The sequence below is a fragment of the Erythranthe guttata genome, chromosome 7 (genome assembly GCF_056151865.1).
Source record: "Erythranthe guttata isolate IM_541 chromosome 7, IM_541, whole genome shotgun sequence".
NCBI classification, from domain to species: Eukaryota; Viridiplantae; Streptophyta; class Magnoliopsida; order Lamiales; family Phrymaceae; genus Erythranthe; species Erythranthe guttata.
The window spans coordinates 9,009,209-9,153,387 of NC_142539.1; the positions used below are offsets into that span (position 1 = coordinate 9,009,209).

At 35.1% G+C, this 144,179-nt stretch overlaps 10 protein-coding genes, 1 long non-coding RNA gene and 3 pseudogenes across 20 annotated transcripts in view; 5 read left to right on the top strand and 9 right to left on the bottom strand.

Annotated features, from left to right (window-relative positions):
• Window positions 1-21,002: 21,002 nt before the first annotated feature.
• Window positions 21,003-24,294, top strand: LOC105950343 (uncharacterized). 2 transcript variants are annotated; one of them, XM_088820893.1, is made up of 3 exons: window positions 21,003-23,758; window positions 23,840-23,953; window positions 24,051-24,247. In XM_088820893.1, the coding sequence occupies exons 1-3, from the start codon at window positions 21,103-21,105 to the stop codon at window positions 24,080-24,082; spliced, it is 2,802 nt and encodes a 933-aa protein (XP_088677019.1). In that variant the 5' UTR covers window positions 21,003-21,102; the 3' UTR covers window positions 24,083-24,247. The 2 variants fall into 2 exon arrangements, with proteins under 2 accessions (XP_088677019.1, XP_012829150.2); XM_012973696.2 differs by having other exon boundaries at window positions 23,840-24,294.
• Window positions 24,295-26,429: 2,135 nt separating this feature from the next.
• LOC105950342 (putative LRR receptor-like serine/threonine-protein kinase At3g47570) lies at window positions 26,430-28,692 on the bottom strand (the record flags this gene model as incomplete). The annotated part of the gene is given in 5 exon segments (XM_088820270.1): window positions 26,430-26,815; window positions 27,280-27,816; window positions 27,819-28,109; window positions 28,112-28,493; window positions 28,495-28,692. Coding segments are annotated over 5 exon segments (1,749 nt in total), but the record flags the coding sequence as incomplete, so codon positions are not given.
• Window positions 28,685-30,115, bottom strand: LOC148769161 (uncharacterized). The gene is made up of 2 exons (XM_088820271.1): window positions 30,096-30,115; window positions 28,685-29,762 (listed from the first exon to the last, which is right to left on the bottom strand). Exons 1-2 carry the CDS (start codon window positions 30,113-30,115, stop codon window positions 28,721-28,723), a joined length of 1,062 nt encoding a protein of 353 aa, XP_088676397.1. The 3' UTR covers window positions 28,685-28,720.
• Window positions 30,116-46,974: 16,859 nt separating this feature from the next.
• Window positions 46,975-50,220, top strand: LOC105950341 (uncharacterized). Its single transcript, XM_088820894.1, is given in 4 exon segments — window positions 46,975-49,411; window positions 49,413-49,687; window positions 49,769-49,870; window positions 49,873-50,220. Coding segments are annotated over 4 exon segments (2,994 nt in total). The 5' UTR covers window positions 46,975-47,033; the 3' UTR covers window positions 50,112-50,220.
• A 2,716-nt stretch (window positions 50,221-52,936) lies between these two features.
• LOC148769162 (allene oxide synthase 1, chloroplastic pseudogene) lies at window positions 52,937-53,433 on the top strand (annotated as a pseudogene).
• Window positions 53,434-53,884: 451 nt separating this feature from the next.
• Window positions 53,885-55,390, bottom strand: LOC105950340 (putative LRR receptor-like serine/threonine-protein kinase At3g47570 pseudogene; annotated as a pseudogene). Its single transcript, XR_016031976.1, has 2 exons — window positions 54,576-55,390; window positions 53,885-54,135 (listed from the first exon to the last, which is right to left on the bottom strand). The product of XR_016031976.1 is annotated as a putative LRR receptor-like serine/threonine-protein kinase At3g47570 pseudogene (transcript).
• A 1,944-nt stretch (window positions 55,391-57,334) lies between these two features.
• LOC148769163 (uncharacterized) lies at window positions 57,335-61,753 on the bottom strand (annotated as a pseudogene).
• A 1,005-nt stretch (window positions 61,754-62,758) lies between these two features.
• On the bottom strand, window positions 62,759-63,690 carry LOC105950365 (uncharacterized). Its single transcript, XR_001172183.2, has 3 exons — window positions 63,521-63,690; window positions 63,160-63,225; window positions 62,759-63,046 (listed from the first exon to the last, which is right to left on the bottom strand). It is a non-coding gene; the product is annotated as an uncharacterized LOC105950365 (long non-coding RNA).
• Window positions 63,691-63,922: 232 nt separating this feature from the next.
• Window positions 63,923-66,570, top strand: LOC105950339 (uncharacterized). Its single transcript, XM_012973692.1, has 8 exons — window positions 63,923-63,929; window positions 65,122-65,206; window positions 65,290-65,422; window positions 65,515-65,633; window positions 65,871-65,994; window positions 66,075-66,257; window positions 66,342-66,410; window positions 66,505-66,570. The coding sequence occupies exons 1-8, from the start codon at window positions 63,923-63,925 to the stop codon at window positions 66,568-66,570; spliced, it is 786 nt and encodes a 261-aa protein (XP_012829146.1).
• A 10,546-nt stretch (window positions 66,571-77,116) lies between these two features.
• Window positions 77,117-80,813, bottom strand: LOC105950338 (uncharacterized). Its single transcript, XM_012973691.2, has 2 exons — window positions 78,001-80,813; window positions 77,117-77,585 (listed from the first exon to the last, which is right to left on the bottom strand). The coding sequence occupies exons 1-2, from the start codon at window positions 80,669-80,671 to the stop codon at window positions 77,245-77,247; spliced, it is 3,012 nt and encodes a 1,003-aa protein (XP_012829145.2). The 5' UTR covers window positions 80,672-80,813; the 3' UTR covers window positions 77,117-77,244.
• Window positions 80,814-85,438: 4,625 nt separating this feature from the next.
• Window positions 85,439-88,757, bottom strand: LOC105950337 (uncharacterized). The gene is made up of 2 exons (XM_088820896.1): window positions 86,041-88,757; window positions 85,439-85,960 (listed from the first exon to the last, which is right to left on the bottom strand). The coding sequence occupies exons 1-2, from the start codon at window positions 88,700-88,702 to the stop codon at window positions 85,623-85,625; spliced, it is 3,000 nt and encodes a 999-aa protein (XP_088677022.1). The 5' UTR covers window positions 88,703-88,757; the 3' UTR covers window positions 85,439-85,622.
• Window positions 88,758-112,188: 23,431 nt separating this feature from the next.
• On the bottom strand, window positions 112,189-114,897 carry LOC105950368 (uncharacterized). The gene has a single exon (XM_012973715.2). The coding sequence runs from the start codon at window positions 114,895-114,897 to the stop codon at window positions 112,189-112,191; it is 2,709 nt and encodes a 902-aa protein (XP_012829169.2).
• Window positions 114,898-115,879: 982 nt separating this feature from the next.
• On the bottom strand, window positions 115,880-119,859 carry LOC105950367 (uncharacterized). 4 transcript variants are annotated; one of them, XM_088820899.1, is made up of 12 exons: window positions 119,509-119,801; window positions 119,136-119,249; window positions 118,947-119,003; window positions 118,793-118,855; window positions 118,642-118,710; window positions 118,435-118,527; window positions 118,059-118,163; window positions 117,903-117,980; window positions 117,549-117,677; window positions 117,288-117,393; window positions 116,909-117,095; window positions 115,880-115,978 (listed from the first exon to the last, which is right to left on the bottom strand). In XM_088820899.1, coding segments are annotated over exons 2-12 (999 nt in total). In that variant the 5' UTR covers window positions 119,247-119,249; window positions 119,509-119,801; the 3' UTR covers window positions 115,880-115,977. The 4 variants fall into 4 exon arrangements, with proteins under 4 accessions (XP_088677025.1, XP_088677024.1, XP_088677026.1 ...); XM_088820898.1 differs by lacking the exon at window positions 115,880-115,978 and adding an exon at window positions 116,631-116,652; XM_088820900.1 differs by lacking the exon at window positions 115,880-115,978 and having other exon boundaries at window positions 116,750-117,095; window positions 118,793-118,859; window positions 119,509-119,859.
• Window positions 119,860-137,197: 17,338 nt separating this feature from the next.
• The window catches only part of LOC105950335 (disease resistance protein At4g27190), a 22,910-nt gene continuing 15,928 nt past the window's right edge, over window positions 137,198-144,179 (top strand). For 4 of the 5 annotated variants that reach the window (XR_016032213.1, XR_016032216.1, XM_012973687.2 and 1 more), the window contains exon 1: window positions 137,214-137,357. The gene's annotated coding sequence lies outside the window, so the exon portion shown is untranslated. Of the gene's footprint in view, window positions 137,358-144,179 lie in introns of all 5 variants that reach the window. The other variant, XR_016032215.1, reaches the window with a different exon arrangement.

The following is a 144,179-nucleotide window of genomic DNA, read 5'->3' on the forward strand; positions in this document are numbered from 1 at the left end:
ATACCGTGCGATGGCAAACACGACAGCTGAACTTACGTGGCTAACCTTCATTCTCAAAGACCTACATGTCCCACTGGTCTCTACCCCAACTCTCTATTGTGACAATATGAGTGCTCTCCATATGACAATCAACCCTGTCTTTCATGCTCGAAGTAAACATATCGAATTGGATTACCATTTTGTGCGCGAACGAGTTGCTCTAGGACTTTTGATCACTAAACACATCTCTACAACAAATCAAGTTGCAGACCTCTTCACTAAGACAATGTCAAAGGCTGCTCTTAATCATTTTCGAACCAAACTCTGCCTTCTAGCTCGGCATAGTTTGCGGGAGGGTATTGGCAGAACCCCAACTGTGGCAACAACTGTGCCAACAGTTCGTGATTTGGAGGACTCTTGGATTGATAAGGTGTCTCACAATATCAGGAGAGATAAGGATGAAGAGTCCTACAAATCATGTAAATCTTGACCGAGAAATCCCAAGTGATTTGGAGTCCTGTAGCAACGAGTTCAACCCCAACATGGTAGTTCAATAAGATAGAGTTTATCTAGGATTTGGAGTAATCTTATGTAATTTACGATACAAACTCTTCTCCTTTAAATAGAGATGTATCGTCTCATTCTCAATAATACAAAAAAGAAACACAATCTTGTGCTCACGTTTAATTCAATAAAATAGTTTCTCTCCTCTTTTTTATCTCGAAATTCAAAACGAAACCATGTTTTCTCATACTATGAGTAATAAGCAACTGCCGCAACTTTGCATCCTTTTAACTATCTTTCTCCAAGCAACGGCATCGGAGAAACGTAACTGTGTCTTTTCGTCAGAAATCACGGTTCACGTCGTCAGTAACCTACCGCAAAATACCCCACAAGTATTTTTACGTTGTCAATCGCACGACGACGATCTAGGAAACCACACACTCGCACCAAATCAGGATTTTCATTGGGACTTTTGCTCTAATATCAACACTTTACTCTTCTGCCATCTCGTGTGGAACGGGAAAAGTGCATCGTTCGATGTTTTTAATTATAATTGGCCCGACTCGCGGTGTCCTTACGGGACATGCAATTGGGCCGCGTTGCCCGATGGTATTTACCAAGGATTTCAATGTCCTCCAACTCCGAGTACATTGATTAAACAATATAGCTGGTAATATATATGGCAAGTACTTGATGTAATGGCCTATATATATATATAGGAGTTCATGTGATTTTCTCAATAAGATGGTGGAAATAAGGACCATTATACTTTCTGAGATTGTAATTTTGAAATTCAATAAATATAAATTAAGGTCTTTCATATATATATTTTTTTAATTTCTTTTTCCTTTTTGTTGTGGTTCCATGTATTTGTTTGTTTCTTCTGTTTGTAGCTCGTTTAAATGGGAACACACATATTTTTGCATGTATAGTTTTTTTTGAACCTTCTATGTTTAAATGTTGAATATACATATAGTTCTTTTGCAGGGAAAAATACAGTTTTCGTCCCTCAAGTTTGCACTGATTTCAAATTTGGTCCTCATGTTCACAAAAAACACACTTGGTCCCTTATTTTCCAAAAATTCAACACTTAGTCATTTCTGTCAATTTTCCGTTAAAACTAACGGAATCAAGCGTGTTCCCAAAAGTGTTAAGTATTGGAACATGAGGGACCAAATGTGTTTTTTGTGAACATGAGGGACCAAATGTGAAACCGATGTAAACTTGAGGGGTGATCTGTAATTTACCCTTTTTGCATGTAATGTTTAACAAAAATAGAAAAAAATTTACTTTATTTTTAAAACTATATTTAAGTGAGAATTAAACTTGGAAGGGTCACATAGCATTTTTCATAAAAAATTCCAACTCTTTTAAAATGAAAAATTTATTCCACATGTTTTAAGAAATTTCATTTAAAATTTGGACTCAAACTTTTATAATTTTTGATTATGATCAAACCTTAATTTATACTTTTTCTTTCTTATTAATTTTTTTTTAAAGAGATTTAAATTTTACTTTAACAAAATTGATTTTGTTTTCAGACAATACTAATTTTAATTGACCCCTCTAATTTTCACACCTAGCCAAGAAAAACAAAATTTTCTTTTATTGTTAGCATAAAGAGCAAATATATATTTTCACGAACAAAAAGAAAAGGTAATGGAAAAACTCTATGGAGGGGTAGGCTTGTCAATATATTATAGTTTAGACCAAAATTTTACACACATGGTTTCGTTGCCAAAAGTCATAGTTCAGGTCCTTCGAGAGGTGGGCTTACAATTAAAAATAAGGTTTGTACAGTTTGCATAACTATGACCACCGTTACATTTAGCCCTAAATTATGAAATGCGATAAAATGGCCCCTGTTATTAGCATTTGTTAGTTTTTCCGTCTAACATGGATTATGTGGCACTTTGAACAAATTTTTTGACATTTTTGTGACAATTTTACCCTTCCATTAGAATATAAGAAAAAAACCAAGTAAATGAAATAAGTTCCGTTATTTCATAAAAATAGCAAAATAATTAAAAAAATAGAAGTACCTTATTAGAAATTTCAATAAAATATAAAATACATAAAAAAATGATTTTTTGTTTAATTCTTGATCTGGAAATTTAAGATCATTTATTACATCGTCATAATATATTTCTTTCCTTTTCCCCAAAACTAATATTTTTCAATAATGCAAAAAATCCATAATATATTATTTTATCTTTAAACTTTCTTGAAAATAAGAAGAAGAAAGGAAAAATGGGATATAATTTCTCACTAATGTTTTGAAATAATGGCCGGAAAATGTCTTTTTCTATATTATAAAGCAAGGGTAAAAAGGTAATTCTTCTGCACAAACTAACGGTGTCAAAATTATGATCGTCGACCTGTATGAGGGGCCATTTTATCGCGTTTCTTAGTTCTGGGGGTAAATGTGACAGTGGTCATAGTATTGAAGTGCAAACTGTATTTAACCCTACAAATAATAACGGTTTTTTTTAAATATATTATGTTTTACCTCCTAAGTAATTAGAATGATCACAATTACCCATTAAGGGCAAAAAGAACGTTTTGAGAGGAATATTCCATAGAATCAAAAACATTCCGTCAACAGTAACACCGTGGAGAGATTGTGTGAGACGGCAACATACCTCAGGGGGATTTTCGTCATTACACAAGCGTGAGGGGGATTTTTGTAATTAGACCTTACCTCAAGGAGTTTTTCGTAATTTGCCGTTTAAACTATATCTTCATAATATAATTATTAAAAGTAGTATATATATATATATATATATATATATATATATATATATATATATATATATATATATATATATATATATATATATATTATAAAAATCAACTTATAGCTAACAAATACATATCAAAATACACAATTATATGCAATATGTTACGACATGTTACGTACTATATGTTACTAGTCATGTATAGTGTTTGATGTAGTAATGTATATAGTCCGTAGTCGACTATAACCAATAAATACAGATCGGAAAACACAAATGCGCGCGCATATGTTACTACGTGTTACTATACAATTTTTTGGCTACTTTAAGGAGAAGATCAATAGCTTTCATTCAGCTGCAATTGCAAAATCAAAATAAAATAAAAATTATCTAGTCATGTTATTTGAGGAAAAAATACTAGCTAGTAACATTAAATGCAATGTTGTGTTATTCCTGTTAAATTTTAGTGTAAATTCAGAAAAAAATGACAAAACATAAACAGTAAAAAATCAACAAAAACTAAGATAGAGATAGAGAGAAAGGCTTGCTGCGAATACTTCGAATTTTAGACAAAACCGTAATCACCCCAAGGTTCCGCGCACGCAAATAAAAAATCACATAAATATATCTAATGAAAAGAAAAATGGAACAAGTTACCATCAACAGATAGATCTCGGTGAGAGGAATCCAACGGTGGGTAGCCCGTTAAGTTCTGATTTACGAAAAACAAATTACACTTCCGGAAAGACCTGTTGACGTCGTTGAATTACGCACGCACTGTAAAACAACTGCAAAAACAGATCCAGAGATTCAAACCACATGAAATCACCACCAAAATAAAGAGCTCGACGAGAGGAATCTAACGGTAGTTGAACCATCAAATTCCAAACCACCAGAGAGAACATTATGACTCCGGAAAGCACCATCGTCAGTTGGAGATCTATGGGTCGGACATTTGGATTTGAGAGTGGAAGAGAAAGGGATAGACAAATGTGAGTTTGCTAGGGTTTAAAACTGATTTTATATGGACAGTTTAGGTACTTCAAGTAGCTCAGAGGGTATGTCAAATTTCGAAAAAAAGTGAGGGGGTATGCACAATTTTGTAATCTCCATGGTATTTAGTTCAAAATAAATCTCATTTGAGGGGGTCCATCAAATAATCTCTAAATATAAATACATCAAAGAAAAGGCAAAAGAAAAAAAAAGTTACAACCCAATGCGATCTGAGAAGTCATCCCTTTTACTTCTTTTTTAATATTAGTGTAATTGTCAATACATTATTTTATTTGTCAAAAGTAATACCATAGGAGCCTGTGTAAGATGGCAACATATGTACCTCGGGTGGGTTTTCGTAATTAGGAAAATATGAAGGGGATTTGCGTAGTTAAACCTTACCTGAGGGGATCTCTCTATTTCAATACGATCATTGTTTATGAAAATTGTAATCTAGTTTTTTACACTTTAGGATTGTGTATGAAAAATAAGGTTACAACACTTATTCTGGTTGGAATTATTTGATCGATTTAAAAGAGTGAATGATTTTTTTACCTCCATTTACTCTATTAGATTTCCATGATTGTTGGAATTTTTTGTATAGTTCAGTGACTGGAAGTTCAGTTTAAACTTTGAACAATGAGGTGAAAAGCTCAAATGCGGAAGAAGGTGGCTTTTTGTTCGGTGGAAGCAGGGGATAGTATGAGGAGAAAGAAAGTGCGGTGATTTAACAATTTTTCCCTTGTAACACTTTTGCCAAAAATGGCCAATTTTGTGATCGGTGGTCCAAATAATAGAGCTTGGGGGGCACCGTGCAACTTCTTTTAGTCTAGCAGGTAATGTGAAAAACAGGTAATTGTTGGAATTTTTTGTATAGTTCGGTGACTGGAAGGTCAGTTTAAACTTTGTACAATGAGATGAAAAGCTCAAATGCGGAAGAATGTAGCTTTTTGTTCGGTGGAAGCAGGGGATAGTGTGAGGAGAAAGAAAGTGCGGTGATTTAACAATTTTGCCCTTGTAACACTTTTGCCAAAAATGGCCAATTTTGTGATCGGTGGTCCAAATAATAGAGCTTGGGGGGCACCGTGCAACTTCTTTTAGTCTAGCAGGTAATGTGAAAAACAGGTAATTGTTGGAATTTTTTGTATAGTTCGGTGACTGGAAGGTCAGTTTAAACTTTGTACAATGAGGTGAAAAGCTCAAATGCGGAAGAATGTAGCTTTTTGTTCGGTGGAAGCAGGGGATAGTGTGAGGAGAAAGAAAGTGCGGTGATTTAACAATTTTGCCCTTGTAACACTTTTGCCAAAAATGGCCAATTTTGTGATCGGTGGTCCAAATAATAGAGTTTGGGGGGCACCGTGCAACTTCTTTTAGTCTAGCAGGTAATGTGAAAAATAGGTCAAAGTTCGGAGGGCAAAAAGCCATTAACCCTTTTCATAATTAGGCTTTACCTCATGAAGTTTTTCATAAATTGCCAAATAAAAATAGTGGACCAAAAATTTACAATTTACAAATTTTAGGTGAATTCGTTGAAATATTTAAAGGAAGAAAAGGTGAAAAATGTTAGGATTTGAAAAAGAAATCAGTTATTTAGAAAGTCGGTTTCAAACCAGGGACCTATAAACTAATGAGGCATATATTTACTACCTCAACTAGTAGCCTTTTGTGTCAACTTGTGTATAACAGTACATTTTGTATACTGAAATGCTAATTGTAGCGGGACTTTTACTGAAATTGGCTTATTTGCAGCGGTACTTTTCATTTCAACTTTTTCCAACTTTCTAACAATTGTGTTGCTATTTGCAGCTGGACTTTTATTGAAATTGGCTTATTTGCAGCGGAACCTTTTTCATTTTTTTTTTCAATTTATCTCTCCTATTCCCAAACTCTCTCTAGAAATTTGAATTTCGTAAATTTTTTCGACTTTGAAACCGTAGCAAGCGAGGCTCGATTCCGGTAAATTTTCAATATCCTACTACTTTTAATTAGTTGTATTTCCAATTTTGGTAAAAACACATGTTAAGGATTAGATCTAGCAAAATTTCGAAAAAAAATAAAAATTTGAAGCTCCCGTTTTCTGGAGCACGAAAACTCGAAGAAAATTCAAGTTTCCGTGCTACGGAGGATTCAAGCCATTTGAATCTCCCGTTATGCAGAGCACGAAAACTTGAATTTTCTTCGAGTTTCAGTGCTCTAGAAAACGGGGGTTTCAAATTTCCGTGCTCCATAAAACGGGATCTTCAAACAGTTTTTTGAATTTTTATTTTCGGAAAAAAAAAAAAGAAAAAAAAATAGATATGAATTCCCCGTCCCGTAGAACACGGGAACTTAAAGATTATTCAAGTTCCCGTGTTCTGCAGAACGGAAGATTCAAAATTATTGAAGCTCCCGTTCAGAACACGTGAACTTGAGACAATTCACCCGGACCTACTAGAGGTAAGTAGGTCGTACTTCCGCCAACGAATTGTGAGCACTTTCCACTATATTAATAGCCATTAAAATAACAACTAATAATTATTAGTTTTTATTTTAATGGCTATTAACAGGGTGGAAAGTGCTCAAAATTCGTCGAAGGGTTGGAAAGTGCTGTGGTCTTATACGCCGTTGGCGGAAGTACGACCTATTAACCTCTAGTAGGTCCGGGTGAATTGTCTCAAGTTCCTGTGTTCAGCAGAACAGGAGCTTCAATAACTTGAGTTTTCTTCGAGTTTCCGTGCTTTCAAAACGGGGGCTTCAAATTTATATTTGTTTTTCAAAATTTTGCTAGATCTAATCCTAAACATGTGTTTTTTTTTACCTAAATTGGAAATCAAACTAATTAAAAGTAGTAGGATATTGAAAATTTACTGGAATCGAGCCTTGTTTGCTACGGTTTCAAATTCGAAAAAATTTACGAAATTCAAATTTCTAGAGAGAGTTTGGGAATAAGGGAGAGAAATTGAAAAAAAAAATTAAATGAAAAAGGTTCCGCTGCAAATAAGCCAATTTCAGTAAAAAGTCCCGCTGCAAATAGCAACACAAAAGAAAGAAAAAAAGAAAATTGGAATTTCTTCCTCCGTCAAACTCACGCCAACCCCAAATTCATATTCTTCACCCATCTTGTTTTCCGACATTGCCATCTTCTACTCCGAGGTTGCCCAGTGACTGCCGCCGCCGCCGTCGCGAGTTCAGATCTTCTCCAAAGTCGCCGCCAATTCAAGGTCCCGCGAGCTCCCCTTCTTCTCCGACGAATAGCAAAGCCCGCCGCAAAATCCTCTCAAAATCGTTCTGCAGCCGCCGCTGAGTGAGAGTTGAGTGGGTGAGGCGTGTCTATGTGAGCTGTGAGCTGGGAAATTAAAATTGAAGCGTGTGTTGCTGTATTTTTTTTCAATTGGAGAAGGGGCTAAATTGAAAGTCTTAGGGACTGAATTGAAAATTTTATTTAAGTCATAAAATTCTAGTGGTTGGACATATTTATCTGGAGGGTATTTTTGTCTTTTCGCGAGTGGTCAACGGACGAAAATAAAAAAGGGTCGAGTGTGCTTGATTGAACACTTGTTAGGGGGGTTTTGATGATTTATTTTTTCCCAGAGGGTTTTTTGGCCTTTAGGAATTACACATGGGGGTTTTGCATTTAACTCTAAAATCAAGGGTGTGCAACTGCACACCCTAGAACATAGCCAGATCCGCCGCTATATATGTTTCATAGACGTATCAGTCCCTAAAGCAAAGTTTCACATGCAGTTCAGTCCCTAGAGGTAGGTGAAAATTCTAAAATAACCTTTACTTTAATCTGAAATTACATATTTTTTTATTTTCTCTCTTCCTTTTCTCTTTCTTCTCTCTTTTCTCTTTCCTCTTTTTCTATGTCTCTTCTCTCTCATTTTCTTGCCCGTTCCAATTCAATGTATGTTATTTTTCTTCAAACAACAAACGAAAATGAACACGAAAAGGCGCAAGAAAACAAACTCCTAAATCAATACAAATGAAGCAACAAGAACAAATAAAACGAAGAACCAAAGTACTAGAAGAAGAAAAAACAAAAAGAAAAGAGGAAAGAGACCCATTTTCAAAGAATGGTGAAGGGGAAGTGATAAGATTTGATTTGTTTCCCATAATCCTTCAATCGGTTCCAATATCTGTTATTTTGTGGTTCGAGTTTGCAAAGATAATTTATTTATTGTCGATTTTGAACACTTCCTCCCCTGGATATTATTCTTCAGCGACATTAGCATGTTACCCAAGCATTTTTAGTTCTAGCAAGGATTTGATGTATGATGTTTGATGACTTTGATAGGAAATGGGAAAAAAGTTTATTGTATTATTCTTGGTGATGTTGTAGTATATGCCATATGCAATAATTAGGCTGGGACTGGGTTGGATCGGTCGATTACCAGCCTAAAAACCGACCCATCTTATTTCATGTAATAAGTCATAAAATGAAGGAATGCCTCATAAAATGAGTTTATATTGTTGCGTTAGTCCCAAAATAATATCTATAAAGCAAGCGTACCATATAAACGGAGAACATCTACTTTTTCATTGAAGAAGCGTTCTCTATGAATGGACAACACGTGCATTACCGATGAAATACATTCATTTTTATGTAGAATAAATTGTACCATAATTATAATGAATTGAATTGTACCAATTTCATAATAAATTTAGTGATTAAATTTAGTGATTAGTGAGTGTGGGATGGACATATATAAAATATTTTTTAAATGACTATTTTAAGATTGATGAACAATGGTGTTGCGTTTAGAGTTCAAAATGCCACAAAATGCCGACATGATACTCACTTAGACAACACATACTTCACCATTGAACCAAATATACTTGATTCTAGACGTAAACGTACTATGTGAACGCATTTATTGTATAATATGACTAGCAATACTAGTACTTTGCATCTCTTATTTCAACACTATCCAACCACACTAGCAATACTATTGTTTAATACGACATATACTACTGCAGTCACATAAAACACAAATTTTTTCAAAAAAATAATACGAGAAGTGTCTTTCTCAGATCATATATCAAACCATCAAACATCTTCAAAAAAAGAGGCTAGAAAAAAAAATCAAATTTTGTTTCTTCCCCTTCACAATTGTTCGAAAATGGGTCTCTTTCCTCTTTTCATTTTGTTTTGTTCACGAGTTTTTTTCTTGCGCCTTTTCGTTTGTTGTATGAAGAAAAATAACTGAAAAGTGAGTTTTGAATAGGAACGAGCAAGAAAAGAAAAGAGAAAAGAGAAAAGAGAAAAAAGAAAGGAGGAAAGAGGAGAAAATAAAGATTAAAGAAAGAGAGAAAAAAATTAAATGAAGAAAGAGACAGAGAAAAAAAAATATAAAAATGCAAACATAGGGACTGAACTGCATGTGAATTCTGCAGTATGGACTGATCCGCTCTTTAAGTTTATATATATATATATATATATATATATATATATATGGACGTGGGTGTGCCGTGTGCGTTAAGGTAAGTCCACCAAGTCTACTCATGGACATTAAGCATTTTTGGAATTTTAGTAATTTCCCAAAATGCCAAAATTGAAAAGTCGGACCATCCTCTGGGTAGAAAACAAAACACCAAGTCTACTCATGGACATTAAGCATTTTTCTTTGTTTTCTTTTTTGTTTTTCATTTTAATTTTTACTAGTACGGGGTGTTCATCGTAAAAATAAATAGTTGATTTTAAAAAAAAAGTCATTGAAATAGTAAGATCAATGATATGCAATACAAAGTAATAGAAAAGTAAAAGAAAATAAAAAAATATATTTTGTACGGTGTAAGTAATGAATAACAGTAGCGATACCAATATCAATATAAATATAAATACAATTACCGTTACCATTACCATTACCATTACCAACAAATACCAATACAATTATCATTAACATTACCATTACCATTACCAATTAGGGTTGTTCATGGGTCGGTTTTACCCGACAATCGACCCATTATCTGCCCGACTATTCTGGCCGATAATTGCCCACCAACCGACCCGTTTTGGTCGGGCCGATAATTTTAACCGACCCATGCATGGTTGGGTCGGGTATAGTTTCTAATTTGTTGAAAAGTCGGTTGGCCGATATTACCCGACCAACCGACTTTTTTTTTTTTTTTTTCTTTTTTAATTTTCTCTTTATGTTTTTACCGACTATTAGTTTCAATATTTAATTTTTGACCTTTCGGTGAAATGAATAAAAATACACAACTAAAAAAACTATACTCTTCATTTTCTCAAATTAAAATTAAAAGTTTCAGAATTTTGTGTTGTGAAAGTGTGAATGGCTAAAGTGATTCGTTTTAGTTTTTATATTGTTTTTGAAAATTTAATTTGTAACATGTGATATCGTTGAAATTGATTTTGGGCATGAAATATTGGAATGTTTGTTGCTGAATTTTGATAGAGGAATAGCATAATTTTTTTTCATTTTTTATTTTTTATTTTAATTAATGTGGCCGATATTGGCCGATAATTTCAACCGACCCGTTTTGGCAACCGACAAAGTCGGTTGCCAACCATTACCCGACTCACAATAGTCGGGCCGATAATGGTTTTACATATTTGTAAGAGTCGGTTGGTCGGGTCGGGCCGATAATCGGCCGATAATCAACCGACCCGACCCATGAACAACCCTATTACCAATACAATTTGCATTACCATAACCTTGACCATTACCATTACAGTTACCGTCACCAATACCAATACTATTACCATTGACATTATCATTATCAATACCAATACCAATACTAATACCAATGATTATCAATACTATTACTATTAGTGTTAGTAATCCTAATGTTATTGCTAATCCTAATCCTGGTATTAACTCTAATCTTAATTCTAATACTAATATCAATCATAGTTCTAATCCAAATTGTAATCATAATGATAATGTTAGTCTTAATCTTAATACTAATTCTAATCATAATCTTAATCCTAATAATAATACGAATCATAATTGTAATCCTTATAAAAATGCAAATATGCTAATTCTAACAGTAATCTTAATACCAATCGTTATATGTTAATGCTAATGGTAATGCAAATCCTAATTCTAAATATAATTTTAATCATAATGTTGATCTTAATACTAATTCTAACCATAATGTTAATCCTAATATTAATATTCATACTAATATCAATTCTAATATGCTAATGCTAATACTAATGCTAATCCTAATATACTAATGCTATTATTAATACTATTACTAATATTAATTAGCTAATGCTAATATTAATATACAAATACTAATGCTAATACTAATACCAATACTAATATTAATACTAATACTAATACTAATATACTAATATTAATACTAATATACTAATTAATACTAATATACTAATACTAATACTAATATTAATATACTAATACAAATGCATACCAATATCAATATCAATACCAATACCAATACCAATATCAATACAATTACCAACTCCAATACTATTACCAATACCAATACCAATATCAGTACAAATACTATATCAATACCAATACATATACTAATATCAATATCATTATCAATACCATTACCATTACCATTACCATTGCCATTACCATGACCATAACCATTACCATGACAATTATCTTTATCATTACCATTACCATCACCAATACCAATATCATTAGCATTACCATTACCATTACCAATACTAACATCAATACCAATACCAATACCAATATTGATACCAATATCAACCATTACCATTACCATTACTAATAGTAATATACTAATATGAAGACTAATCTGATAATAATACTATAACTATTAGTAATTCTAATGACAATCCTAATCATAGTACTAACACTAATTCCAATCCTAACACTAATGCTAATGCTAACCCTAACCCTAATTGTAATCCTAATACTAATTTCAATCATAATTATAATCCTTATCCTAATCCTAATGGTAATGCTAATCTGAATTCTAATATTAATTCTACTTATGATCATAATTCTAATAATAACACGAATCATAATTCTAATCAGTATAGAAATGCAAATATGCTAATGCTAACACTAATTTTAATAATATTCCTAATATGCTAATGCTAATGTTAATGCTATGTTAATGCTAATTTTCAATAATAATTCTAATCATGATGTTAATACTAATATGCATCATAATCATAATGCTAATATTCATACTAATATGCATACTAATATTAATTCTAATATGCTAACGGTAATGCTAATGCTAATTCTAATCTTAATCCTAATGCTAATACAAATACTAATATTAATAATAATACTTAGCTAATATTTACATGCTAATGTCAATGCCAATGCCAATGTTAATGCTAATGCTAATTCTAATCTTAATCCTAATGCTAATACAAATACTAATATTAATAATAATACTTAGCTAATATTTACATGCTAATGTCAATGCCAATGTTAATGCTAATCCTAATATACTAATGCGAATGTTAATCATAATATACTAATCGTAATCCTAATTCTACTGCTACTACTAATGGTAATGCTACTACTGATACTGATGCAACTCAAAATTGCTAATACTAATTTTAATGTTGATATTTATGGAAATGGTAATGTGATAATGTTAATGTTATTCCTAATACTAATTCTAGCCCCAATTGTTATGTTAATTCTAATCCTAAGTATAATTATAATGTTAACATCAAATCTTAATCCTAATGCTAATGCTAATGTTAATTCTAATAGTAATTCTAATGTTAATCCTAATTCTAATTTTAATACTAATCATAATCATAATCTAATTCCCAGTATAAATAATCTTAATACTGATAATAATACAAATACAAATATTAACACTAATATTTTACTTTAAAAAATATTGATATTAATATTAATACTATACCGATACTGATGTTGATGTTGATATTGATGTTGATGCTAATACTGATACTGATACTGATACTATAATCATTACTATTACTATTAATAATCCGATTATAACAATAGTACTCTTACTGATACTATGCTACTGTTAATCCTAATATGCTAATGCAGTTTTATTGTTACTGCTAATCCTAATCATAATACTAATATTAATCCTAATCTTATTGTTAATGCTAATACAAATCATAATCTTAATCGTAATGTCAATGTTAAACTAATCTTAATCCTAAAACTAATCGTAATCCTAATTATAATCCTAATACTTACCATAATCATTATCATAATCATAATCCTAATACTAATTCTAAAATGCTAATGCTAATGCTAATACTAACGTTAATGTTGATGCTAAGGCTAACTAATGTTAATACTAATGCTAATGATAATGCTAATTTTAATACTAATGTGAATGTTAATACCAATATTAATACTAATCATAATATTAATACTAATATGTCAATGCTAATGATATTTATAATATGCTAATGCTAATGCTAATACGAATGCTAATACTAATATTAATAATCTTAATATGGTAATGCTAATGATAATCCTAATCTTAATGGTAATGTCAATTTACTAATACCAATGCCAATCTGAATACTATCTCAATGCTAATGCTAATGCTAACTATATATAATCCTAATCACAATATTAATCACAATGTTAATCCTAATTCTAATCCTAATACTAAATATAATCGCAATCCGTATCTTAATCATTATCCATATTTTAATACTAATAATACTCATAATCCTATTAATTCTTAATTTTAACACTAATATATGTTAATGGCAATACTAATATGTTAGTGACAATGCTAATACTAATCATAATATGCTAAAGATAATATGCTAATGCTAGTGCTAATCCTAAAATATATGCTAATTATAATCATAATCCTAATATAAATCATATTCATAATCTTATTCCTATTCATAATCCTAATCTTAATCATGATCATGATCTTGATCATAATCCTAATGTTGATCCTATTTTTAATCCTAATTTTGGTCATAATCATAATCCTAATATTAATCATAATCTCAATGTTAATCCTAATCATAATCCTAATATAACCGTAACCCTAGTACTAATACCAACTATAATCCTAATACTAATTCAGACATTAATCTTGATCATAATCATCATCCAAATATTATTCATAATACTAATCTTAATCGTAATCCTAATCCTAATACTAATATCTTGATGGTAGTTTAATATTCATCCTTATATGCCGATGTTAATTCTAACTATAATATACTAATGCTAATACTAATATATCCTAATGCCAATGTTAATACAAATCCTAATATGATAATGCTAATACTAATATGCTAATGCTAATAGTAATATGATATTTCTAATACTAATGTTAATCATAAAAGGCTAATGCCAATGCTAATCATGATTATCATCCTAATCTGAATTTTAATCATAATCATAATCCTAACAATGATCATGATCATGATCATAATCATAATCATGATCTTAATCCTAAACATCATCTCGAAATTAATCTTGATCGTAATCTTAATGTTTATCCTAATATTAATACGAATACTAATATTAATATTAATACTAAAATGCTAATGGTAATTTAATGTTAATTCTAATATACTAATGTTAATTCTAATACTAATGTGGTAATCGTAATAATAATATGCTAATGCCATGCTTATACTAATCTTAATATGCTAATGCAAATACTAAGACTACTACTAATAAACTAATGTTAATACTAATGTATATAAAAATATTATTAAAAATACTAAAACTCGATATTTATTAGAAAATATTATACACTCTATAAGTAACATATTTAATTACATATTGGGTAAATATTATAAATTATTTACATTTTTAAGAAACAAATATATACAAATCGAAATTCATTCCATTCAAATATGGCAAGAGTTAGCAAATAAGAACATAATATTTGATTCAAATCGAAATTGATCTACATATAATATAAAATGATGATTGCATGCATGAATGAATGACATTTGTCATACACATTGCTTATGTGTATCTTCAGATTCATTAGGTTGAGTTCAATTGCTTAGGTGTCATCTCCAATTAATTAGGTGTATTAGTCGGATTGCTTAGTTGTTTTCTATATTAAGTATTTGCTTTAAGTGTATTCCCTTTTTAGATTTTCAGCATCAAACACATATAGTATTCTTATTACAATAATTTATACTGTGAGTTATAACTTGGAAAAACTAATGTATATATTACAGTTGAAATGAAATTTCTCAAATCTGAGTGATTATATAGCATATGAAACTATATCCTAGTAGTTGTTAGGATGTTTAGATACCATGAGAGATAGACGCTAATATTTTAGAATTCACAATGTACATGCATGCTTATGTAACTATTTAGGCAAATATTTTATATAAATTATTTTTGTTTTATGTTTTAGAAAACAAAAAAAAACTATACTTTTGATTTACATATAGACACAAATACAATTTAAAGAAGTTCGGTATTCATGTCACCTTATATACACCATCGCTAATGTCATGGTAGTAAACACAACTAAAGTAAGTTTAGAGCAATAGGTTTTGTCCGTCTATAGAAGATGAGGCCATTTTGTAAATATAAAGCAAAAGTACACAAATTGCTTGTCTTTATTATTTAAAAAAAAAAACATTCAAAAGATGATACATGTCAATTGTGGTGAAATTTGTACATACAACAAACAATATTGTTCAATCCTCATTTCCAACCAAAATTGTGGTGAAACTTGTAAATACAATACATGATTCAGTGTCAATTTCTCTCATTTTGTTTGACATAACAATAATCAATTTTTGGATAATGATAAATATATAAGTCAATTAAATTAAAAACTAAATACAAACTTTTACATAAAAAAATATTCATGAGAAAGTTTATTAAATAAAAAATAAATAAATGAAATTACGAAAATTATATGCAAACGGTAACAATGTAGAACATGGGACATAACTTGGATTCGTAAACAACATCTGCAAAAAATACATAAAGAAAAAATATTAGCATAGTTCTTTAGTTAAATAAAAATATTAAACGGATTAAAACCATCTAAATTAAATTATAATACGATAAGTGCATGAACAATTGAAAAAAAATTACAAAAAAAAAAACAAAAAAAAAAAAACGAAAACAAAAACAACTCGAATGAAATGAGTGAAGAAGAATAGTGTAGTGTGAAATAAATAGATGAGAGTTTATATAGTTTTGATAAGTATATATAGTAATTAGGAAACTTTTAGAATTCACATTTCAAATGACATGATTATAGGTAGAAAAAGAAAAATAAAAAGGAAGAAATCAAATCAATTAAATTCGGCTGATTTGATTTCAAAATATTAAACAATACTTATGGTTATTGAATATTTTTCTTAAACTAACAATATCAATTAAATCTAATCATCTTAAATAGGTAAGGAATCAAATTACATATCATAAAACGCATATCCTAATTTTAGAAATTTTTAAAATACATAAAACATAAACACGATTTTTCGGTTTTTTGTCTTTTTTTTTGTATTTTAATAATAAAATTATAAATTTCATAATATATTATTAATATGTTTATTTGAAATCAAACTTTAATGCATTAATAAAATACATTAATGTAAAATTATAAAATTATATTAATGAAATTTAAATGATTAATTAATGGAATAGTACACAATCGGATGATATCATTCGTAAAGAGTATTAATTCTGCATTAATTTAAAGGGGCATGCTAAATCCCACACTAAAATTTACTAAATCTCACACATAAATTAAAAAAGAAAAGAAAATCTCTCTCTACTTATATTCTCTCTAACTTTTTTCTATGATGATTTTTTCCAAGTCACTCAAAATTCGTTAATCTTTCACGTGAATAATCATAAATAATGAGTTTAGATTTATTTAGTATTTTTCAATGCCTTTAATTATTTAAACTCATATCAATTAAAAAAAAATTCTCAAATTCCAACTTTATTTTAGTTTGAACACATGAAGATGTTTCTCAAATTCGAACTTGGAATGATATGGATGTTTTTAGTGTTGTGATTTTGTGAAAAAATTAGGGAAAAATAAGAAGGGTGGGGAAGGAGAAAATAAGATTTTGGAGAGATAATTTTTTTCAATTGTGTGTATGTTTGGTAAAATTGGTGTGGGATTTAGCATATGAGTAATTTAAATTGATATAATTTTTGAATTTATCTATATTAATTTAAATATAAAAATATGGAAAAATTATTAATACTACATTTACCTATCTATGTTTTTTTCTAAAAATTATTGGTTTTCTATAATATTAATTTATTCCCTATCTACGCTTTCTTTTTTTTTTTTTTTAACTTGGATTGTGTATCTTAGTTTCATATATAATATATATATATAATAGCAAAAATTCAAATTATTATAAATAAAAAACAGAAAAATGGCAATATGGCATCGAACAATATAATATTGATCTACCGGAAAAGAATTGGTATGTATTGATTTTAAATGAATATCGTTCCTATGAATGTTGACTAATATATTTTATAAATTTTTATATTCAAATTTTTGGCCATAAATATTTATAAAGTTTTCATTTTAATTTATTGTGTGTGTGTATATATCATAAATAAATCCCCAAAAAATGGTATGTGTTGATTTTAAACGAATCTCATTTTACATGAATAAATATTTCCTAAATGCTTGTAGCAAAATTTCAAGTAATAAATATGATTTTTTTTTTAATTTATTAAATATATCTAAATTAAGATTTGGCAAAATTTTGTAATGTAGAAATATACTACTATATTTTAATGTATGCATAAGTATACTATTATATTTTAATATCATATTCGAGTACATATATATATTTGGGCGCGACATAAATCACTAACCAATATACACAAATTATCAATTTTATTATAATTACCAAGCAAGACTAAAACAGAAAATAAATTAAAATGTCTCAACACTGTTAAGCTCCCAACATTTAAAAAATGAAAAAAATAAAATAAAAAAATTCAATCAAACAAAAAAAACCTATTTAGGGATTAAATCTTCTTCTGGACTTGCACCATACACTTCTGTGACGTTTTTATTGGGATAAACAAAAATTGATTAGTTTTCTTTACAAAATGGTTTCCAACACTTTTTGTTTTCCATCATTGTACTTTTGTGATTCTTCCTCGAATAAATCCCAAAGAAACTTTTATCTTTTTGGCCAATGTATCAAACAACATCTGCAAATTGCTTGGATATATGGTACACGAAAATTGATCAATGAACAATATATAATCACATATTTGTTATAGAAAATATAATAGAATAAAAATATGAATATAAATAACCTCTGATTTCTGAAATTTCAAGATGTAGTCACATTTTCTACAAATTCATAGACCTTTTCCGTATCCGATATTAGTTGCTTATAATACATGACTTAGCAGCGTCCATAACTATAAATTATTGACAAACAAAAAACAATAGTTAGAGATATCATGTATACATATGTAAAAGACAGAACAAAAAAAAATTTAATATAAAATTAATTATGATGAAGTAACTATCATGTGCATAGAAACAAATGAATCATAATCATTTATTTTGTCGGAAAAAAAAAATTCGGAAAAAAGTGTACAACAATATGAATTTCAATATAATTATCAGGAAAAAAAAAAGTGAAAAACTAAAAAAAAGAAACATAGAAAAAGAAACACGGAAATAATTAATTAACATTAAAACAAAGATTTTGAAGATTGGCATTTTGAATTCGAATTTTAAAATAAATTAAATACATATTTAAATAAGGAAAACCCAAAACCAATATAATTAATAGTATGCGTCAATCTTGCTATTTTATAATCATATATATATATATTAATATCTACATGTAATTTACCCTATAAGTTTTTTTACATAGGACTTATATATCTAATTCATATATTCAAAATTCATAGGAATATATGTAATATCCTTCATTGAAGTACAATTTTCAAAATTTTCACAAAATCTATAATAGTTGTTACAATTTGTCTATTACAGTTTGGTTACATTGACGCATATTACACATCTTATGTATATCCTGAAAAACAACAGAAATAGAAAAAAAAATAACAACCATTAACAAAAACGATATAAACATCAAGAATACATCAAAAAAGAACATAACAACAAAATAAAATTTAAATGAAACATATAGAATGAATAAGAATTAAAAAAAATAGCGAATTACAACTAAATAATAATAACGAAATAAAATCAGAATGTTTACATACCACAATATATTACTTAAGAGAAATAATAAGACATAATACAATGAATAATCAAAAAGCAGAAAAGGAAGAGGAAATGGAAAAAAATTAATAATATGAAAAAGTAATATCAAGAAAACTAACCAATTAACAATTGTACCAAGAGCAAATACACATTCAAATGAAAAATGAATATGATCCGTCAATGTGAAAATGAGTGAAAACTATTGAGTATTTATAGGGTTTAGAATGTGGTTTAAGAAGATTTTTTAGACATTAATGAATTAGGAAAGTATATATTATTTTGATATTAATATAAATTTGTAATCATTGTGCAAGAAATCCGGATTGATTTAGTACAAATAAATCAATTTGTTTCAAAGATTTCCATGATTTGTTATAATTAATCATTTATTGAGATAATTAATAAAAGTGCCGATTTTTTATTTTTTTTGAAATAAAAGCGCCGATTATTTATAAGCTAAATTAAATGTTGAAATGAACTACACTAAATCCACCAGCCGGATTTGGTGGGGATTTGGTGGAAATGAATACTTATAATTTTAAAATCCGGATTAATTATATGAAAAATGCTTGAATATTGTATATATGGTATAAATAGTAAAATAAGTTATATTAGGATATAAGATATTTAATAATTCATTGAATTGAATTGAATTTAAATCGACACATGTGCAATGAGTAGGATGTCTACGTGGATGCCTACATGGATGCCAAATGTCGTAATTCTAGGACATGAGGGTTTCAATTTATATATTATATAGATTATTCTAAAGAATTTGGTATTTTACCGAAAAATGGTGCTTAAAATGAATTACAAAATAAATCAACATAATTCATCTTCAAAAATTACGAAAATACTATCTCACATAGTTAGACGTGCATGCTGCCACCCATGATTAAAAAAATTTGGCAGTCAACGTCGGTCTCCAGGCACCGTTGACTTTTTTTTCCTTAAAAGAAAAACTATGATGAACATTTTCATGCCCTGTAAAAATTGTAATATTACTGCGGTTGACATGTAATATTACTGTGGTTGACAGTATTATTAATGATATTACTATCTAGCACAGTAATACACAACAAAATCACCATTGTACATAATAAATAGGGTTAATAGCATTTTACCACCTGTTTTTGCCTATTTTTGCGCTTTGCCCCAGTAACTAAATAAAGTTGCACGGGCAGACCCAAACCCGTTTTTTTGACGCACATAACGCACTCAAACTCGATATCACATCGTACAACTAATGTCAAGTACACATTTTGGGCATTATCTGAAGAAAGGTATCTGTCATGAAAAGAACATTTTTGGCAATTTCTAGGACCACCAGTAAGATAGATCAATTTGTTTATTCGTGGAACACTTGGTGACGAGCTACCTTAAATTCATTAATACTTATTATATGTTGTAAGTATTATTTAAATAAAATAACACAAAAAACGAGGCAAAAATAATAAAAAGAAAATTACTTTGAAAAGTTAACCGCACACGTGCATCGCACGTACACCTTTCTAGTAATATGAAAAGTGAGAAAGAAACTTTACTCTCTAAGTCAAGGTCTTCCTTGATTTAGATTTGTTCGACGATGAATCGAGCATTGAATTTTTTTTGGCAAACTTCCAAAACAGTAATATTAATGCGTAGACTTGGAATAATCATATACATTGTGCATACGATACTTTGAGCATTTATACACATAAGCAAAATCAAGAAACAACAAGCATTCACCATTCAAGAAACAATGGCAAAATCCATCATTATCTTTTCTTTCTTTATCTTCTATTCTCTTGCCTTATACAGTCCAGTAACATGCTTTATAAGTAACAAAACAGATTTATTTTCATTGCTGGCTTTGAAGGAAGCCATAAATGTCGATCCAAACGGAGCTTTAATCTCATGGAATCGAAATACAAACTTTTGCACGTGGAACGGAGTCACATGCGGTCGAAGGCACCCAAATAGAGTTATCGCCATAAAGCTGGATTCTCAAGGCTTGATTGGATCACTCTCACCTCACATAGGTAATCTCTCATTCCTTAGAGAAATCAATCTCCAAAACAATAGTTTCAACGGCCGAATTCCGCAGGAAATCGGCCTTTTAAGACGACTTAAGTTTATAGAATTTAGCAACAATTCTTTCACGGGAAGAATAATGCCCGAAAATATTACCCAATGGAGAAATCTGGTTTATCTTAACTTGATCGACAACAATCTCTCCGGGGCCATACCTTCGGAGCTCCATTTTTTGGAGAAACTAGAAGCTCTAGGCTTGGGTAAGAACAAAATTTCAGGAGATATCCCTCAATATATAGGAAACCTAACATCTATGATACAACTTTCTCTAAGGTCTTGCGACTTGAATGGAGAAATTCCCGAATCCTTGGCCCAACTTCAGAAACTAAGACGTCTTAATTTGGGTGAAAACAATCTCACAGGCGCCATTCCTCCAAGTGTCTTCAATATATCTACTATTAGGAGTTTTACAGTTGATTTTAATCTTCTTTATGGAATAATACCCTCTACTATAGGCCTCACTCTCCCTAACCTGAGGTTTCTGAGTTTGGGAAAAAATAAATTTAGTGGCAGTGTTCCGATTTCAATATCAAATGCTTCTTCACTTGAAACGATTGTGTTATCACTAAACGATTTTAGTGGGCCAATGCCAATGCTTGGAGGTCTTTCGCAACTTAAATCCTTATATGCCGCAAATATATTAATTGAAGATGATATTAGTTTCATTTCATCACTCACTAACTGCACTCAACTACGAGTTCTTGATCTATCCAGCCCATTTATTAGTGGTACAATTCCACAAAGAATCGCAAACTTCTCTGTTCACATTACTACTATAGGGATTTTTGGTACTCAAGTATGCGGAAAAATTCCATCAGGTATCGAAAACCTTGTCGGCCTCACTTTCTTGGGTCTTGCAAGAAATTCTCTCGAGGGTTCGATTCCTTCGGGCATTGGGAAACTTATTAATCTTAATATTCTCAGCTTGGAAGAAAATAGATTTACGGGGGAAATACCATCTATATTTGGAAACTTGAGCTTGTTGACTAATTTGTACATGCAAGGAAACAACTTTTCGGGGCCTATACCTCAGAGTATCGGTAACTGCTCTAAGTTGCTAGGATTATATTTTTCGCGTAATAGTCTTAGTGGCTTCATACCTCAAGAGCTTATGAATCTTTCCTCGATTTCTATTTCCTTGGACCTATCTTACAATGCATTAACGGGTTCGATTCTGGTTGAAGTTGGATCGTTGAGAAACCTAGCAAGCTTAGATTTCTCCAACAATAGATTGTCCGGACTTATTCCCAACTCAATAGGAAAGTGCGTTAGCTTGGAACAACTTCAGCTCGAGGGAAATTTATTGGAAGGACAAATACCTCGAGGACTAATTTCTTCAATGGGCTTAACAAATTTGGATCTTTCACGAAATAATTTATCCGGGACAATCCCAAGTTTTCTTGGCTTGCTACGACTCAAGCAATTGAATCTATCGTTCAATATGTTGCAAGGACGAGTGCCAACAACTGGAGTATTTGAAAATGAGACTGCAATTTCCTTACAAGGAAACAAACAACTATGTGGAGGAATTCTTCAGTTGGACCTTCCTCCTTGCACTTCATCGAAGAAGAAAAACTTGTCAACTCCACTCAAAATCACGATCCCATTAATAGCGGGAGTTGCGGCAATTCTATGCCTCGTCATTTTTCTTTACAAGAGGAGAACACCAAATAGAAATCCATCTTCTCAATCTCAACCATCATTCAATGGAATATCTTTCTTGAGGCTTTCATATTCCGATCTACTTAAAGCAACGGGTGGATTCGCTGAAACTAGCCTAGTAGGCATCGGAAGTTTTGGATCTGTTTACAAAGGTATTCTTGATGACGGGCTCACATTTTTAGCTGTGAAAGTGCTTAATCTTGTTGTGAAAGGAGCCTCTAAGAGCTTCATCGCGGAATGCAATGCACTTAGAGAGATAAGACAAAGAAATCTCGTGAAAATATGGAGTGTTTGTGAAAGCATAGACTTCCATGGAAACGAATTCAAAGCGATTGTCTACGAGTTCAAGGCTAACGGGAGTTTAGATAAATGGTTGTACTACAATTGCGAACAAGAACAAGAATCAAATCCACAACTTAGATATCTCGATTTGATTGAGAGGTTCAATATTGCCGTTGATATTGCTCAGGCACTCGAGTATCTCCATTGTGGTACCGATTTGGTAATTGTTCATGGGGATTTGAAGCCGAGTAACATTCTCTTGGAACAAGATATGACGGCTTGTGTCGGTGATTTCGGTCTATCGAAAATTATTTCAAGCCCACCGCACGAAAGCAGCAACACACTCGGGATCAAGGGTAGTTTCGGATACGTTCCACCAGGTACGACTTCATTAATTATCTTGGTTCTTCAATAAACTCTATTTTTACTCTTATCATTAAATAGCTCAAACCTACGTGTAGAATATGGCATGAGCAACTTGGTCTCGACCAAAGGGGATGTGTATAGCTACGGTATTCTTGTCTTGGAGATGTTCACGAATAAAAGACCAACTGATGATTCGTTTCAGGAACATGGTAATCTTCACAATTTCGTTAGCGCTGCTTTGCCTAATCGTGTAATGGAAATTGTGGATCCTCTCATTCTTATGGGCCCTCACATGATCGATAACAGTAAGCTCGATGATTGCGTGTCTTCTATTATGAGAATTGGAGTGACATGTTCGAAGGAATTGCCGAGAGAAAGGATGTTGATGTCTGATGTTGTTAGGGAATTGCATAAGATTCAAAAGGAATTGTCTAGCTGAAAACAAAGTTAGGAACTCTGTTTTTCTTGTGTTCGTTGTTAAATTTAAAGTTCAAATTGTACACAATTCAACCTTATTATGTTTGAAGTTCATAATTGTCTCGTTTCTGTACAGCAATATATGATTTTTTTTTTTAAGTAAATTCTAGTCCATTACACGAGGAAGTAGGAGAAGGGGGACTCAAACCCTAGACCTTTTACCCTACTGGTAAGGCTAGGTACCAACTCTCTTAATGAGGGTTGTGAAAATGCTTGATCACGATACTTAATAAATGTATTTATTAAATGAAATAAAAAAATAAAAATAATTAAATAAATAAATTACAATTATAACTATCAAATGAGCGGAAAACATTTCTTAGGTTTTTCTAGGAACAACCTTACTTTTATTAATAAGATTGGTCGAAATATCTCTAGTGTTGTAGGATTCCCATTATTAGCCTTAGATTCATAAATAATAATTTTACGAACCAAATCAATTTGCTGCAATTTACCACATTTGTTAGAATTTGACCAAAAAGTAAATTGATTTTAGTCCCTACATTATTTTTGTCACGGTTTTAGTCCTCATATAAGCCAATTTTTTTTTATAATTTTGGTCCCCGTTCGATACTGGTGTTAATGGTCTATGAGATGCTACACCTGGTGTAAAACACCAGGCAATTTTGAAACGTAGATCTATATAAATAACTACCCAATAAGCACACATACACATGAGTGTGTGTTGTTATTATTTATTGATCAATGGCTCAAGATGTATTTCACCAAGTACAGCATCTACAAAACCTGGTGTTAACTATGATGGAAAAAGGCACTCGTGGAGCATGCTGAAATAACCTCTTTAATCCCCATTTTACCTCTATTTTTTTTAAGCCACAATTTTAATTTGGGAAAAATACAGTTTTCATTCCTCAAGTTTGCTCCAATTTCACATTTGGTTCCCATGTTCACAAAAAGCACATTTGGTCCCTCATGTTTAAAAAATTCAACACTTTTTAGTCATTTCTGTCAATTTTCCGTTAAAAGTAACGGAATTGAACGTGTTCCTATCACTACCGTAACTGATGGATTAACAGCAAATTGATGAGAATGACCAAAAATGTCAAATTATTGAAGCATGAGGGACCAAATGTGTTTTTTGTGAACATGGGGACCAAATGTGAAATTGGAGCAAACTTGAGGGATGGAAACAGTAAATTTCCCATTTTAATATATTCCTACAATTTCATCCAAAACAGAACCCAATAAAATGAATATTTCTTTGAAGGTCCGGGCTTCTCCATGAGAATTTGGACTCGGGGCCAATTTGCAAATAAAAAAGGCTTGTTTGAGGACTAAAATCGTGGCAAAAATAATATAGTGGACTAAAATGAATTTCGATTCATAGTGTGAGGAACAAAATGTAATTATCCCTGATTGATCAAATGACTGGGGCAAATTGGGGCGTCAAGAACAAAAGTTGAAGAGTGTACATATCCGACCCGTCAAACTGGAAACCCGCTAATAATTTTCACAATAAATTACAAGAAACTAGTCGAAGAAACGATGATTTATGTTTTTCTATATATGAACGATAGCATGCTTACTTGAGCTTGAAAAGGAGCCCTGAAATTTCGATGGCCGGAGTCGAGATTTAAAGTTGAAGTAAATTTTTGATTGAGTTTAAATAAATAAAATAGAATTTTCTTTTTTTTCTTTTTTGATTTATTTTATATACATATATGTCATTTTGTTTGTTAAAATTCAAATATTATCCAAAAGGTATTTGTATTTTTTTTTCTTTGAGAGGAATGTATTTGTATTTAATATATTTCTTTTTGCATTTCATTTGTGAAAATTAAATGTTATTCGTTTTCTTTTTATTATATTAAATATAATTAATACTTTAAATTTTTTAATTGTTTTCCAACCCAAAACAATTTTAAATTTGAATGTTGGTCCCAAAATTGTGTTTTCCGGTTACTAGCACCAGGTTTGTGAACTTCTCGGGTTAACAATTGTGTAAAATGTTTTTCGCCCTTGTTTGCTCTTAGCGAAATAACCCCAGCCAACAGTTTCTAGTTCACGCTCGTCCCACATGGTGTGATTTAAGACTCTCGTGTAGTTTGCAAACTATTAAAACTTTCTTACTCCCTTTGATTTTCTCCTTTTTGTGAGGATCACACACGTAAAGATACTAAACATTTTATTTAGACAAGCTAACTCTTGCATGTTTTTAAACAAAAAATTACATGATATAGCAAAAAGAAAGAGAAGGGAACACAAGATCAATCAACAAATTTTGTTCTTCAACTAGCTTGATAATTCTTTTTGAATCTTACGCAATTCACTAACGACATCCGACATAGTAATCCTGTCTCTCGGCATTTCCTTTGAACACCATACTCCAATGTTGAGAATACAAGCCATGCAATCCTCAAACTTATTGTTATTCTGGCGAGGGCCTATTCGAACTAGGGGGTCCAATATTTCCATCACATGATCCGGCAACGCAGCATCAACAAAATTGTGAAGATTGACCTGATCCATGAACGAATCGTCTGTTGGTCTTTTATTTGTGAACATCTCCAATACGAGGATGCCGTAGCTATACACATCCCCCTCTGTTGAGATCGCGTTACTCGTCCCATACTCTGCACATACGTTTCGAGATATTAACGGCAAACGACACATAATTTGGTTAATATAAAAGGGCAAATTGCACATCACCTCTTGTAAATTTCTAATTTTCGGACTTTACCCCCTCAAAAATTTTAAACGTGAATGTCCCCCTTCAAAATGTTATTCTTGTTGCACATTGCCCTAATAGCAAAACTCCGATGGACTATTCATCGGAATTGAGTATTTTTGTTGCACGTTGCCTCTTTAAATGTTATTTTTGCTACACATTGCCCCTTTAAAATGTTATTTTTGTTGCACAATGCCCTACAAAATTGGCTTATAGGCAAAGTGCAACCAAAATAATATTTCGAGTCGGGAATATCCCCTTTTTGAATTTTTTAGGGGGGAAGTGCGAAAATCGAAAAGTTATAGGGGGTGAAGTGCATTTTGTCCTGATATAAAACTATGAAGATGAGATGATTAAAATCAAATATACCTGGAGGGACATAGCCGATTGTACCCTTGATCCCAGTTGTGCTGCTATTTTCACGCGGTGGAAGTACACTCGAAATAATCTTGGACAATCCGAAATCACCAACACAAGCATTCATATCTTCGTCTAAAATAATATTACTCGGCTTCAAATCTCCGTGAACAATTACCGAACCGATACCTGAATGGAGATACTCCAGTGCATGAGCAACATCGATGGTGATATCGAGCCTCTCGATCAAATCGAGATTTCTAAGTTGTGCATCGGATCCCTCTTCTTGTTCACTGTTGTAGTACAACCATTTATCCAAACTCCTGTTTGCCTTAAATTCATACACCAATGCTTTGAAATTGTTTCCTTGGAAGTCTATTCTCTCACACACACTCAATATTTTCACGAGATTCCTGTGTCGTATGCCTCTTAGAGAATTGCATTCCGCCAAGAAGCTCTTAGAGGCCCCTTTCACAACAAGATTAAGCACTTTCAGAGCTATAACCGTCACCCCATCGCCAAATACACCTTTGTAAACATATCCAAACTTCCAACACCTACTAGGCTAGTCTCGGCAAATCCGCCCGTCGCTTTAAGTAGATCGGAATAGGAAAGCCTCAAGAATTGCGTACCCATAAATGATGGTAGAGAAGACAAAACTTTTTCGTGTGTTCCTCTTTTGTATAGAAAAATGATGATGCATAACAATGCTGCAACTTCGACTATTGGGATCGCGATTTTGAGTCGGGTTGATAAGTTTTTCTTTGAGGAAGATGTAGTGCAAGGAGGAAGATCTAACTCGAGAATTCCTCCACATAATTCTTCGTTACCTTGTAGGGAAGTATGGTATTATTTCGTAACACTTCGGTTGTTGGCACTTGTCCTTGCAACATATTCAACGATAGATTCAATTGCTCGAGTCGTAGCAAGCCGATAAAACTTGGGATTGTGCCGGATAAATTATTTCGTGAAAGATCCAAATATCTTAAGCCCACGAGAGGACTTAGACCCTGCGGTATTTATCCTTCGAATAAATTACTCTCCAGGTAAAGTCGTTCCAAGCTAATGCACGTTCCTAAAGAGTTCGGAATAAGTCCAGACAATCTATTGTTGGAGAAATCTAACATAACTAGGCTCGACAAAGATCCGACTTGAGATGGAATCGAACCGGTCAATACATTGTGAGATAGATCCAATGAAATAGAAATGGTAGAAATAAGAATCTCTTTGAGGTATGGGGCCATTTAAATTGGTTCTCAAAAGATTTAACTCTAGCATGTTTGTGCATTTACCAAGGCTCTTAGGAATAGCTCCGGAAAAATTGTTTTCATACAAGTTTAATTTAATAATCGAACTCAAGTTTCCGAATAAAAACGGTATGTCACCTGTAAACCAATTTTGTGTCAAGTTGAGAATATTCACATTAAAAAGTTTATCTCAACATACAAGTAAGTTAGACCAACGAGGTTTCGATACCAGATGGAATTTTCCTTCGTAGTTGGGTATCACTAATCCTTATAGCGGCAAGGTTAACGGAAAGATTTCCGATGCTTTCTGGGATTTGACCACTAATGAATGGGCTGGAAAGATCAAAAGCACGTAGGTTTGTGCAATTCGTGAGGGATGAAACGAAACTAAAATCGTCTTGAACTAAGGTTTTTTCGGCGTATAAGGAACTAAACAGCAAAAGTCCTCCAAACATTAGCATTGGCCCAGTAAAATCGTTGAATGATAACACCAACGACTCAAGTGAAGAAGCGTTCGATATTGAAATCAGAACCCTTCCACTAAATCGATTCCTCCCCAAACTAAGAAAACTTAAATTAGGGAGAGTGAGGCCTATAGTAGAGGGTATCGGTCCATGAAGACCATTAAAATCAACTACGAATTGCTCAATAGTAGATATATTGAACAAACCTGAAGGAATGGAGCATGTGAGATTGTTGTCACCCAAATTAAGATTACTTAGCCTCGTAAGTTGGGAAATGGACTCCGGAATTTCTCCTTCCAAACCGCAAGACCTTAAATAAAGGGTTCTTAAAGATGTTACGTTTCCAATAAATCGAGGGATTACTCCTGAAATTTTGTTCTTAGCCAAGCCTAGATCTCTTAGTTTCTCCAAATACCGAATCTCCGAAGGTATGGGTCCGGAGAGGTTGTAGTCTATCAAAAATTCTATATACTCAAGTCTTCTTAAAAGGCCGATTTCTTGAGGAATTGGGCCACTGAAGCTATTGATTTGGAGATTGATTTCTCTAAGGAATGAAAGATTACATATATGAGGTGAGAGTGATCCCATCAAGCCTTGAGAGTCCGAGTTTATGCCAACAACTCTATTCGGTTGCCTGCGACCACATGTGACTATGTTCCACGTGCAAAAGTTTGTCGTTCGATTCCATGAATTAAGAGCTCCGTTTGGATCGACATCAACGGCTTCTTTCAAAGCCAACAATGAAAGTAAATGTGTTCGGTTACTTTTGAAACATGCTGCTGGACTGTATAGGGCAAGATAAAAGATGATCGAGAAGGAAAAAATATTGATGGATTTTGCAATTGTTCTTGGAATAATGATGCTTTTTCACTTAGTTTTTGTCATATATATATATATATATATATATATATATATATATATATATATATATATATATATATATATATATATATATATATATATATATTAATTGCAGGGAAAGATATAGTTTTTATCCCTCAAGTTTGCATCGATTTCACATTTGGTCCCTCATGTTCACACAAAACACATTCTGTCCCTCATGTTTCAAAAATGCAACGTTTTTAGTCATTTTCGTCAATTTTCCGTTAAAAGTAACATATTCAAACGTGTGCCCATCGTTGCCTTAACTGACGGACTAGCAGTAAATTGATAGAGAGGACCAAAACTGTTAGATTATTGAAACATTAGGGATCAAATGTGTTTTTTGTGAACATGGGGACCAAATATGAAATCACTGCAAACATGAGGGGTGAAAACTATAATTTTCCCATTAATTGCATAGTATGATAGTAGTGAATGGCATGCACAGTGTATATGAATTTCCATGTCAACGCATTAATAAGTGTTTTGATATTTCTCCCAAGTTTTCCAAGTCAGACGACACATCTTCAGGCCCGGTTCTGAGGGAAGACCAGAAAGGCGGTCGCCTCGGGCCCCCGATTTTTTATGAATTTTAGGGGCCCCCGATTTTAGAAAAATAGTCCTTATACATTAGTATTTATTGATATTATATATATATATATATATATATATATATATATATATATATATATATATATATATATAAAAGAGAAATAAAAGAAGAACTATAATGAAGGTTCGTCAAGTGTTTGTCTTCGATTCTCCGTTATCTCGTTCTTTCTTGTTCTGAGATGGCGTCTAGATTTTCGTAATTGAGGTTATCTTATATAGGTGTAATTAATAATTGGTTATATAGGAGCTTCCTTGTGCAATTAAAATTCCTATAATGCACAGTCGAAGAACTTCGGACAGTCGTTCGAAATTTAGTTCATTTTCTCAGACAGCCGTATCAACCTTCTATTAGATTTTTTTTCCTTTCGGGACGGCCGTCGGAGAATCAGCCGAAATCTCCAGATGACCGTCTCAGTTCTATTTTGGTATGTGGTTGGTTGTCGTCCCTTCTCGCCTGTTCTCTATCGTTCCATCATCTAGACTCTCAATTCTTCAATTTGTACCTAAAATACAATAACCAAGTCATTAAGCATTATTCAATCAATAAAATTCCATAAAAATCCTCATAAGAAAATATAAATTTAGTGTAAAACTTACATTCAACACCTCTAAAAAAAACGGCGATGCCCCCGTACCCCCAAAATTTTTAACCTAGTATGTTATATTACTTCGAGAAAAAAAAAAAAAGACAATGTTACCCTTGCTAGGGGGCCCCCGTTTCCAAGATCTACATAGCTCGCCTTGGGCCCTCGAATTCCTAGGAACGGGCCTGCACATCTTAATCAAGAAATTGGACCTTCGCATAAATTATTAGAGAGCTAAAAAATAATTCATCAATAATAAGCAAAGAAAGTGGAATCAATAATTTAACAATTAAAAAAAAAACATAAAACTACAAATATTATTTTTAAACAAAATAAACTATGTATATCTCACGGCAAAACGCACTCTATACCTCTCTCTTGTGATATTTTAACAAAAGGGTCAATATATCGCGATATTTTATCATTTAAAAATATTCTTTCTTGGTTATGTTTTTTTACTTTATATTTTTAAATTATCATTTCATTATATCACTTGGTTTTTCGTGTCAAAATCGAATTGATATATGAAATTAATATTTTTTTTAGGGGCTTCAAGATATAGGTCCCTGTTGAGAAAATATATTAGAACTAAATGACAAGTCTAACTAAACATTAGCTTCACATCCTTCATAAATTTTATTCCAATAATGCCCCCACATACCAAAAATGAAATATGCACCAAGTAATATTTAAACTGTATTTATCATTTTTTTCATTATGCATTTAACATTTTTATTTTCGCATCTAACATTTTTTTTTATTATTTTTTTTCTCGAAGAATTTTTTTTTTTTTTGCATTTTCGTATTTTTTCCTTTTTTTCTACATAATATTGAAAATTATGATTTTTTAATTTTTTTGGTCATAGTCTTCTATAGAAACCCGTAGGAAACCGTAGTAGTCTGTAGTCATGTATAGACACTCGTAGGAAACTGTAGTAATCTGTAGTGACATATTCTTAAAACCCTAATTCCTCTTTGAACCCTAGCCGCCAGATACCATAGACACCCATAGATACTCATAGAAATCTATGTTGTTCCCGATACATAAAACGGGTAGTGAATTTAGTAAATTGGTTGAACAAATTAATTAGTGAAAATACAAAAAGATTATCTGCAATGAACGTAAATTTGCCGAGGCGAGTTGACTCTGTCCTTAAGACGAAATTTCCCCGCAACGGTGCTAACGGATTAAATGGAAATCGTCTCCCAAGATACAACGGCAAGGCTTGGAATAGGAGCACTCCAAATCCCAAGTACGACGAACTGTACTTTGTGTAGAAATTTTCGAGAGAATCTGTGAAGGGTAGGCTTAATATGCAGTAGGCTTATTTTTTGGATTGAAGTGAGGAATTGTGGGAAAGTTAGGGTCTATTTATAAGGTTCGAAAAGTAGTGTCCTTTGGAGCAAAAAGGTACATTTGTTTGAATGGTTGCACCATTTCAAAGGTACCCTTTGTTTGAATGGTTGCACCATTTCAAGTTGAGCCAATTGGGAGTGGTTGCACCATTTCGAGTTGAGCCGAATGGTTTGCATTGGTTCGGCCGCACCAATTCAGACCAGTCAGATCAATCGAGATGGGCTTCGAGTAATAAGGTCCCAATGGGTTAAAAGCCCATGACCTAATGTTTTTGATGTTGGGGATCGTGCATGTATACGCAGCGGAATTTAAAAATTTTATATCGAACTAGTTTCGATTACATGCATAAACTAATCACATAGTCAACGTACCTTAACGCTTCCGCCATACATATGGTAATTATCGATTTAATTGAAAAATACATAAAACCGAAAATCACGAAACATGCTTATACTTCATTTCACAAAATCGAAACATGTAATCACGTATTACTCATGCTCGCAAATTAATAATCATACAAACATGTTTGAATTAATTTACGAAAGTTTCGATTCATTTACCTCTTGTAGCGTGCGATTTCGACGAATCGAAATCCTAGAACGAGTCACGTACAAGCTGCTATATACCACTCCTAGGGGCTGCAGGAACACCACCAAACGGCAGCTGGACCGAAGGTGTGGCGACGGCGGCGCGTGCGTGACGACGGCGGCGGCGCGTGGGCGATGCAGCGGCGCGTGCGGCGGTGCAGCGGCGGTGCGGCGATTCCGTCGGGGCAGCAGCTCCTCTCCAATTAGGTTTCACCTCGAATAAATGGATCTCCCCCTACTGTAGCACTAGATACAAAGGGGTTAGATAACAAAGGGAATACGATATAGAGAAAGGAGAGGAAAAACCGGCGGATTCCGGCGGTGGCGCGGCGGAGATGCAGCGGCCGAGAGGGGGGGGGGGCTGAGCGGCTAGGGTTTTGGTGCTGAAAAATCTCATCTCAAAACTCCTTTTGAGGTCTATTTATACTTAGGGTTTTAAACCCTAGTGGGCTTAAGTCATTGGGCTTGACCCACTGATGCATTAAGCCTATTCCCTCGTCGGCCTCGTTTCTAATAAACGATCGTCCACAAAATTATAACAAAATTATATTTGTGACGAGCTCAAAGTCCTCGTCGATACGAGTGCCTCTTCGAAATTTCCAATTTCCAAAATTGGAAACTTCCACTTCAGTGGACCTGCTAAATTGGGAAACTTCTCAATTTAGAAAGTTCACTAATTTCCGCATGTCTCTCTTTCTCTACGTTTATTCCGATTCGCAATCCACAATTACGAATCTTGGATTCAATCATATTGAGATCCAATCGTTCAATGATTAACACATTAATCTATGCTTGTTGTTATCAAGGATCTATATTACACGAGAAGTGTGACCCTCAATGGTTCAGGTGTATGCTAGCCGTGGGCTCACAACTCTTTGTGATTCGAACAACACATTGTTCTTATACGAACTCCTCCCAAGAGTCCCGATTAGAGTAAAACTCATTTTACCTAATCCCCGATCAAATCGGTGCCCAACGAATCAAGATTGGCGTCTAGCAACTACGCATCATGATTCCCTAGATACAAATGAAGTGCCTGCAAGAACCTTATGATATAGTTAGCGTACAGTACGATCCTTTCGTAGCACATGTCCCGATTGAACTAGAGGCATTGGTTCACCGAGACCTCTTATAAAGTTCAATAACCGTGCGAACGTTCTAGGTATTATAAATCCGTTCGTGTGCGACTTAGGGAAACACATTTCCCTAATCACCCCACTATCAACACTGGCCAGAGATTCCATGGATTATAAACCGTCAGAACACACAGGACATCCATGACTACTCAAGCGCTCGAATCCCCTACTACAATGCACAGACTTCACACTAGATTTCGGATTGCACGAACGTTGGCCCTTGGAGCGGTCCGCGGTGGGACTCAGGGACAGGTCACGATACAATCGGTCCTCTAGTGAAGTCACGGTGATGTCTGGGTCTTAAGGACTAATGGTGTACAACTATATCTTAGAAACCTATTACTCGATGAATGAGAACCACTTATAGATTTCTAGGGCGAGGGAGTTCAGTGAACTCATCCAGTATGAGCACCCACTCAAGTATGCCGATGTCACAACACCGAGGACTGATGAGACGCAGTACACATACACTAAGTGCTAGTCTCAAAAGGGAAAGGCCGGTATCCTCATTATTGGCGTAACCCATCGACTAGGAACAAGGTTTAACAGTTACATTACATTGCTGAGTTATCTCACGATTCTACTAGATCAACTCACAGTAATAGAGTAACTCGTTAGGACTATATCTATGCTGCTTGCATGGGATAACAGATATAGAATGCCAAATAAGATATTTTATTATTACGAACGAAAAACGATTGTTTTATTACAAAGAAAAGAGAAAAACCACAGCCACAAGTTGGCTTGCCGGTCACCTACTCTAACAATCTCCCACTTGACCTAAAGCCAACTACTCATAAATCTAAGTCCCATCGACTCTCGATGTTTCTCGTGGACTGATCCTGACAATGGCTTGGTGAAGGGATCTGCAATATTGTCTTCCGAGGTGACTCTGTCTAGCTTGACTTCACCTCTCTCTATGATCTCTCGGATCACATGGTATTTTCTCAACACGTGCTTCGACTTCTGATGAGCTCTTGGTTCCTTAGCTTGCGCTACGGCTCCGTTGTTATCGCAGTACAGCCGTACTGGATCGCTAGCGTTCGGAAATACACCCAACTCTTGGATGAATTTCCTAATCCATGACCCTTCCTTTGAAGCATCTGATGCTGCAATATATTCAGCCTCGGTGGTGGAATCAGCCGTCGTGCCTTGTTTGGAACTCTTCCAACACACGGCACCTCCGTTGACTTTGAATATATACCCCGAGTTTGACTTTGAGTCATCCACGTCCGATTGAAAACTAGAATCCGTGAAGCCTTCTAATTTCAACTCGGTGTCCCCATAGACCAAAAACAAATCTCGAGTTCTTCGCAAGTACTTGAGAAAGTCCTTCACAGCCTTCCAATGGGCTGGGCCGGGGTCGGACTGATATCTGCTTGTGACGCTCACAGCATACGCAATATCAGGTCGTGTACATAGCATGCCATACATTATGCTTCCTATAGCGGATGCATAAGGTGTCCTTTTCATCTCCTCGATTTCCATTTGCGTTTGAGGACGCATGGATTTCGAGAGACGAACCCCATGGGACATTGGCAAGAATCCCTTCTTGGATTCTTCCATGCTAAACCGTTTGAGAACGGTGTCTATGTACATGGATTGGGACAAGCCAAGCAATCTCCTCGATCTATCTCTATAGATCCGTATTCCCAATACGTAGGATGCTTCTCCCAAATCCTTCATCGAGAAACGTGTGGATAACCATACTTTAGTTGACTGCAACATCCCTTCATCATTCCCAATGAGTAGTATGTCATCAACATAAAGTACAAGGAAAGTCACTGCACTCCCACTAACCTTCTTGTAGACACAAGGTTCCTCCGGGTTCTTCACAAATTCAAACTCTTTGATAGTTGTGTCGAACCTTTTGTTCCAACTACGGGATGCTTGTTTCAATCCATAAATGGATCGCTGGAGTTTGCAAACCTTTTGCTCATCTCCAGAAGATATGAAGCCTTCCGGCTGCGCCATGTAAATTTCTTCCTCAATGTCCCCATTAAGGAAAGCGGTCTTCACATCCATTTGCCATATCTCGTAGTCATACCACGCAGAGATGGCCAGCAAAATCCTAATGGACTTAAGCATAGCAACTGGAGAGAAGGTTTCCTCATAGTCAACTCCTTGCTTTTGAGTATAACCCTTCGCTACCAATCTAGCCTTGTAGGTCGATACCTTTCCATCTACTCCAATTTTCTTCTTATAGATCCACTTGCAGCCTATGGGAACAATTCCCTCGGGTGGATCTACCAAGGTCCATACCTTGTTGGAGTACATAGAGTCCATTTCGGATTTCATGGCATTAAGCCAATGTCCCTTGTCTGTATCCGATACAGCTTCGTTGAAAGTTCTAGGATCACATCCTTGGTCAACTTCATCAACGAGGAATAACCTATCGGGCGCTCTCCGAACTCTTTCGGATCTACGCAGCGACGGTTCAGGAGGTATATTAGTGGTTTGTTGAATTGGTTCATTATCTGATTGTTGTGCTTGAACTTCAGATTGTGGTTCTCGAACTTCTTCGAGATCAACTACACTGCCCTTTCTATCCGATAGAAATTCCTTCTCAAGGAACACGGCATTTCTCGAGACGAACACCTTAGCCTCGGAAACATAGTAGAATTCGTATCCCATGGAATCCTCGGGATACCCCACAAAATAGCATAGGTCGGATTTCCATCCAACTTATCTCCCACTAGCCGCTTCACGTAAGCGGGACAACCCCATATCCTAATATGTTTAAACGTGGGTTTCTTGGAGTGCCAAAGTTCATAAGGTGTGGAGTTAACTGCTTTGGTATTAACCCTATTCAGCAAATACACGGCAGTTAGGAGTGCATGACCCCACAGGTATGCCGGTAGCGCGGTGAACCCCATCATAGATCGAACCATGTCTAACAGTGTTCGATTCCGACGTTCGGAAACTCCATTAAGTTGAGGAGTTCCAGGAGGAGTCCATTGAGACAGAATCCCATTCTCTTTAAGATAGTCTATAAACTCAGTACTTAAGTATTCGCCACCACGATCGGATCGTAGTTTCTTAATACGTCTACCGAGTTGGTTTTCTACTTGGTGTCTAAAATCTTTGAACCTTTCAAAAGTTTCAGACTTATACTTCATTAAGTACACGAAACCATACCTAGAATAATCATCGGTAAAAGTAACGAAGTAGTTAAAACCACCCCTAGCACTAACGCTTAGTGGACCACACACGTCTGAATGGATCAAATCCAAAAGACCCTCGGCCCGTTCCATCTTCCCTTTGAAGGGAGTCTTGGTCATTTTTCCTTTAAGGCAGGATACACAAGTTTGAAGTGATTTAACGTCCTCCAAGGAGAACATTCCTTCACTAACAAACTTGTTCATCCTTCTCAAGGAAATGTGACCCAGTCGAGCGTGCCAAAGTTGTGTGGGGTTAAGACTCATATCTTTTCGTTTTGCTGATATAACGTTAATAGGTATTTCACTTGGATTCAGTTCATACAAGTTGTTTATAAGTTGTCCCTTACAAATCATATTTTGTTCCTTTTGTATAATGCAAATCGAATTTCCAAAAACAAAAGTAAAACCTTCATTATCCAAAACAGGAATAGAAATAAGGTTTCGAATAAGTGACGGAACAAATAAACAATTGTTCAAAACAATGGAAAAACTAGAATCCAAAACAGAAAGATAAATTGTCCCAATGGCTTCAGCAGCAACCCTTGCTCCGTTGCCCATTCTTAGGTAGGTCTCACCCACATTAAGCTTCCTACTTCTTGTCATGAGCTGCAAATCATTACAAAGATGTGAGCCACAACCAGTATCCAATACCCAAGCAGAAGATTTAACGGACAAGTTAACTTCAACTAAATACGTACCCTTTTCAGAACGTTTCTGATCGAGGTAAGCCTTGCAGTTGCGTCTCCTCTACTAGGAGCACAAGTTTCAGAATGCGAAACCAATCCAAATAGTTTGGACCGGTGAGTTTGTTTTGGTCGAGGATTGAGGAAAAGGGGATGTTTGGACATTGTTGCTGAGAAAATTTTAAGAAGACAATAATTAGAGTTTAGTTCGTAATAATTGTTACAATTAAAATTTTGGACTTTTATGTTTTAATTGTTCTCCCACTAATTTTATCGAATTCCACCACCCTCTAGCAGACAATCGAGAAAACTTATTTTTCTTTAATGGGCTTTAGGTCCAATAGCGCTAATGTAACCCGTAGTTAATCTATCCCGATTACATAAGCCTAAAGGTAGAGTACTATCAATCACATCACTATGTGACCCTAAAGATTGATTTACCTCACACTTGATAATGACCTAAGTTAATCTAGCGAATATCAAAATCTTCGTGTGTCAAGTCTAGCCTACCAATATGAGATGTCATAGAGCCAACTATATCAAACTAATGCAATCCCTAGTTAATCTAGCCGACCACATTAATCCAACATAATTTTATCTATGACCGTATCTCCATCTAATGTCAATTAAATTACAGCTTATCCCACAATAGCACTCCCCGCTAACACGGCTTACTGCACTACTATGAGAGGCTACACATAATTTAATTGTTGGTAGAAGGAAAGAAAAATTCAACAATTTGGTTTTTCTTTATAGCTTGATAATTATTCTTGATTAAGAATGAGGGATTTTATTTATTAAATCTTATTAGCTCATCGGAAGTTTTAGGTTATGATCGTTTGTGATTCCTACAACTATGTTCTCTAGGTATGTGGAAACGCATATTGATCCTAAGAGAGACATACGATCATCATCGTACTTAATCACAATTATTCATCTCATGAATTAATTAATTAATACGATTAATTGCAAATATAATTAACGGACCTCCTTCATTCATAAATCATTCAAATAAGAATGAAGCCCATTAATTATTTGCCATCTAATTTGTGTTCCATTAATTAAACAAATTTAACGATTAAATTAAATAATTAATCCAACACCATTCTTTGAATTCAAATTAAATTAATGGATCAATTATCTAATTTGGGTTTAATTGATAAATAATTTCAAAAATTAAAAATCAATTAACTTTTAATACTAATTTCAGAAAATCAAATAATTTTTTTTTTTTTTTTTTTTTTTTTTTTGTGCTGACCGGACTGGTTCGGTCAGCTGAAAAACAGCAGCAAAAACGAATTTTTTCAAAATTAAAATTTTTAATATTTTCTGAAATATTCAAAATATTTAATTAATATTAAAACACCCAATTAGATAACACCAATAATTCAACAATTCAACAAATCGAAGCATGCTTTCGAAAACGATAAACACGTTGACAAATAAACGATTAACCTGTGGCTTTGATACCACTGTTGGGGATCGTGCATGTATACGCAGCGGAATTTAAAAATTTTATATCGAACTAGTTTCGATTACATGCATAAACTAATCACATAGTCAACGTACCTTAACGCTTCCGCCATACATATGGTAATTATCGATTTAATTGAAAAATACATAAAACCGAAAATCACGAAACATGCTTATACTTCATTTCACAAAATCGAAACATGTAATCACGTATTACTCATGCTCGCAAATTAATAATCATACAAATATGTTTGAATTAATTTACGAAAGTTTCGATTCATTTACCTCTTGTAGCGTGCGATTTCGACGAATCGAAATCCTAGAACGAGTCACGTACAAGCTGCTATATACCACTCCTAGGGGCTGCAGGAACACCACCAAACGGCAGCTGGACCGAAGGTGTGGCGACGGCGGCGCGTGCGTGACGACGGCGGCGGCGCGTGGGCGATGCAGCGGCGCGTGCGGCGGTGCGGCGATTCCGTCGGGGCAGCAGCTCCTCTCCAATTAGGTTTCACCTCGAATAAATGGATCTCCCCCTACTGGAGCACTAGATACAAAGGGGTTAGATAACAAAGGGAATACGATATAGAGAAAGGAGAGGAAAAACCGGCGGATTCCGGCGGTGATCGGCGGTGGCGCGGCGGAGATGCAGCGGCCGAGAGGGGGGGGGGCTGAGCGGCTAGGGTTTTGGTGCTGAAAAATCTCATCTCAAAACTCCTTTTGAGGTCTATTTATACTTAGGGTTTTAAACCCTAGTGGGCTTAAGTCATTGGGCTTGACCCACTGATGCATTAAGCCTATTCCCTCGTCGGCCTCGTTTCTAATAAACGATCGTCCACAAAATTATAACAAAATTATATTTGTGACGAGCTCAAAGTCCTCGTCGATACGAGTGCCTCTTCGAAATTTCCAATTTCCAAAATTGGAAACTTCCACTTCAGTGGACCTGCTAAATTGGGAAACTTCTCAATTTAGAAAGTTCACTAATTTCCGCATGTCTCTCTTTCTCTACGTTTATTCCGATTCGCAATCCACAATTACGAATCTTGGATTCAATCATATTGACATCCAATCGTTCAATGATTAACACATTAATCTATGCTTGTTGTTATCAAGGATCTATATTACACGAGAAGTGTGACCCTCAATGGTTCAGGTGTATGCTAGCCGTGGGCTCACAACTCTTTGTGATTCGAACAACACATTGTTCTTATACGAACTCCTCCCAAGAGTCCCGATTAGAGTAAAACTCATTTTACCTAATCCCCGATCAAATCGGTGCCCAACGAATCAAGATTGGCGTCTAGCAACTACGCATCATGATTCCCTAGATACAAATGAAGTGCCTGCAAGAACCTTATGATATAGTTAGCGTACAGTACGATCCTTTCGTAGCACATGTCCCGATTGAACTAGAGGCATTGGTTCACCGAGACCTCTTATAAAGTTCAATAACCGTGCGAACGTTCTAGGTATTATAAATCCGTTCGTGTGCGACTTAGGGAAACACATTTCCCTAATCACCCCACTATCAACACTGGCCAGAGATTCCATGGATTATAAACCGTCAGAACACACAGGACATCCATGACTACTCAAGCGCTCGAATCCCCTACTACAATGCACAGACTTCACACTAGATTTCGGATTGCACGAACGTTGGCCCTTGGAGCGGTCCGCGGTGGGACTCAGGGACAGGTCACGATACAATCGGTCCTCTAGTGAAGTCACGGTGATGTCTGGGTCTTAAGGACTAATGGTGTACAACTATATCTTAGAAACCTATTACTCGATGAATGAGAACCACTTATAGATTTCTAGGGCGAGGGAGTTCAGTGAACTCATCCAGTATGAGCACCCACTCAAGTATGCCGATGTCACAACACCGAGGACTGATGAGACGCAGTACACATACACTAAGTGCTAGTCTCAAAAGGGAAAGGCCGGTATCCTCATTATTGGCGTAACCCATCGACTAGGAACAAGGTTTAACAGTTACATTACATTGCTGAGTTATCTCACGATTCTACTAGATCAACTCACAGTAATAGAGTAACTCGTTAGGACTATATCTATGCTGCTTGCATGGGATAACAGATATAGAATGCCAAATAAGATATTTTATTATTACGAACGAAAAACGATTGTTTTATTACAAAGAAAAGAGAAAAACCACAGCCACAAGTTGGCTTGCCGGTCACCTACTCTAACATTTGATATATATACAGCTCAGTACTTCTCTACTTTTCCAATGTGGGATAACTCAAAATCCCACTTTCCTTATATTTGGACTAGTAATTTTTCATTCACCACAAAATTGGTTCTAATCCAAAATTCATTTATATACTTAATTAGACCGTACAATAACATTGATAAAAAATTGTTCATGACTCATCAATTTTTAACCAATTTTCCCAACAATCCCCCACATGAATGAAAACGAGGGCGTCGATTCTCTCTAGAGTTCCCACGAATAGTATTGCATCGGGATAGGTAGCATATAGCTTTGAACCTTCCGTAGTGGAGTTACATCGGATTTACTAGGCTGAGTAGTGAACGCGATGTCTTGAACTGTCATCCGTTCGTGTAAACCAAGACAATGCAACCCACACAATACTATTCTCACATTTCCTTAGTTCTCATGATTGTGTCCGTTTTGGCCATGGACACACATCTTGGATTCATAAGTGTTTGTCAATTCTTTTGAAGCGGCCCTCACTTCATACACTTACATAGGTGATCTCCTATTAAAGGTATCCTGCCAATACCTCACCTTTTGTTACAAGGTTTTGGAATCATTAAAAGCTTTCGCTTATCCTTTACCCTCTCTGCAGGTAGCACTATTATCTTTCGCGGGAATGAGTTAGGAATGAGTTCCTTAGTGCTCAACTGAACTTTCTTAGCTTAGTTGTCCCTTTTGAACCAGTTCTTGGGATCTCCAGTCAGCATGGTTGGGTTACCACCAAGATTGTCCTTAATTTATGGGTTTAATCCCATTCCCCTAGATAGGCAATATGTTTGATCTCTTTAGTTGACTTTTAGTCGCGGATCCGCTATTAACCATATAATCAATATTATTTCTTTTGAGATCAATTGCCTAATGGTCTTATGTGTACGAGTGTATCGATACTTGCCATTATACATGTCGTTTGTGCCCTTAACGTAACCGATTGGTTATCACAATTTATTCATAATTGTAGACACCGACTAAGTCCAACACGGAACATCCTCCAATAATTTTATGAAATTTATTCAACTTCTTTTCTAACCTTATCTCAAGTTATACATTCGAATTCGTCCATGAATCGAGCTATTCAATTTTGTTTGAGGATTTCCAAGATACATAATCTTAGTGGACTCAAATATCCAATGTACTTTCCTAATACAATAAGATATTTTCTTTAATGTAATCCATTTAAAGGCGATACTTAGATTACCTAAGAACCCTTATAATATCATTGAATGATTATTTATTTTGGAATTACATATTTACTAGTTTGCAATTCATTATGCTGCCAAGCTGTCCAAAAATATTTGTAATTGAACCATTGTTCATCATTATTTTTGGCAAGGTAAACACTTGGTTTTTTAGACAACTAGATCAATATTCTAGTAGTGTCTCAACATGAGACTTTCAATAAGACTATCTTTGTTTTAGTGACTTTAATCTATAAGATTACATCGTCTAAACCCTCGTCTTTTGACATCATACATAATTTTATTTTTATTTTCAATATTTTCTCAACGTTCAAAATAATATCATGATCATTATCTCATGATTATAATGTCGTCTATGGACATACACTTCCATGTGCTTTTAATATAAACACACTGGTCACATATGTTATTACGAGAACTATTTGATAACACAATTTTATCAAATATTACTTTAGAATCACTTAACGAGTTTCAATATCTTGTTATAAATAATCAAGATTTTCCATAGCTATTTAATTTAGCTTAATTGGACCACCATTTTAATTCTTCTTTTGAATAGTCCATCTAAACCTTAATGGTTTACTACTTGAAAGAAGACAATTGTCCATCGTTCATTTTATAACTCATAAGTTAATAAAATCAAATCAAAATCAAACGTATTGATTTTCTTTGCCATCTTGTTGTATCTTGATTGTTCATCACTTTGATGATTTACCACTCACACATATATTAACTTGGTTGTTCATCACTTTGATGATTTACCACTCACACATATGTTAACTTGGTTGTTCATCACTTTGATGATTTACCACTTACACATTTATAAGTTCTTTTATTACGAACTTATTTATTTTCTTATTTTACAAGAAAACACAATATAATCAATTTGCATCAAGAGTGACTATCTTGTGCACAATCATTATTTATCCACTTAATTATACTAGGCCTTACACCCCCACATTTCTAAATATTAATGTGATTACTGGTTAGGGCCTAAAGACCCCCACATTTTTTAAATATTAATGTGGTTAGCTCGGGGTATGTAATTTATGTGTTTAGGGTCTAAAGACCCCCACATTTCTAATTTTTCCCACAAATTCTAGAGTATGTATTCTAGAATTTATCATTATGATATCCATAAATTTTTCAAGAGTTTCAATACTCATTTTTTAATTCATTTGTCAAAGTTGCATTTTCCAACTTTCATTCAGATAGCATTTAAATGCTTTGAAATCCTTATTTTTATTTATCAATAAGGATACACAATGTAACAAAATACATTTCTTCTTTAGTTAGAGAAATATATTGGATCACCAATATGATTTAATTACAAAAGAAATTGTATTTCAAGAAATCACAAAAAGAGAAATCTTCTCAAGATACTTAAATTTTGTCAACAAATGAGATAGTAAGATTTCTTCCTTTTCCTCAAAAGAGAAAATTCGTCAAGATACTTAAATCTTGTCAATAAACAAGAGAATATTAATCTCTTCAAATGGTGGTTGATCTCCACTATTCAACATTAAAGTTAGAATATATAAATTCTAATCTTAATCATTCATAATTTAGGATTGCATGTCCTAAACATGCTGTTCAAAATTCAGTCAAATCCAATGATTTAATTCTACAAAACGAGCTCTTAATTAAACTGCTCGAATTTTATTTCAACAAAACATCCATTGTTGTTAACAACTATTTCGGATCTTTGAACAATCAAAATCCGATCTCATCCATTCAGATTGTAGATCATTATTTTGCAAAAAATCAAATCGAACCCAACGACTCGATCTTCTTTTATGTTCTTGAGACAAGAACTACTCATGTGCTCTCATGAATTGAGCTTCTCTTTCTTTCTATTTTATTTCAAATCATGCTGTTAATTAAATCGTAGTATGATTCATATATATATAAAACATATGTACATCAATATTATAATAAACATAATATGTGAGCACGACGTTCATACTAGTTGATTATAGAAAGAAACAATAGATCAAGCATACTTTATCAACATATACATAGTATACACATGAATACATAATAACATCAAGTTTATATTCCATAGCATAAATTAATTCATGTCCAACATAATAAATTGATATAAATTCTATCGCACGTAATCAATGCATGTCCATGCAATAGCACAATTCTAAGGAATTAGTATGGCTTACACAAATAATAATATGTATAGAAATATTCCTCTTTACTAAGTAACTTATACTTAATATACGAGACAAGTCTAATCGTTCATAGACAATCACAAGATCACGTACTCACAAATTTCATATAACATATTCGAAAATTAATCAATTGGACGGTTCCACATCAAATGAAAATTGGGAGAAAGTTAATCCCGTATCTAAACTATATGCAATTTATGAAAATAAATATTGCATTTTCATGAGAAACGTTATGCGGTTTATGATAAACTTATTCAAATAATTAACACATACCATATCACTTTATTGCATTTAGGATAAAAATATTTCTATCATTAATGTAGATACACAAACATAATGAATATTCATTAAGCAAATATATTGTATATAGTTTATTGTATATAGTTTACCATTCTTCCACATATTAAAATTAAACTATCATGCAATAATACACCATTATATCATATAGCATTATCAATTTATTGCACAAATAGATATCTTAAAAAACGTACCCGATAAATTATATGTTCGTCAATTCAAACTTTGTGGGTAGCACCAAATCGTGTCAATATTATGGCAGTGCTGAATGATTTAATCATATCTCTTCCGTTTGAAGTCCGATTTTGTTGATTCAATATGATCCGAATAGCCAACAAAATTTTCTACAACTTTTATCTTTTATGTTTTCTGAGATTCGGACTGGATCATGATCAAAATAAGCCTCGAAGTCGGAATAGGTGTGCTGTAAATTTGCACCTACAATGGAACCAGAAAAAAATATTAAATAATATTCATGAATCGAAAATAATATAAAACCAGATCATTATTCTTCGACTCAGTCTTCTTTCAAAAAAAATTTCGTGCATTGGACATTTGTGAGGCATTTAATATGCGACAAGTCGCATTGGTCACGAACGGTTGTATATGAAAAGGTGCATCGGCAGTTCTGCCACCCTTTCGTATTTTCGTCATAACTTCTTCGTACGAGCTCCGATTGTGATGATTTAACATGTTCTGGAAAGCTAACTTGATTATCTACAACTTTTGTGAAATGTTTATTTGCCATATTCGGACTTTAACACCTTCGAAATGGGGAAGGAATGTGGACTTCATGTTCTGTCCGAAAATGAACTTTCTCCAATTGTATTTTGTAACTTCTTGATTTTTGACAGACTATCTTCTTCTCCATCCCGTTTACCAACGTGTGCAGAAAACACAATTTAATAAATAACAAAATTTCGTCTTAAGATTGTTGTTCCCGATAATTACCGTGGTTGACAGTACTATTAATGATATTACTATCTACCACAGTAATACACAACAAAATCACCATTGTACATAATAAATAGGGTTAATAGCATTTTACCACCTGTTTTTGCCTATTTTTGCGCTTTGCCCCAGTAACTAAATAAAGTTGCACGGGCAGACCCAAACCCGTTTTTTTGACGCACATAACGCACTCAAACTCGATATCACATCGTACAACTAATGTCAAGTACACATTTTGGGCATTATCTGAAGAAAGGTATCTGTCATGAAAAGAACATTTTTGGCAATTTCTAGGACCACCAGTAAGATAGATCAATTTGTTTATTCGTGGAACACTTGGTGACGAGCTACCTTAAATTCATTAATACTTATTATATGTTGTAAGTATTATTTAAATAAAATAACACAAAAAACGAGGCAAAAATAATAAAAAGAAAATTACTTTGAAAAGTTAACCGCACACGTGCATCGCACGTACACCTTCCTAGTAATATGAAAAGTGAGAAAGAAACTTTACTCTCTAAGTCAAGGTCTTCCTTGATTTAGATTTGTTCGACGATGAATCGAGAATTGAATTTTTTTTGGCAAACTTCCAAAACAGTAATATTAATGCGTAGACTTGGAATAATCATATACATTGTGCATACGATACTTTGAGCATTTATACACATAAGCAAAATCAAGAAACAACAAGCATTCACCATTCAAGAAACAATGGCAAAATCCATCATTATCTTTTCTTTCTTTATCTTCTATTCTCTTGCCTTATACAGTCCAGTAACATGCTTTATAAGTAACAAAACAGATTTATTTTCATTGCTGGCTTTGAAGGAAGCCATAAATGTCGATCCAAACGGAGCTTTAATCTCATGGAATCGAAATACAAACTTTTGCACGTGGAACGGAGTCACATGCGGTCGAAGGCACCCAAATAGAGTTATCGCCATAAAGCTGGATTCTCAAGGCTTGATTGGATCACTCTCACCTCACATAGGTAATCTCTCATTCCTTAGAGAAATCAATCTCCAAAACAATAGTTTCAACGGCCGAATTCCGCAGGAAATCGGCCTTTTAAGACGACTTAAGTTTATAGAATTTAGCAACAATTCTTTCACGGGAAGAATAATGCCCGAAAATATTACCCAATGGAGAAATCTGGTTTATCTTAACTTGATCGACAACAATCTCTCCGGGGCCATACCTTCGGAGCTCCATTTTTTGGAGAAACTAGAAGCTCTAGGCTTGGGTAAGAACAAAATTTTAGGAGATATCCCTCAATATATAGGAAACCTAACATCTATGATACAACTTTCTCTAAGGTCTTGCGACTTGAATGGAGAAATTCCCGAATCCTTGGCCCAACTTCAGAAACTAAGACGTCTTAATTTGGGTGAAAACAATCTCACAGGCACCATTCCTCCGAGTGTCTTCAATATATCTACTATTAGGAGTTTTACAGTTGATTTTAATCTTCTTTATGGAATAATACCCTCTACTATAGGCCTCACTCTCCCTAACCTGAGGTTTCTGAGTTTGGGAAAAAATAAATTTAGTGGCAGTGTTCCGATTTCAATATCAAATGCTTCTTCACTTGAAACGATTGTGTTAACACTAAACGATTTTAGTGGGCCAATGCCAATGCTTGGAGGTCTTTCACAACTTAAATCCTTATATGCCGCAAATATATTAATTGAAGATGATATTAGTTTCATTTCATCACTCACTAACTGCACTCAACTACGAGTTCTTGATCTATCCAGCCCATTTATTAGTGGTACAATTCCACAAAGAATCGCAAACTTCTCTGTTCACATTACTACTATAGGGATTTTTGGTACTCAAGTACGCGGAAAAATTCCATCAGGTATCGAAAACCTTGTTGGCCTCACTTTCTTGGGTCTTGCAAGAAATTCTCTCGAGGGTTCGATTCCTTCGGGCATTGGGAAACTTATTAATCTTAATATTCTCAGCTTGGAAGAAAATAGATTTACGGGGGAAATACCATCTATATTCGGAAACTTGAGCTTGTTGACTAATTTGTACATGCAAGGAAACAACTTTTCGGGGCCTATACCTCAGAGTATCGGTAACTGCTCTAAGTTGCTAGGATTATATCTTTCGCGTAATAGTCTTAGTGGCTTCATACCTCAAGAGCTTATGAATCTTTCCTCGATTTCTATTTCCTTGGACCTATCTTACAATGCATTAACGGGTTCGATTCCGGTTGAAGTTGGATCGTTGAGAAACCTAGCAAGCTTAGATTTCTCCAACAATAGATTGTCCGGACTTATTCCCAACTCAATAGGAAAGTGCGTTAGCTTGGAACAACTTCATCTCGAGGGAAATTTATTTGAAGGACAAATACCTCGAGGACTAAGTTCTTCAATGGGCTTAACAAATTTGGATCTTTCACGAAATAATTTATCTGGGACAATCCCAAGTTTTCTTGGCTTGCTACGACTCGAGCAATTGAATCTATCGTTCAATATGTTGCAAGGACGAGTGCCAACAACTGGAGTATTTGAAAATGAGACTGCAATTTCCTTACAAGGAAACAAACAACTATGTGGAGTAATTCTTCAGTTGGACCTTCCTCCTTGCACTTCATCGAAGAAGAAAAACTTGTCAACTACACTCAAAATCACGATCCCATTAATAGCGGGAGTTGCGGCAATTCTATGCCTCGTCATTTTTCTTTACAAGAGGAGAACACCAAATAGAAATACATCTTCTCAATCTCAACCATCATTCAATGGAATATCTTTCTCGAGGCTTTCATATTCCGATCTACTTAAAGCAACGGGCGGATTCGTTGAAACTAGCCTAGTAGGCGTCGGAAGTTTTGGATCTGTTTACAAAGGTATTCTTGATGACGGGCTCACAGTTTTAGCTGTGAAAGTGCTTAATCGTGTTATGAAAGGAGCCTCTAAGAGCTTCATCGCGGAATGCAATGCACTTAGAGAGATAAGACACAGAAATCTCGTGAAAATATGGAGTGTTTGTGAAAGCATAGACTTCCATGGAAACGAATTCAAAGCGATTGTCTACGAGTTCAAGGCTAACAGGTGTTTATATAAATGGTTGTACTACAATTGCGAACAAGAACGAATCAAATCCACAACTTAGATATCTCGATTTGATTGAGAGGTTCAATATTGCCGTTGATATTGCTCAGGCACTCGAGTATCTCCATTGTGGTACCGATTCGGTAATTGTTCATGGGGATTTGAAGCCGAGTAACATTCTCTTGGATCAAGATATGACGGCTTGTGTCGGTGATTTCGGTCTATCAAAAATTATTTCAAGCCCACCGCACGAAAGCAACAACACACTCGTGATCAAGGGTAGTTTCGGATACATTCCACCTGGTACGACTTCATTAATTATCTTGGTTCTTCAATAAACTCTATTTTTACTCTTATCATTAAATAGCTCAAACCTACGTGTAGAATATGGCATGAGCAACTTGGTCTCGACCAAAGGGGATGTGTATAGCTACGGTATTCTTGTCTTGGAGATGTTCACGAATAAAAGACCAACTGATGATTCGTTAAGGAACATGGTAATCTTCACAATTTCGTTAGCGCTGCTTTGCCTAATCGTGTAATGGAAATTGTGGATCCTCTCATTCTTATGGGCCCTCACATGATCGATAACAGTAAGCTCGATGATTGCGTGTCTTCTATTATGAGAATTGGACTGACATGTTCGAAGGAATTGCCGAGAGAAAGGATGTTGATGTCTGATGTTGTTAGGGAATTGTATAAGATTCAAAAGGAATTGTCTAGCTGAAAACAAAGTTAGGAACTCTGTTTTTCTTGTTGTTAAGTGTATATTTTACACTCAATGTATACTTTCTTACAAGGATTTTTGTATACTTTTATTGATTTAATGATGCTCAATGAGTGGTTTATTGTATTTTAGGTACAAATTGAAGAATTGGAAAAGTATGGGGTCAAAACTGCAATTTTGGAGAAAATATGGGCCAAAAGTGAAATAATCAAAAATATGCTGAAAATTGGCTGAAAACAGGCCCGCGCGGCCGTGCCAATTGCAGAAGCTGGGCAGAAGGTTTCGGCGATTCTCGTGCGGCCGTGTGAGATTTTGACTGATTTTCGCGCGGCCGCGCCAACACACGCCGGAGACAATTTTGGACTTTTAATCACACAAGGAAACCTAAAATCATCTACCTAGTTGGGGCATCTATTTAAGAGCAAACCAAGCACGAATCAAAATACTTTGGAACACAATCTTGGATGAAGAGGAGCGCGAAGAACGAAGATCGACGATGACTCAAGCATAGTTTTTCTTATTTATTTATTTATTCTATTTTTTTATCATAAGAATTACGAGTAGCTAAGTTTTTAATCTAAGATTTTGTTGGAACCCTATGTGGGGATGGTGAACCCGTTTTCTTGAGATTATGCAATTATGATTTTATGATTATTTCTTCTACTTGTTATGATTGTTAGTGCATGAAACTGATCAATTTATGTGCTTTATCTGTGATTATTGGGATTGACTCGACAGAGCTATTTTGATAATTAGACGGTAAGTAGTAGAACCTTCGAGTAATTTTCACCGGATGAGTGTGTCAATTGCATGTGGTGTTGTAGACATACAGATATCACCTTAGGTAGCCAATTACGAGACTTGTTAGTTAATGCTTTATTCATAATTTGTTTGCATAGACATATAGTGAACCGTTTATGAATAATAGACTCATAATACACGCGACAGCGGGTTATGAGTAAATTTGTGTCTCGGGTTAATAATCATGAATCATATATTTCATAATTGTTTGGGTGAGCAATTCTTGCATAGGGGGAAGATAAAATCCTATGTCCGTTTTATTGATATTTTCTCGTGTTTATTTTCTTTCATAATTAGTTAAATTGTTTAATTGTTTAATTGATTTAATTTGACAAACTTGTGTAGGCTGGATAAAAATCATAGTTGTTAGAATTTGGTACTTAGGATTAGATAATTTGAGTATTCCCTGTGGGATCGACATCCGACTCTCACGAGTCCACTTTTACTACTTGTATGCGATACGTGCACTTGCGTGTTAGGTATTCAGCCCCAACATTTATGTTTCTTGTTGTTGACTTTAAAGTTCAAATTGTACACAATTCTACCTTATTATGTTTGAAGTTCATAATTGTCTCGTTTCTGTACAGCAATATATGACTTTTTTTTAAGTAAATTCAAGTTCATTACACGAGGAAGTAGGCGAAGGGGGACTCGAACCTTAGACCTTTTACCCTGCTGGTAAGGCTAGGTACCAATTCTCTTAATGAGGGTTGTGAAAATGCTTGATCACGATACTTAATAAATGTATTTATTAAATGAAATAAAAAAATAAAAATAATTAAATAAATAAATTACAATTATAACTATCAAATGAGCGGAAAACATTTCCTAGGTTTTTCCAGGAACAACCTTACTTTTATTAATAAGATTGGTCGAAATATCTCTAGTGTTGTAGGATTCCCATTATTAGCCTTAGATTCATAAATAATAATTTTACGAACCAAATCAATTTGCTAAATCGGTAGCCATTCCATTGAATTAATTATCGGTTCTCGGAACAATGTTAATTATTGGTTCTCAGAATTATATATGCATTGGATACCTGCAGACACCTAACGGGTCTGATTTTTTGTGTATAATTCTATCATGAGAATTGAAATAAAACAATACATCAAGAAAGATTGAATATCTATCACTCCTTATAGAAAATCTCCCACAAATGTGTTATTTGCTGCAATTTACCACATTTGTTAGAATTTGACCAAAAAGTAAATTGATTTTAGTCCCTACATTATTTTTGTCACGGTTTTAGTCCTCATATAAGCCAATTTTTTTTTATAATTTTGGTCCCCGTTCGATACTGGTGTTAATGGTCTATGAGATGCTACACCTGGTGTAAAACACCAGGCAATTTTGAAACGTAGATCTATATAAATAACTACCCAATAAGGACACATACACATGGGTGTGTGTTGTTATTATATATTGATCAATGGCTCAAGACCAGCTGATGTATTTCACCAAGTATAGCATCTACAGCATCTACAAAACCTGGTGTTAACTATGATGGAAAAAGGCACTCGTGGAGCATGCTGAAATAACCTCTTTAATCCCCATTTTACCTCTATTTTTTTTAAGCCACAATTTTAATTTGGGAAAAATACAGTTTTCATTCCTCAAGTTTGCTCCAATTTCATATTTGGTTCCCATGTTCACAAAAAACACATTTGGTCCCTCATGTTTCAAAAATTCAACATTTTTTAGTCATTTTTGTCAATTTTCCGTTAAAAGTAACGGAATTGAACGTGTTCCTATCACTACCGTAACTGATGGATTAACAGCAAATTGATGAGAATGACCAAAAATGTCAAATTATTGAAGCATGAGGGACCAAATGTGTTTTTTGTGAACATAGGGACCAAATGTGAAATTGGAGCAAACTTGAGGGATGGAAACAGTAAATTTCCCATTTTAATATATTCCTACAATTTCATCCAAACAGAACCCAATAAAATGAATATTTCTTTGAACCCAATAATGTGAAATTGGAGCACGACGGCGCGTTTCAGATCAAGGAAGGGGATATGCTGTACGGGTATCAGCCGTTTGCCACGAAAGATTCCAGAATATTCGACCGGGCCGATGAGTTTGTTCTGGACCGGTTCGTCGGGGAAGAAGGGGAGGAGATGCTGAAGCACGTGCTCTGGTCGAACGGGCCGGAGAGTGGGGCCCCCTCCGTGAACAACAAACAGTGCGCCGGGAAGGATATCGTTGTGCTGGCTTTGAGGCTGCTGCTGGTGGAGCTGTTCCGACGGTACTACTCGTTCGATATTGAGGTTTTGGCGTCGCCGCTCGGCGCCGCCGTTACCGTGACGTCGCTGAAACAGGCCGGTTTCTAGACCGGGCGGCCGAGCTAGGTTAATTAACTCGGTTTGTTTATTTAGTGGTAATTTAGTTATTTTATTCGGCAGGAGTGAAGAAGTGTCAGAGATTGACACGTGGAAACTGGTGGGAACTGTTTTTTGTGGGGAAGTCAACCATCAATTTTGACGTAAGGGGCGGTGTGCTTCGTAAAACATAACATAGGGGGGTCCTTGCTAATATTTTTAACACGAGGACTTTTTCGGCAATTCGAAATTACACAGGGGGTTATGTGCAATTAGCTCGTTTTCCCATAGATGTGAACCCGTAACATTGTTCTAGTACGAGGTTTGTGAACTTCTCGGATTAACAATTGTGTAAAATGTTTTTCGCCCTTGTTTGCTCTTAGCGAAATAACCCCAGCCAACAGTTTCTAGTTCACGCTCGTCCCACATGGCGCCAGGTGTGATTTAAGACTCTCGTGTAGTTTGCAAACTATTAAAACTTTCTTACTTCCTTTGATTTTCTCCTTTTTGTGAGGATCATACACGTAAAGATACTAAACACTTTATTTAGATAAGCTAACTCTTACATTTTTTTAAACAAAAAATTACATGACATAGCAAAAAGAAAGAGAAGGGAACACAAGATCAATCAGCAAATTTTGTTCTTCAACTAATATTGAGAATACAAGACATGCAATCCTCGAACATATTGTTATTTTGGCGAGGGCCTATTCGAACGAGGGGGTCCAATATTTCCATCACATGATCCGGCAACGCAGCATCAACAAAATTGTGAAGATTGACCTGATCCATGAACGAATCGTCTGTTGGCCTTTTTTTTGTGAACATCTCCAATACGAGGATGCCATAGCTATACACATCCCCCTCTGCCGAGATCGCGTTACTCATCCCATACTCTGCACATACGTTTCAAGATATTAACGGCAAACGACATATAATTTGGCTAATATAAAGGGCAAATTGCACATTGCCCCCCTGTAAATTTCTAATTTTCGCACTTTACCCCCTAATTTTTTTTTTTAAAGTGAATGTTCCCCCTTCAAAATATTATTTCCACAATGCCCCAATAGCAAAACTCCGATGGACTATTCATCAGAATTGAGTATTTCCGTTGCACGTTCCCCCTTATAAATCACTATTTTTTTGCACGTTGCCCCTTTAAAATGTTGGCTTATGGGCAAAGTGCAACCGAAATAATATTTCAAACGGGGAATATCCACTTTTTTGATTTTTTTTTGGGGGGGGGGGAGTGAGAAAATCGGAAAGTTATAGGGGGTGAAGTGCATTTTTTCCAGATATAAAACTATGAAGATGAGAAGATTAAAATCAAATATACCTGGAGGGACATAGCCGATTGTACCCTTGATCCCAATTGTGCTGCTATTTTCACGCGGCGGAAGTACACTCGAAACAATCTTGGACAATCCGAAATCACCAACACAAGCAGTCTTTTCTTCATCTAAAAGAATATTACTCGGATTCAAATTGCCATGAACAATTACCGAACCAATACCTGAATGGAGATACTCGAGTGCATGAGCAACATCGATGGCGATATCAAGCCTCTCGATCAAATCTAGATTTCTAAGTTGTGCATCGGATCCCTCTTCTTGTTCACCGTTGTAGTACAACCATTTATCCAAACTCCCGTTTGCCTTAAATTCATACACCAACGCTTTGAAATCGTTTCCTTGGAAGTCTATTCTCTCACACACACTCAATATTTTCACGAGATTCTTGTGTCGTATGCCTCTTAGAGAATTGCATTCCGCCAAGAAGCTCTTAGAGGCCCCTTTCACAACAAGATTAAGCACTTTCACAGCTATAACCGTCACCCCATCGTCAAGTACACCTTTGTAAACATATCCAAAACTTCCGACACCTACTAGGCTAGTCTCGGCAAATCCGCCCGTCGCTTTAAGTAGATCGGAATAGGAAAGCCTCAAGAATTGCGTACCCATAAATGATGGTAGAGAAGGCAAAACTTTTTTTGTGTGTTCCTCTTTTGTATAGAAAAATTATGATGCATAGCAATGCTGCAACTCCGACTACTTGGGATCGCGATTTTGAGTCGGGTTGATAAGTTTTTCTTTGAGGAAGATGTAGTGCAAGGAGGAAGGTCGAACTCAAGAATTCCTCTGCATAATTCTTTGTTACCTTGTAGGGAAGTTATGGTCTTATTTTTTAACACTCCGGTTGTTGGCACTTGTTCTTGCAACATATTGATCGATAGATTCAATTGCTCGAGTCGTAGCAAACCGAGAAAACTTGGGATTGTCCCGGATAAATTATTTCGTGAAAGATCCAAATATCTTAAGCCCACGAGAGGACTTAGACCCTGCGGTATTTGTCCTTCGAATAAATTACCCTCTAGGTAAAGTCGTTCCAAGCTAATGCACGTTCCTAAAGAGTTCGGAATAAGTCCAGACAATCTATTGTTGGAGAAATCTAACATAACTAGGCTCGAAAAAAGATCCGACTTGAGATGGAATCGAACCGGTCAATGCATTGTGAGATAGATCCAATGAAATAGAAATGGTGGAAATATTTGAGGTATGGGGCCATTTAAATTGGTTCTTGTTGGGGCTAAATACCTAACACGCAAGTGCACGTATCGCAAACAAGTAGTAAAAGTGGACTCGTGAGAGTCGGATGTCGATCCCACATGGAATACTCAAATTATATAATCCTAAGTACCAAATTCTAGCAAATATGATTTTTATCCAGCCTACGCAAAGTTGTCAAATTTAATCAACTAAATAATTAACTAATTATGAAAGCAATTAAACACGAGAAAATATCAATAAAAACGGACCTAGGATTTTATCTTCCCCCTATGCAAGAATTGCTCACCCAAAACCCCTCAATTATGAAATATATAATTCATGATTATTAACCCGAGACACTAATTTACTCATAACCCGCTCTCGCGTGTATTATGAGTCTATTATTCATAAACGATTCACTATATGTCTATGCAAACCAATTATAAATAAAGCATTAACTAACAAGTCTCGTAAATGGCTACCTAAGGTGATATATGTATGTCTACGACACTACATGCAATTGACACACTCATCCGGTGAAAACTACTCGAAGGCTCTTCTACTTACCGTCTAATTATCAAAATAGCTCTGTCGAGTCAATTCCAATAATCACAGATAAAGCACATAAATTGATCTGCACTAACAATCATAACTAGTAGAAGAAATAATCATAAAATCATAATTGCATGATCTCAAGAAAACGGGTTCACCATCCCCACATAGGGTTCCAACAAAATCCTAGATTAAAAACTTAGCTACTCATGTTCTCTACGAAAAACATAATAAAAATATAAAAAGACATAGATTAAGAAAAGATAGATGAAGAAGAATTGTGATGAAGATTTGTCAATTCTCCGTCTTCTTCGTTCTCTCGCTCCTCTTCCTCTAAGGTTGTGTCCAAAGTCCTTTAATTCGTGCTTGGTTTGCCCTTAAATAGATGTCCCAACATGGTAGATGATTTTAGGTTTCCTTGTGTGATTAAAAGTCCAAAATTGTCTCCAACGTGTGTTGGCGCGGCCGCGCGAAAATCAGTGTAATTCCCACACGGCCGCACGAGAATCACCGAAACCTTCTGCCCAACTTCTGCAATTGGCGCGGCCGCTCCAAAAATAGGCTAAATTTGGCACGGCCGCGCGGACCACTTTTCAGCCAATTTTCAGCATATTTTGTTTTCTTCCGTTTTTGCCCGTTTTTGACCTTTTTTGGCTCGTTTCGTCCTTGGAACTTCCAAATCGTCAAGTTGTACCTAAAATACAATAAACCGCTTATTAAGCATCATTAAATCAATAAAAGTATACAAAAATCCTCGTAAGAAAGTATACATTGAGTGTAAAATACACACTCAACAGTTCTCAAAAGATTTAACTCTAGCATGTTTGTGCATTTACCAAGGCTCTTAGGAATAGCTCCGGAAAAATTGTTTTCGTACAAGTTTAATTTAGTAATCGAACTCAAGTTTCCGAATAAAGACGGTATGTCACCTGTAAACCAATTTTGTGTCAAGTTGAGAATATTCACATTAAAAAGTTTATCTCAAGACACAAGTAAGTTAGACCAACGAGGTTTCGATACCGGATGGAATTTTCCTTCGTAGTTGGGTATCACTAATCCTTATAGCGGCAAGGTTAACGGAAAGATTTCTGATGCATTCTGGGATTTGACGACTAATGAATAGGCTGGAAAGATCAAAAGCACGTAGGTTTGTGCAATTCGTGAGCGATGAAACGAAACTAAAATCGTCTTGAACTAAGGTTTTTTCGGCGTATAAGGAACTAAACAGCAAAATTCCTCCAAACATTAGCATTGGCCCGGTAAAATCGTTGAATGATAACACCAACGACTCAAGTGAAGAAGCGTTCGATATTGAAATCAAAACCCTTCCACTAAATCGATTCCTCCCCAAACTAAGAAAACTTAAATTAGGGAGAGTGAGGCCTATAGTAGAGGGTATCGATCCATGAAGACCATTAAAATCAACTACGAATTGCTCAATAGTAGATATATTGAACAAACCTGAAGGAATGGAGCATGTGAGATTGTTGTCACCCAAATTAAGATTACTTGGCCTCTTAAGTTGGGAAATGGACTCCGGAATTTCTCCTTCCAAACCGCAAGACCTTAAATAAAGGGTTCTTAGAGATGTTACGTTTCCAATAAATCGAGGGATTTCTCCTGAAATTTTGTTCTTAGCCAAGCCTAGATCTCTTAGTTTCTCCAAATACCGAATCTCCGAAGGTATGGGTCCAGAGAGGTTGTAGTCTAAACTAGATTCTTCCATTGGGTAATATTTCCGGGCATTATTGTTCCCATGAATGAATTGTTGCTAAATTCTATATACTCAAGTCTTCTTAAAAGGCCGATTTCTTGAGGAAATGGGCCACTGAAGCTAATATTGATTTGGAGATTGATTTCTCTAAGGAATGAAAGATTACATATATGAGGTGAGAGTGATCCCATCAAGCCTTGAGAGTCCAACTTTATGCCAACAACTCTATTCGGTTGCCTGCGACCACATGTGACTATGTTCCACGTGCAAAAGTTTGTCGTTCGATTCCATGAGTTAAGAGCTCCGTTTGGATCGACATCAACGGCTTCTTTCAAAGCCAACAATGAAAGTAAATGTGTTTGGTTACTTTTGAAACATGCTGCTGGACTGTATAGGGCAAGATAAAAGATGATCGAGAAAGAAAAAATATTGATGGATTTTGCCATTGTTTTTGGAATAATGATACTTTTTTACTTGGTGATACGATCTCTCGAGTATCATAAGATTTCTTTACTAATCGTAAGAAAACTCTTCTTTATTATTTCTCTTCATTTTCAAAACCCTAGCACAAAACGACTATTTAAAGAGAATAAAACCCTAGAATCCTAATCTAACTAGGAAAGATAATTACCTAAACTAATTAAATACCTAATAATCTCCTAACCACTACTAACTCACGGCCATCTATAACCCTAAACAACTATTCTAGTTAATTAATAATTAAATAATGACTAACTAATAATTAACGATATATTAAATAATAATATATCGTATCAAACCACCCCTCTTGAAATGAACCTTGTCCTCAAGGTTCCAATAATTGCAGCTCTCTCTTTTGCGCTTCCACCTGTGTTTGACTACATCGAATTGCGTCCCGAGTGAATCCGAAAAACATGACGAACGATCAAGATTTTTACCACATTGTTTAGGTTGATCGAACGAACTCCTCAAGGCTTTTGGAAAAATTCTCAATATTTTTCCCGATAAAAAAGCCTCTTCAATTACCTTTTCAGATTCCGGTTCATTCACAATCACCAATTCTTGTTCGTCTTTTTTCCTTTCAACAACATGGAAATCTCCCAATATCCATTGTAGTTCTTCATTCTCATCTGTGGTTAATTCCTCATCTTCGTCCCAAATTATCTCCGTTAACTCCGATTCTTCTTCTTTCGGCTCTTCGTCCCACTTTATATCACTTAAATCCGATTCTTCTTCTTTCGGCGAACTCACAAACAATTGGGGTTCTTCGAAAAATTCATCGTCGTCCTCTTCCTCTTCCTCCGGCGATAGGCTCGGCAGCGGCGGTGGTGATGGTAGCGGTGGCGTTGGCGGTGATGCGCGGCGGTCCCTTCGGCTTTTATGATGGCTTTGACGTCGTCCTTGACTTTGTTCAAGCAATTTCTGAAAATTAATCCGTAATTTCTCTATGGATTTTTCCAATCGCTCCAACCGTCTTGTTTCTGACATCATGATTTCACAAAGTTTTGATGTGATCTCAACTTTGCTCCAGCGTAGCTTTGATATAATCGCTGCCTTGCTAACGAAGCGTTGGTGTTAATCGCAACTTCGCTCTGATACCAATTGATACGATCTCTCGAGTATCATAAGATTTCTTTACTAATCGTAAGAAAACTCTTCTTTATTATTTCTCTTCATTTTCAAAACCCTAGCACAAAACGACTATTTAAAGAGAATAAAACCCTAGAATCCTAATCTAACTAGGAAAGATAATTACCTAAACTAATTAAATACCTAATAATCTCCTAACCACTACTAACTCACGGCCATCTATAACCCTAAACAACTATTCTAGTTAATTAATAATTAAATAATGACTAACTAATAATTAACGATATATTAAATAATAATATATCGTATCACTTGGTTTTTGTCATATATATATATATATATATATATATATATATATATATATATATATATATATATATATATATATATATATATATATATATATAGATATATTGGAAGGAAAGATATAGTTTTTATCCCTCAAGTTTGCATCGATTTCACATTTGGTCCCTCATGTTCACAAAAAACACATTCAGTCCCTCATGTTTCAAAACTGCTAAATTATTGAAACATTAGGGATCAAACGTGTTTTTTGTGACCATGGGGACCAAATATGAAATCACTGCAAACATGAGGGGTGAAAACTATAATTTTCCCATTAATTGCATAGTATGATAGTAGTGAATGGCATGCACAGTGTATATGAATTTCCATGTCAACGCATTAATAACTGTTTTGATATTTCTCCCAAGTTTTCCAAGTCAGACGACACATCTTAATCAAGAAATTGGACCTTCGCATAAATTATTATAGAGCTAAAAATTAATTCATCAATAATAAGCAAAGAAAGTGGAATCAATAATTTAACAATTAAAACAAAAACATAAAACTACAAATATTATTTTTAAACAAAATAAACTATGTATATTTCACGGCAAAACGCACTCTATACCTCTCTCTTGTGATATTTTAACAAAAGGGTCAATATATCGCGATATTTTATCATTTAAAAATATTCTTTCTTGGTTATGTTTTTTTACTTTATATTTATAAATTATCATTTCATTATATCACTTAGTTTTTCGTGTCAAAATCGAATTGATATATGAAATTAATATTTTTTTTAGGGGCTTCAAGATATAGGTCCCTGTTGAGAAAATATATTAGAACTAAATGGCAAGTCTAACTAAACATTAGCTTCACATCCTTCATAAATTTTATTCCAATAATGCCCCCACATACCAAAAATGAAATATGCACCAAGTAATATTTAAACTGTATTTATCATTTTTTTCATTATGCATTTAACATTTTTATTTTCGCATCTAGCATTTTTTTTATTATTTTTTTTCTCGAAGAATTTTTTTTTTTTTTTTGCATTTTCGTATTTTTTTCCTTTTTTCTACATAATATTAAAAATTATGATTTTTTAATTTTTTTGGTCATAGTCTTCTATAGAAACCCGTAGGAAACCGTAGTAGTCTGTAGTCATGTATAGACACTCGTAGGAAACTGTAGTAATCTGTAGTGACATATTCTTAGAACCCTAATTCCTCCTTTGAACCCTAGCCGCCAGATACCATAGACACCCATAGATACTCCTAGAAATCTATACACATGAAATCGAAAAATCTTAGATCCGCCCCACCAAACCGTAAATCTCCTCCACCAAACCCTAGATATGCGACACCAACATCACCACGCCGCTACACTAGGGATGGCCATGGGGCGGGTACAGGGCGGGTATTGCAATCCCCGCACCCACCCCGTTTAGAAAATCAAGCAACCCGCACCCGCCCCATTTTCCGTTACGGGTTGGAATTGTAGAACCCATCCCCGCCCCATTTTGCACCCGCGGGTACCCGCCTCGTTTGACGACCCGTTTTTTCTTTTCTCTTCCATTTCAACTTTACCCGTCTAAAACGGGGGAAGGGGGGGGGGGGGGGGGGGGGGGGGGTGGGTCGGGTAATATTGCCATCCCTACGCTACACCCACGCTGCCATAACCCCCCCAACGACGAGCACCACTGACACCATCCCCTCAGCCCTGAACACCGCCGCCCAACGAGCCCCATCCTCATGACCGGTGCCGCTCACCACCAACGCCTTCCCCAGGGCCGCCGCCATCACCATCCCTCCCCACCGCCTCGAGCAACGCCATAGTCGATTCCATGGTTATAGCCACCACTTCCTCTCAAATCATGGGATGGAGTTGTGGCGAGAGATATAGCTTGAGATCGAGAAAAATAAATCGAGAGAGCGAGACAGAGAGAGCCAGAGAGAGAGAGCGAGACAGAGAGAACCCGAGAGAGAATAAGAATAAAGGGGAAAAATAGATTTGAGAAGAAACGTGAATACGTGAGCTATAAGATTTAGAGTATAAGGGCAAGATAGGAATTAAAAAAAATTAAGGATGTGGGTCATATATTATTTCAATTTAAGGATTTAATTAAAAAAATGAATTTAGACTTGTCATTTAGTTCAAATTAGATTTCGGTGAGGGGCTCATAGCATATTACCCCTTTTTTTTTATACAATGCTATTTTAAACAAAAAAAAATCAAAAGGTTGCAATTATATGCTCCAAAGAACATGTACATTATTAACATTAGTATCAATTTTACAAACATGACGTGATTTTTTTTTTTTTTTTTTTTTTATACCTTAATGTATCATCTAGTTACATTCTAAACTCACATTTTATGATATTTTAATATTGTTTGTACAAATAAGCTCTTGTATGTACTAAATTAAAGTGACTTAACCTTTTTTTCTTAAACACTGAGCATTTTAATTGTAAATGTTAAAGTATCATGATATATTCATCTTCTCGTTAAATAATCACGACAAACAGTTGTAGGGTGCATTTTGCCATAACATATGCAATTTGAGGGTGCATTTTGTCAATTTCAAAAGTTAAGGGAGCATTTTGTCAATTTCAAAAGTTAAGGGTGCAAAACGCCAATCCATGCAATTTATGGGGGGTGAAAAAAAATTCACCCAATTTTAAGACCCCTAAAAATTATCAAATTTTTAGTGCCTCGTGCCTTAGACAGGCCATGTTGACAAGGAAGGTCAAAGGAGTTGCGTTGTGTGTATATAATATACTAGGGGATGAGCACCGCGCAAGGCGCGGCTCTGTTGCCCAACCTTTATTTTGTTGTAAATGAGCGAAACCAAAAGGCGGAAAAAAGTGACAAAACATTCCAATTAGAAACATCAGAAGCAAAACGTCACCATTCTGGCATGAAATATGCGAAAAATAAACGAATAATCATTGTTGCAAAACATGTACAAGGAAAACAAACAAATACTAAAAAAAATACATCGTAGACCACCATAACTGTTGCAATTGCCCCTGCTATAGAGGCTAATGTAATGCTCAAAGCTCCCTATAGCTCGTTCCTAAAAATCGAACAGAAAACATATTACTCATATAATAATCTTACGTTGACCTGGCACACATCCTGCAGTGAACCATGAAAAGTATGAGTGCAAATGCAGGCCTCCACAATCAAACAAGAAACCGCACATCAAATGATCTAAATAAGAAGAAATTGATAGCAGAATATGGTGTTACCGAGTTGAGACGACAGACAGAGCCTGAGGGGTGGCGGATCTGGAAGAGCGATCAGCAGAGCCTTTGCTGCAGATAAAAAAGTGTAACTGGAATGAGTTGGAATTCATCATAATGGCTATACGACAAATTCTAACTCATTCCATTAAATCCACAATACATAATTAAAAATTTAAAAATAAAATAGAATAAAAACACAAATCACGATCACTCGTTATAAAGAAATTATATAAATAAAATCAATAAATGGAAACTCGTTGATTCTACAGAATAACAAAGCAACATCAGAAAGTCCAAAAATATTGTAGAAACATAGACATTATGATTGTTTCATCTCATCCTCGTACTACATAATGAATCTAACCAATCGATAGTTCGTGATATTCGAAATTGAGTTTGTGATCGAGAGCCCGCCGAATGGCCACCAACTCGACCGGCTCCGCCCAGTTGTGGCCGCGTGGCGGTGGTGCAGGAGCTTTTGAGAGAGAGGCGGCGGATTCGTCCAAGAAAGAGAGGTGAGAGAAGAGAAGCACAAGGGAAAGGACAAGAACAGGAGAAAAATAAATAAAGGAACGGCCCACACAGTTACACTGCTGCCGTGAAAAATAATAAAAAAATCAGATGGACCCACCAAATTGAACGATTGCAATCGTGCAGGCTGAAATTAAATGGAAAAGAAATTAATACATCAACTTGATTGGTGGGATTTAATAGAACGACGCCGTTTCACATGGAAAGTGGCAGAAAAAAAAAGGAAAAAGCGAAAATGGAGAGTAAATTCGGAGAGTACCACGCTTATATAGTATTAATCTATATATAATATAAAAAGAGGATTTATGCCCTCAATGATTGACATGTGGCAAATGATGATGTCATTTGTCAAAATTTCTTAGTTGGAGTTCAATTGATTAGGTGGATTCTGCAATTGATTATGTGGCATTTTTAATTATGGATGTTTTTAAGTTTTTTCTATTTTACATTTACACAATCATTTAATAATTACCACATGTATATATATTATTTCCAAAGTTAATATTTTATAAATTCGAAATAAAAAAATCTTATTTATATTTTAAGTATTTCAAAATATATTTATTCAAATAAATTCATGAAACTCAATTGTTTTACGAATATTCAAATAATTTTCATAAAAAAAATATTTTTTTAAATACTAAAATATTAAAATAAAGGAATATGTTGTTGTTTTTTTTTTTTTTTTTTAATTTTCAATATTTTAGAATATTCGAATATCCATTCCATTAAAAATAATAATAAAAAAATGTTTTAGTTTTTAATTGAAGTATTTAATAAATATACACTATTTTTTTATATAATTTTTATTATACCATATTTCAAATTAAAAATAATTATATTATTTAATAAATATGCAATGCACGGTGGATTAATTCTAAATGCAGTAGTTGGTTGTATATTTGGAAAACGCTATTTAATATATAATATGGTCGGAACTATAAAACGGATTATGCATTATATTTATTAATTATTATTTCAAATAAAATCTCAAATCACCAATATAAAGGAATATTTAATATTCCAAGATTCCATCATATCATCTTTGATTGATTTAATTTATACTTTAATTCAAAATTGAATGGTAAAAAATAAAAATCGTATCTTCATATTTAATGTTTTTATATTGCAAGATTTTTTTCCACAAGTTATTTTTTTTTTTTTGGGTTGTTTCATTTATTTGTTTGATTTGATTTCATTTACTAATATATAAATCTTTTGAATTTTTAAATTTTCCGTAGAATTAAGTTCATTTTCAATACTATATAAACCCCTCAATGTTCATTTCATTTTTTTCTACCACCATTCGATTACAAAGTGCACAATGTTCGTATTATACAGTTTCGTATTGAATTCTTCATATTTTTACTTGCTTTAAACATTGTATTGAATACATTTGTACTATACGTTAGGATTTAATTTATCATTTTTCAGGTGACATTGAGGTCTCCAATACATTGCATTCTTCCTGGTTTATGATAAATGCAGACATTGACGAAATCAATGACTACAAATCAAGGTTTGTTTAAACATAAATCTCTGTGTATATTTTTTATTTTATATAAATCCACCTTATTAATCCAACCTTGAGTGTTTTTACAGACTCACTCAAAGCGAGCCAGATAGTTGTCGAGTCGTAAGTCAAATGTCATCAAATTCTTCGTACTCATATGAGGACGACTTTGTTCATAAGTCTATTAGAAAAACTTTGGATGACTTAAATGAATCGCCTGAGGTATTCCTAATGTGTTTCATAATTTTCTATGCACATATATAATTTTCAAACTTGAACTATATATTTTAATGTATTATCGTATTAAATTCTAGATTGGCACATGCATTGTATTGGCAACGATCACAAATTTGGTGAAAAAATCAAAGTGGTGGTTTTATAGCTGCCCGAATACGAAGTGTAAGAAATCCGTTGAGAAGGATTTGAAGATGTGGTATTGTGTTCATTGTGATAAGAAATATCATTCGGGTAACCCCATGTACGTACTATTTATTTTTATTTATTTTATAATTAAAATCAATTTCTGTTTGTTAATTACTACTGACATTTAAATATATTAAATTAAAAATTTATGTATTACAGGGATTTTAAAAATAGCTAACATTACAACTATTCCAAAATTGTTATAGATTACTATAATCGTGTTAATATATTGTACTATTGCTTATAGGTACAAAGTTGAGTTCATTGTCATAGACGACACAAATACCGCAACATTGACAGTATTTGGAAAAGATGTAGAAATGATGTTGGATCTTTCTGTCGATGCATTAATTCAGAGTATACACGATAGGGTAAAAGTCAATAAGCGTTCGTGATTTTTTTTAATGTTCGTAGGTACATTTATTTAAACTTATTTTCCGTTACTAATTAGGGAGAAGATGATTTCGAATATCCAAAGGAACTTGATGCTCTGGTTGATAGAATGATGTTGTTCAAACTTAACGTTGTGGAAAAGAATGTACACGATCCAGCAAATTCAACATACCGTATTAAAAAAGTTTGTTTTGATGACTCTGTCATTACTGCGTTTACGGAACATTATAAATTGAATGAGGTATGTACATTTGATTAATTTGCATTATTACTTATTGTTTTTTTAATCACTATTTAATATAATTTTTTTCTTTTATTTACGTAGAATCATTACAACGGTGGACATTCCCCAAGTGTAAATGATTATAATGGTGGTCCTATTATATCGTCAAAGGTAGATTAAACATGTTCTCATTCCATATTCAAAAGGGTCTAGAAAATCGATACGTAGTCAATATGTTTATTAAAAACATTGTCTTTTATGCTAGGATTCCTCTTCATTGTCGGAGAATAATGATTGTGAAGTACTTTATGTTACTCCATCGTCAAAGTGACCGGGCGATAGTGTTCTCGAAAAGGTAGACGACGATCCAACACTGCAGCACTCAACCAACAAATTGATAAAAAAAATTAAGCTAGAGAAAATGGAGTAGTTTCATTAGTCATACTTAATTTTTCTTTTTTTAGTTTTCATGTTTGATTTGTTATTTTAGTTTGAACAATATGTTTTTTTTTCATTTCGTGCCATTTAAATTTGTTATTTTAGTTTGAACAATATATTTTTTTTCCATTCCGGATATTGGAACGTTCTAAGTTTTAATGTTTTGCAAGTTGTGTTTTCATATATTGGATCATTTAGATTATACTATTTTTTTATATATTTTACTTTCTCATTATAATGCATATAATTGCTATTGTCACATGTTTTTATACGTAACATTTTTTAGTTTTTTGTTCAATTTGTTATGTACATAATAATGGTCTTTTTAAAAAAAAGATATGTTTTAGTTTTCTTTTCTTTTAATGTTCATAACTCATTTTACTTTTTAATTAGTATAAGTTAAATTTAATAATGTGTACCATATAGTACTTAATTATATTACCCCCTATTAAATATAGTAATTAAATAAAATACTAAATATATTAAAAAAAAATTCCAAAATTACGTCACCCATAAGTTACTGCCAAAGTTATTCCAAAATTCAACATTATTCCAAAAATTATGAAATAATGTTGGAATTATGAATAAGTTTTTATGAATATCGTGTATATGTATATACACACAGATTGAACTTATATAATCTAAAACTTTAGGATTATATATATATATACATATATATATCACCCAATTCAATACCAAGGCAATATTTAATACATATGGAAATATAATCTATAATACATGGTCCATAATATATCACAATATATCATATAACATGAGTAATCTATATATAATATAAAAAGAGGATCTATGCCCTTAATGATTGACATGTGGCAAATGATGATGTCATTTATCAAAATTGCTTAGTTGGAGTTCAATTGATGAGGTGGATTCTTCAATTGGTGAGTTGTCAATTTTATTTTGGTATGTATTTAAGTTATTTCCTATTTAACATTTATACACTCATTTAAACAATTACCACATGTATATATATTATTTCCAAAGTTAATATTTTATAAATTCGAAATAAAAAGAAATCTTATTTATATTTTCAGTATTTCAAAATACATTTATTGAAAAAAATCATGACACTCAATTTTTTTACGAATATCAAATAATTTTCATAAAAAAATATTTTTTTTAATATTAAAATATTAAAATAAAGGAGTACAATTGTTTTTTTTTTTTGAATTTTCAATATTTTGGAATATCTGAACATCCATTCAATACAAAAAAAATTGGGATATCTGTATAAAATGAATATATTAATAAATTAATATATATTTCATTATTTTTTCATTTGATTATATAAATTCAATATATATAAAAACTAATATATATATATATATATATATATATATATATATATATATATATTTTTTTCCAATTTTCATTAATATATTAATTAATAATTCAAATTAATATATTAATAAATTAATTTATCAATATACATGGAAATAATTATATATATCCCATATCATTGATTGATATAGATTATATCAATCATATTAATTTGGATTTATATTATTTCCTTTTGCAAATATAGTATATTTATGGACTTGGATGGTTGAAATTTTAAATTTAATGAATTTGTTGTTTAATATATTATGAAATGTATATTTTTATTACTATAATACGGAAAAAGAAAAAAGATAAGAAAATAGTGTGTATATTTCATATATTTTGATTTTTATTAAAATTCGGATATGCATTTATTATTTAAATCATTTATATATGGCGGCCGTTATATGCAAGCCCATTTTTTTATTAGTTCAAACCCACATAAAAAGATTTATTAGTTCGAACGCCTAAACTAATTTATTTTTATTACATCAAGACCAAAGAGGACGAATATACCCTTATCCACAAATAATACATAAATACAAATAAACCCTATTTTTTATTTGTACAAGACCAAAAAATAAAAAAAACTCAAAAGAAATAAAAAAAGGAATACGGAAAAAGAATACGACAGCCGCACGACCACCGCAGAAGACCGCCGCACGACCACCGCACAAGACTGCCGCACGACCACCACTAGACCGCCGGCGACGATTAGCAAGCCACCACCACCGCACCACCACCACCAAACCATCTCCACCGCACCATCACCATCACCCCGCCACCTACAACAAGTCATTTTTACTAAACTTTTGTTTGTCAATTCAAAAATATTAATCGAGCATCGATTCTTGATAAATATGCGTGGATGAACATTAATCTATGCTTACTTCTTGTTGGGTTGCAATGCGTTAGCCGATTTTGGAAAAAAAATTGAGATTGAAATTGATTTTTTTGTGTGTTTTCGTTGTTTTCCCAAATCGGTTTATCCAGACCGATTTTGTACACGAAAATCGGCGTCACAATACCGATTTTTGTTAACAAAATCGGTGACACAACGCCGACTTCACAAGTCAAAATCGGCGTTGTAACGCCGATTTTTTTTTTTTTTTATGATTTTTGTTTTTTATTTGGTTTTGAATTTCATTAAGGATAAATTAGTATTTTTATGTTGGAGGTCTTGAACTAATAAAAAAATGGGCTTGCATATATCCGCCGCCTTTATATATACATATCGATATACATATATATCATCAATATCATATCTATTATATATATAGAATTTACAAAATCGATTAAATTTAAATTTCATGATTTCATTTTTAATTAATGTTGATTTGTTTGACTTTATTAGTGATTTTAGGATTAAGTAATCGGCCCATGATTTTAGGAGTAAATAACATCAATACCTTAATCCATGATTTGGTTTAGCTCATTAATACACAAAATATATGTTTTCCTTAAAAAAAAATTATTTACTTATTTAGGATGTAAAAGTTGAGTATAAATACATTCAACCCCAACTCATTCATCTCATTCTTCTTCCACAAATTTTGTTATAATCACACAAAATCACGGTTCTCACCCTAATATTTTGTTTTTTTGTCTTTATGTTTTGTAATTGTATATTTTTTTTCTAAGCATGTTATTTGTTGTCTATTGTTTATTATTACTTATATAAGAATCTAACTTATATTTTTTGTTTTTGTTTTTTAGATTCATGAATAACATCGTTTATGTCATATGCGGCGACATCCGCAGGTGAAAAGTCATGCGACATTGTGTAGCATGCACGATATGATCCAAAATTATTGTATGGATTGATTTTCACAAATTTTTACTTCTGCTATTCCATATTTTGATTATACTTGATATGATTGTAATCTTGGTTTCAATGAAGAAGAGGTTGAGGTTAATGAAATTGGATATGCAATAGAAACAAAATAATTTGTACATTTCTTGATTTGTAATATAGATTTATATATGTTTCATTGCATATATTTGAATAAATTTTATTTTATATTTATAGTTTTTTGTAGCGATATTAATTTGTTAGTCCATTAATATTGTTTTTCTTGCAATTAATCATTTGAATAAAATGAATTAGTATCATGTAGAACATGCAACATGTTCATCCTTCTCCATTTGCAATTATTATTATTATTATTATAGTAGCAGCAGCATCACACCACCACCATCATCATCATCATCATCATCACCATCATCATCATCATCATCATCATCATCATCATCATCATCATCATCATCATCATCATCATCATCATCATCATTATTATTATTATTATTATTATTATTATTATTATTATTATTATTATTATTATTCATTTTTACCTTTTGTTCTTTTTACTAAGCTATAATATATTATTGAACTTCAACATTATTTTGGTATATATGCACCGACTTTTTCTTAACCATATAAACATATAAAATACTGAATAATATCTGTAATATTTTAATAAGAGATCACCATTATCATTCCGTAAGGTTTTGAACAAATAAGTAGATTTTAGGAAAAAATATCATTCTCTTTCTATTTCTATGTTATATAATTCATATGAGTTCTAATAGAGTTTAGAACAAATAAAAATATTGTTGGTTACTTTAATTCCTTATAGTTTTTTAACAATATTACGGTAATATTCATAACTTTATTGATAAAAAAAAATATTATTGTTCTATATTTATAGCTTTTTTTAATCCATGTTTTTAATCACAACCAAAACATTAATTTTATTGTTATTATTTATTTAGGAAAATGAATTATCTAAGAAATGTATATTGATGTTATATCAAAATTTTGTAGATTCATTCTATTTGCTTAGTGTAATTCGATATTAACAATAATACTAAATATTCACTTTGAATACTAAATAATATTGTTTTGTGAATTATTTACATTCTTTTTTATCTTAAATTTTAATCACTGGAATATGATGGATTATTTACATTTTTTTTTAATTATCGGTATCGGTATTCGTATCGGCATCGGTATCGGTATTGGTATCGGTATCGGTTTAATATCGGTAACAGTAACAATATCATTATCAGTATCAATATCAGTATCAGTATCAGTATCAGTATCAGTATCAGTGTCAGTATTTGTATTAACCATTACTATTATTGTTAGTATTAATATTAGTATTAGTATTAGTATTAGTATTAGTATTAGTATTAGTATTAGTATTAGTATTAGTATTAGTATTAGTATCAGCATCAGTATCAGTATCAGTATCAGTATCAATATCAGTATCAGTATCAGTATCAGTATCAGTATCAATATCATTATCACTATGAGAATGCGTATTAGTATTAATCAAGGTTCTAAATATCGGTTATCGGGTCCGAGGCGGTTAGGGACCGCCACACGATAAATCGGTGCGGCGGTGATTAATCGGAGATATATCGGAAATAAATCGGTTTTTAGATTTAGTGTAATATATTTTTAAATATTATTTGTTAATACTTGAAACGTATAAAAAAATTAAACTTGATTATCTCCTCATCGTTTATATAATCTAATCACATATTAAAAGTTTAACATTTAGAACTTGATTCTCTCCTCATCGTTCTAAATGTTTTTTTTATTTTTAGGCCAGGTTCTTCTTACGGAGTCGGTGAGTTCGGGTTTGATTGAAAGAGATAATGAGTTGGAATTGAAAAAAAAAAATTAAAGATAACGCCCTATTTTTTTTTGTAATAAAAAATAAATAAATAAAAATAAAAAATAAATATTTTTCCGATATATCGCTCGAAGTTTGACCCGATATATCGGTTTGACCCGCCACGGACCGCCACAAACCGCCTCGGACCGCCTCACCGTCAAAAAACCGATTTTCGAAACCGCCACACAAATATCGTAAAGGTTTATGCCCGCCACCGATATGGCGGCCAATATATCGGCCGCCACAACCGATATTTAGAACACTGGTATTAATCTTAGGATTAATATTAATATTAATATTAGTATTAGTATTAGTATTAGTATCAGTATCAATAATAATATCAGTATCAGTTTAGTATTAACCATGCATTACTATTACTGTTAGTATTAGTATTAGTATTAGTATAACTATGAGTATTAGTATTTTAGTATTAGTAGTTGTAGTAGTATAAGTATCAATTAGTATTATTATTATTATTCGTAGTAGTATTATTAGTATTACGATTAATATTAGTATCATTATTAGTATTAGTATTAGTATTAGTATTAGTATATTATTAATATTAGTATTAGTATTAATATGAATACCAATATCGGTATCAGTATCAAAGTCGGTATCGGTATCGGTTTCAATATCAATATTAGTATTGGTATCGGTAGCGGTATGAGTAGGAGTATTCGTTTGGTATCGATATTTGTATCGGTATCGGTATCGATATCAGTATATGTATCGGTATCGGTAACGATATCAAGATCACTATCGGTATTGGTATCGGTTTCGGTATCAGTATCAGTTTAGTATCAATATTAGTATCATTATCACTATCAATATCATCATCAACGTCAGTATCAATATCAGTATCAGTATCAGTATCAGTATCAATATCAATATCAATATCAGTATCCGTATTATTATCAGTATCAATATCAGTATCAATATTAGTATTAGTATTCGTATTTGTATTAACCATTTATATTAATGTTAGTATTATTATTATTATTATTAGTATTAGTGTTAGTATTAGTGTTACTATTAGTCTTAGTGTTAGTATTAGTATTAGTATTAGTATTAATATTAATATTAATATTAGTATTAGTATTAGTATCATTATCAGTATTCGTATTCGTATTCGTATTCGTATTACTATTCGTATCGGTATCAATATCAATATTAATAGTATCAGTATCAGTATTAGTATTGGTATTGGTATTGGTATTGGTATTGGTATTGGTATCGGTATGAGTATCAATATCAGTATGAGTATCAGTATCAATAGCGGTATCGGTATCGGTATTGGTATCAATATCAGTATGAGTATCAGTATCAATATCGGTATCGGTACCGATACCGTAGCGGTATCGGTATCGACATCGGTATCGATATGAGTATGAGTATTACCATTGCTATCGGTATCGGTATCAGTTTATTTTCAGTATCAATATCATTATTAGTATATGTATCATTATCAGTATTAGTATGAGTATCAGTGTCAGTGTCAATATCAGTATCAGTATCAGTATCAATATATGTATTAGTATTAGTAGTTGTATTAACCATTATTAGTACTGTTAGTATTAGTATTAGTATTAGTATTAGTATTTGTATTAACCGTTATTAGTACTGTTAGTATTAGTATTAGTATTAGTATTTGTATTAACCATTACTATTAATGTTAGTATTAGTATTAATATTAGTATTTATATTAACCATTAGTATTATTGTTAGTATTATTATTAGTATTAGTATTAGTATTAGTATTAGTATTAGTATTATTATTAGTATTAGTATTTGTATTAGTATTAGTATTTGTATTAGATTTAGTATTAGTATCAGTATTAAATTAATATTAGTATTGTACGTAACATTGTCTAGAGTTAAGAGTATGTTTTAAATAATGATTTTCATCAATTAAGAATCCGGTGAATTGTCCTATGTTATTTGCAATATCGTGTACGAGTATTTCAAGAGTTGTATTTCAGGGAATATGAAGATACACTTTAACAAACATCATTTATATATTATATGCATGCGCATGTTTTTCGTTGACTCATACATGTACATTTAGTGTGCGTTCAGATTTATTTTTAGTGAATAGTGCTTTTCCATGGGATATTCGATTATTCCCTTTTAGGACAAGGTAATTCTATGCACACATTCTTCATTTGCTATATATATATATATATATATATATTTGTTTTCTTCAGATAACGCGTTGAACTTATATATTCACACTAATAAATAACTACATCTTATTCATCCGAAAATGGTTGATTTGGCAGTAGTTTCATATGTTACTGTATCAAGATTCACATTAATGCGTAAGAGTGGTGTTCTGAATCAATCTCCACTCATGGAGTTGCTTGTGGCATTTAATTTGACCGTTCCAACGTTGTGAGTTTGTATTTATGTGGATTTTTTGTGATAAAATGAAATGCAATTGTTTTATTTATTGTTAGATCATTTTAAATTTAAATCTTCGATATTTTTTAATTCTTTGATTTTTTAAATTAATACAATTATTTGATCTTCGAATTAATCCCTGTTTGCAGTCATGGTCAATTGTACGTAGCGTTGTCTCGAGTGAAGAGTATATTTATCTATGTAATGCCTTTGATTTATATATTGACAATGATGAAAAATAACAGGTTATTCGTCCTCTGGTCGTAGATCTGATTGTAGTTCCGTGGTCTTATTTAACAACATTCAGATTAATGTGCAAGACTGGTGCATTACTTTGATTTCAGTCTCGCAGTTACTTGCTCATTTCAATGTGGATGGTGCTTAAAACATTGTCCGCTTATTTTTTATGGAGACTTTTGATTGATAAATTAAGATACGAATTTGTTATTTATTTTTCAATTGTATTCTTTACATTCTCGACATATTTTTTATTCGTTGGTTTTCTACATTAACTCATTCTAAGTTTTTGAATGAATCCTCCGTGCATCGCACGGGTGAGTTACTAGTTAATATATATTTCTGGGAAATTAGATGTCACATCTGGTTATTACACTGCATATTTGAACTGTAAATCTACACATAAATGCATACACTTCATGTAGTGTTGTAAATTGAAGGCATATGAGAGGCATATGCCATTTTCCATCCAACTTAACTGCAAAAATTAACAGCGGACCAATTCTGTCAAAAAATTGCATGATTAAAGACTACTATTGTAACTCCAAAATGTTTAGGGACAATTTTGAAAAAGTGGGTAAAGTATGACGACGAAAAATGTAATTTTCCCGAAATATATAATTGAGTTGTAATGAATAATATGCACCTTAAATTAATTTTAGGGTAAATTTCATTTTTCCCCTTTGTACTTTCGCTCGGTATCACTTTACCCCATTCTACTCTTGATTGCATCGATTTGCCCCCCTGCACTTGAAAAATTGTCTCAATGTGGCCCTCGATGTTAGTTGTCAGACATTTGACCTTAACACCGTTTGATCTATATTCTGAAATTACGAAAACGCCACATCTCCCAGTCTTAACAATTATTCAAAACAAAAAAAAACAAAAAAAAAAATAATAAAAAAATTCAAGACAACGAGAAAACATAGTCTATGATGCCATCCAAAATTTATTTTTAATTTTTTTAATACTTATTTAAACTAGGAAGGGTGGTTTTTTTGTAATTTTCAAGCTTAGATCAAACGGTGTTAAGGTCAAAGGTCTGAAAAACTAACGGCAAAGGACATATTGAGACAATTTTTCAAGTAAATAGAGAAAATCAATGCAATCGAGCGTAAAAGGGGATAAAGTGATATCGAGCCAAAGTACAATACGAAAAGTGAAATTTACCCTTAATTTTATATCAATTGATCCTATTACCACCCACTAAAGAGAATGAACATATTATAATGAGAACGAATTGTACTCCACCCATCATATGTATTATACTATGTAGTATAGATTTTGTATGAACTATATTGCAGCTTCTTTATGTTTATATATGCTTCTTTATGTTTATATATAGCAATACTCCGAAAATATCAAATTGGTGAATTATACAACTGCCACTTAAAGAGAAGGATTTAAAGTTCACTGGAATCCCTTTTTTGAAGCTTTGGTACGCAGATTTCCTGAGAGCAACAACAGAAGGATTTTTGGAGACAAATCGTATATTCAGTTTGGTAAATGGTATGAAATGTTGGCTTACCAAAATTTTGGTTCGATTTTACCGATTTAACATCACTAAATTTACCACTCAAGAGTTTTTTTTTTAAGATAATACATAGTTGAGGGGTGACTGTAATTACCCAAACAGGAGGGGGATTTCGTAATTTGACCATAACTTAGGGGGTGGCCGTAATTTTCCCTTTTAGGGGCAAATTTTATTTTTAGAAATTGCAAAATGGCCATAAAGTGTCCGGCAGGTGTCTTTGATTTTCCGACACGAAACGTTTCCGAAAAACAAAAAAGTTAAGGCTCTGATTGGTTCATGGATTTCAAAATAAATAAAATGAAAATGTAAACGAAAAGGAAATCAAGGACTTTTGAAATCCCAGTAGTGTTTGGTTCCTAAGTAAAATGGTGATGAAAATAGCTTTGTCGAAAATTATTTTCCTTACTTTTGTTTGGTTTCTAGGAAATAAAGGTGAAAATAATAATGAAGTATTAAATGGAGTAATTTTATTTTCTGTTAAAGACGTAAAAATTATAAAAAAACAGAAAAAAAGAAAAAGAAAAACTGTTATGCTAGAAAAAAAAAAAGAAAAAAAATTTGTTATGTTAAAAAAAGAAAAAAAAACTATGAAAATGAATTCAATTTAATAATTTATTGTTATGACGTGTGTGAGAGAAGAGGAAGAGGAGAGAGGAGAGAAAATAGGGAGAGAAGAGGAAGAGGAGAGAGGAGAGAAAAGAGGGGGAGAGAGGAGAGAGAAGAGATAGAGAGGAGAGAGAGGACTTAGGGAGAGAGGAGAGAGAGGAGAGAGAAGGCAGGCGCTTCCAGAGAGATGAGAGAAAAGAAGAAACAAGGGAGAGATAGAGGAGAATTAAATGATATTTTCCTCACATTTTTTGAGGAAAAAACATTTTTCTAGTTTTAGTGTAATTGTTTTTCTACTTTTTCCTCTTAATTACATTACCTAGCACTTTACCTTGCAACCAAACACGAAAATCAATTTACCTAATAATTTCACTTTTTTACTCATTATTTTCCTTCAACCAATCAGAGCCTAATAAGTTGAAGTTTTCGTGCAGCATAGGCAGACGGTCTCCATATGTTTTGGGTTCTCTTCTCCCCTCCATTTCCTCTTCTATCCTCTTCCCTTGCTCTTCCGTGACCCTCCTCTCCTCACTTTCTATTCCCGCTTTGACAATTGAACACAAATACTTCAAATTTTATCACTAACCCATATTTTCGCTCTGTTTTCTAATTTTAAATTTCAAAAAAATAAGTCAAACAAATTTTTCCACTAACTCTGCTCCATAGATGAACGAAACATAACAAAAACAACAAATCAGAAATATTTTTTATTGAAACAACACAAAAAAAAAAAAAATTCAACAAAAGAGACTTCGAACTCTGTTCTTAGCTAGCCACATAATTCTTTTTGAATGTTATGCAATTCATTAACAACATCCGTCATGGGCTTCCGCTCCCTTGGCATTTCCTTCGAACACGACAACCCAATGCTCATAATAGAACACATGCAATCCTCAAACTTACTGTTATTCTGGTGAGGGCCTATTCGAATGAGAGGATCCATAATTTCCATCACGCGATCCGGCAATGCAGCTTCAACAAAATTGTGAAGATTGACGCGATCCATAAATGAATCATCTGTTGGTCTTTTATTCGTAAACATCTCCATGACAAGGATTCCATAACTATAAACATCGCCTTTTTCTGACACTGTGTTATTCGTGCCATACTCTGCAAATACGTACAAGATATTAATTAACTATAGATATAATATGGTGGTTTTATAAACTATAAATCTATAACGCAAGGAAAATGGGAAATTTATAGTTTTCATCCCTCAAGTTTGTAACGATTTCACATTTGGTTCCCCATGTTCACAAAAAAACACATTTGGTCCCTCGTGTTTCAATAATTTGACACTTTTGGTCATTTCCGTCAATTTGCCGTTAGTCCATCATTTACATTAGTGATGGGCACCCGTTTTATTCCATTAGTTTTGATGGAAAATTGACGGAAAGGACTAAAAGTGTTTAATTTTTTAAACCTGAGGGACCAAATGTGTTTTTTATGAACATGGGGGACCAAATGTGAAACCAGTGCAAACTTGAGGGATGAAAAGTGTATGTTTCCCCAACGAAAATTATACCTGGAGGAACATAGCCAATGGTACCCTTTATTCCAATTGTGCTGCTACTTTCGTGTGGTGGACGTACGCTTGAAATAATCTTCGATAGTCCGAAATCACCAACACAAGCCGTCATATCTTCATCCAAAAGAATGTTACTTGGCTTCAAATCACCGTGAACGATCGTTGATTCCGTACCACAATGGAGATACTCGAGTGCCTTAGCAATATCAGTGGCAATATTAAGCCTCTCAATCAAATCGAGATTTCTAAGTTGTGGATCGGATTCTGGTTCTCGTTCCCCATTGTAGTACAACCATTTATCTAAACTTCCGTTAGCCTTAAACTCGTATAGAATCGCTTTGAATTCATTTCCTTGGAAGTCTATACTCTCACAAACACTCAATATTTTTACGAGATTTCTGTGCCTTATGCCTCTCAATGCATTGCATTCTGCAATAAAAGTCTTAGAGGCTCCTTTCACGACAAGATTAAGCACTTTCACAGCTAAGTCTAAAACCGCTTGCCCATCATTATGAATGCCTTTATAAACCGATCCGAATCTTCCAAAACCTATTAAATTAGTCTCGGCGAATCCATTTGTTGCTTTGAGGAGATCCGCATACGAAAGCCTTAGAAAAGGGATTCCATTGAATGATGGCACAAAGGAAAGATTTTTGTTTGAGGCTCTTCTCTTGTAAAGAAAAATAACAATGCATAGAACCACGACAACTCCTGCTATCGGGATCACGATTTTTAGCGCAGTTGTTACGTTTTTCTTCTTTGAGGAAACTGATAACGATGAAGTGCAAGGGGGAAGGTTTAACTCAATAATTCCTCCACACAATTCTTTGTTCCCTTCCATTGAAATTGCTGTCCTATTTTCGAACACTCCAATTTTCGGCACTTCTCCTTGCAACATATTGAAAGACAGGTTCAATTTTTGGAGATGTAACTCACCCAAGAAACTTGGAATTGTCCCGGATAAATTATTCCTTGAAAGATCCAAATCGACTAATCCCATCAAAGAACTTAGTCCCTGAGGTATTTGTCCGTCGAATAAATTACCTTGCAAGTAAAGTTCTTCCAAGCTAATGCACGTTCCGAAAGAGTTCGGAATAAGTCCAGACAATCTATTGTAGGAGAAATCTAGGTTTGCTAGGCTTCTCAAAGATCCAACTTCTACAGGAATCGAACCCGTGAGTGCATTGTACGATAAATCCAAGGAAATAGAAATCGAGGAAAGATTCATAAGCTCTTGAGGTATGGAGCCGCTTATATTATTACGAAAAAGAAAGAACTCTAGCAAGTTGGAGCAGTTACCAATACTCTTAGGGATACCCCCCGAAAAGTTGTTCCGTTGTAAGCGCAATTTTGTCAATAAACTCAAGTTTCCGAATGAAGATGGTAAGTCACCGGTAAATTTGTTTCTTCCCAAGTCGAGCATACGCAAATTGGAAAGCTTTCCGATTTCGAGAGGTAAAGAGCCCTCAAAACGACTATTAAAAAGATCCAAGTAAGTGAGACCAACAAGGTTTCCGATACTTGCCGGAATCTTTCCACTTATTTGTGTATGACCTAGGCTTAGCTCCGATAGTTTGACGGAAAGATTGCCTATACTCTCCGGTATTGAACTGGTGAACGGGTTTATACCTAGATCAAGACTTTGTAGGTTCGTGCAATTTGTCAACGAAGAAATGATCGGGCTAATATCATCTTCAAAAGCGTTATTGGCAGCGTACAAGACTTGAAGTCTCGAAAGACGTTCGAAACTCGGCATAGGACCACTAATAAAACTGTTGGCTGTAAGTACCAGCTCTTCGAGCGAAGAAGCATTTGATATGGACAATGGGAAAGGACCACTAAGACGATTCGAGCCTATATAAAAAAGCCTCAACTTTGGGAGAGTGAGGCCTATAGTAGAAGGTATGGATCCTCGAAGATCATTCAAACCAACTCCAAATACGTCAATAGTGGATATATTGAATAGCCCTTGAGGAATCGTACCGTTTAAGTCGTTGCCACCTAGCTGAAGAAAGCTTAGCCTTTGAAGGCGAACGAGCGATTCGGGTATTTCACCACTCAAGCCGCAGGACCTTAAAGAAAGCCTTCTTAGAGATGTTAGGTTTCCGATGGATTGAGGAATAGGGCCGGAAAGTTTGTTCCCCGATAAGTTTAGAAGTTCGAGTTCGTACAAAAACCCGAGCTCCGGTGGTATGCTACCGGAGAGATTGTTGTCTATCAAGTCAAGATAAACTAAACTCTTGCATCGGGAAAGATTCTTCGGGATAAGGCTCGCGAAAGAATTATTGTTCAAATCTATAAACTCGAGCCTTCTTAAAAAACCGATTTCTTGGGGAATTCGGCTATGGAAGATATTATTTCGGAGATTTATAGTTTTGAGAAAGGAGAGATTACCTATATGAGGTGAGAGTGATCCCATTAAGCCTTGAGAGTTCAAGTTTATCGCAACAACTCGATTTGAGTGCCTTCGGCTGCATGTGATTCCGTTCCACGTGCAAAAATTTGTAGTTCGATTCCACGAGTTTAGTGCTCCGTTTGGATCGACATCAATGGATTCTTTAAAGGCCAATAATGAAAGTAAATCTGTTTGGTTACTGCTGGAGCATGTTGTTGGAGTATATAAGGCAAAAGAAGAGAAGATCAAGAAAAATGTGATTGAATTTGCCATAGATTTTATATATGTGATTAGTCTAATAAGATCTATTAGGACTTTGTCCAACTTATGTTCATATATATAGATAGGGAACTTTGAATTTTCTTTCTTTCTTTTTATTTTTTTTTATGTACTTAATTATTGGTATGTTGATTCCAAGAAATAGGCTAACAGTTGTGAAATTGAAAAGGACATATACTTACTTAATAAAATAGTACTTAGTTTTTGTTTGGGATAATTACAGTTTTGGTCCCCCAAGTTTGCACGTTTTTCACTTTTGGTCCCCCATTTACCGCCGTCAACAAAATACACACTAATGTTGTCACATTTTAACACATTTGGTCCCTCCGTCTGTTTGACCGTCAAGAAGTAACGGTCAACTGTTGAATTAGGGCTGAATTTGAGATTTTTCATAGATAAAAATTGCACTCAGACCCCTGCATTCTTTTAAAATATTCTAAAAACCCCTAAAATTTTATTCAACCATAATTTAACCTCAATTTCATCATTTATTCAATTTTGACAAACGACCCCGATTTTTACCAGAATTTCCGCTGACGGTTGACCGACGTTGTTGTTTTTTTTTTTTTTTTTACTTTTTTTTTCGGCAGCGACTTTTTTATTTAGTATAATTTTGACGCCGTTCACCGACATTATATTCTAGGTTAACAATGTTGACTTTTTTTAGTTTTCTTGATTTTTTATGAACTTTTTCTTGCGACATTTTTTTTTTCCTAATCAACACAATTACCGTAGAACACAATAATAATACTATATTAATATCTAGTATTATAATATTAAAATTACAAACTTCAAATAAAGTTTTTATCTAAAATTCTAGGGCCTAACTACGATTTAAAAATTTTCTAAAATCCATAATTTGCTCCCCTCAATTTATTCTTCGTGGAACCGCCAGTGCATCCCAAATTTCTTCCCAAAAAAATATGAAGAAGATGAATTAGGCATGTGCGGAGTAATTTGGAATGAGATAACCACTCTAGTAAACGATTTTTGGGGCTAACACCGGCCGTTAATTTTTATCTTTTTTTTTTGTCTTAAAATTTTTCCGTTATTGAGATGCGTTGACTTTTTCCTTTTTTCTTTATTTTGACTTTTTTTTATGATATTTTTTTTTTGCCGATTATCAACTTTGAATTTTTTTTTAAAATTATATTTTTCCATTACACAATAATTTAAATAAAAATAATATAAAAATCAAAAGAAAAATATCAACGATGTTAACCCGACATTCAACATCGGTCAACAGCGGCAAAAAAAATCAATCGAAAAAAGAGTCAACCGAGTTATAAAGAAAGTCAAGGTCGGATTACCCAATTTTGAAAAATCGGGGTCATTGGTTAAAATTGGTTAATTGATGAAATTGGGGTTAAATTATGGTTGGATAAAAGTTTAGAGATTTTTAGAATATTTTGAAAGAATACAGGGGTCTTATTGCAATTTTCTGAAAGAAAAATCACAAATTCAGTCGTTGACCGTTACTACTTAACGGTCAAATAGACGGAGGGACTAAATGTGTTAAAATGTGACAATATTAATGTGTATTTTGTTGACGACGGTAAATGGGGGACCAAAAATGAAAAACGTGCAAACTTGGGGGACCAAAACTGTAATTATCCCTTTTTGTTTTCTTTGAGTTTTTTATCTATATCAAGTGTAGGTCCAGACATTGACATCAATATGATTAAATTGACAGAAGAATTAATTATGAAATAGGATGTTCACACTCAAATCGGGAAATCGATTACTTGACCATTTGTAATAACAATAATTTTTTTTCTTTTTTTATTATTATAAGGGTGGCGTAGTTTTGTGAGGGGTTTTTTTAATAACTACCCCTGTGTAATCTCTAATTTTTGAAAAACACCCCATGTTAAAACAAATTAGCAAGGACCCCTCTATAAAAGTTAGTCAAAGCCAATAAGTTCCCTAATGGCTTATCTTGCTCTGCACGTGCGAATTGTGCAGTTGTGGTGCATGTTTTGACGTGAAAAGACCTAAATACCCTTAAAATAAATAAAAAATAAAAAATTGCACATTAGCCCCATATTTTAATACAATGTTAGAAGAACCGGACCGGACCGGCCGGTCGGACCGGTCCGACCGCGACCCGCCACGAAAGCGGTCCGGTCTGACGCCGAAAACCGGGATATTCAAGAACCCGGGTGAAATGTGAAAAACCCGGTTCGACCGGCAAAACCCGGCGAACCCGGAAACCGGTCAGTGACCCGGGTTCTTATCTAAAACACTTCGCCGGCGATTGTTAGTGGCCGGATCTGCATGAAATTCGCCGGAGGTGGCCGGATCTAGGTGGAGTAGGCCGTGGGTGGCTGGAAATTTGGCGGTGGGTGGCGGAATTCGACGAGTTTGGGTCGTGGGTGGAATAGATTGTGTTGTTGGATATGGAGTGATAAGAGTGATAAAAGAGAAGAAGAAAATGGAAAAAAAAAAAAAGAAAAAAAAACTGGAAAAAAATGGGGAGAGAGATGGGAGAGAGGTAGGTGATAAGAGGAGAGAAGATGGAGAGAGGAAAGATAGAAAAGTAAAAAAATATATAATAAAAAATTGGGTGTGAGAAATAATAAAGGGAATAGTTTATATATTTAAAAATTAATAATAAATAGAAGAGAATGTGTAAAATAAAAAAATATATATAGAAAATATATATTTAAAATATTAAAATTGATAAAATAATTAAAAAATAAAAAACCCGGGTCGAACCCGGTTGAACCGGTCCAACCGTGACCCGAATGCTATCCGGTTTTGTGGCCGGTCCGGTTCTGATAACATTGTTTTAATAACGCTTGAATGAAACTTTCAGAATTTTCAATTCAGTCCTTGCCAATTTCAAAAACGCCCTCTCTCCAAATAATCTCATCTAGGGATGGCAATTTAACCGCCCCGACCCTCCCCGAAATTTTCGGGTATTAGTTGCCCCGAGAAAAAAGGGACGGGTATGGGGGTTGAACTTTTTTTTTTACCGGGTACGGGTACGGGGACAGGTTTGCCTATACCCGCCCCGTACCCACCACACATTGTTTATATATATATATAATATATATTTGTTAATTATTATATTAAATATAAATAATTAAATAGTAGTAATATATTAAAATTACCTGCAAATGGGGATTTTTAGGTATATGTTATATAATTAAATATTAGTAATATAATCAAATATTGGTTTGTTTGTTGAAAGAAGCCTTTAAATTGTAAATGGATTGCATATTTATTTACTAAAAAAGAAAGAAAAAAAATAGATGGGGATTTTCACCCGTCCCGGTACCCGTGGGGATTTTATGGGGCGGGTATGAGGATTATTTTTATAAAGTTCGGCTACTCTGACGGGATGGGGATGGGAATTACAAAACCCGCCCCATTGCCATCCCTAATATTATCCCCGATGAAACTCTCTAACATTTTCACGCACATTACACACAAATGCTTCCCGACGGACGGCACCCCTTTTTCGGACATAGACTAGCATATATTTTTCTTCCAGCCACTTTTTCGACATTATTTTTTTTTTCGGGCGGAAATTTTCAACGGACCACTCCCTTCATGTTTCTCCAGCGAAAAACCGAAAAAATTATAAACCAACTAACACTCTGAGCTTCAGGCTCTTTCCTGTATCAAACCAAAACAAAAAGGATATTTTGCAAGATTTGAGATTTAAGTTTTTTCTTCGAACCCTGGAAAACCCAAAAATTCCAGAAAAATGCTCAGAGTATACACTATAATTTCAAAAAACTTCTTCGCTACAAAAGAAAACCCCGAAGGTCCATTCCTTTCCTTTCTTCTCGTGATATTCTGCTCCAAATTGGCTGACCTCGGTGAAGATGGTGGCGCACATAAGATGATTGATAGGGAAGAGAAGGTCGGGGTAGGGTACGCTACTGAAAGGGGAAGATCTCGAATGGTACCGATGGAATTTGATTGCTCCTACAAGGGCACTGTTTTGTTTTCCGGCGATTGAGTCGGCATTCTACTGATCAAGAAACTGCGGGATACATTTGGGGGCAGTGGAAAAGATGCATTGGAGAAGGAAGGTAAGTTTGGGTGTATTTTTTTTATGTATTATGGTAGTATAGTCATTTTGGCTAAGTCAACCGCCAAATGGTGAATACGAGGTGGTGTGCTATATAAAACGCAATATAAGGGGGTCATTGCTAATTTTTATAACACCGGGGGACTTTCGCCAATTAAGAATAACATAGGGGGGTTTGTCTATTAGCTCGTTTTTTGAGCATGAGAGGATTGAGTATGCGATGTCAAATAACCCGAGTTTGAATATTTTTGTTAACAATTTACAGGTCTAGTTCGTCATGCAATAACTAATCCATAATGGGTTTACAAATATACATCTTTTGTATGGTATGTCAGTTATTGCACGAAAGTGGAGATTTTTCCAGATCAGTGCACCTGTAAAATTGACGGATCTGTAGGACCTCAAGCGCTGTCAGTTGTCCTAAAACCATTTGGTGTCAGGAAAAAGGCGCAAACCCTAGTCTTATAGTGCATTGAACACACACAAGCGTCCACGACATTCGATTGTGAGCCGCTCATACCCGGGCCTCCCCACGTGGACAATTGTTGCTAAACTCGGACTAACAATCTCCACTTCAGCAATTGCTAATTCAACCCCTCTTAAAAGTTTTTGGTCAAGTCTCCTTATTGACTCATCATGTAATATATTCTCGAAGAGCAACCATAAATATATTGAATTGGTGCGTGAACTACAATATGCATGTGGGGCATGAATTGTTGAAAGTAAATAAAAGATTAATTTGACTTTTGATTTATTGAAAAAAAAAATTGTTGTTGTCCATCTCATCTTAATCCATGCATATATGAGAAAATCTAATCAGCAATATCTGAAATCAATGATTAAAATCTATACACAACAACATGAAACACAAGAAAACAAAGACTGTTTCTTCAGCTAAGATTATAACAATCTTCTAATCTTGCCCAATTCATTAACAACATCTGTCATCACCATCCTATCTCTCGGCGTTTCCTTTGAACACGACACTCCAATACTAAGAACCGAAGCCAAAAACTGCTCGATCTTACTATTATCCATGTCGTCCGAGCCAATTCGAATGAGAGGAGCCACAATTTCCATTACACGATCCGGCAATGCAGCACTAACGAAATTATGAAGATTGACATGCTCATTAAACGAGTCATCCGTCGGTCTTCTATTTGTAAAAATCTCCAAGACAAGTATACCGTAGCTATATATATCCCCTTTCGTCGAGACCAAGTTACTCATCCCATATTCTGCACATAAATTCGAAATAATTCATATTACGAATAACAAAGTTTTAATGAATAATAATGATAACTAATTGAATTCGTACCTGGTGGAACATATCCGAAAGTACCCTTTATCCCGATTGTGTTGCTACTCTCGTGCGTTGGAATTATGCTTGAAATAATCTTGGACAATCCAAAGTCACCGACAAAAGCCGTCATATCTTGATCCAAGAGAATGTTACTCGGCTTCAAATCGCCATGAACAATTACCGAATCAGTACCACAATGGAGATACTCGAGTGCTTGAGCAACATCAATCGCAATATCGAGCCTCTGAATAAAACAAAGGTTTCTATCTCTTGCATCGGATTCTTGTTCTTGTTCGTCATTGTAGTACAACCACTTATCTAAACTTCCGTTAGCCTTAAACTCATAGACAATCGCTTTGAAGTCGTTTCCTTGGAAGTCTATGCTTTCACAAACACTCAATATTTTCACGAGATTTCTGTGTCTTATCTCTCTAAGCGCATTGCATTCCGCCATGAAGCTCTTCGAAGCCCCTTTCACCATAAGATTTAGCACTTTCACAGCGATCGTTTTCAGCCCGTCGTCAAGAATGCCTTTGTAAACAGACCCAAAACTTCCGACACCTACTAGGCTAGTCTCGGCAAATCCGCCCGTTGCTTTAAGTAGATCGGAATATGAAAGCCTCAAGAAAGGGATGCCGGGCAATAATTCTGGAGAAGGCGGACTTTTGTTGGATGCTCTTCTTCGATGAAGAAAAACGACGACGAGGCACATAATTGCTGCAACTCCTACTATTAATGGGATCGCGATTTTGAGTGGAGTAGATAAGTTTTTCTTCTTCGAGGAAACCGATGAAGAAGTGCAAAGAGAAAGTTCCAACTCAGGAACTCCTCCACACAAGTCTTTGTTTCCTTGTATAGAAATTGCAGTCTTATTTTTAAACACTCCAGTCGTCGGCACTTGTCCTTGCAACATATTGAAAGAGAGATTCAATTGTTGGAGACGTAGAGTACCGAAGAAAAGTGGGATTGTCCCGGATAAATTATTCCGTGAAAGATCCAAATCGAGTAAGCCCGTTAAAGAACTTAGTCCCTGAGGTATTTGTCCTTCGAATAAATTACCCTGCAAGTAAAGTCGTTCCAAGCTAATGCACGTTCTTAAAGAGTTTGGAATAAGTCCGGACAATCTATTGTTGGAAAAATCTAAGCTTGCTAGGTTTCTCAGAGATCCAACTTCAACCGGAATCGAACCCGTAAACTCATTGTAAGACAGATCTAAGGAAATAGAAATCGAGGAAAGATTCATAAGCTCTTGGGGTATGAGGCCACTAAGATTATTACGTGAAAGATATAATCCTAGCAACTTAGAGCAGTTACCGATACTCTTAGGTATAGCCCCAGAAAAGTTGTTTCCTTGCATGTACAAATTAGTCAACAAGCTCAAGTTTCCGAATATGGATGGTATTTCGCCCGCGAATCTATTTTCTCCCAAGTAGAGAATACCCAAATTAGAAAGTTTCCCGATACTCAAAGGTAGAGGACCTTCAAGATTGTTGTTTTTAAGATACAAGTAAGTGAGACCAACAAGATTTCCTACACCATACGGGATTTTTCCATGTATTAATGTATGAGCAAGCCCTATATGATCAAGGTGGATCGAGAGATTGCCTACGGTTTCTGGTATTGAACCACTCAACGGATTTTGACTAAGATCAAGACCTTGTAAGTTTGTGCAATTTGTCAACGACGAAACAATCAAGCTAATATCATCTTCAATGTTGTTTTTCGCAGCGTACAAGAATTGTAATTGTGAAAGCCCTTCGAAACTTGGCAAGGGACCACTAAAGTGATTGAAAGGAAAATCTAACAATTGAAGAGAGGAAGCATTTGAGATTGAAACCGGAAAACGCCCGGTGAGTTGATTCCAAGCCATATAAAGGAGTAGTAAATTAGGGAGAGTGTGGCCTATAGTAGAGGGTATGGATCCATGAAGACCATTATTATTAATTGCAATACTCCTAATAGTAGATATATTGAAGAAACTTGGAGGAATGGTGCCTGTGAGATTGTTGTCACCCAAATTAAGAAGTCTTAGTTTCTGAAGTTGGCCCAAGGATTCGGGAATTTCTCCGTTCAAGTCGCAAGACCTTAAAGAAAGTTGTCTCAGAGATGTTAGGTTTCCGACATATTGAGGGATAGCTCCTGAAATTTTGTTGTCACCCAAGCCTAGAGCTTCTAGTTTCTCCAAAAAACGGATCCCCGGAGGTATGGGCCCGGTGAGGTTGTTGTCGATCAAGTTAAGATAAACTAGATTTTTCCATTGGGAAATATTTTCAGGCAATATTCTTCCCATGAAAGAATTGTTGCTAAATTCTATATACTCGAGTCGTCTTAAAAGGCCGATTTCTTGAGGAATTCGGCCATTGAAGCTATTGTTTTGGAGATTGATTTCTCTAAGGAATGAGAGATTACCTATATGAGGAGATAGTGATCCAGTCAAGCCTTGAGAATCCAACTTTATGCCAACAACTCTATCGGTGTGCTTACGACCGCATGTGATTCCGTCCCACGTGCAAAAGTTTGTAGTTCGATTCCATGAGTTTAGAGCTCCGTTTGGATCGACGTCTATAGCTTCTTTGAAAGCTAGCAATGAAAGTAAATCTGCTTGGTTACTTGGAGTTATAAGTAAGGCTGAAGAAGAAAAGATGAATAGAAAAAGAATGATGATGGAATTTGTCATAGTCTTTAGGAGAGATGATATTTTTCGGTCTCTAGACCTTATGTTTATTTTTCTAACTTATATATATATATATATATATATATATATATATATATATATATGTTTTATTGGTTTTACCAGAAATTGCCTAAGCATTTTGTGACTTATTCAAACTCAGAGCCGACATTGTTTATGTTAATTACAACATTCAACCCATGCTTTTTCCTAGTCAGAATACAAGTTGGTTTCCGTTTACCAAGTCTATATATAATTTGTTAGTTTAATAATTGTTTTACCAAGTCCTTGCCAAGTCAGTTATATCGAGGTAAATGGCAAAAAATATCCATGTGTAATTGCTAAATAGCAAAAAAAACCCTATGATAAATAAACTAGCAAAAATTCCCCTGTGAAATTCAGTCAAAGGAAAAAAAAATCCCTGCTGGTTGACTTTCGTGTGGCTCATTCCCTGATTTTTGGACGTGAAATGACGAAATTGTCCTTCAAACTGTATTTATACGTATGTATATATTTTATTTATAATTTGATTATTTAGAAATTAAAATATTATTAAAAAATTAGTAAACAATTAAATGGAAAAATTATAAAAAATTTGGTGTTCAAATTAAGGATATGTTTTATTAAATATAAAATAAACAAATACATAATAATGGAATTTAAGTTTTGTTTTGATGTATGGATAATTTAAAATATATACATATATTATTTGATAATAAAATAAAAATAAAACACCCCATTATATTTTTCAAATTAAGATATAACAAAAATAATTAATTAAAATATCTAAAAATATAGGAATTTACTAATTGCAAAACCCCTGGGGTATTTGTGTCTATTTAGATCAAGTCAACACTCAAATGAATAATGGGCCCAGTGTGTTATATAAATAATTTCATAGGGAGGGTTTTTGCTAGTTTATTTATCATGGAGAATTTTTTGTTATTTGAAGATTACACAGAGGTACTTTTTGCAGTTTACTCCAATTATATCTCCTAATTTCTAGAGATTAGTTTGTTACTGGAATCCTATGTTTGTATGCATGCCTATATATAAGACAACATATCAACACATAATAATATAGGGTTAATAATGGACAAGATGCCAATGACAAGGGCACTTAATTAAAAAAAAGGATATTCAATTTTTTTGTCTTTCAAATAATTCCAGCTCATTCAAACTTATTTACAAATAAGGAAAACAATTTTATATATACCAAAATCAGCCTGAATTCCTTGAAACTCAATTTAACTTCAATTTCATAATTTACACCCCAATTTAGCCCAATTTCACCAATTAACCAATTTTAATCTGCCACCGTCGGAGACCGCCGGTCTCCGGCATTGACTTTTTTTTCTGATTTTCTTTTCCAGCTGGTCAACCGCCGTTGACCACCGGTCTCCGGCGTTGAATTTTTTTTTTCTTTTCTTAAAAAAAATTATTTTGATTAATATTACTGTCTTGCCTGCTAAATTACTGTCTCCAATAGTAATTTAACCGTTAATTGACTGTTTTTTGTGAAACTTTGTTTTTTTAAAATAAATTATTATAATTAATTTTAATGTCTTGGTTGCTAAATTACTGTCTCCAACAGTAATTTAACTGTTAATTGACTTTTTTTTGATTATTTTATTTATTTAAAAAAAATTTAATTAATATTACTTTCTTGGCTGCTAAATTACAGTATCCAACAGTATTTTAACTGTCTGAGACAGTTATATTATTGTATTAATTAATTTTATCGTCTTGGCCTGCAATTTTTCAGTCTTCGACCGTAGTATTACTGTCTTCGACCGTAATATTATTGTCTCATGTAATAATATTATTGTTCGGGACATTAATATTATTAATATTACTGTTTTGGTATTCTATAGTATTGTCTTAGACAGTTAAATTACTGTTGGATAGTAATTTACCAGCCAAAACATTAATATTAATTAAAATAATTTTTTTAAGAAAAAAAATTTCCAAACAAAAAATAAATTTCACAAAAAAATAAGTCAACGCCGATGGTTGACAGCTGGAAAAATATTTCAGGAAAAAAAAAAGTCAACGCCGGAGAATCACCCGGTTAACGCAGGAATCTGGCCGGAAAAAAAAAAACTAGAAAAAAAATTATTTTCAAAAAATTATTAAATTGGGGGTTGATGTGATATATTTGTTTAAATCCGAAGTCAGTATGTAATATTGAGAAAATTAGAGTATAATGAAGGAAATTGATTATAATTATATTATGGAGAGTATTTTAGACAAAAAAACTTGAAAATGAGTTTATTTAAAACACTATTTTTTGTCTGGAACAATGTGCATTTAACTTGTTTATTTTGTCCATCTTTGTCATTTGTCGAATAATATATTCAATCAATTCGTAGCCAATTTCCTTTATTCTCTTTATTATATATTTTGCACCTTCTTGCCAAGTTATTGTTGACAGATGATGAAGTATTGGTCTTTCTTATGCCTTTTTTTCTATTCGCGAAGTCTCCATGGTGGAAATATAGACACCCTTAATTAAATATTAATATGTTGAAGAAATCGGGTGTAGCTTTTGATAACTGTTGACTTGGCCAGCAATATTTCAATTAGGGCAATGATAAAGATATTTTGTTGTTGACTTTCTTAGCTTACTGCATTTCTGACCCTCTACTATATTAAATTGTCAAAAAAATTCCTCTAAAATATTAATTAGCAAATACGTCCACATGCATATGACTAAAACACAAAGAAACAGAGTTTGTAAGAAGAAAAAAAGTTAAATAACATTTGATCCCCGGTGGTTACAAGCTTTTGTAGATGGTTGATTTGTGCTTGTAATATCAGCAAATAACCCCCTTATGATTGATAAGGATAGCTTGCGTTATTTTTTTCGTCAAAATTAACTATGCGTGTCAAACGTCAAAATACTATATTTTGCAGATGTGGTTGACACTTGGCAGTAATATTATTGTGTTTCTAGTAATTTTAAAATCAACCACGGCGGTAATATACAATAGTGGAAAAAATACATTTTATGTCCCTAAACTATACCACTAAAATGATTTTTGTCCTCAAACTTTTGCATCCACGAAATATATCCTCAAACATGCCACTTTTTAACAATTTGTGCTCGACCGTTAACTTTGCCAGTCAAGTTAAACGGAATGTCACATGTGGGCACACATGATATCGACCTGGTTGTTAAGATTCATCTGGCTTACACCCTATGTCGATTTCGCCGATTGAATATGACGTGGAGTGACACGTCATTCGCTCCCCCTATTTCAATTATGAAATCCTTGATTTCTCATTACCCCAATTTACCCTGAACCTGATCAGATAAACACTACCCTCGAATTCCCCGTAGAAATGCTCAAATTGAGGTGAAATTCGGCATCAATAAGATTGCCTAATCCTAATTTCGCAAATAATTGAACATTTGTGGAATTGAAGCATCACAAATCGACCAACAATCTCCAATTTTAGTAAGTTTTTTCAAATTAAGTTATTATCTTTGAACTTCGGTTTTGGGAATTTAGGATTTAATTTGTTATGGGTTTATGACTTTGAACTCCGTATGATTTCGAACAACAATGAAGACCTGATTGCAAATTTGGGAGTGTGTTTACGGGATTGAATTTTTTTTTCAGATTTGATGGCTAGGGTTTCGAGTGTGAAGAGTGAAGTGAAAATAGGGGATCTCGGAAATTTTGGAATTGGGTTTAGATCGATAGATTTGTGTGCGAGCTCAACATTTGACGGCCACGTCGGCATCACGTGCGCCCCACGTGACAATTTGACTGACAAAGTCAACGGCGGAACACAAATTGTTAAAAAGTGGCAAGTTTGAGGACATATTTCGTGAATGCAAAAGTTTGGGGACAAAATTTATTTTAGTTGTAATGTTTAGGGACATAAAATGTAATTTTCCCTACAATAGTAGATAGTAATATTATTAACAAAATAAAAGAAAAACAAAAAAATAATATTAATATGGTTGACAGTAAGTCAGTAATATTATTGTGTTTACAATAATATTATTGTCACCGGTTAATGGTGGGCTGAAGGAAAGAAAAAAAAAGTCAATGCCGGAAACCGGTGACATAAAAATAAAAATTCTGAGAAAAAAAATTTTAAAAAGAAAAGGCCAAAATTGGATTTTTTTAATCAAAATTGATGAAATTGAAGTTAAATTAGACTTACAATTAAAAATTAAATTTAAAGCATCGAGGGTAATTTTATCATTACATTAATTTTGTCTTTATTTACTACTACACATATTAAGGGATGAACTTATTTCCATAAAAAGTATACCACCTAAATCTAGAATAATAAATATAGTTGGCCAACGACCTCCTCACAAAAACCCATAAAACTTTATATTGTTTTTTTTTTTCCAAATTGAAAAGAATATAAATATAATTTACCCTATAAAATATTATTATATAGGTTTCACTAATTCTTTCAATTCCCATAATCCTGATAACTGACTATCAAAATTCACAAGAAGAACAAATCTTACTACTTACTCCCTCCTTCTCTCAATAGTAATGATTTTTGTTAGTTGCAACATATTAACACTAGTAGATAATTTGCTTATTACTACAAATTTTTTTCCTACAGTAAGAAACCGTAATAAAAGGTACTTTTTACTACGGAAGAATTTTTAAGTCGTAGTAAATACTAGAATTTACCGTAGCAAAAAAGTATTTGGTACGGCCATGTACCGTAACAAAGCTTTTGTCACGCCCGTATATGCTACGGGGCAAATTCGTAATAAATGCGTAGCAAGTACGTATTTGATACATTTTGCTACGGTTAATGATCGTAGTAGAAAGTTTTTTTTCTACTAGTGTAAGAAACTCAATAAATATGTATAGATAGTAACAAAAAGTATAGCAAATCAGTAAAATGCCCATGTCGTTAATTGATTTTAACTAATTATATTTCAATTAATTATGAGTGAGAAATGGCAAATTGAAAAAAATGCAATTAATGATTCATTGGTATAGTAAAATGACAAATAATTTGAAATATAAAAAAAAATTGGCAAAAGTGACAACTATTAACGAAAGGAGGGAGTAATTTCAAAAACCGTGACCTTCACAGTAACACTAAATTAATCAGAGACATTTACAATATATACTATACACAACAAAATGAAACACAAGAAACAAAAACAAAGACTCTGTTTCTTCACCTAAGATTATAACAATCTTCGAATCTTGCCCAATTCATTAACAAGATCTGTCATAACCATCCTATCTCTCGGCGTTTCCTTCGAACACGACACTCCAATACTAAGAACCGAAGCCAAAAAGTGCTCAATCTTACTATTATCCATGTTGTCCAAGCCTATTCGAACGAGACGATCCACAACTTCCATTACACGATCTGACAATATTGTGTGTTTTGTAAAATATAGTTGAGTTTGCATTTTTGTAGTTGTGATTTGTAACTTTTAGTAGTCGGTTCCTTAATTGACTATAGTTCATCATAGTCGATTTAATATGCTTCATAGACGATTAACATACGTGATATAGAAAAAAAATTAAAAACGAAAAAAAAAAAAAAAAAAATTAAAAAAAGTAAAAATAATAATAATATAAAAAAGAGAGAGAGAGAGAGACACGACTGATGAGTCATGGGGATAGCATGTAAGGTAGAGGACATAAATGGAAAAATAGGTGGCTGAAATTTGGAATGGATTTTTCTCAAATGGTGCAAAATAGGTTGGGCCTTTCTCTATTAAAAGAAGTATTGAGGGGTTATATCAAAGAGCTCGTATTTATATTAAGGGGTAATGGCAAATAGGCCCATGACAAGGGCACTTAATTAAAAGAGGGACATCCAACTTTTTTGTCTTTCAAATAAATCCAACCCATTCAAACTTATTTGCAAATAAGAAAAATCCTTTTATATATACCAAAATTACCCTCAATTCATTGAAACCCAATTCAACTCCAATTTCATGATTTACACCCCAATTTAGCCCAATTTCATCAATTAAACAATTTTAACCCTAATTTCAATTTTGACCCAAATTTTGACCCGCCACAACCGGAGACCGCCGGTCGCCGGCGTTGACTTTTTTTTTTTTTTTTTGAAAAACTTTTTTTTTCCTGAAATTTTTTTCCGGCCGGTCAACTGCCGTTGACCGCCGGGTCTCCGGCGTTTACTTTTGTTTTTTTTTTTTTTTATAATTTTGTTTTTATTTTTAAAATATTTTAATTAATATTACTGTCTTGGCTGCTAAATTACTGTCTTCGGCAGTTATTTAACTATCGGAGACAATAATTTAACTGTTAATTGACTTTTTTTTTTCTTCAAAAATATTTTAATTAATATTACTGTATTCGTTGCTAAATTACTGTCTCCAGCATTTATTTAACCGTTGGAAATAGTAATTTAACTGTTAATTGACTTTTTTATTCTTAAAACAAATATTTTAATTAATATTACTGTATTCGTTGCTAAATTAATGTCTCCATCAGTTATTTAACTGTCGGAGACAGTAATTTAACTGTTAATTGACTTTTTTTTTTTTCTTAAAAAAAATATTTTAATTAATATTACTGCCTTGGATGCTAAATTACTGTCTCCAACAGTAATTTAACTGTCTTAGACAATAATATTAATAATATTACTGTTCGGGAAAATAATATTCATAATATTACTCTCCCAAACAGTAATATTACTGTCTGAGACAATAATTTAGTAGCCAAAACAGTAATATTAATTAAAATATTTTTTTTCTAAGGAAAAAAATTCAAAAAAAAAAAAAAAAAAAGTCAACGCCGAGACCGGCGGTCAACGGTGGTTGACCGGGCGGAAAAAAATTTCAGGAAAAAAAACAAGTTTTCAAAAAAAAAAAAAAAAAAAAAAAGTCAACGCCGGAGACCGGCGGTCTCCGGCGGTCAACTGGCCGGAATCTGGCCGAAAAAAAATATTTCAGAAAAAAAATTATTTTCTGAAAAAAAAAGTTTTGGGGGTTAATGTGATATATTTGTTTAAATCCGGGGTCAATGTGTAATATTAAGGAAGTTAGAGCATAATGGGTGGAATTGATAAGAATTATATTATTGAGGGTATTTTAGACTAAAGACATGGGGATGGGTTTAATTGAGAGACTGTTTTTTTTGTGGACCAAAATGCATTTAAGTCCCATGTGATGGACATTTTTGCCATTCGCCCTTATATTAATTGTATGATTACTTTTTTTAATCTATGAGCATTTAAGTCCCATGTGATGGGCATTTACCTCTGTCATTTTTCACTCATAAAAAGTAGTAGTTTATTTTGCTCTATCCATTATGTAGCACAGAAACTTCAACTTCTTAACGTATTTGCCAGATAGACACCAGCCGGACACCTGATGGGCTATTTTGCAATTTTTGAAAAATTAGAAACATGTTTCAGTAGCAAATTCTCTTAAAATATATATAAACAGAATTTATATATGTTTACATAGCATATTTATACATATACCCCTGTACTTCTAATATTTACACATTTCCCCCATGTTTTCGTATCCCCATTTTTGCGACAAGCCGTTTTCCCGTGTCCGTTTCCCCATTTCTGTATCTCTCCGTTTTCATGTCCATGCTACATAGTTGTCCATTAATTTCCAAAATTTCTGAAATTATGAAAATATAGAAACTTTTGGAAATCCTAGTGAATTTTATAGATTTCATTTTTTTGGAATTGGTTGGAAGTAGTTTTGTACTAAGAAAAAGAAATAATTCCAAAAAAGACTAATTATGATCTGTTCAGTCCGACTTTCACCCCTAAGTATGATATTCTGATTATATGTTCGTATTCTTAAAAAAATCTCATTCGTTTGTTTCATAAACCTTTTGCTATACAACCATAATGTGAAAGTAAATTTGGTACATCATCAAACAAAAAAACAAATAGCAAGTCTATCGGACAGGCATAGGTGTTGAGATAGAAGGGTAAAACATCCATATCTCTAATTATTTTATTAAGTTTTCCAGCAATCTGATTGTGTGTGTGAGAGAGAGAGAGAGAGAGAGAGAGAGAGAGAGAGAGAGAGAGAGAGAGAGAGAGAGAGAGAGAGAGAGAGAGAGAGAGATCAGCATTTTGCTGAGTTCCTAAGAAGCAAATACAATTTTGTTTTCTTAATCAATCACATTTTCTCGTTTAATCTGTCCTTCTTAATAAACTCGACTGTTGAATAAACCTTTTTGCTACGATGTACACGAGATTGAGAAGACATTAAAAAGCTCTATTCATTTGCTACCGAGAAAGAAGAAAAACACAACTTCGAGTTTCGATAAGCAATTATTCAGCATATTATATTCAAGTGTGATTTAAGACAACAGATAACCAAATCTAGAATAGTAAATAATCGAATAATCTTGTTTATAATCATGCAAGACAAATTGAGGTCCAATTCCTTGAAAGAAAGAAAAATTAAAAATATTGGTTGACTAATTATATATATTCATGTGCATACCAATAAAAATCACCACGATTCCAATTAGGATCATATGCTAGTGAACTGCACGAAGGGCAAAGTCTATTGCCATTCAACAACCATCGAGCGTAGCAGTGCGAATGCAATGCATGGCCGCACGTACTCACCACCGATACTTCACACCCTATAAACGGGCCCCGCGAACAAATACCGCAAATACTTATCATTTTGCGAATCCACCATCGATATCTCCAACCCTAGTCCTCTTTAGCACTCGCAAAAAACCTACAAGATCAGAAACAAGATGGAACGGATACGGGGTCTCAAAATACGGGAACAAGTTTTCAGCTCTGAGGGCCCGCTGCCTAGCTGCAAAAACGGGCTCTCCGTTTTGCTGAACTCAGTTGCGTCAGTCACAAACTTGAATATTTCATTGTTAGTCATCCAATACTCCTTCAATCTTGAACAAATCATGCGATCGAATAGATAATAATTCCCATCGTGACGATGGATCACGGTATTTAGTAGCTCTGAGTCATTAAGTTCATCTTAAAAATCCAGAAAGTAATAAAAAATTAATCAAAAACCTCAACAGTAGAACGGCGGAATATAAAAGGGATTTGTCTTGATAAGTTAGAAACCTACGCATAGGTGTGCTATTCTCCGCGTCTCTATATATATATATGGGCTATTTGATAACGGGTTTTTGTGCATAAGTCTCCAACCAAGCATTTTTATTATTATAGGTTTAGGGTTATATCTCTTTCACCAATAGGCTTATCCCTTTAATATTTTTATAAATAAAGGAAACATTCATGTATATCTCAATATTACCATCAACCCTTTATACCCAATTCTTAATTGTAACATCAATTTAATCAATTTTGTCCACAAAAATCCAATTTTGACCACAAAAAATCAATTTTGACTTTTTTTTTAAGATCATATTTTAATATGCTCCAATTTCATACTTAACTTAATTTAATCTCAATTTGACCCAAAATTTAATCTCCGGCGTTGACTTTTTTTTTTCTTTTTTCTTATTTCTTTTCTTTTCTTCCTGATTTTTTCGCCGGTTTCCGGCATTGACCGGCGGTCACCGGCATTTACTTTCGTTAGTGTTTTCTTTGTTTGTTTTTTTCTTTTTACGACTGCCGCTAAACGTTGACTGTCATTGTGCTGTCACTGATAGTAAGTTAAGGTAATTATAATGTCAATGATAGTTAATTAACGTAATTGTACTGCCGTTGACAATACATTTATGTGATTGTTCTGCCGTTGACAGTAAATTAACGTTATATTATTATTTTTTATATTTTGTTATTTTTTTTTGTTTGATTTGTTGACAAGTCAACGTAATTATATTACTGTCGTTGACCGTAAAATAACTGTAAACACAATAATATTACTGTCAACAACATCAATATTATTATTTTTTTGGATTTTTTGTTTTGTTTGAGTTATTCACGGAGTAACGTAATAATATTACTGTATATTATTGTAATATTACTGTAAACACAATAATATTACTGTGGTTGACGGTAATATTACTGTTGTTATAGTAATATTGTTGTCAACCACATCAATATTATTATTTTGTTTGTAATTTTTTGTTTGTTTGAGTTACTCATGGAGTAACGTAATAATATTACTGTCTATTATTGTAATATTATTGTGGTTGACGGTAATATTATTGTTGTTATAGTAATATTACTGTCACTCACAGTAATATTATTTCTCTTGGTTTTTTTATTATGTTTACATTTGTTGAACGGTCAACATAGTAATATTACTCTATTACACAATAATAATGAGTTTTGCTGTGTTAATATTATTGTGCTAGAGATTAATATAGCAATATTACTGTGTTAAACTATAGTTTAGTTAATTTTACTGTGTTTAACAGTAATATAGTTAATATTACTGTCAATCACAGCAATATTGCTGTAAAAAAAAGTTACAGAAAGAAAGAAAAGAAGAAAAAAAATCGAAAAAGTCAACGCCAGAAAAAGGAGAAAAAATCCGGAAGAAAAAAACAATTGAAAAGTCAATGCCGAAATCCGGCGGGAAAATTGTTTTTTTGAAAAAAATATTTTTTTTGAAAAAAAAGTTTTGGGTCAAAATTGATTTGTGAAATTTGGGATCAAATTGAGGTTAAATTAAGTTAAGGATGAAATTGGAGCATATTAAAGTATGAGGGGTTATTTTAATCCTTTACAAAAGTCTGGACTATGTGTGAACTTATTGGTAAATGAGTTTTTTGTCTGAATCTCTTAATGAATAAGTACCCATTGATGGAATTATTTGTAATGACCACATTTGGTAAAGACCCTTCATGCCATTTTGACTTCTTAATAAATCCAACTAGTTGATATTTGCCATAAGTTCAATCACTACAAAATACCCTATATGCCCCAATTAACTATTTCAAGAAATTAAACAAAAATTATGTTAATAAATTTAAATATTGCTCCAAATCTACACCCAAATTTCCTCAAAAAATTATAGCCCCAAATGACGCTCCAGGATTTATGGTCCAAATAATGCTCCCAAATCAACTCGAAAAATCTCGTTTTTACTTCTTTTTTATTTTCGATTTTTTCTTAAGAACTGTGTGATTTTGTTTCTTAAAAAGTTTTTTTTTTCATTTTTTTAGTCTCGATTTTTTATTTTTTATACTTTTGTTTTTTAACGTTAAATTTAAAAAGATAACGTTTTTAACAAATTAAAATCCAAATACAAACTTACCAAAACTACTACGTGATTATATTATTCCGTTAAGAAAATCCACTATAAACGTATCGAAAATCATTATGTAATTAACAAATATATATATATATATATATATATATATATATATATATATATATATATATATATATATATATATATATATATATATATATATATATATATATATATATATATATATATATATATATATATATATATATATATATATATATATATATATATATATATATATATATATATATACTTATATTTTTTATGTGTGAAAAAAATATTTTTCTATTATAGGAAAAAAGTTTATTCTTCTATTGTTGAAAAAAATATATATTCAATTTATAATTTTAAAGCTTAGTTTAAAATATATACAATTTAAAAATCTTTATTTTATTCAAACAAAAATTATTTCATACATTTCTAACATTTGTTTTATACAAAAATACTTAGATATAAATTAATATTTTCAATACTTTATTGATGATGAAATTTAAATTAATAAATATTTATCTATATTATTTCATCAAAAATAAAAAAATTAAAAAACAAAGAGGGAAAAAAAGGTCGGGAAGTTGCCCCAAAAACCCATATTATTAAGGGCACAATATATATTCTCGCCTCGGGCTCCCAAATACGGCGGATCGGCCCCGGTCTCACCTTATACAATGCTCTATTTTAATGTGACCCATATATCCAGTCTTTTAATATTGATCAGGATATGGGGGCAACTTTGAGGCGTCACATGTAGCGTATCATCAACCCTTCTGATGACGTAAAAAATAAATCACCTAGTGTGTTGAAGCTGGGAGAGCAAAGTAGGTCACGTGCTCACGAGCTAGATAGTCCTGAGAACTTTAATTTACTCTAGGATCCTGCGAACAGAAAACACGTAATCTAAGCCGGGGGTTGATCCGGCGGAAACCCCTCCGACGCTCAAGTCAGACGTGGAGATAGTGGGTAAAATGAGGAGAGAATTCGAATAGAAGAATTGAGGGAATAATAATAACGTACCTTTATTAAATGAATTTAAGTTGTATTTATACTTTATTAATTGGGCCGAGATCAATTTATCAGGCCCAACTTTCTTTGGATGTGATTGGGCCTTCGTATAAATAGCTATTAAGTTGGGCCTGTGGCCCAGTAAATATGGGTCTATTGGGCTGGGCCAATAGGCATATCATTAAGCCCCCCACTCTCGAGTCGATGTGGGAGTGAATTGGGGTGAAGTGCCGGATCGTGTCGAGAGTAGAATTGTATTTCGTTCTTCGTGTTTGTGTCGTCGACGGAGGGATAATAATAATAATTTATTATTATTACTGTGTGTGCCGGAGTCGTGAGCGGATTTATATTTAAAGTGCATAAATATACAATTTTGCTTAGTAGTAAGTAAGTCCTTGTGGAATCAGTAGAGGAGAGTATCAAGAACCACGTCGAATAAATATGGGTGAGTAATCAAATTTATTCTTTTATATATCTTTCTCTTTTATTTTGCTCCATATACTTCGTTGTAGAAAAGAATATATTCTCTGGCTGAGGAGATCAGCCGATAAAATAATTATATGTCCCAAGTGGGGAAGGCGAAACAGTTGAAAATTATCTTGCGAAAGTCGATTGTAGAGACCGAGATGACATTTGGAACCATAGGGAAGGTGATTGGGTCGAGTTCCGGTAAAAAAATTGCACCGGAGAAAGAAACCGCGCGTTCCGATTGCACGCGATTAGGGTTATCCGGAGAAATTGTTGCGGAACCAGTAGAAGAAGCCGCGCGGCTCGAGGTTGTGAGAGGAGCCGCGCGGCTCGGCTCCGCGCGAAGTGAAGCCGCGCGATCGGTGTGTGTGGGTGAAGCCGGGCACGGAGCCCGGAGTGGGATGGAGAGAGAAGAGAGAGAGAAGGAGAGAGAAAAGGGGGTAGGTGGGGTTGTTGGGTATTGTTCACGTGGGGGCGGAGGAGAGAGAAGGTTAAAGGTGGGTGGGGTGGGTGGTGGTGGGGTTGGTAGGGGTAGGGAGGAGAGAGAGAGAGGAGGAGAGGGTAGGTGAGGCTGGTAGGGGTGGGGGTAGGCTGGAGAGAGAAAGAGAGGAGGAAGGGGGTAGGGGGGTAGGGCGGGGTGCATTGCGCGGGGGGGTACCCGCGCGACGCGCGGGAGGGGTGGTTTCAGACGCGCCCGCGCGTGGGGGCGCGTTGGGGGGCGCGTGCGGGCGCGTGGGAGGGCCGTTTTCGGCCGTTTTCGAGGGGCGTCCCCCCGTTTCTTCTCCGGATGATTTTTTGGCATCAAATGTTGGTATTCCTAATGTTGGTGATGATGTTGGTACTAGCAGGAGACGTATTCGGTCTCAATTTGTGGACTTTGGGAGTGATAGTGAAGAATCTCTTCAGTCGAATTCTGCGAACGAGTCCGAGGGATCCGAGGGATCCGAGAGTGATGTAAATCCGGATGGAGATGTGGGAGATGGTGATGATTGTTAAGTGTATATTTTTACACTTTATCATATCTTTTTATTTGAGCTTTTGGTGTGTTTTAACGATAATTGGTGCTTAAAAAGTTGATTTATTGTATTTTAGGTACAAATTGAAGAATTGGAAAAGTATGGGGTCAAAACTGCAATTTTGACGAAAATATGGGTCAAAAGTGAAAATATCAAAATTCTGAAGATTTAAAGCTGAGACCCCCGTCCCAGTTTTAGTGCAAATTGTGAGACCCCCGTCCGAGACTCCGAAATTGCGCAGTAAAGGAATTTTAATTGCACAAGGAAACTGCCTTCTTCCCCAAATTCTTCACCCTATATAAGACCAAGCCAAGCACACAATTGGGGATCCATCTTTTTACGCAATTTCGAGAGCAACAAAGCAATAACGAAGACGAAGAATTCGAAGACTCTAAGCATAGATTTATCGTTTATGACTTATTTTATTTGCGTTTTTCCTTTAATCATGAGTAGCTAATTTTCTTATTTCTAGGATTTTATTTGGAACCCTATGTGGGATTTATGAACCCAATTCTATGATTTTATGCAAGTTTTAATTCCGGATTATTTCTTCTGCTTGTTTTATTAAGTGCATGAACTTGATCAACTTATGTGCTTTTATGTTATTGTTAATCGCATGAATCGGAAGATCGGGTTAATAATTAGAACTGTGGTAGAAGAGCCTTTGTGGTATTAACATAGGAATATAGTTAATCTCTTAGGTAGCCATTATTGAGATTTGTGCTTAATGCTGTGTTCTAGAATTAATTGCATAGGAATATAGTAATTGAATCTAGAGTATTAGAATCGTAATACACGCGGAAGCGGGTTATGATTATTTTAGCATCTCAGGTTAATAATCCGGGTTAATTGCTTGCATGATTGAAGGAATTGGGGGAATAATAATCACATAGGGGGAAGAATAAAATCCTAGGCTTGTTTACTCTGATAAGTCTTCGTGCTTAATTTGTTTCTTACTTTTGCTTGCTTTTTTAATTTAGTTTAATTTAGTTAATTCTCTCTAAAATTCGACTGTGTAGGGTGGGCTTGATAATAATTGGTAGAATTTAGCGTCTAGGATTAGATAATTAAATATTCCCTGTGGGTTCGATATCCGGACTTAATTGTCCACTATATTACTTGTACGATACGTGCACTTGCGTGTAGGTTTTCGCCCAACAAGTTTTTGGCGCCGTTGCCTATGGGACGGCCGTCCCAAAAATAGGTGTAAATGTGGGACGGCCGTCCCACAACCAGTAAGAGCAAAAAAATGTCGGACGGCCGTCCGAAAATCAGCACAAAAACCGGGACGGCCGTCCGACTAGTTTTGGGGCGTTTTAACTTTAAAAAAATTAGATTTTCTCCCCCATTGTTTCCTAAACCCTCCTCTTTCCTTCTCTCAAACTCTCACACACAAAAGGAAGCTAGAGAATCAAACCAAATTCTCCAAAACCAACTCTTTCAAGGCACGCCCACAAGGTGTTCGATAATTTGCTCCAACCAAATTATGAGTTCGATTGTCAACCAATTCTCAACGAATCTATTCCAACCTCTCTCCCAACTTTTTTTTTTCCAACAAAAGAAGCCGCACGAGTGAATCTTCATCTTCTAAAGGCAAAGGAAAAGGCAAGAAAAGTGCCACCAAAACGACGATTCCTCTTCCAAAGCCGCTCCTCAAGCCCGAGACGACCCCGAAGCCTCAAGCTCCCGTGCCGATCGACGATTCCAAATGAAGATGGAGCGAGAGAGCTTTACGATGATGAGAAGCATGAGAGAGCTAGGGAGGAACACCCCGATCACATCGACTCCGACTAAATCAGGTGTTTTCTATCCTTGAACTTTGTGCTAATTTCGTTGAGGGCAACGAAAATTTTAAGTTTGGGGGTGAAAAACATGTTTTTGTGCTTATTTTTTGTTTTAGTTTGCATGCATTAGGTTTTATTCGTTTTTATTGTTTTTCTCGTTTTTCCGGAATATAAAAAAAAAAAAAAAAAAAAAAAAAAAAAATTGCTTGAGTCGAATGCATCGATGATTTATGATGATGAGAGATGATCAATGTTTGATGATGAGATTGCTTGTTTTGTGTGATAAGGATTTGATGTTTGTTTAGCTTTCGATTCAACGGGACTTAGAAGCGAATTATTGCTAGGAATCACATTTTGTGCATTGCTTTTGTTGAATGTTTTGTATTTTAAATTTGGAATTAATTTGTGCTAGATCATGCTATGTTCGGTTTTAAGACTCACCTTAGGAAATTTATGATACGAAGTATTGAGTAGTGAGTGATTTGGGATATGATTTGGGCCTTCTTTGAACCGTTTGAGCCTTTCAAGCCGACCTTTTTATCAAAATTATCCTTAGAACCTTGTTTTGAGCCTCGGAGAAAAGGTGTTCTTTCTTTTAGCCAATGTGTAAGGTAGAATAGGTGGAGATTCTTGAAAAAGTATCCCTTGGAGTTCGGTCGAAAAAAATTTTAAGGTCCTTCTTCTTCTTCGAAAAAAAAAAAAAAAAAAAAAATTGAAAAAAAAGGAAAAAGAAAAAAAAAAAGAGATAAATATATATGCTTCTATATATATATATTAAATAAAAAAAAAAAAAAAAAAAAAAAAAAAAAAAGAAAAAGAAGAAGAAGAGACTAGAAGGGAGAAATAAGGACTAGTTAGTGAATTATTTTTGAAAACTCGACCCCTTGCCTCAAAAGAAAAAGTGGAGACCTTTGAACTTTTGAGAATCGAGTTTACTAAAGTCCGTAGAGGTGAATTCATTGTTTCAAACGCCTATCTTTCAAATTTTGGCGTAATCACCTAAATTCAAGAAGAATAGCCACACATACCCATATTTCCTACCTCGAACCAAAGAGCCTAACAATTGAAAGCCACAAAGCCCCAATGATCCCAATAGCTTAATATTCGATATTAGTAGAGTAGAATAATTTGGTGAGTATTTGGAGTCAAGCATATGCATGTAAGTATAAATTTTTTCTATCTTTAATTTGCAAATATTGGATGCTTGAAGCAATTGTATGAATTGTGGTTTTTGGTAATGGTGAGTGACTAAGTGTTGTTGAATTTTGAGCTTGCGAATGCCTAAGAATTGTCATTATAATTACAAGTTCTGAAAACGTGAAGTTGGTCATTGATCTATGTGATGAGATGTTATCGTTGAGTTATTTGCTTGTAGGTAGATTTTGCTTGAGGACAAGCAAAAGTTCAAGTTTAGGGGTGTGTTAAGTGTATATTTTTACACTTTATCATATCTTTTTATTTGAGCTTTTGGTGTGTTTTAACGATAATTGGTGCTTAAAAAGTTGATTTATTGTATTTTAGGTACAAATTGAAGAATTGGAAAAGTATGGGGTCAAAACTGCAATTTTGGCGAAAATATGGGTCAAAAGTGAAAATATCAAAATTCTGAAGATTTAAAGCTGAGACCCCCGTCCCAGTTTTAGTGCAAATTGTGAGACCCCCGTCCGAGACTCCGAAATTGCGCAGTAAAGGAATTTTAATTGCACAAGGAAACTGCCTTCTTCCCCAAATTCTTCACCCTATATAAGACCAAGCCAAGCACACAATTGGGGATCCATCTTTTTACGCAATTTCGAGAGCAACAAAGCAATAACGAAGACGAAGAATTCGAAGACTCTAAGCATAGATTTATCGTTTATGACTTATTTTATTTGCGTTTTTCCTTTAATCATGAGTAGCTAATTTTCTTATTTCTAGGATTTTATTTGGAACCCTATGTGGGATTTATGAACCCAATTCTATGATTTTATGCAAGTTTTAATTCCGGATTATTTCTTCTGCTTGTTTTATTAAGTGCATGAACTTGATCAACTTATGTGCTTTTATGTTATTGTTAATCGCATGAATCGGAAGATCGGGTTAATAATTAGAACTGTGGTAGAAGAGCCTTTGTGGTATTAACATAGGAATATAGTTAATCTCTTAGGTAGCCATTATTGAGATTTGTGCTTAATGCTGTGTTCTAGAATTAATTGCATAGGAATATAGTAATTGAATCTAGAGTATTAGAATCATAATACACGCGGAAGCGGGTTATGATTATTTTAGCATCTCAGGTTAATAATCCGGGTTAATTGCTTGCATGATTGAAGGAATTGGGGGAATAATAATCACATAGGGGGAAGAATAAAATCCTAGGCTTGTTTACTCTGATAAGTCTTCGTGCTTAATTTGTTTCTTACTTTTGCTTGCTTTTTTAATTTAGTTTAATTTAGTTAATTCTCTCTAAAATTCGACTGTGTAGGGTGGGCTTGATAATAATTGGTAGAATTTAGCGTCTAGGATTAGATAATTAAATATTCCCTGTGGGTTCGATATCCGGACTTAATTGTCCACTATATTACTTGTACGATACGTGCACTTGCGTGTAGGTTTTCGCCCAACAATGATATTCCCCGAGAAGATGTCATCATAGATAAAAATAGAGGGAAGAAAATAAAACCACTTAATTTGAGTTTGGTGGACTATGATACTTCGTTAACCGAATCTCAATTCGGTATTCTTCGTCAGCTAGTTGGGGCTCCGAGGAATATTGAGATGCTCTTACCTAAAAAAGGTGAACGATTGTATGCACCCCCCGTAGGGTTCCATACCCAATACGTCGCGTATTTGACATGTTCCTCGCAGATTGTGCCTCACTCCACTCTTTTGAAGATATGTGAAGAATTTCGGGTAGGATATAGTCAATTAACACCGAACGTGATTCTGACGTTCGAAGCTTTTCGACAAAGAATGATCGAAGTAGGATTACCGATTAGTGTTGAGATGTTCAAAGCCTTGTTTACCCTACATCGTTCAAGTGATTTACCCTTCTTTTGCACACATCCTCGGGTTCCTTTAAAATTTTTGAAGAGCATTAACTTGAAGTGGGATAAATGGAGTACTTTATTTTTTTATGTAAGGGCTCCGACGTCCGATGTTCCCCTTGTTTGGAATCCGGTATGCGAATCTTTTAAGATAACGAAGAATATGAAGAAACGTATTAAGGAGTCGGGGTTGTGTGCTTTGGAGTTCGATCCGAGTTGTCTTATTCCAAAGGGTCAGGTGCCTACACCGTTGCGTGTAGTCTACATGTTTTATCCATATGTGCCTTATTTTGTGTTGTCTCTGCTATTCTATTTTATCCGTGAGTAAATGATTTTTTTTTTTTTTTTTAGATGGGTGTATTGATTTCGCGGCTCTTCGGAAGAAGGCTACTGGAGGTGCAAAAAAGCAAGCGAAGAGGGATCCTTTGAAGCAAGCGAAATCGAGTAGTAGCAAATCGCGCGAAGTGACCCGCGTGGAGGCTTCGCATGTGAGGGGAGATGATCGTAATCATAATGTTGAGGGGGAGGAGCTGGATCGAGCGGTTAATAATGGGAAGGATGAGTTGGTTGAGATCGAGTATGTGCCTGCACCGAAACGGCCTCGAGTGGATCCTGAGGTTTCTCATGTGCCTCCACGGGGTGCAGGCAAATGCCTGTTCACGTACGGGGTGAACCGAGAGGGAAAGGATTCTTTGTGGGATACGACCGATCATAGTATCGCGTTGAGGAAGACCGAGGATTTTGTTGGGGAGTATGACCGAAGTCGGATGTCGGGTAAAGGTCGTGCTCATATGCTTTCGCTGGCTGGAGGAGACATGTGTCGGGTAAATTTTTTTTTTTTTTTTTTTTTTTTTTTTGCGTTTTAAATTATAAGTTTCGATAATCTAATATTATCTGTTTGAATTTTGATATAGCTTATAGCTATATGGAGGTATCTTATGGAGCAGGAGGAGCAAGTCGAGAAAAACAATGATGAAGAGCGTGCTGGTTGGGAGGCAAGGGAGAAAGAGCTAAAGGCTCAGTTGGAGGCAGCGGAGTCCAAACTAGAAGTGGCCGAGACTTTGCTCATTCAGAGGACCGACGAATTGGAGATTAGTAGGAGCGAGACCGAGGCGAGTAAAATTGAGCTAACGAAACTAGATCGGTGTTATGATGAGCTGAAGGAGAAGTATGATGCCGAGAAGTTTACGGGGAAGAGGTTTTTGGCTTCCTCAGCTGGAGCTGCTTACAAGGAGTCGGTTATGTTAGAAGGGGAACGTCGTTTTCAGAAGAGTGAAGTCTGTCGAGCTATGATCGAAGAACGAGCAATAGCTGGGGTTTATGCTCCTTTGGTTAGGACGTGTCGTCAGTACTTACGCAAGGTAGGTGGTATTGACGAGAAGATTATTCGAGGCATGGAGGAGGACATTCCAGATGATGGAGAGGATATTGATGTCGAGTGTACTGAAATTGCCTCGGATGCGGAAGCGGATGACCGAACTACCGAAGCTACTTCTGCTCGTAAAGTGTAGTTTGGTGTGATGTTATGTTTATTTTCCTTAGAAAAAGACTTGGTTTTATTTTTATTTTTTTATTTTTATTGAGTGGGTATGCCCACTAGTATTTTTGCATGCTTCATGACTTGATATTTGTTCGCACCTTGAGACGTTGATTTTTCTATCAAAGTTATTGTTTCTTCTTATTTATTGATTTCGCACTAATGTTTTGCATATAGCATTGTTCGAGATATTCTTGATGAGGGGATCAGTCTCTCAAGATTTTTTTTATTTTTTGGGATCATGCCCTTTGTTTTGGACCTCGTAGGTCGGAGTATTGTTTAGTCCATGGCCACGTTTTAAATATGAAGACCCTGTAAATCAACATAGAAAGATTCAGATAATCCAGCTGGCCAGGCTATGTGGATTATCTTAATTTCTCTAAGTGTTTGTAGGGTTGGAATGAGATGAACCCGTTGTAACGGTTAAGTAATATATGAACAACAACTTTGATAGTAAAGTAGAAACTAGATTTAATCATTAATAGGGAATGCGAAATGTCATAAGCCTCCGTGAGGCGAAGTGAAATAAATCGTAAAAACAAATAAATCGAAATATCGAAAAGTAATCTATGTAACTATAAGAGTTTTATTCTTCTTCCACGTCTTCCTTGTGCTCATCCGTACTTGGTGTATGGGTAGTATGTCTACTGTCTTTGGTGTCTCTATGCCCAATATGGGGACTATCTATGTTTCTCGCATTCCGAGATACGAGATCAACTCATGAGTTGTGGCGAATTGCTGCGCGACCCTGCCCTTTGTGAGGTAGTACGGAGTATCTTCTCTCTCTGGGCGAGTGGTGGGCGGTCGGCATCCTTTCGTAATTGACTCCCAATCTCGTTATGGAGCCCCTTCTCGGGCTTTTAGAGACATTCTTGTAGGAGGAGAGACATGGAAGGTTGTGAAGCCTCAAGCGTAGAACCTTTTGAGATTCCCTATATTCCAGGTTCTGGGTATAGGGTGTCCGTCGAGGTTCTCGAGATGATATGCTCCATTGTTGACCAGTTGCGTAATTTTATATGGTCCTTCCCACTTCGGGTCGAGTTTACCGATTGGGCGTGAGGCTTCGGCTTTGCGGAGAACTAAATCCCCTATTTGGAAAGAGCGAGGGCGGACTTTGGAGTTATAAGCTTTCGCCATGCGACTCTTGTACATTTGCTGTCGGACGGAGGCAATCTCTCTTAGTTCGTCGACGAGATCGAGGTTAGCTCTCATTTCCTCTTCATTTGCCTCTTGTGAATAATTGATGACTCTCCAAGAGGGTTCGCCAATCTCGACGGGTGCCACAGCCTCTGTTCCGAAAGCTAGGTTAAATGGGGATTCTCCTGTTGCTGTTCGTGGGGTTGTTCGATATGCCCACAAAGCATTGGGTAATTCTTCAACCCACTTTCCCTTGGCACTTCCCAGCCTTGTCTTGAGATGTTGAAGTATTGTGCGATTGGTTACTTCCGTTTGACCATTTGCTTGGGGGTTAGCAACCGAAGTGAAGAATTGCTTAATAGATAAGCCAAGGCACCAACTCTTGACTTTGTCTCCACAAAATTGTGTTCCATTGTCCGAAATAATGGAACGGGGAATGCCGAAACGGCACACGATGTTCTTCCAAAGGAATTGGATGACGTCTTCTTCTCGAATGCGAGCTAAAGGTTCTGCTTCTACCCACTTGGTGAAGTAATCTACAGCTACAATGAGGAACTTGCGTCCTCCTGTTGCTGGTGGAAAAGGACCAACCAAGTCAACTCCCCATTGAGCGAAAGGTATGGGACTGTCAATCGGTTGCATCGGTGCTGCTGGGAGATGGAGGATGTTAGCGTGTTCTTGGCAAGGCTTGCATCTCCGCACTAGTTTTTTCGCATCTTCATGCATGGTGGGCCAATAGTAACCTTGTCTCAATATTTTGAGAGCTAAGTTTCTTCCACTTAAATGATTACCACAAATGCCTTCGTGTACTTCACGAAGCACATAGTCTGCTGCTGATGGGTTAAGGCATTTAAGATAGGGGAAGGAGAACCCTCGCTTGTAGAGATCTTCACCTATCATTAGGAAACGGGCCGCCCTTACCTTTATTTTCTTCGCTTGGGCGATGTCAGTCGGAAGTTCCCCGCTTTTGAGATAGTTTGTAATGGGGGTGATCCAACAAGGTTCGCTCTCTTCAGCGCAATTCACTTCGTCGGTGGAGACTATTTCTGGTTGGGAAGACGTGAGAAGGGTGATTTTCCGGCTTCCAATGCTTGCCATGGAACTTCCAAGTTTAGCTAACTTGTCTGCATCAATATTGTTGGCTCGTGGTACTTGCTTTATCTCGTAGCTATCCAATTTTGAGAGGAGGGTAAGTGCAAGAGCAAGGTACTTTGCCATGGATTCTTCTTTGGCTTCATAGTTCCCAAGGACTTGGTTGACCACTAACTGGGAGTCGCTGTGTACTATGAGTTTGCGAGCTCCAGCTGCTAAAGCGAGGCGGATACCAACGATCAAAGCTTCATATTCGGCTTCGTTATTGGAGGCTTTGAAATCAAACCGTTGAGCATACTCAAATTCGTCTCCATCTGGGCTTGTTAATACAATACCCGCGCCTCCCCCTGTAGCGGTAGATGATCCATCGACATTGATAGTCCAAGTGGGTATGGAGGTGCTCTCCTCCGATGTAGTCATCTCTACTACAAAGTCTGCTAAGATTTGAGCTTTGATGGCTGGGCGTGGTTTGAACTCAACCCCATATTCACTTAGCTCTATAGCCCACTTAGCTAATCACCCGGAAGTCTCGGGACTTCTCAATATTTGTTTAAGGGGATAGTTAGTGAGAACAATCACTTGGTGCGACTGGAAGTACGGGCGTAACTTTCTGGCTGCATTGATGAGGGCGAGAGCAAGTTTCTCCATATTGGTGTAACGGTGCTCTGGGCCTTGGAGAGCTCTGCTTATGTAATATATCGGTTGGTGACCTTTTTCACCATCCCGAATGAGCACTGCGCTAATGGCATCTGCTGAAATAGCCAAATACAGGAAGAGAGTATCTCCTGGTTGGGGCTTTGTGAGTAGAGGTGGGGAAGTGAGATATGCCTTCAATTCTGTGAAAGCTTTTTGACAGTCCTCATTCTACTCAAACTTTTTCCCACCTCTTAGTATCTTGAAGAAAGGAAGACCCTTATCAGCTGATCGAGATATAAATCGGTTTAGGGCTGCCAAACAACCGTTAAGTTGTTGGACCTTCTTAATCGAAGTGGGAGGGGCCATGGAGGTGATAGCTTCAATCTTTGCTGGGTTGGCTTCAATTCCCCGTTGTGATATCATGTACCCTAAGAATTTTCCGCCTCGAACTCCGAACGAACATTTTAGGGGATTGAGCTTCATCTTGTATTTGCGTAAGATGGAGAAGCATTGACTTAAATCGGTTAGGTGATCCGCGACTTTAAAACTCTTGACGAGCATGTCATCAATGTATACCTCCATGTTTTTACCGATCAAGTCCGCGAACATCGTATTTACTAGGTGTTGGTAAGTAGCTCATGCATTCTTGAGACCGAACGGCATGACTCGATAGCAGTAGATGCCTTGGTCTGTAATGAAACTAGCTCTTTCTTGGTCTTCTAGGGCGAGCAATATTTGATTGTATCCTTGATATGCATCAAGGAAGCTGAGAAGTTCGCACCCTGAGGTTGAGTCTATGAGCTGGTCGATCCTTGGTAAGGGAAAAGGATCTTTCGGGCATGCCTTGTTGAGGTCGGTGAAGTCTACACATAGCCTCCACTTGCCTCCGAGTTTAGGTACTAATACCACATTGGATAACCACTCGGGATACTGAACCGATCTAATGTGGCCTGCATCTAAGAGTTTTGCCACTTCCTCTTTGATATGTTTGTTGCGCTCAGGACCGAAAGTCCTTTTACGTTGCTTGACCGGTTTCAATCTTTTGTCAACGTTTAGTCGATGCAATGCTACTTTGGAGGGAATTCCCGTCAGATCTTGAGCTTTCCAAGCGAAAACGTCCCCATTGTGTCTAAGGAAGTTAACTAGCTGATTCTCCACTTCTTGATCTAGATCAGAGCCGATGCGGAGAAGCTTAGAATTATCTCCGGGTATGAGTTCTACTGATTTTAGTTCTTCAACTGCGGCTAGCTTGGTGGTGTCGTCGGGTACACTGATTAGGATTTCTTTATCAGCTTCGATGACCGCGTTGACCCATTTTCGCTTATCTTGTCTCGGGGTGTCGTCTCCTTTCCCTAAATGATTAGGTCTCTTAGATGGTTCACGTAGAGCTCTTGCATAACATTCTCGAGCGAGGCGCCTATCTCCAAGTACCTCTCCCATCCCGTAAGGAGTGGGGAATTTCCACTTTTGGTGGTAAGATGAAGGCACAGACTTGAATGTATGGATCGCTGGCCTTCCCAAGATGATGTTATAAGGGGATGGTTTGTCGACGATAAGGAATTTTATCATTTTCGTTACTCGACAAGGATTTTCCCCTAAGGAGATAGGTAACTCTAGTTCCCCCATGGATAAAACACCTTCTCCCGTGAATCCTTTCAGTGGTGTAGTGATGGGGTTGAATCGGGCGTTATCTATGCCTAGCTGCTTGAATGTGTGGAGATACATAATGTCGGCTGAGCTCCCACCGTCCACTAATATCTTTTTAACTATGAAGTTGGCCACCGTTGCTGTTATCACTAACGCATCGACATGATCTTCATCTGGTCCTTCAAGGTCCGAGGAGTTGAAGACTATGCCATGATCAGGTCTTCGTATTTGATAGACGGATGCGGATGGAGAAGCATGTTCTTGATTCATACGTGCTGATCGAGCGAGGGTGCGTCTCGCGTTTTGTGAATCGCCACCTGCCGGTCCTCCGGAGATAAAGGAGATGATTCCTCGGGTGGGTTGGTTATCATTGTTATCTGGGTCGCGCCGATGACCCCCCTCCTCTCGTCGTTGCTGTTGATCTCTATTGTTATCTCGGCGTGGAAGATCATCGTGGCGCTTATTTCGAGGCTTATCAATGTACTCGCTCAAGTGGCCTTGCTTGATCAACCTCTCAATCGCCAATTTGAGTTGCGCACATTCCTCGGTCGTATGCCCTTTATCTTTGTGAAATCGACAATAGCGATCCGATCTTTCTCGTTTCGCATTGGGTTGCATTGGGCGTGGAGGCTCTGCCAGACCTTTTTGTTCAATCACATGAAGTATTTCAGTGAGGCGAGTATTGAGTGGAGTGAATCGATTATAATTTGAAGATGATTGGCCTTGAGGCGGGGGTGGAAGACGTCGATCATCTCGTCTCCTAATATCCGGGCGGTCATCTTCTCTCTTCCTCTTGGGAGGAGCATTGGCAGAAGCTTCTTCTATGCGTATATATTTTTCAGCTCGATTTAACAGCTCATCTAAGTTGCCAGGAGGTCTTCCTGCGATAGATTCTTTGAACCTACCCGACTTCAGGTTTTGTTGCATAATCCCTGAGAGCATATCTTGTCCTACACTAGGAACTTCATGAACAGCCTCTACGAAACGCCTGATGTAGTTGCGGAGTGTTTCATTGTCTCTCTGTACAATAGAGAAGAGATGTGCTGGAGTTTTAGCATATTGCTTATTGATGGCGAATTGGTTGGTGAAGCGCAATGATAACTGAGCGAAAGTGTCAATTGATCCTGTGGGCAAAGCATTGAACCAATTCATGGCTCTCTTGGAAAGAGTGGTGCGGAACATCTTGCACATTGCTGCATCTGTTGGGCCATATAAATCTGCCATAGCGTGGAACTTCTCTATGTGTTCCTGCGGGTCGGTAGTTCCTTCGAATTGAGGTAAGCCTGATACTTTAACTCCTTGAGGCAATACCTCGTTGAGGATGTTCAAGGTGAAAGGACTGCGCCTTGTTGGGACTGGCGCTCTTCCGTCAATAGGGTTGTTCAATCTGGGGAACTGGTTTTGGCGAGATACTCTACTATTTATCTCGTCTTCCCCTTCATTAAAGATATGAGCTCTTCGTAGAGATGCATCACCCCGTTGGAGTGAATGGTGGCGTTGTTGTCTGGGTTGTGGCTCCCTGTGATTGGTAGATAGCTGCATCCGGGATCTTGGATCTGAGGTGGATGAGGATACACTTATCCGATCGTCATTGTTATGGGCTGGTTGCTGTACCCTGGGTGGCATTGCGGGTGGAGCATTAGCTGGGATCGCGGGTGGAGCGTTTGCTGGGATCGCAGGGGGAGCGTTTGCTGCCATCGTGGCGATGTATTGTGCCACCGCATCAGTGGCGGCGCGAGTAGAAACTTCTGTTATCATCCGTTGGAGTGCCTCCTCGGTTATTTGAACCGTTCGAGAAGCAGGTAGAGGTGGAGCCTGTAGTGGAGGATCGGCGAGTGGTGGGTCCCGAGGGGGGATCACCTGAACCTCGCGTGGTGGATCCGGAGCACGTGGAGGAGGTGGCAAGCCAGAGCCTCCCCGAACTGGGAGGTTGTTAGCTGTGTCATTCTCTCTCCGAGTGGACTCAGGAGGATCTTGCTGGCTACGTGATCTGGTCTGCATTCCCACAGACGGCGCCAAAATGATGACGTAAAAAATAAATCACCTAGTGTGTTGAAGCTGGGAGAGCAAAGTAGGTCACGTGCTCACGAGCTAGATAGTCCTGAGAACTTTAATTTACTCTAGGATCCTGCGAACAGAAAACACGTAATCTAAGCCGGGGGTTGATCCGGCGGAAACCCCTCCGACGCTCAAGTCAGACGTGGAGATAGTGGGTAAAATGAGGAGAGAATTCGAATAGAAGAATTGAGGGAATAATAATAACGTACCTTTATTAAATGAATTTAAGTTGTATTTATAGTTTATTAATTGGGCCGAGATCAATTTATCAGGCCCAACTTTCTTTGGATGTGATTGGGCCTTCGTATAAATAGCTATTAAGTTGGGCCTGTGGCCCAGTAAATATGGGTCTATTGGGCTGGGCCAATAGGCATATCACCTTCAAACTTACGCTCCATTAGTAAAACAAAATTTGTCTAGTGAAAAAGGAAATAAATCTAAAGAGACAAAAGTCTGAAAACAAAATATATTTTAACCTCCCACAATCTGTATAGGAGTCCCCAGTTACCTACAAATTTTGCGGTTATACCAGTACTCGAAATGCATAACTAAATTTTGTGCAAATTTGTGACTCAATTTAGAATCTATAAAATATAAGCGACGTCATATTTCAATACACCAGCAACAGTCCATCAATAGAAATCTGAACCTGTATAATCCTGCTTTCCGGACACAATCCATCCCCTGCCCAAATTTCTCAGCGAAACCCGTCGCACAATTTCTACAAGAATCAAAACAGTAATAACACATTTAATTCAAAGAAACAAAACAGGTCTGGAAAACGAAATCAACCAAAGCAAATTGTGAGAAAAAAATAATGTCACGAATATAAGAAAAAATGGCTTCGTAATATTCGAGGCCTATCTGCGTCTTTGTCAGCCGCTCAATCACACCCCGAAATTTGACGATGTGTCTCAGTTCGTCGGAAACGTGAACATCGACATCGATCCTAGCAATATTGTCGAATCCTCCATAGGCGAAGTAGACGATTGCTGCTGCTTGGAAGACCCCTTCTGGACCATAAGGCATAAAGGGTTTTAAGTTGGAGGTCTCTTTGCATGGGCAAAACCTGCTATTATTACAAATATAATCACCACTCGTCATTGCAATTAGGAGAACCCCAACAGCAATCGGATCCAATAAGTTGAATCCATTGGTGAGATTTGTATGTATACGTAACGAGTTGGGGTGGCGGTCCAAAAGGGTTCCGACAATGGATTCGAGAAGTATATTACCTGCTGTAATAAATGCGGCGAGATCTCCTAATTCGACTCTCAGGTAAGCATTAATTATTGCTGTGGGGGGCTTGCATTTACTTTTCTTGTAGAATAGACAATTGATCAATCCAAGGAAGTCAGCTATGTGGGCGGCTGTCCCATTGATGCAAATTATACACTAGATTTTTTCATTTCAATACAGACAAAATGGACTTTTATTGAAATCAGTGCATCTTAAAACAAGTGAGATTAAGTGGTTTCAGATATACGGTAAATAATTTCAAAAATAGAATTATAATGTCTGCCACTGATTGAAGAACAAAAATACAGTCTTCCGTCTTTACAACTTTCTTGATTCTCCGGAAAACCAGTTGCATAGAACACAAGCAAAAAAAAAAAAAAAAAAAAAAAAAGAAGAAGAAAAGGATTACCACCACCACGATTTCCATGCCTTATGCATTTTATTTCCAACGTATCTTAATCCATGCACTGCACCGGCGGTCAGTAGACCCGCAACAGCTTGTCTTGCACTGGAAATCATTACTTTGTTTCTCAGAATCTTCCGCATGCAATCTGCACCCTCTTCCTTTGATTTTATTACCATTTTTCGTATAGCTCGACCTGTATGACAATGCATTCAATAGAAATGTTAACCTGTTGGCTGTGATCAGCTGTATCAAGAATCTCAGCCTATAGGAATTACATTACCAACCAGCGTACGTAGCTAAGCAAATGTTAAAACCTTGGAACAATACTACTAATTAAAGTTTTTTATTCCAAAATAAAACGTAGCAAATAACTCGTAGATCATACCAGATTCATCAAACATTTTCTCCTCTCCGAGCTTGATTCCCATCTTGCTTCTGAGTGGCAAAGGAAGGGAAGACACAAGGGAACAAGTGCTAGACAACCCACAATCCTGATTTGACAAATCAAGCTCGTCATTAGGTAAAAACCGTTTCTTAATTTACTAATTCATTGAAATTATCAATATGGGTAACCAATATATCATAGAAATAATGAAGAGAGCCCAATAAAGAATTTAACACTTAAAGCTTGAAAATTTGGACCAACCTGAATTATGTTTACTTTTTGATCAATAAAAGGCGATAGTCTTAATAAGTCCCTGGCTGCAAAGTCTTCTAAAAGCGGTTTGTACATCGTTTGAAATAACTTAAATTGCCCTTGCACAATCTTTTTCACCTGGGAAACTTAACATAAAGAAGTTAGTGCTAGCATGTCAAGAAACTAGTACAGAATTGTGTTGATATTTAACAATTTATGGAACTGGATCATATATATCATTCTACTTTCTAATATGTAGTGGAGACGAGCAGAAAGAAAAGAAGCAGATTTATCTCAAGTCTCAATATGCTATCATATAATGACTCGTTCCAAATTTCCCGCTTGAGCTTCAATTATAGTTACCTTATTTTTATCCTCTGCAAAAAGCATACGAAGATCACCCATGTATGAGAGGCTACATATTTTGGCATATAACTCTTCCTGAAATTACATCAAATCTGATTTTACTTGTTATAAATTTCAAGTTCAAATGATTACGGCAACTGAAAAGAACCAAACCTCACTGAACTTTGACGGCAAAAGAAGGAGAGCGGCGGAGGTTGCAGCCTTCAGATTTACAGAATTGAGTTTTTCTATCTCCAAGTTATCTATTATGACTTTAACCTGAACCATTAAAATAAAAACATGATAAAATTAACGGCAGAAAGTAAGACTCAAGTGTGAAAGGTTACGTATTTTTGTTATTAAACTGTCAATGAAAAGCAATTCTAAGATATGAACTCAGACGAATGTAGGAGAACTACAGTAAAAACATGCATAAAGAAATTGATTTCATTGTAGAGTTGATAGAGCTGGTTTTGCACACATTACAATATGACAGACTGCTAACAAATGAAATGAATTCAGAGGAGACAAATATAAAAGCAAGACATACTGGTTTCTGCAAACGGCCACTCATGTAGAACCTCTCCCATCCCAGAATGTCCTGAACAAGATCATGCATTCGAACAACCCCGTACTTGAACATCTGGATGGAGGAGTATCTCATGTCATATTCTAATATATAGAGCAACTAGATATATGTAATAAACCTAGACATCTTCACAAAACATCATAACAACAATCATGATAAAATAACTACCCGATCCTTGTGAGAAACAAATGGATTGAAGTGTACACCAACACCGATGTAATCTGCTACCTCAGTAATCTACCAAAACAAAAATTCAAATTCATATCATTGTAAAATAAACTGAAAATCCAGAATGAGAGGAGGAGATTTGAAGTAGCACCAGCCGCGGTCCGCCAAGGTGGACCATCCATGATGCGTAATGATTCCGGTTCGTCTTCAGATTCTTTCTTGATCACAAAAGGCCAAATCATCTATCAGTTTCTAATCCACATTCATAACACCACTGAAAGTGTAGAAGAAGATGAAACAAATACCTGAGTGTGCCATTGCTGGGGATCTGACACGCCAAGAATGTAATCTATCATGGATGTCTGGATAAATTAAACCAAAACAAATCATCCAAGTGAATGAGAAAGCGCGAAATTTGAAAAAAAAATATTCGACTGCTACAAAGTATAGGCTCAAGCAAAGAAGAAAGTAAAAAAGAAAAAAAAAAATGGGACCTTGTTAAAATTGTTAGGATGGAGGGAGGAGCCATATATGCAGGCAAACTCAATTGGGGGCAGAGTTTGCAGGAAACTTGCAGGCTCAAGTATCTCTGGACCATCATCCATTCACTACAATATAATGAACGAATCCTTATTAGTTGTCTCCAGAAGACAAGACACAAAAGGTATATATGTTTTAAAAAAAAAATTGTGAGGAATTTCATCAAACAGGTCAAGTGCATGAGTTGTTTGGCTTAAAAAAACTGCATGAGTTTTTAATTATCCAGATGACTGATATCACAATGAATCATGAACATAAAAAGAAACGAAATGATAAAGGAAGACAAAAAGAAAAGGAAGCAAGGATATCTAGAGGAGGGTTACCCACATAAGATAAATAGATAGATAGAGAAAAATTAGTAGCTTAGTGGACTTCAATTGTTGATTAAGCTTTTATTCCAAAAACTCAAAACTCTGATTCAAACCCCAATCTCTTGCCTTGTGATGGATTGAAATAGCATATATTCGAGATCGAACTCGCAGATATGGGGGGATGGATGGATTCAAATTGGTTCGGTGGTGGTGGTGCGGCGTCGGATCACAAGTTGTCTGATTTGATTTGTGTGCGGTGGTGTGTCTGTCGTGCTCGACGAAGATGATGGGTATTCAATTTTCCCTTTTTTTTCTTTTTTTTTTATTATTTATATTTATTAAAAAACAAATGAAGAAAATGGGTGTCAAAGGAAAATACAAATTTACCCAGCTATATTCACGTGTTAGGCACGTGATTTGAATTCCGGTCAATTTTGGCCAAAAATGGACATTTTGGACGCCCGTGCTTAGAAAAATGGAGTTCAGGTACACTCGTGCCACCCTTTTCTATTCAGGGATGAAGTGCAAAAACGTCCAAAGTTTAGGGGATTTTTCGCAGTTAACCCTTAAAATTATGAGTTTTTTTTAATTAAACTTCTACAATAAGTAAATTCAAAAAGTAGGGGAAATGGAAATAAGCCCATGACAAGGGGCTTAAATGCACATAGATTCAGACAAAAAATAGTCTCGCAAATAAACTCATCCCAAGCATCATTATATAATTTTTATCAATTCCATCAATTATACTCTAACTTCATCAATATTGCACATTGACCTCGGATTTGAACAAATATATCACATTAACCACGATTTTCATAATTTTTTGAATTTTCTTTTTAGAAAATAAATTTTTTTTCCGGCCAGATTCCAACATTGATTTTTTTTTTTTTTTTTTTGAAATTTTTTTGAACGTATTTAGAACCATGCCAACTATGTTGTTGAGCTGATGATGACAGTGGAAAATAGCCAAGCGTTTAAGGCGAGCGGGTACAGCTTCCTCCTTATCTGAATGATGGTGAATACATTCATCATCGATGTTGTATAGATTGACTATTTTGACTGATGTCGACTGACCGATCAAGTCCTGCAAAGAAATGCCGAGTTTCATATATTTGATAACAATCGAGGAATGTTTGGCAGAGGAGCCAAAGTGGTTGTGGATAGAAGAATTGAGGAGCAGGGTGCTATTGGTTTCGCAAATTATCAAGTGTCTCGGGATCGAAAGAAATGATGGTAAACTTTCAAGTTTAGGACAATCTTCAAGTGGTCACGGTTTCGAGCCTCGGAAATCGGCAGCGGTCACCCATTCAAGCCCGTATAGCCGGTTAACTCGACAACTCTGAGTTTCTTATGGCTCCAAGAGTTGCAATATTTCAAAACAATTACCATCACCGTTTTCCCGACAACCACGGTAACTACTCCAAGACAATCCCAAGTGGTCGAGATGTTTATCACGCAGCATTGCATCCTCGGCTTCTCTAAAATCCGTTACATTCTCCAGATTTCTGATCTAATCTGCCTTTGAGATCGCCTAAAGTCCGAAGATCTCGTAAGGATGCACAATCGCCCTCCTTATTGTTAATATTACTCAAAACAAATAGTGGAAGTGAAGTAAGTCTTATAAGGGAGCCAATTCCATATGGCAAATATGACAAAGACTCGCACCGGTACAAATCCAAATGTCTCATGTGCCTCAGCTTCTGCATTCCCTCTCGGGTAAGGAATTGAGATGATAGCGCCACGACAGATCCAGAGTTCGTACTCTGAAAGATGAGTCACCGAGTCTGGTAACATTTCAATGAGTGTATAAGAGAGATTAAGGTACCTGAGTTCTTTCAACACCCATATATCCTCTGTCAAAGTACGAATGCCGCTGCAACTCAAATCGAGCGATCGTATAAGAAGTTTCAGCTTTGTCTTTATGAAATCTGATCAATCAACCCAAAATAATTCAACCGTGTAGACATCAGGGATGGCAATTTGACCCGGCCTGATGGATCCCCGCCCCGACTCGGACGACTTGCCCGAAATTTTTGGGTATTACATGCGATCCAAAAAATTGGGGCGAGTATAGGGATTGATTTTTTTTTTTTTGACTTGGTACGGGTACAGGGACGGGTTTTCCTATACCCGCCCCGTACTCGCTTTCGTACCCGCCCCATTATTTATATATATAATATATATTTATTAATTATTATATTAAATATAAGGGCTAATCGCAAAAGGGGCATGACAAACGATTTAAATGCATATTTGGTCCACAAACATAGTAGTCGTTCAAATAAACTCATCCGCATGTCTTTAGTCTATGATACCCTCAATAATATAATTATTATCAATTTCATCCATTATGATTTAACTTCCTTAATATTACACATTGACCCCGGATTTAAACAAATATATCACATTAACCCCCATTTTAATAATTTTTTGAAAAAATATTTTTTTTTCAGAAAATAATTTTTTTTCTGAAATTTTTTTCCGCCCAGATTCCGGCTTTGATTTCTTTTTTTTTTCTTTGAAAATTTTTTTTCTAAAATTTTTTTCCGGCAAGTCAACCTCGGCGTTGACTTTTTTTTCGATTTCTTTTTTTTGAAATTTTGTTTTTTCTTAGAAAAAGTTATTTTAATTAATAGGGTGAATGGCAAAAAAGCCCATCACAAGGGACTTAAATGCACATTGGTCCACAAAAAAAGAACAGTCTTTCAAATAAACTCATCCCCATGTATTTAGTCTAAAATACCCCCATAATATAATTCTTATCAATTCAATCCATTATGCTCTAACTTCCTTAATATTACACATTGACCCCGGATTTAAACAAACATATCACATTAACCACCAAAATAATAATTTTTTGAAAAATATTTTTTTTTCTGAATTTATTTTTTCCGGCCAGATTCCGGCGTCGACGGTCGGAGACCGCCGGTCTCCGGCGTTGATTTTTTTTTTTTTGAAATTTTTTTTTTCTAAAATTTTTTTCCGGCCGGTCAACCACCAGTCTTCGACGTTGACTTTTTTTTTTATGTTTTTTTTTTCTTAGAAAAAAATATTTTAACGAATATTACTGTATTGACTGCTAAATTACTATCTCAGACAGTGAACCATGAATGAATTTCAGGCTGAATCTCTGAGTTTCAAAACATTAAAGTGGTAACCAACGTGCATCAGGTCATGCATATTTTTCTCAGATGAAATTTATTAGCCGATTCAAGTTAGACTAAAAAATTATCTCAAAATACTATACACATTTTCTTTTTTTGAGTATTGACCAAAAAATGGTGCAAATCACATATGAATTTATATGAGAAGACATTATTTAACACACACACACACACACCCATGTATTTAGTCTAAAATACCCCCATAACATAATTCTTATCAATTCAATCCATTATGCTCTAACTTCCTTAATATTACACATTGACCCCGGATTTAAACAAACATATCACATTAACCACCAAAATAATAATTTTTTGAAAAATATTTTTTTTTTCTGAATTTATTTTTTCCGGCCAGATTCCGGCGTCGACGGTCGGAGACCGCCGGTCTCCGGCGTTGATTTTTTTTTTTTTTGAAATTTTTTTTTTCTAAAATTTTTTTCCGGCCGGTCAACCACCAGTCTTCGACGTTGACTTTTTTTTTTATGTTTTTTTTTTCTTAGAAAAAAATATTTTAACGAATATTACTGTATTGACTGCTAAATTACTATCTCAGACAGTGACACATGAATGAATTTCAGGCTGAATCTCTGAGTTTCAAAACATTAAAGTGGTAACCAACGTGCATCAGGTCATGCATATTTTTCTCAGATGAAATTTATTAGCCGATTCAAGTTAGACTAAAAAATTATCTCAAAATACTATACACATTTTCTTTTTTTGAGTATTGACCAAAAAATGGTGCAAATCACATATGAATTTATATGAGAAGACATTATTTAACACACACACACACACCCATGTATTTAGTCTAAAATACCCCCATAACATAATTCTTATCAATTCAATCCATTATGCTCTAACTTCCTTAATATTACACATTGACCCCGGATTTAAACAAACATATCACATTAACCACCAAAATAATAATTTTTTGAAAAATATTTTTTTTTCTGAATTTATTTTTTCCGGCCAGATTCCGGCGTCGACGGTCGGAGACCGCCGGTCTCCGGCGTTGATTTTTTTTTTTTTGAAATTTTTTTTTTCTAAAATTTTTTTCCGGCCGGTCAACCACCAGTCTTCGACGTTGACTTTTTTTTATGTTTTTTTTTCTTAGAAAAAAATATTTTAACGAATATTACTGTATTGACTGCTAAATTACTATCTCAGACAGTGACACATGAATGAATTTCAGGCTGAATCTCTGAGTTTCAAAACATTAAAGTGGTAACCAACGTGCATCCGGTCATGCATATTTTTCTCAGATGAAATTTATCAGCCGATTCAAGTTAGATTAAAAAATTATCTCAAAATACTATACGCATTTTCTTTTTTTGAGTATTGACCAAAAAATGGTGCAAATCACATATGAATTTATATGAGAAGACATTATTTAACACACACACACACACACACACACACCCCCCCCCCCCCCCCCCCCAATTAATTGTTTATCCTGCTACTTGTGTTTGACCTTATCAAATTTGTTCTTTAATGACTCGGTAAGATGTAAATGTGACAAGACGAATTTAATTAAACAATTGTTTCACTAATATGACACATTTATTCACAGTTGGTGGGTCGGAGATTAAAATATTGTTTAATAAAGGGAAAAATAACACTTAATCTCCTTGTGGTTATAAGCTTTTTCGGATGATTTTCTTGTACTCGTAATATCAGTACATAATTCCCTTGTGGTTTAGGTGGTAGCTTCTGTTAGTTTTTTCGTCAAATTTATCCGCATGTGTCAAACTTCAAGGAGGTCATCTACAAAAATGAAATGGAAAATGTAAGCACAATGGGGTCATCTAAAAAAAAAATACTTTAAAGTTTGACATAAGCGGTTAAGGTTGAGAGAAAAAATTAGCGGAACCTACCCCATAAACTACGAGGGGGGTATATGTTGACATTTCGAGCACAAGGAAAAACATCTGCAAAAGCTTGTTAATCACGCGGGATTAGGGGCTATTTATACTCTTTAAAATATTGTTTATACTACCCAACAACCTCCCAAGTGCCGTTGAAAGGGAAAAATATATTTTTTCATCCCACAAGTTTGAACCGATTCACATTTGGTTCCCATGTTCACAAAAACACTTGGTTCTTTATGTTTTAAAAATTTAACATTTGTAGCCATTTCCATCATTTTTTTGTTAAAACTAACGGAATTTAACGTGTGCCCACCACTACCACAACTGACAAACTAAGGGTAAATTGAGGGAAATGACCAAAATTGTCAAATAATTGACACATGAGGGACTAAATGTGTTTATTTAAATATGAGCGACCAAATGTGAAATCATTATAAATTTGAGGGATGAAACTTTAAATTTCACGCCGTTGAAAAGATCATCTATATTTTTCAAAATAAACCAAACTATGAGATAAATCACTTTATATGTTAGACAACATCCTTGTGGCTTATGAGATAAATCACTTTATAAAACTCAGCTCTAGTAAGAGAACCAATTATATGGCTCTTAAGTTAGACATTAGTAAGGCATACGGTCGCATTGAATGGTGTTTTCTGAAAAAGATTTTATTATGGTTTGGTTTACCAACTGGTTTTGTGGATCTAATCATGCTATGTGTCTCATCGGTCTCCTTTTCATTTCTCTTTAATGGTTCACAGTTTGGCTTTGTACACCCGTCTCGTGGACTCCGGCAAGGAGACCCCCTGTCTCCATATCTGTTTATATGTTGTACGGAAGCGCTAATTGCTATGATTTCTCGGGCTACGGATCGTGGTGACTTTCAGGGGGTCCGGGTTGCGCCGACCGCCCCCATGATTTCAAGTTTATGCTTTGCGGACGACACCCTCATCTTTGGAAAGGCCACGGTAGAACATGCATAAGTTTTAAAGGAAATTCTTTCGAAATACGCGAGGATCTCGGGGCAAGAGATCAACAACGACAAATCCACCATGTGTTTCAGCCGCGCAACTCCTTCGGAGACAATCGACTCCATCCACTGTATTCTTGGCTTTCGTGTAGTGGAGAGGCACGATAAATACTTGGGCATGCCGGCGTCTATTGGGCGGACAAAAAAAGAAATTTTTTCTTACCTCCGCGATCGAGTCTGGGGAAAAATTAAGGGGTGGGGTGAGAAACACCTGTCCAGAGCCGGCAAGGAAGTCCTCATCAAGTCTGTCCTCCAAGCTATTCCCGCATATATCATGAGCTGCTTCTTGATTCCGACTGGCCTTGTTCTGGAAATTGAGAAGGCGATCCGGCGATTCTGGTGGGGCAATGGGTCGACAAAAGGAATGGCATGGGTAGCATGGAAGGAGTTATGTAAAGGAAAGGCACAAGGTGGACTTGGATTTCGGGATTTGCGAGCTTTTAACATGGCTTTGCTTGTCAAACAAGCATGGCGTATCCTTGCTCATCCGGACTTACTCATGTCTCGTATCATGTCGGCCCGATACTTCCCAAACGGGAACCTCCTTTTGGCTGGGATTGGCTCCAATCCATCGACAACTGGGAGGTGTATTCAAAAAGCAATCCCATATTTAAAGATGGGCATCAGACGACGTATTGGCAATGGCCATAACACTTCCATTTGGGCCGACCCGTGGCTGCGTGATGATGGGAATTTTAAGGTTCTCACAAGGCGGTCTATCTCCTCGCCCTTCCCGGATCGAGTTTCGGATCTACTTGAACCTGGATCAAACTCTTGGAATCTAGATCTTGTTCACTACACCTTTTGGCCGGTGGACGTGGTGAGGGTTCTCGGGGTTGCGGTGGGGGGTCCCCACACGACCGACATTTGGTGTTGGCACTACTCGAACCAAGGAAGATATACGGTAAAGTCTGGCTATCATATGATTCTAAATTCTCCACTATTTTTGAACAATCACAGCGGGATCGAACACGGATCGGGAAGCGGAGGTTCTAATCGTAATTGGAATCTTGTTTGGAAGTTGCCGCTGCCACAAAAAATAAAGTTGTTTCTATGGCGTTTTTGTGGTAACAATCTCCCTACGAATTCGGAACTCTTTCGTCGAAAGGTGATAAGGTCTCCATTATGCTCGCGATGTAATGCAGAGGAAGAAACGATCCTGCACGTCGTGACAACTTGCAAGGGCATGGACACGGTCTGGACGACTCCACCTTTTGGCCTCGGATATCGATCGAGTTTCACATCTCCATGGGAATTGCTGCTACACTGGAAAGAGACATGGGACGAAGAGAGTTTTCTTTTGGCGTCAATCATCGCATGGAAAGTATGGGATTGCCGGAATAAAGAGATGAAGAACGAAGAGGTGATGAAAACGGAAGACTTGGTCAGCTGGTGCAAGAGCTATTTGGAGAACTTTAGAAGCGCCCAACTCCGACCGAACCCCAACCTAGGCCAAGCTCACCCAACGGAATGGCAACCACCGGAATTAGGAGAGATTAAAATTAATTTTGATGTTGCTGTTCGTCAGGGAACATCTTCTTTCGCGGTAGCTTGTGTTGCAAGAAATCATGAAGGAAGATGCCTCGCTTGGAAAGTGAAGAGGTGCAACGGCAAACTACAACCAGTTGAAGGCGAAGCCTTGGCGGCTCTCCAGGCTGTCTTGCTAGCCAAAGCAAACGGATGGGCTGACATTAGCTTGGAAGGAGACTGCCTCCCTGTGATTAAAGCTCTTTGTGCAGGGAGTGGAGAGACTCTCCATTACGGAGCCATTATTGAAGAATGCCTTTTTCTTTCTCAAAACTTTTCCAGTTGTAAGTTCTCTTTTGTTAAACGGGAGGGCAATCATTTAGCCCATAATCTTGCTCATTTGCCTTGCACTGATACTTTGGAAGGCTTTGAGCTTCCTGTTACTATGGCTTCATCAGCCCAATAAAAAATTTATGTTCTTTTCAAAAAAAAAAAAAAAACCAAACTATAATTACACGATTCTTTTCAAAACTAGCTACATCAGTTTAGTTTATAAATTAGTTAACCAATCGAATTACCTCTTGTAACAACAAATTCTTATTCTAATTTAATCCTCTGATTCTTCTCTCAAGAACAATATGTGTTGACTTTGAATTTCGGAGTCGGATCGTTGACTTGATCTTCTTCGGATTTGATTTTGAACTTGAATAACGTCTTCCGAGGGTCTTGCGACTTGAATCTCGGATCGAACGCAGAACTTTGACGGGTTTTGACTTGAAGATCTTGGAGTTCTTGATGGATTTGGCCCTTCAATCTTCCTTCGATCTTGATTTGTTGAACTTTGACGGGTTTCGACTTGAAGATCTTGGAGTTCTTGATGGATTTGGCCCTTCAATCTTCCTTCAATCTTGATTTGTTGAAGAACGCCCTCGATTTGATGAAGAACGCCTTGAATTTGATGAAGATGACTTGAATGTTGTAGAGAGAATTTTCTCCTACGATTTTTATTCTTCTTGAGTTGTCTTTTGAATTGTTTAGAGAGGGTCCCTATTTATAGTGGTAGAATAAGAGTCCTACTTAAAGTCTACTTGATGATGTGGCGCGATTTGATTGGCTCTCTTTAAATTGATATTAATCTCTTATAACTTGGAAGAGAAGAAATAATCCTATTGGCCAATAATTAATTGATAATTATCTCCATAACTTATTTTGTAAGATAAATTATAATTTAATTTAGAAACAATTTAATTGGCTAATTTAATTAACCAATTAATTAATTTTATGCGTCTACAAATGCCCCCTCGAGACTTGTTCACGGACAATGCATCTTGGAGTGGATGAGTCTCGATAATTGCTCAACTTTGATTGCAGCTTGATCTAGCAAAGAACATATATCTTTTGAAATCATGACTGAACTTAGAGAGATTCTAAGTTGCCTACGTACCCTATAACGGGATCAAGTCATAACGTAGTTCAAAATATATCCTTTTGAGGGATGTCATGCACAGTTTATACTCATGCGGACAAGGAGAAACATTTGCAGTTTAAGCTCGTGGTGAAGGAGCATTTGACTTGAATTTGTAGATAGTTTGTGCTCGTATCAAGGAGTCTTGAATTGATTTTGATATATAGATAGTTTATGCTCGTATCGAGGAGCCTTGACTTGATTTGGATATATAGATAGTTTATGCTCGTATCGAGGAGCCTTGACTTGATTTGGATATGTAGATAGTTTATGCTCGTATCAAGGAGCCTTGACTTGATTTGGATGTATGCATAGTTTATGCTCGTATCGAGGAGCCTTGACTTGATTTGGATATATAGATAGTTTATGCTCGTATCAAGGAGCCTTGACTTGATTTGATTATGTAGATAGTTTATGCTCGTATCAAGGAGCCTTGACTTGATTTGGATATATAGATAGTTTATGCTCGTATCAAGGAGTCTTGGTTTGATTTGGATATGTTGACCTTTTAAACTCGTGTCAATGAGTATTTGATTTGGACATGTAGACCTTTTAAACTCGTGTCAAGGAGTATTTCATTTGATTCGGACATGTAGACCTTTTTAAACTCGTGTCAATGAGTGCTTCATTTGATTTGAACATGTAGACCTTTTAAACTCGTGTCGTGGAGTGTCTGATTTGGACATGTAGACCTTTTAAACTCGTGTCAAGGAGTGCTTGATTTGGACATGTAGACCTTTTAAACTCGTGTCAAGGAGTGTTTCATTTGATTTGACTTATCATATTGCATAAGGTGTTGCTTCTTCAAAAGACTTGCCCCCATCCTCATGATTTTCTTGTTCTTCTTCAAGATGCACTTCTTTGAGCCGGTACGGCTTTTGGAATGGTGATTCTTCAATTTGATTTGCAAGTATGCTCAATTCCATATCATGTGCTCGAGTGGCCAACTCTTCAAAACTTTTAGGTTGAATTACTTGAAGGATATATCGGAGTCCCCATGGCATTCCTTGGATGCACAGTTCAATAGCTGATGTCTCAGACAGTCGATCCTTGCAATTGAGACTCAAATTTCTCCAACGTTTGATGTAGTCGATGACAGGTTCATTCTTCCATTGGCGGGAATTGGTGAGCTCAATCATGCTGACTGTTCTTCGAGTGCTGTAAAAGCGGTTGAGAAATTCTTCCTCTAAGTGCTTCCAACTATCGATGGAGTTTGCCCCCAAATCAATGTACCAATCAAACGCGTTGTCTTTGAGCGATCGGACGAATTGCTTGACGAGGTGATCTCCGTACGTCCCGGCATCATTGCAAGTCTCGACGAAGTGTGCCACATGTTGCTTGGGGTTGCCTTTGCCGTCAAATTGTTGAAACTTTGGAGGTATATAGCCCATTGGCATCCTTAGATCATCAATCCTTTGCGTGTATGGCTTGACATAGGTTGATGGAGACTTCGAGCTTCCTTCGAACTTGTCTTTGATGGTTCCACTGATCAGCGTCATCACTTGATCTACATGAATCATCCCTCCTGGAGAAACTTGAAAATCTTGAGTTGGAGCCTTCTCGTTTTCAACTGGCTGTTGCTTTGTGGATGCCTCGACTTCGTCTTGAGCCTCTATCTGTTCCACAATTTGACTAGCATCGACTTTGTTCATCTTCTCGATCAACTTGGCAATTTGAGAATCTCGTTGTTGAACATGCTTTGTGAGTCCCTCAATAGCCTTGGTCAAACTTGCAATTTGCTCTTCCATAGTTGTAGCGTTTGTTGTCATGACGGATGCCATCTCTGAGTAGCTTGATGTTGAATGAGGCAGGGGCTGTGACATCTCTCGTTTTGAGCCTTCCACGTCTGCGCTTGTGTTGACAAGATGTGGTAAGCCTTTCTGAACGGTTTGGGGCGTCGAGCTAGTCTTGGAGGATGCTTTTTCCATAGTTGTAGCGTTTGTTGTCATGGCGGATGCCATCTCTGAGTAGCTTGATGTTGAATGAGGCATGGGCTGTGAAATCTCTCGTTTTGAGCCTTCCATGTTTGCGCTTGTGTTGACAAGAGGTGGTAAGCCTTTTTGAACGGTTTGGGGCGTCGAGCTAGTCTTGGAGGATGCTTGCAACTTCTTAGCCATACTCCTTGTAACTAAGCCCACACTTGATGAATCCGAAGTAGCAGTCTTCATTGCGAACGCAGAACAGTCACTGCAACACTTTGAGGATCTTCGAGAGAGAGAAGAGATGAGAGGTAGAGATGTCCCACCGGGCGTGCCAAAATTTGTAACAACAAATTCTTATTCTAATTTAATCCTCTGATTCTTCTCTCAAGAACAATATGTGTTGACTTTGAATTTCGGAGTCGGATCGTTGACTTGATCTTCTTCGGATTTGATTTTGAACTTGAATAACGTCTTCCGAGGGTCTTGCGACTTGAATCTCGGATCGAACGCAGAACTTTGACGGGTTTTGACTTGAAGATCTTGGAGTTCTTGATGGATTTGGCCCTTCAATCTTCCTTCGATCTTGATTTGTTGAGCTTTGACGGGTTTCGACTTGAAGATCTTGGAGTTCTTGATGGATTTGGCCCTTCAATCTTCCTTCAATCTTGATTTGTTGAAGAACGCCCTCGATTTGATGAAGAACGCCTTGAATTTGATGAAGATGACTTGAATGTTGTAGAGAGAATTTTCTCCTACGATTTTTATTCTTCTTGAGTTGTCTTTTGAATTGTTTAGAGAGGGTCCCTATTTATAGTGGTAGAATAAGAGTCCTACTTAAAGTCTACTTGATGATGTGGCGCGATTTGATTGGCTCTCTTTAAATTGATATTAATCTCTTATAACTTGGAAGAGAAGAAATAATCCTATTGGCCAATAATTAATTGATAATTATCTCCATAACTTATTTTGTAAGATAAATTATAATTTAATTTAGACACAATTTAATTGGCTAATTTAATTAACCAATTAATTAATTTTATGCGTCTACACCTCTCTCAATAAATTAGTTGATCTTTCAAATGTCAAATTTGTGAATGGTTAGAGGCAACAACTTTACGTTACAAGTTGTACAAAAAAAAAAAAAAATAGAACTTCTTTCACGCGCGATTGTTTGATTTTTTTTTTCTCTCTTGAAAAAGTCAATTTGCACAGTAGTGGAGGGAAGATTGTGACGGTACAGCAAATTCCTTTTTCTTTTAACAGTAGAAAATTGTATTTTATGATAGTTTGTTTCTCTCACTATAAAAGAAAGGACCAAGTCCATCTCAAATTGAATGTGTTCTCCAGTGTGGCTCTCATTTCTTTCTTTATCGTCTACAACTAATTTGATTCTCTAATGACATAATTTGACCTTCCCTCTAATAATAATAATAATAATAATAATAATAATAATCAACTATCATCTCATCAACCACCAATTGTTTTCCAATTTTTACCCAAAACTGTAATAAAAAGGAATACTTAGAGCATCTCCAACCGGTCATTGTATCGCTATTTTTTCATCTAATTTAGGTGCTTTTAGCCTCCCATCCAAAACTCCTAAACAGATTTCGTTTTAGCCTAAAGAGATTTCGTTTTAGCCTCCCACCGTGGTCAACCCCCATATCACCATATACTCAAATCCAATTTTTCAACAAATTTTTTTGGTGAAGGATTTTTCATCTCACACTCATCCACCATTTTCCTATTTCTTTCACCAAATCCTATTTTTACTACCAAATATAGAGGTGAAAATTATATTTGGCGTAATTAACGTCATTTTATTAATTGGCATATAGATGACGGTTTTAACTAATTGCGCTAATTACCGACTTAATAGCATATTTATCGTAAATACATTAGTGTTAATTATTAAATTAATTTCTAAAATATAAATAATTTTTTTATTATTAATAAAACCATTAATTCTAATAATATAAATATGCTTTTATTTTTATAGAAGCACGCAAGGTAATGAATTAAGCCTTTTTTTATAATTTTTAGGAGGAAAAACGCAACTTTGGAGCTCACACGGGCGTCCCAAGACAAGGCAAAATCTCATACGGCCGTGTGGAAATCGATAAAGCTACGGCCCAATTTTCGACATTTCATGCGGCCGCGCGAAATTGAATTGTATTTTTCGCACGCCCGTCTGGATAATATGGGAAGCTATTGCCATTTTTTTGTGTTTCGTACGGCCGTCCGAAAACTAGTGCATTTATCCGGACGTCCGTGGTAGCTCAAAATTCAACATAGTGAAATCCGCCTTTTCACACGGCCGTGCGAAATCAGTTCAAACTCCTGCACGGCCGTGCTAGTTCAAAAACTGCAAGAGTAAATCCGGTGTTTTGACACGACCGTAAGAAAACAGTTCAAAATCTCGCACGGCCGTGCGAAACGCAACAGTAGCATTTTAAAGGCTGGAAATTCAATAGTTCCTCACAAACTCAAAACACTTCCTCTTAATTCCTTCGAACCCTAACCCTTTTCTCTCAACTTTTTTTCAATATTTCTTGATAAATTCTCATAAATTTCGCCACCCACATACTCAAAACACCTAAACTACTTGGATTCATGTTGTTCTTGGCAGTGAGGCTTGACGAAGGTGCCAAATTCTTAAAACCCTCATTCCTCAAGGCACGCCCACAAGGTGTTCGACACTAATTCATCCCCATTCCTTTCCAAAACGCACTCTGACCACAATGACGAAGAGAGGACGAGACGAAGAAGCCCCCTCAAAAGGCAAGGGGAAGGGAAAGAAGGCCGACGAAATTCCGATTCCCGATGACGACGCTTTTTATGTTGAAGGTTCCAAAGTCCTCTTTGGCGAACAAATGGTGAAGAAAATCATCACGGAGCGCGCATACACGGTCACCTTGCCTCAATTCCAACCGTTGAATCAAGAATTTTTTAGACGAGGGTGGAACTCCATGTTAGAACCGGCGGAATCGATCAACTTATCCTTAGTCCTAGAGTTCTACTCCAACAACCGAATCCACCAAACTTCGGATCGTACGACAGGCACGGTTCGTGGGAAGAAAGTTGATTGGAGTGCCAAGGCCATTAACTCCTTGTACAAGATCAAAAGCGATGTGTGCAATTGGAAACAATTGCAAAACGAAGTAACCAAACACCAAGTCGGGGAGGTCTTATGTGCTGGCACACCAATTTGGGCCGAATTTTCCAAGGATAATGTCTACGAGTTAGAATGGAAGTGCACCCACCAACTAGGCAAGGCCTGCCTTACTTTCATATGCGCCAATCTCATCCCCACCCGGTCCTTGACTCAAATCAACCACGAAAGGTGTGCTCTCACTTATTACATCCTAAAGGGCACACCTATCAACATTGGCGAGATCATATCCGACCGATTTTGGATATCCATGAACGACAACTCCAAGGGTCTTTATTTCTCTTTCCTCATGATCTGCTTATGCAAAAAGGCCAAGGTTCCGATCAAAGAGGCGGGTATCGACACACAAATCCACAAGCCCATAAGTAACCTTGCGCCCCGCCAATTCAAGGCCCCCATTTACCGTGGACAACAAGTCGCCCAAGGGCCCAAGCACAAGCTCGGATCGCCGATTTAAAAAATGGATGGAGCGCGAATTGGTGATTACTGGCAACCAGTTGGCCATGGTGGATCATAAAGTTAGCACAATTGAGTACCTCCAACGATGGTCGAGGAAGATGCTCCAAGCGATTGTACGTCATCTAGCATGCGGTACACCCGAGTGTGCCGAGCCGGGACCTTTGCCCGCACCGATCCATGAGCTGGTATCCAAGTTATCTGAAGACGAGGAGGACGGTGATGCTCACGAGCAAGGCAAAGGTGGAGAGCAGCCCGGAGATGGCCAAGACGATTAATTCATGTGTTTTCTATCCTTAAACTTTGTGTGAATTACATTGAGGACAATGTGCATTTTAAGTTTGGGGGTGAAAAATTATTTGTTTTTACATACTTTTAAATTGTGCTTTAGTTGTTTTTAGTTTGCATGCATGTCTTAGGATTTTATTTTTTTAGTCTAGCTTCTTTTATTTATTTATTGCTTTTATTTATAAAAAAAAGTTTGCGGTTAAGAATGCTTCGATGAATCATGATGATGAAAGATGGTTAATCATTAATGATGAAATTGCTTGCTTTATCTTGATTGTGATCGAATTTTGGTAAGCTTTTGATTCAAAGTGTCGTAGGAAAGAGTCATTGATAGGAATCACATGCCTTGCTTTGGTTGTAATTTTTGTGTTTTAAAACATGTAGTTAATTTATGCTATATCATATGCTTTTCGGTTTTAGAACTTGCCTTAGAAATTTACAAAGTGAAATATTAAATTGTTGAGCAAATTAGGAAGTGATTTGGGCCATCTTTGAACCGTTTGAGCCTTTCAAGCCTACCTTTAAATTATTTTTATCCTTCGAACCTTGATTGAGCCTTGGAGAAATGGTGTTCTTTCATCTAGCCTTGTTTGTCGGGTAGAATAGGAGGAAATTTCTTGAAAATATCCCTTGGAGTATGATTGGATAAATAATAAAGTCAGTCTTCTTCTTCCTCAAAAAAAAAAAAGAAAAAAAAAGTTTATACTAAAGAAGAGGAAGAAGAAGAGAGATCGAAGGGAAGAAAGGACTTGAAAAAAATTTCAAAGTAAAAACTCGAACCATAGAAAAAGTGGAGACTTTTGAACTCTTAAAAAAAACTTAAAAATATAAAATATCGAGTTAGGTAATAAGTCCTTAGAGGTGAAACAATAATTCCAAAAGTTAAATCTTAGCGAGAACACCTCGAGTCAATAACGAGAGATAAAAATTCCTTCAGTGCAACTCTTAATTACTAATTGTAAGATAAAAGGAGAAGAGAAGCCACTTTTACCCATATTTCTTACCTTGTACCTAAAGCCCAACATTTGAAAGCCAAAATGTCCGAATAATTCCAATAGTTCAATTGTTTTATACTAACCGAGTAAAGAAATTTGGTAAGTCTTTGGAGTCAAACATTATTATGTAAGTATAAATTTCTCGATTTTTAGATTACAAATATAGGATATTTGAAGTGCTAGAATGCATGGTTTGTGGTTCTTAGCAATGGTAAGTGAATACGTACGTATCTTTGAATTGCGAGATTGCAAATTTGTGAGAATTGTCATGATAATTGCAAGTTCTGAAAATGTAAAGTTGACCATTGATTTATGTGATGAGATGCATTTGTTGAATGTGTTGTTTTGAAAAGTTGCTAGTTTTTGCTTGAGGACAAACAAACGTTCAAGTTTGGGGGTGTGTTGAGTGTAGAATTTATACTCAATATTATACTTTCTTACGAGGATTTTTATGAACTTTTATCGATTTTATGGTGCTTAATTATTGGTTTGTTGTATTATTTTAGGTACAATTCGAGGATTCGGGAGTTTCAAGGATGAAACGAGCGAAAATGGGTCAAAAGCGGAATAAAACGGAAGAAAACAATCGGAAGGTGAAAAGTGACCTGGCACGACCGTGTGAGAAATAAGCCATATTTGGCACGGCCGTGCCAACTATCGAAATAGGAGAGTAAGCTTGAACATGTGGGACGGCCGTGTCAGATTTGTACTGACTCTCACACGGCCGTGCGAAAACACACTGAAGACAACTTTTGGGGTTTTGAATCGCACAAAGAAACCCGAATTTTCTTACCATGATGCGTATCTATTTAATGGAAAAGACAAGGATGAATTACAAGACTTTTTATACAATCTTAGAGCAAGAGGAGCGAGAGAACGGAGAATCGAAGACGAAGACTTGACGAATGTCCATCATTGTTCTTCTTTTACTTTTATTTTCTACTTTTATGTATTTTCGTATTTTTATGATGTTTTTCGTAGAGCGCATGAGTAGCTAAGTTTTTAATCTTGAATTTTATTAGAATCCTATGTGGTAATTTGAACCTATTTTTCTAATATTATGTAAGTTTAAATTCCATAATTATTTCTTCTATCTGATCTTATTTAGTGCATGAATCTAGCTAATTTATGTTGCTATGTGTTATTGCTAGAGTTGAATCGACAGATCGTTTTAATAATTAGAACAAGGATATAAGAGTTTTTGAGTAGTTCTCACCGGATTAGTGTGTTAATTGCATGTGTTATCGTAGACATATAGATATCATGGTAGATACCCGTTTATGAGACATGTTAGTTAATATTTTATTCTTAATTGGTTTGCATATACATATAGTGAACTGATTATGATAATAGACTTATAATACACGTGACATCGGGTTTGAGTAATTTAGTGTCTCGGGTTAATAATCAGGAATCGTAACTTGCATGATAGAGGTTTAATTGGGTGGTGAATTATCGCATAGGGGAAGATAAAATCCTAGGTCCATTTTTATTGATATTCTTGTCGTGGTTATATTCTTTCATAATTAGTTTAATTATTTAGTTAATTAAATTTGACACCCTTGCGTAGACTGGATAAAAATCATAATTGTTAGAATTTGGTACTTAGGATTAGGTAATTTGAGTATTCCCTGTGGGATCGACATCCGACTCTTACAAGTCCACTATTACTGCTTGGTTGTGATACGTGCACTTACGTGTATGTATGTATTTAGCCCAACAATAATCCTATAAATTGTTAACAATCATCCAGTATAAATAACTCGGTGTAGCGTCTAACTCCCGGTCTATTTCCCCACTCCAGCACCCTTGACCAATTCGAGATGACGTAAGAAATTAAAATAAATAAAATTTCTCAATGTCAACAAAATAAAGAAAGACTTGGGGGATAATCATTTGTCATCTGACTTAAATTTGGCATCTCCATACTTCTTCTCACCCCTTCTTAGAATTCTGTTTGCAGTGTTGGCTTCTGTTTGATATCATTTTTAAGAGCATCTTTGCAGTGTTGGCTTCTTCCTTTCCGAGCACTCTTAAGGTAATTATTATTATTCCGTTTTTTAATTGTTTTACGTTTTCTCCCTTTTTATGCTGCAATTTGCTCAGTATATTCATTAACAATGTTTTATGTTGTTAAAATTGACCTCCCAAATTGCACCGAGTTATTTTGTTGGGAAATCGTATGCGAACGATACGATCGCAATACTAAGTTTCAGATAAAAGTCAACTATGTAGGTTAATTAAGTAGATCGACTGATTTGTGTTAGTTAACTTATACTTTCTTCTAAAGTCACTAATGACTTCAGTAATCTTAGTTGATTATTGTTAAGTCAATTAATTTATTTTTTGTTTTATTTGGTTGATTTATTTGTTATAGTTAGGTGGTGTTTGCAAATGCTTGTACAATGGTAGAAATTGCTAATTGTGCGTAAAGTTGGAAATAATTGTTTGTTTCTGAAAGTTAGGATTGTTTGTAGGGGTCTTTGTGACAAATCATCGTTATTGTTTTAGGTCCATAAGCTATAAGCTCATTACTTTAATATGTATTATAAATAAAATAAAAATTAATGTATATGATAAAATTATCACTAATCTGTTATACTCAATTCTTAATTGTAACCCAATATAATCAATTTTGACCACCAAAAATCCAATTTTGACTTTTATTTTTTTTTTTAAAAAAAATTCAAAAATTATTTTTTTGCGGCCAATCTCTAACGTTGATTTTTTTTTACGCCCACTGCTAAACGTTGACCGTAATTGTGTTGCCATTAACAATAATTATACTGTCACTGACAGTAAATTGGTAATTATATTGTCACTGACAGTACATTAACGTAATTATACTGCCGTTGACAGTACATTTATGTAACGTTACTGCCGTTGACAGTACAATTAGAGTTAACAACAATATTATTATTTTTTTTTGTTATTATTATTATTTTTAATTTTGTTTGATTTGTTGACAAGTAATATAATTACGTCAACGACAGCGGTATTGGATCATTAGCGTTAGGAACAACACCCAAAATAACCCAAAAAAAAATCAACGTTGGAGACTCGAGTTGACAGCGGTCAACGTAAAAAACCGGTGTCGGAAAAATCAGGAAGAAAATAATATTAAAAAAAATCAAAAAATTCAACGTTAGAAACCGGCGGAAGAAAAAAAGGTCAACGGTGGCGACGAATGAAATTATCCATAAAATTGTGTTTTGGGTCAAAATTGAATAATTTATAAAATTTGGGGTCAAATTGAGGTTAATTAGATTAAATTAAATGATGAAATTAAGCATACTAAAATGTTAGTACTATTTTAGTATTTTACAAACCTGTGGACCATGTGTGGAGTTTTTTGTAAAATAGTTTTTTTGTCTGGACCCCTTTATGAATAAGTATCCATTGATGTGTTTATTTGTAGGGTGAATGGCAAAAAGGCCCATCACATGAGACTTAAATGCACATTGGTAAAAAAAAAAAGGGTAAATTCCACTTTACCCCCTCGTACTCTACCCGAGAACCACTTTACCCCCTCGTACTCTCAATTTCATCGATTTACCCCCTTGTACTTGTACAATTTCCCAATACAGCCCTCTTCTTCAACTTTTGTTAATTTTGACTCTGACGCCGTTTGGTCAACTCTGTAAATTACAAAATTGCCACTGCCTATAACGCGTCGTTTCTCCTCCGTCAATATTGTCATTTCTTCTTCTCCCACCACTTCCCCTTCCAAGATATCCCCAAATTGAACCCCTAACTTAGTAAAAATCAAGACCCAAAAATTGATCGATTCCACCCAGTGCAAAGAAAAAAAATTTATGAATGTGTGAAACTTTCTATTTTCTAATCACGAGAGTCAATCGGAAAAAATCAATATTTACGTCAGTATTTTGACTCTTGACCAAATGGCGTCAAAATCGAAAAAAGTTGACGAAGAGGGCTATATTGGGAAATTGTACAAGTACAAGGGGGTAAATCGATGAAATTGAGAGTACGAGGGGGTAAAATGGTTCTTGAGCAGAGTACGAGGGGGTAAAGTGGAATTTACCCAAAAAAAAAAACAATCTCTCAATTAAACCTATCATCATGCCTTTAGTCTAAAATACCCTCCATAATATAATTCTTATCAATTCCATCCATTATGATCTAACTTCCTTAAGATTACACATTGACCCCGAATTTAAACAAATATATCACATTAACCCCCAAAATATTTTGTTTTCAGAAAATATTTTTTTTTCCGGCCGGTCAACCACCGTTGACCGCCGGTCTCCGGCGTTGTCTTTTTTTTCGAAATTTTTTTTTAGAAAACAATATTTTAATTAATATTACTGTCTTGGCTATTAAATTACTGTCTCAGACAGTAATATTACTGTTTGGGACAGTAATATTATAAATATTATTTTCCCGAACAGTTATATTATTAATATTATTGTCTAAAACAGTTAAATTACTGTTGGAGACAGTAATTTAGCAGTCAAGGCAGTAATATTAATTAAAATAATTTTAAAAAAGAAATTCAAAAAAAGAAAAAGTCAATTAATAGTTAAATTACTGTCTCCGACAGTTAAATAACTGCTGGAGACAGTAATTTAGCAACGAATACAGTAATATTAATTAAAAATATTTTTTTAAGAATAAAAAAGTCAATTAATAGTTAAATTACTGTCTTCGACAGTTAAATAACTGTTGGAGACAATAATTTAGCAAAGAATACAGTAATATTAATTAAAATATTTAAAAAAAAAAAGTCAATTAACAGTTAAATTACTGTCTCCGACAATTAAATAATTACTGGAGATAGTAATTTAGCAGCTAAGACAGTAGTATTAATTAAAATATTTTTTTTAATAAAAAACAAAATAAAAAAAAAAAAAAAAAAAAAAGAAGTCAACGCCGGAGACCCGGCTATCAACGGCAGTTGACCTACCGGAAAAAAAAAGTTTTCAAAAAAAAAAAGTCAACGCCGGAGACCGGCGGTCTCCGGTGGTGGCGAGTCAAAATTGAAATTAGGGTTAAAATTGGTTAATCGATGAAATTGGGCTAAATTGGGGGTGTAAATCATAAAATTGGATTTGAATTGAGTTTCAATGAACTGGGGGTAATTTTGATATATATATAAAATGATTTTTCTTATTTGGAAAAAAAGTTTGAATGAGCTGGATTTATTTGAAAGACAAAAAAGTTGGATGTCCCTCTTTTAATTAAGTGCCTTTTTCATGGGCATATTTGACATTTGCCCTTATTTGTAAAGTGCCCTTGTTTGTAAATGTTAATGTAAATTTGCTTTAAATTAAATTAGTCTCGAGGTTCAACCAAGACGAAGTTCTTGGCAAGAACACATAAAGGAACTATCCAAATAGTTAAATAAATAAATAAAAAATAATAATTACGAACTAAAACTCACTCTCACACGTGCACATCCACACCAACTCTAAAGAACTTGCACGACTGAATCGAAATAACATGAAATTTAAGTGTTTCGACTTTTATCACCACAATACTACATCTATTGTGCAAAGATTACAATATTACAATGACCTTGATCACTTCAAAACTATCACACATGAGTTTTTCTTATGTTCATTTATTTATATATTTTCTCCATTTCATGTGAGTACAATAATGTCCTTTTAGGTAGGTCAATTTGAAGGATAAATAGCTAAAAAATTATTGAAAGAATTCAATGCCACCGAATTCATGTTAATAAATATATAAAATACAAATTAGAGATTTACACATATGATGTGATAAAAGCTTGTGTAAAGAAATATTTGCAGCGGAATAGATTTTAAAGTTTTATCCACAAAAATATAACTTGTGGATGTGCATTTACAAGCAAAAATATTATTAAAACAATATTCAAACGAATACACAAAGAGATGTAAAGATCTTCCCTTTTATGAAGAAATCAAGGTTGATTTCTTCGTACAAGAATTCCTAGAATGGTTGTTTTTTCGAACTCCAAGAAATAGCTCTATGAAATAATTTATGGTCCCGAATTCGTTTTATACAGAGGTGTTGTCTAAAGTGTTATGACACTTGAACAAACATGCAGCGGAAATAAAGAGAACAATACTCAGAATTAAAAATGTTCACAAGTAAAGACTTGTGAACTTGCCCTTTACAGGACGGAAAATATATATTAAAATCAGTATTCCAAGAATACAAACAGAAGAGGTGCGAAAACTTCTTCCTTATGAATGAATCTTTTTCAAGATCATTCTTACAATCAAATCTAGATACTAAAAGAAAAATATTAAAAATTCTAGATTTCAAAGAATGTACTCGTGAGGAGTACGTAAAGAACTTATGAATGAATCACTATCTTGATCATTCTTACAACCAAGTCTAGAAACATATATACTATACAATCTAGACTACAAAGAATGTACTTATGAGAAGTACGTAAAGAATGTACTCATAAGGAGTACGTAAAGATTGTACTCATGAGGAGTACAAACGACCGATTCTAAAACCACTCTAAAACTCTCGTGAATATTCTTCAGCCCTCGGTTTTTATTTCGTAGAATCGATAATCTTCCTTGAGTATTGAAGTCGGTATTTATAGGCATTCCAAGCATCCACTCCTCAGCCCATGATCTGCAAGAAAACCAACTACAAGAGCACTCAAGAACATGGGTTAGTGGGTTAGTGGGTTAGTTTAAGGAGTTAGAATAATATTCACAATTAAACCCACTTAAGCACTACTTAGCCCACTAAGCACTATACTTAACCCACTAAGCACTATTTATTCCATAACTAAAATTTAGTTAGAAAATAAGAAAGTTAAAAACAACATGTGAAGATAATCCACGCTCACGTGTTTCAAACTCCCCCTTTTTAACTTTCTGATCAAAACTAAATTTTAGCTTAACTCCCCCTGAGTCATTGCTTGAACTCCCCCTGAATATGATAACCAATATAGCAAATAACAATAATAGTGCAATCCTAGCAAACTGAACAAAAACAAATATTGTTCATAAAAATAACTTTAGAGCAGAATATCCAAAGTGTCCTCAGTATCAGCTGCTGCTGCTTTCCTCTGCTCCTTCAGCTTCACCCTCATTCTTTTCTTCTTCTTCATTAACTCCATGTTCTCTGCCTCTGGCATCCAAATGATGAGAAGTCCCTGCTTCAACTTCATGACTAGCTTTTTCTCCCCCTTTTTGATCAGAAAGAGTTTTTTCGGAGCATTTCCACCATGGACTGGTGATAGGTAATCTGAGCTAGAGAGTGAGTAAGCTGTTGTAACAAGAGATCTCTAGGAACAGAAACAAGATTGTCAGGGGTGTTGTCAACATGAGGAGCAACACCTTCAGTACCAAGATTATTTTGACCTGATTCAGTTGAGAGAAAATTATCTCCATTCCAGGGAAGATCTTGGACATGAGGAGCCTTGAGAAAATTTTGAGAAACAGTTATCATGCCAAGTGGAGTGTGAAGATATTATGATTCATCTTGGCCCAAATTTTGAGAAAACAGAATGGAGTAGATGAGAGAAGGATAAGGAAAATGAGTGGAGGATGAAATTTTCTGGGCAAGATGACCTAAATTATTAAAGAAAAGTTTGCCAACATCAACTTGTAATCCCATCCCCAATTTGTACATGAGTACTGCATGAGGTTTAGTAACCACAGAGACATTTTTGGATGGAATCCAATTCATCACTGTGAGTCTGAACAAGACAAAATAAAATGCAGTGAGTTGAGAAACTTTGAATTTTTTGGGGTGAGCAGACAACATTTCAAACGATTGCCAGAAAGAGTCTTACAAACCTCAGTAAAACCACCATAATTATCCTCATCAGTCACAGTAGGAGTTTGTAAATGAGAGTTGATAATTTTGGGAGAAAAAAAAATTGAATTTCGCACAAAAACTTTGCCAAAGTTTGGAGAATTTTTCTTAAAAAAAAATTTGTAAATTGGCATAAAATTCAAACTAGACTAAGGATTTTTCTTTGATCAAGAAAATCAGTAATCCTATGTCTATCAAAGTTTAACTCATCCTTGGAAATTTTCTTCTCCTCAATGAATTGGCAATTCATGATTTGAGGACTCAAAATTGAATCAGATTCAAAATAAAAGATAGTACTGAAAGCATTGTTTACCTCAAAAGTAGTTGACAGATCATTCCCATCCAAGTCTGGCTCTTCTTTCTCAGAGGATTACTCTTCGTTAGAGTCTTCAAGTTCATCTGGGATGTATGTTGGCTCAGGTGATGCAACACGTGGGGCAGCATCTTCCTGCATCGGAGAGGAGTCCTCAGATGAGTCACTGTCTGACTCTGAGAATAGCAAATATTTGCGAAAAGTAGCAAGGGGAACTTCCCAGCTGTCATCACTTTTCTCTGGTTCATTAGCCTAGGGAGGTGATGTATCCACTTGAACAGCTGCTTCTGCAAGAGTTTCCAGAGGGTTTGCATGTGGTGCTGAGGGTGTTTCTTCAGTGGTAGTGAAATCCTGAGCATCAACAGAGGGAATGTCAACATGCTCGGCAGAGGACATCCCTGAAAAATCAGGCATTTCTTCTTCCTGGTAGGGAACAGCATCCTCAGCAGCACTCTGTGAAACATTGGCTGAGTCAGTGGGTGCAGCAGCATCTTCAGGAACATGTGCAGCAACATCTTCGGAAACCGGATGTTGAGAAGAGTTATGCTGAAGTGTCTCCCCCTGAGTTGATACTCGTGAAGTCAAGTCTTTGGAGGATGACTCAGTAAAGCTTGAGGAGAGAGCTAGGGCTTCCGGTTCTGCAAAGGTTGGATCTCCTTCTTCATCATCGGTTTCAACAACCAAGTGAAGGCCTCTTGGTGGGTTTGGCCTAACTGGAGTGCGACCGACTGTGCTGCCTCTTCTTCTACCTCT

Excerpts from the sequence above, each read along its gene's own strand:
- LOC105950338 (XM_012973691.2), bottom strand. The coding sequence starts at position 80,671 with ATGGCAAATTCAATCACATTTTTCTTGATCTTCTCTTCTTTTGCCTTA. Across the intron at positions 77,586-78,000 it reads CATTGGCTATGTTCCTCCAG|AGTATGGCACGAATAACACA; the intron begins GTATAATTTTCG and ends ACGTATTTGCAG.
- LOC105950368 (XM_012973715.2), bottom strand. The coding sequence starts at position 114,897 with ATGGCAGCAAACGCTCCCCCTGCGATCCCAGCAAACGCTCCACCCGCG.
- LOC105950337 (XM_088820896.1), bottom strand. The coding sequence starts at position 88,702 with ATGACAAATTCCATCATCATTCTTTTTCTATTCATCTTTTCTTCTTCA. Across the intron at positions 85,961-86,040 it reads TTTCGGATATGTTCCACCAG|AATATGGGATGAGTAACTTG; the intron begins GTACGAATTCAA and ends ATTTATGTGCAG.
- LOC148769161 (XM_088820271.1), bottom strand. The coding sequence starts at position 30,115 with ATGGGCACACGTTTGAATAT. Across the intron at positions 29,763-30,095 it reads ATGGGCACACGTTTGAATAT|TCCAGCAGCATGTTTCAAAA; the intron begins GTTACTTTTAAC and ends TGCCCTATACAG.
- LOC105950339 (XM_012973692.1), top strand. Across the intron at positions 65,207-65,289 it reads ATCAATGACTACAAATCAAG|ACTCACTCAAAGCGAGCCAG; the intron begins GTTTGTTTAAAC and ends GTGTTTTTACAG. Across the intron at positions 66,411-66,504 it reads GTCCTATTATATCGTCAAAG|GATTCCTCTTCATTGTCGGA; the intron begins GTAGATTAAACA and ends CTTTTATGCTAG.
- LOC105950343 (XM_012973696.2), top strand. The coding sequence starts at position 21,103 with ATGGCAAAATCCATCATTATCTTTTCTTTCTTTATCTTCTATTCTCTT. Across the intron at positions 23,759-23,839 it reads TTTCGGATACGTTCCACCAG|AATATGGCATGAGCAACTTG; the intron begins GTACGACTTCAT and ends ACCTACGTGTAG.
- LOC105950367 (XM_088820898.1), bottom strand. The coding sequence starts at position 119,246 with ATGGATGATGGTCCAGAGATACTTGAGCCTGCAAGTTTCCTGCAAACT. Across the intron at positions 118,856-118,946 it reads CCCAGCAATGGCACACTCAG|AATCTGAAGACGAACCGGAA; the intron begins GTATTTGTTTCA and ends TGATCAAGAAAG. Across the intron at positions 117,096-117,287 it reads GAAAATGTTTGATGAATCTG|GTCGAGCTATACGAAAAATG; the intron begins GTATGATCTACG and ends ATTGTCATACAG.